Below are 135,335 nucleotides of genomic sequence, written 5' to 3' on the forward strand. Positions count from 1 at the left end.
CTTTTATTGTGTTTTATTACTGAAAAAGGATGTACAGTAGGTACTGTTATTATTAATACCAAAATAATTAATAGCACTGTAATAACATTTCAGCCTTTGTTAATCTTAGTACGTTTGTAGCTTGTATTCTGTTATTAAACTTCAGAAAGTTTAAGGGAAAAATGAGAACAATGCAGTAAGGATGGTAAATGAAAGTAAATGAAAATGAAATAAATGAAATGGCTTTTTGATATAATGATAGACACATGTATCAAACCCCCCAGTTTCTTAATAGTGAAAGAGATGCAGAGAAGTGTATTTCACTCATTTGGCTGCTAGGACCTTGTGAATAAAAGGAAACAGAAATCGGGCTGTGCCATTTATTATTTTTCTTTTTGTCCACCAAGTGTCATTTCTTGGCCTCTCAGATCCATGTATGCACTGATGGCAGTGCATTTTCTTTTCCTGAGATGTTCAGATATAAACTATGCAACTACACAGGAATAATTTCCTGATTCCAGGGAAAACAGAAAGGGATTTTCAGAAAAACATAAAAAAACACTAGAGAAGAGGACCAGATGTCTGTCTGGTGACCTTAATGTTTCAGTGTGTAATAATAAAAAAATAAAGGAATACCAGAGTGCCTGAGTGACAATGGGAAAAAAAGTCATCTCATTCATAAACCGGATTTCCCTGGTATGCTTTCTGGATTGTGACCCCTGATCTTCCTGATCAGGCTCTCATCCCACTCCTGAGCTCTTAATACCAATTTAAACCAAAATAGCCAAGCTCAGACAATGGGATTTAACTGTCAAGGGGAAGGGAGCTGGACCAGTGCTCCTTACTGGCAGATCAGTTCTCTGCAAGGCATGCTTTTCCCTGAGGAACACTGCCTCTGGATTGTGGATGCCTTTTGGATTGTGTTTTCAACCTGAGGGTCACTCCTGACATGTCTAGCTAACAGATCTGAAACTGGCATGAAAAAGAAATATCAGAAATGATGGTCAAAGACACAAGGAAGTTAAGTTCAAAAGTAATAAAGACTCCCACAGCCATTCTGTTCAAAATATGACTCTACTTCTTTCTCAGCTCTGGTTCTGATGGGATACACTATGGCTGCTTGTCTAGGGTGCTTCAATTCATTCATTTCTGGCTTAAACACTGAAGGAAGGACTGAAGGAAGGCTCAAACTCTCCCAATCGAACTAATAATCATGCAATCATGATCTTTAACTCCTTATTTTAGGTGTTGTGTGATACTTTCACATCACAGGGCCTGTGTTGCCATACTTTGAAGGATGCAAAAGACAGTCCAGACAAAATACTATGGAGTGCACAGCTCTTGGTCTGTATCTATGTAAATGCATTTTCATTAAAAAGGGCACATAACTCTGCTTTTCAAAATAAAACACACAAGTCTAGTTAAGGAAACAGAAAATTGTTTTACAGAAATCAGCCCCCCATCTTACACATCTTGGCCTCCTGAGATCCAGTAGTACCACAGAATCCATAGACTTCAATTTACAGATTCAATCACTGGATACAAGTGGATACAACCCAAAGGAGTGAACATAAATTACATATACTATATGCATGTAAAGTTAATGAACAGAAAACAACAGAAGGTAAGTCTGATAAAGTCATTCTTTTAACCATTCTTTTAAGTTTTTCAAAGTGGTTGAAGGCAGATTAGGTCTTTGATAACCCACAATAAATTCTAGTTATGTTTGACCTCAAGGATTTAAGAAAATTCCTAAGGATTTACTGTATATAAAATATTACTGATTAATTATTATTACTAATTAGTCATTATTGTGTACTAATTATATGATATACCATATGAAAACAGTGTTTATTTTAAAGCCAAGGCTTGCTTACCACAAGCATTTCTAAGCAATCATACAGGACATAGGGTTTAAGAATACAGAAAGCCATTAGATACAGTACAAGACGTGCATTGACCTTTTCTATCAAGATACCTGTATAATTTGAAGTTTCTTTGGAGAAGCGCTTGATTATCCATAGACAGGCACTATACACAACATTCTCCGAGTGTAAGGATAGAAACACGAGAAATCTAATGAGACTGGTCCAGGGCGGACTGTTCTTAAAGTTTTCTTCTGTGGAAAACAGAAGCACGCTGAACTTGACTTTGGACTGAGCTGTACTAGAGGGATTAAGGGTACTGTACGTCGATCAATTTAGCATTTAAGCTACAATTTTTCAAGCATTACATCTGAACAACCTAAGCAGCAGTTGTAACTAAATATGAGTGTAACCTTCTGATCACAAGAGGGCGATAACCATCGTGCTAATGCAAAGATCTAGTTTACTATTGGAAAACCGTACGACCACCAGCATCTTCACAATCGATATTAATAATGCGCTGCACTACAGTGATCTATCGCTGTATCTATTACGCACCTATTGCGTTTTTGTATCGAGTCCAATTGCACAACACCAAACGGTTATCATGCCGACACTCTAAAACAGCCGAAAAACCAGTAATCCGGGGTGTGTAAATAATTTTTCAACGCTTTTGTAATACTGCATTTTTTCCAGACTTAAAAGGAGACACAGAAAGTGATGACTATCTCATAGTATTAGTAATAGCATTTTTTGTCATCAGTGCTTTAATAAACGTTTACATTACATCATCTACACTTACAAACGTAGCGTCCATGCAGCCGCTTTTTAAACTAAGACAAACTGGCACAGAGAATTCTCAAGCTCCCAGCTGCGTCCCGAACGCTTTCGTTAGCTGCTAAAACTACAAGGGTTGGGTCAGCTTCTAATCTAACAACGTTGCGGGGTCTGTCTTACAGGTATCAGGACATATGTACTGCTGAAATAATAATAACAAAAATTTCCTTACGCTATTCATATCGAACGTGTCAAACATTTGTTCAACGTAGGCATTGGAAGAGGCAGAGAGATTCTTCAATCCGAAGAACTGCTTGAATTCGTAAAGCGTCAGCTGTCCGGAAGGGCACTCGATCATGAACTTCTTGTACCACTGGTGTATCTCACAGGCGGTCAGCTCCTCTACCGATGTGCCACTGTTTGCATTCCCCATAGCCTTGTCTCGTGGGTTTACAGCGCAGGACGGCGAAACAAAAATAAGAACTCGGGAGTTAGTGAGTGGATATCAGTCAAATTAAGACTCTACACCCAAATCCGTCGTTATATTCTCCAGCAAACTCCCCTCTCAAAACCACCAGTATTTGGTCTTGAGGTATTAGTAAATGTCTATATGTGTAACGATAGGTTAATTGTTAAGGTGCTTTGTCTCAGCACTGTATCTGTACCACTGCAGTCGGTTCTGTGTTCTTCAGAACACTTTGAGCTAAGATGCGCTGCCAGAAAGATACAAAGCAATTAAGAAGGATTTAGAAGTCCTCTTATTCTCCCATGACCAATCAAAGGCCTGTGCGACTACTGAACTATCTTTAGCAAAAAACTGGGCAAAATCGGAAACTTGGCCACGATTAGCAAGGGACAGCCAACCACGGATTTACGCACTGATTAATCCTCAAATCCAGTCACAGGCTTTCTAACGCTGTTTTGTTTTTAAATGAGGGTAAACCGTCATTACAAGTAGATACAGCGCTTTATGGAAAGAAAGACTCTCTTGTTCACTAACGAAAGCAAAGCATATGTTGAGAAATGGAGAGCATGAAGAAATCGGCACGTCACAGTAACAATAAAAATTAGTGCATTAAAATTAAAGTACAAAATGGAAGCATCCGTGATTTATATTCTGGGCTCAGCACAGTGGCAGAGTGGTATGTTGGGTTTCGTTTTTCGTAATTCACCTCAGGCTCCGTGTGAGTCACTCTCACCAGGAATACGCAGCTTCCTGGTGATGGATAACGGATGGATGTCAGGTGAATCTGAAACCATATTACTTCTCATGCGATTGATTTGCCCTGGAGCTTATTGTACTCCATTGACGCGAGCATCTCTAAGATCATGAGAGCAACCGGTGTGTGTGGAACACTGCTGCACATTTTTTTATGAATCAGTGGTGGCAGCGGCCACCTTCTATGCTGTTGTGTGCCTGGGGCAGCAGCATCATGGCAAGAGATGTAAATAGACTCAATAAACTCCTCAAGAAGGCTGGCTCTGTGTTGGGGCTGAGCCTTGACCCCCTGGAGGTGGTGGCTGAGAGGAGAATGCTGACCAAGCTCACAGCCATCATGAACAACGCCTCTCATCCGCTACATGGGACTGTTATTAGACAGCGGAGCACTTTTAGTAACAGACTGCTCCAGCTACGGTGTTCAAGGGAACGTCAGGGTGTATAACACTGCCCTAGGCTAGGCCTGTTATCTCTTCTTTTGCTCATCTATGGATAGCATGTTGCACTCGTGTACGTTTGGACATTGCATTCATTTACTGTTTTTACTGTGGTATTTTCAATTTGTACATACCTATGTGCATTTTGCACATCTTTTATTGTTTTACAGTGACTATAACATATTTCGCACACACCTATTTTGCTAACTATTTTATTTTGTATTCTATATACTTATTTAATTACTCTAATGTTGTAGTTTATTTTTAATTTGAGCCTTTCTCAATGTCTGTCTTGTCTTTCTTGTGCTGGGCTGCTGTAACGCCCCAGTTTCCCTTCGGGATTAATAAAGTCTTACCTTATCTTATCTAACAGAAAGATACCAACGCAGCAGAACGTCTGTTGGCCACATGCTGCGCTAAATCCATCCATGCATTTTCTTACCACTTCTTCCAATTCAGGGTCTCGGAGGAGCCGGAGCCTCTCCTGCCAAGCAGCTGGCACAAGGCAGGACACACCCTGGACACGACACCAGCCCATCACAGGGTACACACACAGACACAAACATGCACACACTCACAACTAGGGCCAATTTTCCCAGAAGCCCATTTACCTAGCAGTATGTTATGGGATTCTGGGAGGAAACCATAACAAACACAGGAAGAAAATACAAACTCCACACAGGTAGCACCCCAGGAATACACGGGGGCCGGTTCACTCATCCCTGGGCAACCTTCCCTCTCCACGCCCCAGAACAGTCCAGGTCAAATTCTATGTCATAACTTTAGCGAGTCCCTGTTAGCATTGTGTGTATTGCCGTGGTGCCTTTCCAGAGCAAATCAATTCAATAAGCTGTGATAAAATAAAACCGCACAGAATATTCAAAATATTTGGAGACAGGAACCTGTGCAAAATGTGTTTGTTGTGGCAGGAGTCTCAATTTATTCTTGTTCAATTTAGGAGGTTTGCCCGACCGTCATGTTTCTGGGCGGAATCCCTGTGCGCCTCTTCTTGTGATCAGTACCCCAGGAGAAGCGGAAGCCGCAGGTAGATTTACAAGCAGTAAAGAAGGGAATGAGGGAATTGGAGGTGACTGGAGTCCAGCGGGAGGCACTCTCTCTCCTTGGGGGTGTTTGCCACTCCCAGTGCTCTGGTATGGGGTTCGCAGGAGGAGTGGGGGCGAGATAACAAGTTTTCACTGGGTTCCTCCACACCTGAGGACAAAAGAGAAGCCGCACTAAGTTGTTATGGCTTCACCAGCTAAACTTGATCAATATTCATCAACAATAAAAGTTGCATAAACGCAGGCAGGGATCATTCTGTGGTTTGCCTATACACATAATAGCTTTTTTAACGCCCTGTTTTAACGCCCTTCTTACTTCCTTCTCAGTTTAGCAAACTGCAACAGAATCTTTAAAGTATGTCTGTGCATGTTAGTAAACTAGCATGCTACACAGAATGTCTAAGACATTTTGCTCCTCTCTTTTCACTGGTTTTCCTTCTTTATGGGGAAACAGTTCTATTGTGGAGGAACAAGTAAATGTTTATCCCATGCTGAAAAGAGAAGAAAAGAAACATTTGCTAGCACAACTACGGAAGCTTATTAGTGCCACGGAAAAAAAAACCTCTTTTACTGTATATGAGATAGTCTCTCGTTTATACGAGAAACGTAATGCATTTATACGAGAAAAGTCTCTCGTTTATATGATTATTTATTCCGTTTAAACACAATAGTTAATTTAACGTAGGTTTGGAAAGCCATGTGATGTCGACTTGTCATAGAAACGGCGAAAATAGAACACGTCTAACCTGGGAATGCTCACTGACATGGCGTTGAACTTCATGTATACAAAAAACAGAACAGGCGCTCCTTTATTTTTTTCCCAAAAAGAGGAGTGTGGCACTGTTGTTAAAGTCAATGCTACTTTGCACGGAACAATATTATTGCATATACAGTACAATGGAATATACAGTATTAATATAGTAGGCAACATTGTTTACAAATTGAAAAATTGAGTTTAAACTGAATAATTTTCTCGTATAAACGAAATACTTTTTTGTATAAACGCAATAATTTTCTCATATAAATGAGATACTTTTCTAATATAAACGAGACTCTATCTCGTATAAACGAGTTCATGTTTTTTTCTCCGTGGTGCTAATAAGCTTCCGTACATAACACTAGTTTGTCTTGAGTTATTGTGATCGAAATTCTACAGTCAAAGATTCAAGATTATTAAATGACAAACATGGTTTCTTAAACTATTGATAACCATCAGAGTTGTTAAAATGTTAATGGTGACTTTCAGTAAAGTAATCATGTTCATAATTATCATATTTTAACTCCTGGTTATGATTAAGATACTGTATCTCAAGCGTTTGCACAATAGTGTATCTGATCAGCTGTATCAATCATTTGTGATCCTGGCCCTGTAGTAATCTACCCCAGTGTCTACTGCTTTTTGTTCCAACTGGGCTCTTAATTACCCATGCTAATTTATTTCAGTGTTTCTATCCGAAACATTTTAGAAATTGTTCTCTCAGCTGTTAAAAAGCTGAATTGGATTTGTGATCAGTATGAACCCTGTGCCTTGTGGTGAGCTCCAAGGCTGCCCTCCTTCAGGTGTAATAGCTGAAATATAACCCACTGGAAGGATGAGCTCTGACTTCACTGTGGGAGTGTGTGATACAGAGTCAATCCCCCCCGTGTCTGTTCATTATTCATCAATCACCTATTAAGAGCTGTTTAGTCAGAAACAAGGGTTTTAATTCAAAAAGTGTTTAAGAGTTACAGCATAAGATTGTCTGTGCAGACATTGTTGGAAATAACATACATTAAGCCTGATTGTTGCCACTATGTCCTGCAAGATAAAGACACATGGAGGTGAAAAGGTGCTTTACATAACTTTTGACTTCAGAGAGAGCAATTTAATCTTTGCCATTCAGCATATGTCTCGGTCACAGCAGTTTAATGGGAGATGTCTTTCAACCTAAATCCCTTCCCAGTGAATCCTTTATTCCTGGGAAAACATCACCTTATATTAACCTTAAATGCCTGTGTGGCTCTCCTCTAATCCTCTCGTTAAAAACATTATGATGTCATACCTGGCTGTTCCTCGTTGTAGCTCCGCCTCTTGTCATCAGCATTGTGGCGACCTAAGCAATGGGGAAAGACCCCCTCCTCCCCTTTTGAACTTAACGACTTATACGCTTAAAGGTCTTTCTCACTTCAGAAACAAATCTCTCTTGCTCTGTCCCTCTTTACTCCAGCCTCTCTCCTACAGAGAGGTGGGACATCACGTACTCAGTGACATCACAAAGACACATCACATTGCACTGTATGACATAACCCATTTTCCACCCCAGCTGCACTGACAGCAAGGACCCTCTGTACTTTAAAAGCAGCTAGCTTATCAGAAAATACCAAATTAAAATGCATAAAAAGATGCATTTTGGTGATCACTTTCCTCTTAAACCACTCTAATATATATTAAAGCTATATATTTAAAAGTACTGTACTGTATATCACCCCATATGCACTAAGCGCAATGCTGCTTTACATAAGAGAAGTCTTGTTATCTTTCCATTGATTCTCACTGTATATCTTACACACTGAATTGAAACGGTCTAACCTGATTCTCAGACCTGACAAGACAAATGTCTAACTGCAGTCTGTCCCTTCACGTTCACAGTTACGTTCATGCTCACCTCTAATAACATTAGAGATATAAAACTGGCTTTTGTATTCAAGACATTATTTTATTGGCTTTAATGAGTTTGACTGACAATGTAGAGTGGCAAAGAAAGAGTAATCTGTCAATTAATGTATGAATAAGAAAAGAAGATGAGCAAGCATCTGAACTTGCTGAGAATAAGTAAAATACAAACCCTCATGCCTTTCATCACACTATTGTGCTACAATGTGCAAGAAGACCTGACTTTTTGCCATTAAAAACTTTCAGAATTGGGAGCTATACACACCACAGCTGCTTGTCCTACAAAAAACAAAAAGGAGTGAGTCTTAGTTTTGTTGCACACCTGTTTTCAACTTGGGGGAATCTCCAGACATCTGGAGTAGAAACAAAGCATGCAGAAAATTTTCTAATTGCCAATATTACTTAAAATACCACCATATGTCTATAGAAAGTCAATGAAACTGATTTCAGATTTATTCATCTGGTGGTCAGTTTGTTGAAATAGTGTCCCAGGAATAGCAAAAGCTTAATATCTTGATCCTGTTTGAAAGGAAATATCTCTAATCCCACTTCTGTTTGAATATCTTACAGATAAATTAAATAAATATAATTGCATTCATAGGGCTTTTTGTATTTGGCTTTTCAAATAACACAATACAGGGATCATGATAAACGGGAGATACCATATTTTATCCCATATTGTCATTGCCAAATATGAGCGAATTAGAATTAATTTCTCACTAATAACTGGAGTGCAAATACTGTTTTTTGTTTTAATTTTTCAATGCCTACCATTTCCATTTTCTTCATGTTCTATCTTGTTGCATCTGCAAATGAGAAGGGCTGTAACTAAACCAATCAAACAAATATTCAGTATAAGAAGACAGGGGAAAGCCAAACTTCTGAAAAAGACTACCTATACACAAAACAAAAACCAATGTGAACAGAGTGATCTGATCATCTTTTCTTAGCTGACTTTTTACTCTCAGTTTAAGATGCAGCACAAAATCATTGCAGCACCATGGCCAATCAAAGACGTTCACCAACAGACAATATATTTTCTCACATTGCACAGCTGAATGTGTTAAATTAAATGAGTTTACACAGGCTTTACACAGCTTTTCAAACATGAAAATGGTTTGGGGAAAAGATTCCCGAGACGCAAAAGCAAAATGCGTTAGGATGTATTGCTTCTTTCAAAAACAGTAGGTAACAAATTGATCCTAAGTAAACACAGACTGGAGCTGGCAGTGATACACGACCTCGCCCAGACAAAGACTTCCTCTTTGGAGGAACAATCATGTGTGCACAAGCGCTAAAACAAAAACGCATTTAAACAAGGAAACAGGGAAGGAGTGAGGAGATTGCAGCATAATGGCCTTCTGAAGGAACACCTCCAGGGTGCAGCAGTTCAGTGGAGTGAGTAAACACTTCCACCCTTGCTTCAAATCCAAAATGAAGAGCTTCCAGACAGAGGTGAAAAGAACATAGAAACCTCAAAATAGACACATCACTGTTTTATGCACATTAAAGTATGTGTATTTTGGGTATTGATTAAATGCTTGAATAAATGAGTGTTGATGACTGAATGTGATTCTGTAATGAACTGATTCAGTGTTCATGCTACAACCTAAGTCACTTGAGTGTGTTTCTGTTTGTTGATCTATGTATAAAAATTCAATAAAAATGGAGATTACAAAAATTCTACATACAGATGTACTAGTTCTACTACCTTGTTCTACTTCTAATGGTGAACACAGATGCTACTAGCCTGCAGCCTTTCCAGTTGATCCTCTGCCAATATAAACAAATGTCAGTGCACCTTCTGCAGCAAGATTGTTATTTGCCCGTTTTCTAAATTCTTTGTAAATGCTTTCTTTTGATTCTCAGTATACTATTAATTGCATAATCATAATAAATCTCTTCAAAGTGAATAACTAAAAGGGAAATCATGGTTTTGCCAAAATACACCAAGTTTTGAGATATATCATTTCACTGTTTGTTTTTTGAACAACCACAACAATTTCTACAATGTAGCCAATGTAACCTGGGAGTCCTGTGTGAGGTGTACATTCTAGACATGCTTCTTACTGCAGTTTGTAGAACAGGAACAGTAGGTCTGAATTCCATCTCCAAGGAGACAAGGGAGGGCTTTGTTTTTTTTTCTCTTCACAAATCAAGAAAAAAAGAGAATTCCTGTCATTCTTTCATTATGTCAGCACAAAGGGAGGGGTATTGCTGATCTAGCCTGAAGGCGAGAGAGTCATGATACTGTATGAGATTGCTGGTGCTTCAGGTACATCTAGAAAGCCAGAAGGAGAACAGAGTAACCTCCATAATATTGGAATTACTGTTAAGTGGGACTGAAAAGTTGGTCATTATGATGGACTATAGCCCAGTCCCAACAGAGCCTTTAGGAACCTAGTAACACCATGTAAAACTGAATTGAGTATTACTAGTTTTGGTGGCAATATTAAACAGTGGTTGTCTACTGATTATGGTTCATTACTAGAAATCGAACATACTGTAGTCTTGAGGTAAAATGGTAGCAGCCTTGTGGTTTATAAGGCTGAACCTTCTTGGTTATGTTTTTCAAGAATTCGAAAACACAAGTCATTACGTGCCAGCGCCTTTCCGGTTTGGCCCTGCTTTTCTTTTAGGCCAGATTTCAGTGACAAACGCCAGATTGCTGGCGACACGTGTCAAGAAGAAGAAGAAAATAAAGTGACAGAGTGACAGACAGGTCATTCTTTACAGCTCTCTCATGACATTATCCCAGCAGCCATTAAGGGAATGGAAAACTTTCCTGCTGTTGTGTGTCAGTGAACTATGGAAAAAAGCACCTATTTATCCCAAAAGCTAATCCTTAAGAACACAGACGACATAGGCCATTACTGCTGTCTGCTTTCTATATCCTCTGAAAGTAGGATTGAAGTGTATAAGAAGCCGATAAGCTGCTCTATTAAAAGGTCTTCCTCTTTTGTCGCCCACTCTCCCTCTTTTCCTCCTTCTATCTAATTTGTCCTCCTCATTCCTTACTGTCTTTGTGCCCTTTTGACCTTAGCAAATTCCATTTAATTTAATCATTTCATCCTGCTGCTCTTTTTCGTCTTTGTCAGCCTGTCATTCCATTGATTTGACAGCTCTCCCCTGGCATTAAACTCTGCCAAATGTGCTTTGATGCCTATGTCCGGCTAGTGCAAAGGTGAGCACAGACACGGTTCGAATTGGACTGCACCATTCCAGAAATAAAATGATTGCTCAACTATGAATATTATGTTACATGAACATATATATATATTTTACCATCGGAATTCTAGCTCCAAACAAAAGCTGTTGCCAACGTTTTTATACATCTTCTAACTGTTAAAGGCCTATGTGAAAAGTCTGCCCACATGCAATCCTAATTTAACAGGACCATACAGTGCTTGCACTACTGCAGTGATATGAGAGAAGGGCTTATTTTTAGAAGTGGTTTGAATTAGTTTCTTTAAATAAGGGGAGGTTCCAGATAAGAAGGTGTGATATTGCTGTAATTAGTAACCTATAAACTCATATGGCAGCTGACTGAGTGTACTCTCAACACAATTTATCTTCTGCAGTTTTTGAACTATTTCTTACTGGGACTGATCTACGATAGCTATTTGAATACATAGCAGAGAATAATATCACAACAAATATAAGCCGTTCCATTTTTCACACTTTATTCCTTTCTTTTTTTACTTTTAAGTGCTGTTCCTTAATTACTCTGGACAATTTGGCATTTCGCTGTTGAATTTCAAGAGAACATAAGCACTTAACAAGTTCTCTGCAGAAATACTGCTTCAATAAAAATTGAAATGTCTCAGAAGAATTGTGTTCCCCTACTAGGTCCCTTTAAATGTTTCCCCATAGTAGAGGCTAAATGGCAACTGCAGCTCGTTCTCAGACTGGATGGGGCAAGGCAGGAGGGGTGTCCAGTACTGATACTGGAATGCCGTTGCGTCTGTAGATTTTCTAGATCTCGATCACCTTAGCAGCTGAGGGATAAAGCAGCTGGTTTAGTTTGTTAAAAGTAGGACTGACAACTTGCATACTCACCAGCCCTTCAGGATCAGGACTGGTGACCCCTAGTACAAGGCCACAGCTTATAAATTACAAGTCCAATTACCTCACAGATCCTGGTTTTCAATCCAGCTCAGTGCTCGGTTGTTTAAGCATGTTATTAGTTCAATGAAGTGATTAATTCTTTCAAGGTTCCCATCTACTCAATTGGAGACTAAGTGACTTAAAAATATAATAGTAGGAAACCTCTCACACATATGAGAGCTGTGAATTATAATTCCCTTATCAGTTCAATTAAGGATTTACATCCATTACAAAAAGCAGCAGATGTGAGGGTTTAAAGACCGAAATTGGGAGCCCCTGTTCTGTACAGTATTGAGGGGAACAGAGCTAAGCATGATTTGACTGGAATTTTTAAAGTCCGCTGTGGTTTGGGAGAGGAATGCATCCCTGGCAATGCTCTGGTGTGAAGTGGGAATGAAGAACAAAGTTAATGTGCTCCTCTAGACAAAAGGGATCAGGCAGGAATTCAGCTCTCAGTGACCTCTAGTGCATACTTAATTCTATCTAGTGATCCACAGCCCAGGCTTTCTTTACAGCAGGTATGCTCAGTGGCCATCAGTCATTACACAGGTTTCACTTATCGAGCAGCAATCTCGACAGCCCGCTGGGGGACCTCTCATGTTTCACAAGATTGCACTTTCAGTTCTTTTTCTTTACTGTTCTGTTGGGTACAGTATGTACCTTTAATGGAGTGAATATTTTGTGTAATCAACTGCAAAAGAGCTTCAGAAATCCATTAGTTAAGCTAACCCTTCCTATGAAAATAACTGGGTTAATTGTTTCATAGATTACTAGGGTTAGAACAAAAAACAGAGACAAGGCCTTCAGGAACTGAAATTGACACTCCGCCCTAAATGGTCATTTCATAGGTTGCTTGGAGCAACTACACACCACAAAGGATATTTTGCTCTCATACATAGTTTCAAGGAGATTCTCCCAGTTTCTTATTTGTTATTTGGGAGGGTGAGGGAAGCACGCCTAGTTAATAAAATTCCACATTGGTTACAATGGCATTCCAGTGTGACTTGCAAAACATACAAAAAGGGATGTTACTTTTATACATGCATTTCACCTACCATGATAAACATCATGTAATCTGCTGCTTTGAACACTGCTGAAGTCACCATCGAAAGTATTCTACAACCTAAGTTTAAAAAAAGGAATTCAAGCAAACACACAACATCAACATAGATCAGTGTAAGAAAAGGGAAGAAGCATATTAATCTTTCAATTATTTCATGTCAAACCTTCAGTGCTAAATGCAACAAATCATCTTCGGGTGATCCTCAGATTCAAACAATGAAATATATGGAGGATGTTGTTTCTGCTTCAAAATGATGCTCACCTCCAGTCTCCTTTATGTGAGCACACATTCATTGCCTGCGATTCTTTGTGGGTCTGCTGTCATGCTTTCTGGAAAGCAGCGGTTAATTATGTGTACCACTTAAACCAATCCTTCTGCTAACTACTAAGTGTATATTGTAAGACGTGGAGTAAGGTAGAAACTGAAAACAACCAAGGAGCATCCAAAATGTGTATAAGTTTTAATCATAACTAATGCAGGAAAAACCCAGAACTGAAAGGGGAATTGGCAAGTCGCAATAAAAGCAGATTATTCCCCCGCATTGCTTTGTGGACTGCTGTCAGCAGCGTGCTTCAGAAACCTGAAGTGGTGCTAAAACCTATGGTAACATCACACAAAATATAACTGAACAAAGAACAATGGGGTCTTGTAATGCATGAGGCTATGTCCAGGCTTGTTTCCTATTTTAGATAATGCAAGGCCAAAATGAGATCATGTCATGTAATCAAAAACAATTTCAAGCACATTAGACTTCATTTGAGGCATGTGCTCCTCATCCTCTATCAGATATCAAATATTGCTGCCAAATGGCTGCACGCCTGGGAGGCAGGGTGGTGCTGTGGTTACAAGTGCTGCCTCGCAGGCCTGGGGTTCTGGGTTCAAGTCCTGGGGTGCAGTTTGTCAAACCTACCTGGAGTTTGTATGCTCTCCCTGTGTCTGCGTGGGTTTTCTCCCACAGTCCAAAAACATATTGGTTGGTTAATTGGCTTCTGAGAAAACTGGCCCTGGCAGGAGTGTGTGCGTGCTGGTGTCTGTGTGCCTCATGATAGCCTGGCATCCCATCCAGGGTGTGCCCCTCCTTGCACTGTAGCTCCCCGCCACCCTGAACTGGATGAAGTGGTTAGAAGAAGGCTTTTAAAAGACATCAGTGGACATCATGGTTTCTGAAAGCTACAGAAGTTGCACACTGGACACTTCTCTGTTCCTGCTCATACATACGGAGGCTATAAGACAAATGGAGTCAAGCAAGTGCCGAAGCCCAAATCAGAAAGAAATGCCCAGCAGACACACAGGTGTCAACCACAACTCTCTTTTCCCCATTTTACACAGCTCTTTTACTCCACTGTGTAAAATGTGTCATCTGGACTGTCTTGAAAATGCCCACAAACTGTAATTCTTCACTACTAGTGCCTGTATTGATCACTTTTCCACTAAGGTTCTAAGCAGAGTATTTGATTATTTTCAAATCTGAAAAATTAGAATAATTCATAATTCTCAGAGGAATAGACTGAAATTGCTTTTTACCGTTCATTATCGATGTTTTGATCTTCCATGTCCTGTAAAAGTATGCAGTAGAATTGTGGTATAGTGCTAAAACTATTTTAAAAGTATTATACTGGCTTGTGACAGCAATAAATTACGGATGCAAAGGGGCTTGCTTGTAAAACTTTCATAACAGAAAAATGTGCTCTCAGCCGCGCATTGCACTAAAACTTCTCGTGACGTACTATATCACTCAACTCAGGAAAGGACAGCACCAAAAATAAAGATAACAAAGACTTTACGTGATTGGTATCTTGTGAGCAAGGTCTAGAGTTTGCAATGATTTAGTTTTCGGGAAGGAATGTTGCCACGGCTGTGGTTACCACGGTGACTGCAACAGGGTGTGTGTGCAGTCAGTGACGGGGCCTGCCAGACCCCTTTACAGTAGGTGTGTGCCTCGGGTTTGTTTACCTCACCTGTCGGAAGGGGAGGAAAAGGAGGTGGAGGCCATTTTGCCCTTCTTGGTTCCCAGGGCGAAAGGGCGGAAGAAAGAAACCGAATTAATAAATCAGTGAGGAGCAGCGAGAGAACACACCTGCTGAGCTCATTCCCTGAGCTCCAAGGATTATCGCAGGACAGGTGATCCTTTCCGATTTAAAACACCTGTCGGAAATGCATCGTGTTTGACATTCTCGCAAGCGAAACGTATCAGTGACAGTAAAAAAAAATATGAAAAGAGGGACTTTAAACTCGATTTGGGGGCGGAAGAATAATAATCTCTTCGGCACCCATGTTGAAATTAAGGAGAGGGGTAAGTATTACAATTTAATTATTCCTGTCTTATGTGCAGTCAAAGTACTTGCTTTCCATGACTGTGACACTGTGAAAAAAAAAAACATTACGTGTCCATAGTTCGCTGATGATAGAAATTTTACAGTTCAGGGGTCAAAATTCGCAGAAACTATTGCGTGATTAAATCTGAACTGCAGAACGTGTTCAAACTAATATTGTATCATGATATCTTTAGCAAGGTATATAAAGTGTAGTATTCTTTCATGTAGACAAGCCAATCATGAACGTAAACTCTCTCGGTAATTAACAGCCGTAGTTAATATCACCCTGACCGAAGGTGCAGTGTTTGATGAAAATACTTGTGTATAATCTTCACAGTAACGTATTTTTCTCTTCTGTAACTCTTCCCTAAAAGCCTAATGTGTTTCTTTTTAAATATGAATTATGTTTGCACGAAGATAATATTTTTCTTTACAATATATACCAATTAAGAGTGACTTTTATGTTTTTTAAATCAAATATCTCCCGTATTTAAGGTGGAGGATGCTGCTCTTCTAAATTTTACATTGTTCTAGGTGAGACTTTTGCTTCCGTTCTGGTGGATCAAACTTGATTTGAATTTGGGTTTTACCTACTACTACCACCACATAAATAGTTTCAAGACCATGTGACAACCTCTTGGAGACCATGGGATGTACACCATGCGGTTTTAAAGGATTTGGAACTATAAAACTGTCCTGATTATTCTTGTACTTGGACAAAAAAAAAACTGGATTAAGTTATTACTCGAGCATTTATTTTGCCAGGGTGTGGGCTGTTTTGTACCATTTCAACTGAAAATCAAGAGCACAGACATTGCCTTAGACTTTTTAATGCAGTTAAGTGCAGTACTGTAAATGTATTTTTCATTTCACCTCCATAACATTCTTCTGCACAGTATTTCAGATTAAAAGGTTTAAACTGTAGCCTATTTCATAAAGATAGTGGATAGAGAAATGGAAACATCAATGTACATTCATTTAATAGGGTGTTGAGCCACCACAGGTACAGCACGTATGCACTGTGACAGAGGACAGAGTCTTCCAGCATATGGAATTCTGCAAAAGGAATGGTGAACCATTCTTTTACGAGAGTCAATCAACTCACACCTGGTTGATGGAGGTGGAAGTTGCCATCTTGAGCATTGTTTCAGAATATCCCATACATATGCAATTGGATTCAGATCTGGTGACTGATGGACGATTCATCTGACCAGATCACATTTCTCCAGTGCTCAGTAGTCCATTACCTGTGCTGTTGGCACCACTGACACAAACATTTATTGAGATGTTTGATGAGCAGTTTATAAGCCACAACCAGTATCCTGCTCTTGCACATTGTCTGTACGAAACTGGCTGTTGACATCCCATGTTAAAATTTGCAGTCAAGTGATCTGCAGTTCCTTAGCTGTTTCACCTTGCAATTCAGTTTAATCACAATCCTGGAGTATGTGCTTTCGCTCAGTGTTGCCGTTTGTGGATTAAGTCTTTTCCCCTTAGCTCATGAAACAAGCATGTTTAAGCATGTTATTAGTTCAATGAAGTGATTAACTCTTTCAAGGTTCCCATCTACACAATTGGAGACTAAGTGACTTAAAAATATAATAGTAGGAAACCTCTCACACATATGAGAGCTGTGAATTATAATTCCCTTATCAGTTCAATTAAGGATTTACATCCATTACGAAAAGCAGCAGATGTGAGGGTTTAAAGACCGAAATTGGGAGCCCCTGTTCTGTACAGTATTGAGGGGAACAGAGCTAAGCATGATTTGACTGGAATCTTTAAAGTCCGGTGTGGTTTGGGAGAGGAATGCATCCCTGGCAATGCTCTGGTGTGAAGTGGGAATGAAGAACAAAGTTAATGTGCTCCTCTAGACAAAAGGCATCAGGCAGGAATTCAGCTCTCAGTGACCTCTAGTGCATACTTCATTCTATCTAGTGATCCACAGCCCAGGCTTTCATTACAGCAGGTATGCTCAGTGGCCATCAGTCACTGTACTGTAAACTATAAACTAGGTGTCCCTTATTTAGTGTATTAACCCAGTCGATCCCAATTTACTTGTATACATTTTTAGTCGTAATCTAGTAATCTAGTACTGAATCTCTCCATAGCAGTCAATAACTGAAAGATGACTGATTCCAAAAATATATTGTCTGGTTTTCACATCTTTAGCTTTAACTCTTTTTCTCATAAATTACAAAGGTAGGTTTTAACTGCATTGAGACCTCAGAAGTGGATGTACTTGTTATGCCTTTACCTTCCTCACAAGTGCAGTTTCCCATTATTGTAAGGAATGTGCTCCACTAAAGAAGATAAGGACTATCTTTCAGCCAGCTGCATTCCACTGAAGAAGCCTTTAAACTTGATCACATTGGGGACAGTGATTTTGATGAGCATGCTGGATAGATGTACTGTATATGACTGTTTACTTTTCGAAGGAAGTTACTCCAATGCACAGGAGAAATGAATGGAAACAATTTCTCTTCGTTGAAATTAAAGAGTTTGTACATTTTCTAGTTTCCATTCAATTTCTTGTATTTATACTCCAAAAATTTACCTCAGGTAGATATTCCTGACAAAGTTGTGTTTAGTTGCTCTGCAATATAATGAAAAGTAATCAGAACTTTCAACAAGAGCATGGAAAAGTATGATTTTCTTGGGGTTTACTGTAAATCAGTAGTTTTCTTATATTCCAAGAATGCTATTGTTTTACTGTTGCTGAATCTAATTGCCATACAAAAACTCCCCCTCCCTAGGGTGGAGTTCATTTTGAAGGTTTTCACTTTCTCCTGTTGTGTTGTTGTGGTACAGTTGTATTCCATTCTGCTTCTTTGATATAAATGTTTTCCATGAGACCTCTCACATCAACTCAGTCCATCATTTGTGAAGTATCTGCAGAGGATTCAATGGGAATACAGAAGGAGATTGAATAAGCTGCAGAATAAATCTCATGTTTTGTTTTCGAACAGCAGGTGACAGGGAAGAGAGAAATTGTTTCAATAGAACATGATTTTGGAGTTGGAGAAATCAAATCTAATTTCCTTTCTGCCGCTAAGAGATTTGCCATCTGTTTCTCTTAGTTTTCATTTATTCACAAAACAAAAACAACACTTCAAACTGCATCAAGGCAACAAGAAAAACATGTTTTGGAACTCGTATCACGTGCTGAGAGTTTGCAGGACTGCAGTGAAAGTCTCCTTGCTTTGATGTTGAAATGGTCAACACCTTAGAAAACCACACTTGACAGTCAGATCAATAATGCTGAACTATGCAGTTAACTGATGATTAAAAACTGGAAGTTTGAAGTAATGTATGTCATGTTCAGCAATAGATTTGCTGCTGAAGAGTGACTTTTATTTGTGACAGAAACTGGCAGAAAGCTAGCATGTCTCATAGATACCACACCTGTAGAGTAGTTCGATTTCTTTTTTCATTTTCCATTTTTTGTAGGATTTTTAATATTATTTTGGTACAATCTATTGCTTTTGTTAAATATGTAAAGCAATTTTATGAGTTGTCTGAGAGAAGTATTTTGTCATTTGCCTTTAGACAGGTGGAGCCAAGGAGTCACATTGTAGCTCCCACACCCTTACAATAATGTCTGGAATGTAGGCACAGTAAAAAGCTAAAGGTTTTAAAACGTCATCAGGCTTTCTTAACGTCTTTTCTTTTTACAAAGAGGGACACTTTTTGACTGTGCATATACAAATACATTTTCTGTGTAGTAATTTAACGTTTGTTAGGAGGGGATCATTCTTTCAGGCTTAAGATACTGTACAATATACACCATATGATGAACCACATTACCTTTATACCATGGTTTGTTCTGTAGATAAACAATATAACTAGCAATCTAACATGATTTTTTTTCTTCTATCTCTATTGTGAAAATACTTTCACTCCAGTTTAACTTATTTAGTCTACCTTATTTAATATGGACAGCTTGTAGTGAAGATGGCCCTCATTGCAGTTGTTTCATTGTAATAGTTTGACATTGTTTCTTTTATAGCACTTCTTGATTCATTATAGAATGAACATTTCCAAGCAAGTCAACCACACTTACAACTGAATGTCGTGCCACTAGCTCAAGCAAATCTGTTTTTGTAATGGATGTGAAAGTAAATAGCCATTGCAGTGGGTGTGGATGATAAGTATGCAGGCATATTTTTAAGGCAATATATAAAAGTAGGATTTAAAAAAAAAACAGAATGGACTGTTATGTTTTTATCCTAAAAGATTTGTCAAGCATTTCAACTGAATTATTATATTATAGTAATGACTTAAAAACTTGGTTTGGCTTAAATGTGTTATGAACCTGCTTCATTCTTTGCTGATGTGTCAATCCTACAACCGAGTCAAAGTATACTGCTGACCGAAATCTGACCTGTCCACTGCCCAGTTACTCAGAATCAGTTTAACAAAACCACTGTGATAAAAAGACACCCCCCATGAGATCAAAAAATGAACCGGGATATTATAAACATGATTCATAGAGAAATAGTTCATGGTGTGAATGCAGAAACTGACAATGATAACATCCAGTAGAAGAAACAATGTAGTCCACTTTCCATACTGTTCTGTGTAGCTCAATTACAATGTAAATTATGCTTTTGGTAATGTTCTGTTGGGCACTACTACATTCTAGTACTTGCTTAATGCGAACACTCCCCGAGGACAGGGCTTTCTTCAGGAAGTGTGCCACATGCCAAAGGTCTCCATCCCTAGTCCTGGCAAGCCACTATTCCAGTAAGTCCTACTGGAAACCCCATAATACTGTTTTGTTTTAAGATTGGGAAGACTTGAAAGTTATTGTTTAGTCACGCAAGTGATTTCTGTAAGAGGACTTGAAGGCTGATAAGTATTCTTTTTTTGTTGATGATCAATGATCTCAAACTAAGTTCTTTAATTTAATGAAAGACTTCTTTAGCTCATCACTGCTCAACTGTTCCAGGTCTTTAGAAAGCGATTTTAATTTACTGCTTGCCTTCAGCTAGACAATAATAAGAAAAGGCATGTGGATTCAGAGTGAATGCCAGAAATAAGTTAATTTACCTTATGTGAAACAGTGATACAGTAAATAAGTCGTTATGCAAATCATCAAATTGCTCAAAAATATCTTAGAAAGATATTTTTTAAAGAAAGAAAATTGTGTTTAGAAAGATAAAAAATGCCTTTACTGTACACTGTTCCTGGGGCACTGGAGTCACAATTTGTGCAATGCCTTTGAGTATTTATTATTTTACAGCTAGGAGAGGAATGTGTAAATGTCTGATCCTGCAATGAACAGAGTGACAGACACTGACACATTAAAAAGCTATTGCTGACAAGGGTAGAGACACTGATCCGGGCTAACAAAACAAATGCCTAATCTGGGAGTCGGGTTCAACAGGTTTGCAGATTACCAAGGTGCAAAGTGCGAGGGGCATTGGGACTCCTTACTCTCTAGGAAAGTGAAGGAGCACACATGTTCTGTTCTGCCTGGAGTTTTCCAGTCCTGATCCCGGAAGGCCACCATACCTGTAGGTTTTCAACATATCTCTAGCACGCTGGTGACCTGCAGAGCTGGGAGAAGTTGACAAACGGATCCTGTCAGATCAATGAGGAGCTGAGTTGGAATGAAAACTTGCAGATGCACTCCAGGGGTAGGGTTTGAGACCCTTGGCTCAGCCCTCTTCTTAAATTGAGACTTGTGTTGTGGGGCCTCGGAACAAGCTGCCCAGCCAAGTTGTTGAAGCTGGCACTGTGGCTTTCTTCAAGAAACAGCTAGATGACAATCTTGGATAGATTAACTACTAACTACCAAAAGTCTAGATGGACTGAACGACCATCCCTCTTTTCTTATGTTCATTGGCGTCACTGTAGTCAGGACAATACAACTTGAATTCTTCCCTTTCAGGCCTTAGGTCTCTGGTAGGTTGTGGGTTTGGGATGCATTTCTGCCATCTACCCACAGAGTTGCCTCTCGATAAGTGATCTTCTCAGCCAGATTAACCCAATGTTGGTTCAAAATGGGGGCTTTGTTGCTGAAACATTGAATCAAAGGCAGGTGTGAAGCAATGCCAGATCTTATTTGTGTAAGAGTTATAAATAAGGATTCAACTAATTTTAATATTTTAGTTGAGTTTATAATTCATAATTCACTCTAAAACTCAAAATAGGGTTGACTTTGATGAAGTGGTCTTTTTCCTTTTCCAGAAAATGTAGAATTGGTTCTGGATTCTGCTGTGTTTCCAGAATCTGGGACAGCAAAAGTGCGAGCCCGACCCACTGTTAAACACATCTCCAGTGGTTCAACCCATGTGAGTATGAATGACTATTACCTTCTTTTTTATTTGCATGAAGAAATGCATACTTCACCCTGTTTTTGTACCACACATGTATCTTAGTATCTAGTCATTTGTCTGATGTCTCCCTCCCCCACCAAACACCAGAGGCCAAAGTGTTGTCATCTGTCCTCATTTCTCAGACGCTTTGGCAAACATAGCAGGTGACTCATGGCCTGGGCTGCACTGCTTTCAGAGCAGTGTGAGAACATTATTAATTATGGACTACAATGGAAGCTGCTTTGCTATCTTTCACTACATCCCCAAAATTGTAGCACTGTTGTGGAATTTAGTGCATGCTGATTCCACAAAAACATACAAAAACTAAAAAGACTCGTTTCCATTTTACATTGTTTGTGTTTTATGATTACAAAATATTAAACTGTCATTTAATGGATAAGTTACTTTATCTTAAAAGCAGCCAGCCAAGTGTTTTTTTTCCTTTAATTGTAGTGTACAAACTCTCATTGTTTATTTTAGTGCTGAATGGGGGATGATAAGGGGAGTGACTTTAAGAGATTTCATTATACCCAGAGAGAGAAAGACCTTAGTCCCAAAAGACAATTTTGCCACATGCTGAAAATGGCACTGTTTAAAATAAGCAGCTGATGAGGGCAGCTTCTGCTCACTGCTCACATAATTGGAAATTTATGCATCCTGCATATTGAGTTAGCTGGCCTTTTCAATCAACAGCATTGTGAAAAACTGCAGCAATGATTTTGTTATATTGTACATGCAGCTTGGGGAGTACATTGCATCATTGCTTGCAGTGGCAGGATATGAAATTATAGGTCCAGTAAAATCACAAGTTGCGTTTTAATCTCTAAAAGACAAGCCCTTTCTTTGTTTTTCATATGCATGTGAGTGTGTAAATTTCATATCTCAAACTTTGCCAAAGACAACAAAGTAACTTGCTTGCCTTTTTTTTCTTTGATGCATTTTTGATGCTTAGAAATATTTAAATTCTTGCACAACTTGCATATAAAGAGTGTGGGGCAGTGGTTAGGTCTCTGGTAGGTTGTGGCACTGCTGTCGTACCCCTGAGACAGGCTCTTCACTCAGACTGCTCCAGTAAAAATACCAAACTGAGGTAAATGGGTGAAAAAGCATGTTTTGGATGAAAGTATCAGCTAAAGAAGCGATGAAGAACATCACCTATATAGGAGCTTCCTTTCAGACATTAAGTGGATATAGATTCTGGATATAGATAGTTACTTTAAACGATGTAGGCATGCATTCTCACCATTCCATAAACAGTAAAACAATTAATTCTGCCCCAAATCCCATACTATCTCTTCTCCTAACAGAAATCAACAAAATCAACAGGTGCAATCAACAGGACTGTCTTAAAGCCTTAAAGCTATCTGCTTCTCAGCTATAGATTTGCTGTATAGAGGCAACCCAGACCAGATGCCTTGCTCCCTGTTGGGTATTATTTTCATACAACTTCCCTGCCTCTCTGTTTTCGGCAGACATCAAATTCACTGCTAACAGCAAAGCTCAGATAACTCAAAAGGTAATTTCCTGGGTTAAACAGGCATAAGGCATTAACAAACAAATCCCAGTGATCACCTGACACAGCCCATGGCTGATAGCGGGAGAGGAATGTACAGGTTCTTGATGCCTTGCTGCCAGCTCTCAGGCTCTTGGGCTGTGTCAACATCAAAGGTGGCTCTTGCTCTTGGTTAGAGGAGAATGTCAACAGTGGCTGCTTGCTTTTTTTCCTCCACAGGCTTCCTCTGAAGTTGTGCAAGGATTTGCTGTTCCAACTCCAAAAGTGCCCCCTGTCCTCATTCAGCCAGGGATCACTGCAAAAGGTAAGACTGTCTAACTGTCCCTGATCTCTGCCAACATGGACTTTGTAGCACTTCTGGACACTTTCTCTGGCAGAGCTAGTTCATTTATTATGCTCTCCAAGCATTTTATCATCAAGAGTTTAGCAATATGCAAGTGGTATTTTATAATATGTATGTGTATATATAATGTACAGTGGTGTGAAAAAGTGTTTGCCCCCTTCCTGATTTCTTATTTTTTTGCATGTTTGTCACACTGAAATGTTTCAGATCATCAAACAAATTGAAATATTTAATTTGTTGAATATTTCACACTGAAATATTCAATTTGTTGAATATGGAACAGTGGTAAACCTTCCCGGCCACTCCTGGGAAGGTTTACCACTGTTCCATGTTTTCGCCATTTGTGGATAATGGCTCTCACTGTGGTTCGCTGGAGTCCCAAAGCTTTAGAAATGGCTTTATAACCTTTTCCAGACTGATAAATCTCAATTACTCTGTTTCTCATTTGTTCCTGAATTTGTTTGGATCGCAGCATGATGTCTAGCTTTTGAGGATCTTTTGGTCTACTTCACTTTGTCAGGCAGGTCCTATTTAAGTGATTTCTTGATTGAGAACAGGTGTGGCAGTAATCAGGCCTGGGTGTGGCTAGAGAAATTGAACTCAGCTTTCCAAAGATGTGATAAACCACAGTTGATTTATGTTTTAACAGGGGGGGCAATCACTTTTTCACACAGGGCCATGTAGGTTTGGATTTTTTTTTCCCTTAATAATAAAAACCTTCATTTAAAAACTGCATTTTGTGTTTACTTGTGTTATCTTTGTCTAATATTTCAATTTGTTTGATGATCTGAAACATTTCAGTGTGACAAACATGCAAAAAAAATAAGAAATCAGGAAGGGGGCAAACACTTTTTCACACCACTGTATATGTATTTTATAATGCATATAATACCACTAGCATATTGCTAAACTCTTGATGATAAAATGTTTGTGGTTATAAATAACCATTATAAAAGTCCATTGATGATAATTCCATGTTTTATCTGTTGTCTGTTCAGTTTGCTTTTAAGAAGTCATTTTGAGTGCACTGGGTTTTGCAATCATACAGATATCTAAAATTACGCAAAATGAATGCATCCCTGCTCCGCTGGTTTCGTTTCTGTCATGGCAACATGAGCACAAAACATAACGATGATATCATAGTTTCAAGAAGGGGAGGCAGTGTTTTTTTTAACCATTTGAAGTATCCTGCCTGGGATTTACTGGAGATATTTCTGTTACAATACATAGTATTTCAAAAGGACAGAAAACATTCCCAATTTTGTTTTGAGCGCACATATGACAAACTGTCAATATGGCCTTATGTTGTTCAGTCAGTATACCTATTGTTTCTATATATAAAGCAAGTTGACCGAACTGAAAGGAATATCTCAGCATTAATCTCCTTTGAAGGTTTTAATGTAACTGGTGTCATTCTCCAAAACCTCATTTGGGCCTGGATTAAATTAAATGTAAACATTTATGAGCAGGATCTTAGTTAATGATGGTCCGAGGATAGGGCCTTCAGTTGCTCACGTAGTCCAGGATTAGTAGAAGCTTAAAAGAGGTTTACATGAAAGAAATTATTTTAATCTAATAAAATAATCTATTTCCTCTTTCTTTTTACCATAATGAAATTAAAATGTCAACCCATCAGCTAAGGAAGCAGCTAAGGTTTAGATTTTCTGTGATGCTCAGTGCTTCATCCTGAAACTGCAATTGTATTGCATACAACAATTCACAATAGATTTTTGATTGCACATTGTGGGTAGATCTTTTTAAAGTTGTGCTGGGAAGAGGCTACTCCACAATGTCTTATCTTGCTTCATAAAACTGTAATCTGCCTCTTCGTGCTTCATGCTGAGAAACACTCAGGTCAGATACATAGGGTAGGGTTGAAAGAACACTTAGCCTAATGCACACGGCCACAAGGTCTGTGCTGAAACAGAACAAGCCACAGTTTTTATTTTAAAACTTATGCAGTATCTGCATGAGACTTGATTACCTTAATAATATTGCAGACAGTGAGAAAGCCAGCTAGCCAGAAATAATCTTTAGGGATGTATTCCAAGAACATTTTATGTTCTGACTTCTGCAATATAGATTGAACCCTACCCAGGAATCCACAAGTAGCAGTGCACTTCTCTGTACTTGATTCTCTCTACAACTGAATCTAAGGTTGTAGCATTATTGCAAACAAAAAAAGGTAGTTTCCCTTAGATAACCTTTTCAGGTACCCCATTGAATGAGACAAAGGAGTTCTTTGAAAATTAAAGTAAACAGAAAAGGTTCTCATTTCCATCTTTTTTTACTTCCCCTCAAACTGGTCTTCATTCTTACTATATGTTTTTATTATCATGTTTTTTTTTTCTTTTAGAAAATGGTGCAAAGTCCAATAGCTACTCCAATGGAATAGTTGCAGAATTTCCCGATATGGAGGAAACGATATACATCCCACCCCCACCAGCAATGGCCCCACCACCACCTCCCCCAATATCTCAAACCATTCCTCCTCCCCTAGAGTTTGCCAATGACCCTGCCCCTTCTCCCTCTGTTGCTGTCTCTTCCCCAAACTTGGATCTGGCTTCTTTGTGTCCTCCACCCATGGCCCCTCCAAGCCCACCCAAACAGTTCTTTAAAAAGGACCCCGATATTGCTCCCTTCAAACCACCACCTCCTATGGCACCCCCAAAGCCCCCCTCAGGGAAGTCGCACAAGAACCTGCAGCAGACCTCTTCTTCAGAATACAGAAATCCCAACTTCAGTAAAGACTATACCCCTCAGCATCCAAATTTTTCTCCCCCCCCACCCCCACCATTATCCCAGAAACAGCCGCCCCATGTGGGCCCTCAGCCTGCTCCCTCTGTGCCGGCCAAAACCCACAAAATGCCCCCTCCCAAACCAATGAGAAATTCCTCCATGCCAAATCAAGACATGCCACCACAGCAGCCAGCTCCCGCTCCACCTCTTCAAAAATCCATGCCCTCCAGCTTCAACCCCCAAAATGCTGCCAAGCTGTACAACCCAGAGAGCACAGCCCAACCAGGCAGCAAGTCTGAGAGAGAGCAGAAGGGAAAGTCCATCATCTTCCTGCAGGATACGATCACTGATCACCTCCCTACCCAAGTAAATGGCAAAGATTCTTCCACTGTGGAGCATTCCAACAGTTGCCCTCCAGAGGTATCTCCTGTACCTCCTGCCAAACCTGCCCGGAGAAACAGCTCGGGCATTCAGCTGGAGAAAGATCTCAAGGAGTTCAAAGACAAAATTCAGACCCCTGCATCCAGTGACCTAAGCAATCCCACAGCAAGAATGGATGAAGTAGATGTCCCCCTTGTAGCCTCCATGGATGTGGACACTCCTACATACTTTTCCAAGACTGCCCTGCCAACTTTGGTACCGAAGAGAGATGTTGTACAGGATGAGGATACACCCAAACCTGCATTCACACAGAATAGCCAGGAGCAGAGTTCCAGCGAACCCCAGCAGCAGGTATCTCCGGGCAAGAGCCGGAAACAAAGCCCATATATCAGCCGTACACCATATTCTCTTCGTACAAGTGAAGTTCTTTCTGGATCTGGTGCTTCACAAAAGGACCGTTCAAAATCCCCCATGGATCTGTTGCTGGCAGCTAAGCAGAGGGATCAAAATAGATCTGGTCTGTCCATACAGAGCAGCAACAATAATAGCAGCAACATATCCTCTTCGGCAAGTATTCACCAAAGCGAATCAAATCCAAACTCCTTCACTGTGGTTCCCAAGGGCAGTGGAAGAGAAAAAACTTTAGGAACTCCCATTTCTAGTTCTTATAAGCCATGTGACCCAGAACCATCAATGTCGCCTTTAACTATTTCAGCGGTTCGCAGTGAAACACCAGCTGTGATTTTACAGCCTATTAAGAAGGTACAGAGTTCCGAACTGCTACAAAGTGAAGAATGTGCTTCAACAGACGTGGTACAGAGACTTCTGCACTCTCCAAAACATGCTCCTAGCAATACCCTAGTGGTGGAGCTCCTGGAGAAACATGATACGGACTCTCCTGTGCCCTCCCCGTCTGTCAGGGATGAAGAAAATGGGGAAGACCTCTTTATCCCATTCATCCCTCCTCCTCCAGAATTTGCCAACTCAGACACGGAGGAGGAAAGCATTCCTGCTCCAAAAAACCCACCTCCCAGCCTGCCTCCATCTACACCCATCCAGCAGAAAAGCAACCTGATCCTGTCTTCTAGTGAAAAGGTCAGCACTCCTGCAGCCACAGTTGTGAATAAACCCAAAGGTCCCCCCCCTCCACCAAAACCTGTTCTGAAATCTATGGTTCTTCCTCGATTTCCAGCCTCTAACACCAGCTTAAAGGCAGCAGTGCAGACCCAACAAAAGGCCCCCATGCAGGTCCCTGCAAAGCAAAACAAACCACCTGCTCCACCTAATCCAGTCCTCAAACCTGCTCCAACTCCCAGCCAGATGACCCTTCAGAGCATTCTGCAGAAGAAGATGCTTGAGATGGATCTGAAGCCCACATTTCAAGAAGTGGACACCAACCCTGATGAGTGGGGGACGTCCCAGTCTGATGATGAGAGCAGTCACCCCGTGAAGCCCAAGTCTCCCCAGAAGGACAAGAATGCCAATTTCCAAGTCAAGCAATCCCAGGGACAGGACCTGAGGACCAAGAATGAACTTGCCTCCAAAGTGAAAAAACCTATAGCTTCACCCACATCTACAAGGCCAGACACCAGGTACCTTCAGAACTTGTCTTTGATCTCTTCTGATCTAGGGATCGAAGTAATTTCTGTTCTTGAGTGCATTGTTTCACCAGTACCTTGCGAAAAGAAATGCATGCCATAGTATTATATATAAATGTTGCAGGAAGTCTGAAGAAAGAAAACAAACTATATCTTAATTGTTGGAATGAAGAAATGAAAAGTATACCATAGAATTGAGAAAGTGTAGGAGAGGTAGTTGAAGCAAATAAATATTTGATCCGAATACCAGGTATGGATTTCTGTGACACTTGAGTATTTCTGTAATTATAATAAATGTTGTTTTTTTTAATTCACAAATAAACCCATGTTCTGGTTCCCAAAGATGTGCTAGCCAGGTTTATTGGTATCTCTAAAGTGTCCACTCAAAAGGACATGCGACTAGATTGTGAAGACATGAATTGAACTCTCTGGTTTTGGAAAAGGCTCTGATTCTCTCCAAACTTTATAGAGAATAACTCTTCATTCCTGCTTCTATCCATTTCCTGAATGGATTTAACCCCCCCCCCCTTCTTTTTAAAGAAATTGCTATTTATAGTTTTTCTTGTTTCGAAATAGACATGAATGGACTTTTAAAGCTCATGAGGTACAGTGATTAAACAGTCTCCCTAAAATGCTTTTTCTTCCTTTCTATTTTTTAAACAGTGGCCTAGACAAGTCTAAACAGGCCTATGGCATGACCTTCACTGTGCGTCCCGGAACCAAGCAGCCCATTACCCTTGTAAGCACAGGAGAGCCTATGTGAGTGTATGGGGATCCACTGGACATTTCTGGACAACGCAAGACCATTTAAACAGTTTTCAGGGAATGCCTGTTGTAGTAATGGAAAGTGTTCTATTAAGAGGAGAGTCAACGAGACTTAAACAGACTGAGAAGAATGTAACAGCACTTATGACTGGAGAAAAAATAACTGGTCTGTCTTCAGATTTTATTTAAGAATAGATTATACAGTATATATAATGCAGGTCTTGGAGTGGAAGAATATATGAAAAAAATGAAGCAAGCCTGCTGTATATCTCAAGGATGTGCCTTTTTACAAAAGGGGCTTTCTAAGATACTAGCAATTTTGCTTTTGTCTGACTGGAATGGTGGCTGTACATGAAATCCACCTACATATTACTAATCTCGGAGGTCTTCGGTGTTTTGCCAGATTACTGTGCATATCCATGTTTTTAGTTGTATGTCACATTTTTTGTTAAGAATTTAATTCTCTCATGGCCAAATTACTACTCGAATCTTTAGAAGAAAAGAAATAAGGAGAGTGAAATGTTTCTCGTCTGTATATTTTATATCAAAGCGGGTGATATTTTTTCTTGTAAACTATAAATTTGTTTTCTGTAGCTGTGAAATGTAAAGGGCTATATTCCCCACTTTAAACCACAGAGAGTAAGTTGCAGAAAGCTTCAAGTTACAAAGGTATTAAGTTGTTCTTAAATCTTAAACTGAATAAGTTAAATTATGAGCTTTGCTGAATATTTCTTGCAAACACTTTTATGGTGAGAACTATGTTAAGGTAATTAATTGAATTGAGCTTATTTAATGAATTCACTTGAGGAGTGAATGGTATGGAACAATCCACACTTTACAGGAGTGGTCTAATCAATTCTGGGTGGGCGTGTCTTCTGGTTATCGGGACCTCTTGACCTGCAAATGACTGCAAATAAGTGTGCCTCATCCTTAGAAAGCTACTGAACCTCCTTATGCAATTACAAGAAGACTGTGCCAAATTATAAGGAAATGTGGTCATTGTGCTGTTATTTAGTGTCCTTTCTGCCTAAATGGTACATAAACGTTGTAATGAATGCACAACTAGATTTAAGGAATTAATTCACAAGTCTTGGAAGGGTTACTAATTACATGATTGCCACCGACCTCCAGCTTGGTGGACCAGCTCGTCTTCAGGGGCTACAATATTTGCATTTTTCCTTGCTAAATGTTTTCATTATGCAGTTCAATGAATTATTTCTGACCTGCCATCCCATATCCATGCAGTAATGTCTGGAACAACACAATAAAGTACATTTTTTCTTATCTGGTTTGTGTAAGATGCCTTTAAGAAAGGCGTGGCTAGATTGATCAAATCTAATTGATTTACCTACCTGAAACAGGTAAATGTAACTGGTGCTATTTCAAGAAATTTACTGCATATAGTCATGACTAGTCCAGGGGTTTGCAATACAATTTCTGGAGTACAGATGTCTTCTGGTTTTTGTTCCACCTGAGATCTCAGTTACATAACAGGTCTAGGAAAAAATAGTTTTAAGAAAATGGGTTAACGACTCATGTTGTATTAAGACAGGAGACAATGGGCCCCGGCAGAATGGTTTAGTCCTTTAGTTAAGCCATAGTTTTGCCACACTGGGGAATAAACTATGTATCTTTACACCATAGAACGTTTTAAAAAGGTCATACTAATATTGTGGATTTGTCTTTCATTGTAAATGGGTGATCTGATTAAATTTGACCCTCCTTTATTCTACTGATCTAATGGACAGTATGCAGTACTGCATGTGTACAAAGAGTAGGAATGCTTGCTCTGTGTGGTGTTCTGTTGGAGGATGCCATTTTTATGCCTTTTGTTTTTTGTTAAAAGGGAGGGAAAGAACAAATCTGTATATAGTAGAATACTGTTGTACAAACTATTTAACATTGAAGTATAAAAAAAGTGTATTTATGAATAAAGGGTCATGACTCTTAACTTCAGTCTCAAAATATATTGAAGTAAAAGTATAGATTTCTGTCAAATGTTTCAGCGGGTGATTTCTTCTATGCTAAGTCCCTGAAGGTAGAAATGAATCTGTGACTCTTCAGCAAAGTTGAGCACTCTGGAATCCTCACTTCAATAAAGTATAATAATAGACAAGAAAAACTATTTTATGCCTGGTATGATGTCCCTATCCTTGAATGCCCACTCTATTAAGGTGGTAGAACAGTACTGGTTCTTCATACACAACAGTCTATTACTCGAAATATATTTAGTTCATTTGGAGAAATGCAGATTGTCAGAAGAAAACTTATTTACATTATTTCCCCTGTTTAAAACCCAACAGCCAAACGTTGTGGCCAAGATATTAAAATTGTCCATGCCCTTACAAAAAAGGGTGCAACAAAATTTGAGGTTATGAATTTTATTAACAAAAATATTCCAGGTATTTAAACAAATGACAAAGGAATACTCTTTATAGTTATGCATTTTATAAACAAAAGAGGTGCTTGTCTAGTAAGACTATCAGAACGTTGAAGGCTGTGTTTTTCATATTGGATTGTGAGAGTGCTCCATTGTTCTAATAGACATGAACTTAAAACATCAAAATTCTGTGAGTGACTGCAATTCTGACCATTGACTAAATCTGAAAAAAAATTTATTTCCCAAAGACAGCTTACCACTCCGACCGGATATAAGTATGAGCTTTGTACTGAAAACCAAACAACCACACTCAGATCGCTGCTAGGATGTTCAAAAATGTAATGAAAAACAAAATGAGACACAAAAAAGATTACAGAAAGTCCTCTTCTGAACAAACTGCTGAATGTTCAACTGAAAAATCAAGCAGGTCACGCTGAACACTTCAGCTTTCATGCAGCTGCAACTTGGCAACAAAAAATGATTTTGCCACACCCAACTAGGTAGTTGAATACCAACTAGGTATTCAACATACAAACTTTTATTGAAGTGCTGTAATTTAAGAAATACTTTGATGCTGTCAGTGTTACCCACCCCCAGGAACAGGTACACAATGCAGGGAGTGTGACCTTCACTGAAATCATTGGTTAGAGAAAATACGTTTTATCACAGTGCTCTGTTTGTATTTAAATGACACTGGCTCTTTAAAGTAAATGAAGGTTGTAAAGGAATAAGCAGAAGGGAGCACAACGGGTAAATAGAGCTGCATGAAACTATTACTCTGTAAGGCAGTAGATGTTTTTTTGGAAAGGTATTTAATGATCTTGACAGGTGTGCCTAACCCCTAAGTTGAATTTTGATGCTCAAAATCACCCCATTTGAAATCTCATTAGTATACCAATAGTTTTCATACAGTTCTGTTTGTTTGATAATCTGAAAAACGCACTGTGCCTGGTATAAATTCAAATTAACAGTCTGAATTACAAAAATGCACCCTGGGACCAGTGTTTTCTGTTCAAGCTGGGATCCACAACTACATCTAGGAATCACATCACCTTTGCTCACGATGACAGCATGTTGCCACTTTTGCTTAGTAAACACACTTTGTAGGTCAGTACTCGATGACTGGTGGTCCCTGCCAAACCTGCAGGGCTGTTGCACAGCAGGACCAGGACTCCAGACCCATCTTTCGCAGAGGAGTCTTAATTGCCCAGGATGCTCGTTAACCGTTTCGATGTGAACATGAGCGACGTGCCCAGCGCCACCCTCTGCTCCCTTAGGAAGAGGCTCTGGAGTGAGGGTACGCAGGCCTGGGCCTAGGGATGGGTGGGGGCGACCGCATCTGCCGTTGGGGGCGTCTCTTCCTGGCCCACTGAGTGGTGCAGGACCTGGTGGTCCCAGCCAGCCGTGGTGAGGGTGGAGGAGCCGGCAGGAGCCCAGGACACACCCCGCACAAAGTCCTGGTGCCGTCTGTCCCTGAAACTGAAGCAGAGGCACGGCCGGGAATGTCATGCGCCAGCAGACACAAGCACCTGCTGTGTCTGAGCCTGCTGGGAGCTCCACACTCCACCCAGCCTTCTCAGATGTCAAATCTCAAGCGAAACCTCATGTGAAAAAGCACAATAGTGACCTCTAGTGGTTCAGGAAAATACACGCAAACTTATAGGGTGCTCCCTTTCATGTGTGTGGTTTTTCCCAACACGCATGTTTCAATTGGCTAGCAAAACACGTAGGCGTCCCACACGTCTCCTGAAAATGATTCTCAGCTTTATTTGTGGGGAATGGTCAACAGCTTTTTTGGTTTCTATTAAGTTAAGCAAAAGCTACCCTTTCAAAAAAGCCTGCTCTACCCCCAGATTATCCTCTAGTGCAGTGGTTCTCAAACTGTGGCACACCACCAGCTGGTACGCCATATGACCCTGGAACTTTGTTGTGTGAGCTGAAAAATCGGGACGGGTTTTCATATTTTCTATTTTAAGACGTGTCAAATACGCAGCCTACGTACTGCGATACAGCGCGCGCTAATACTTGAGTGGACACAGAGCTACAATGTAATTCTATACCATTCTATAGGAATGCATGCTATGAACGCAAGTGACCAATTGTATTTAAAAAAGTTATCTCCACCAAATAGAGAGGTAGGAGAATGTGCATGATTTTGGAACAATGCCAATGTTGTAAACACAGGAACACATACTACGAACACTGGAAATCTTGTGAGGACAGGAAAGCGCGATAGATAACAGAAAATATTTAAGAACTGTTCTAAGTTAATTTGAGAAAAATACACCAAGCGTCTCTGTGTTTCGCTCCCATGCGCATGAAATAAAAACTTAACTTCTGAGACTGACTCCTGAAACGGAAACGGGGAAAAATGCAAGCTTGCGGATTGCTAAAGCAGGTAAGCCCCATACTATTTTTGAAGAACCTTATTTACTGTTGGCAAAAGAGCTGAAGCTGCTAAACAGCTCGACCTGCTGCCCCCTCTGAAAGATACAGTCACTCATAGAATTATTGATATGGCAGATGATATCAAAAGTACGATGATAGAGCGCGTTAAGATGAGCAGATACTTTTCACTGCAATTAGATGAGTCTGTAGTCGATTTGGCCAATTCGCTCGTTTACGTTAGATACGAGTTTGAGGGTACGTCCCATGAGGACTTTCTGTTCTGTAAACCGCTACCAACAGGACCTACAGGAGAGCACATATTTCAGCTTCTGAATGAATTTATCGAAGAGAATGGCATCGATGCTAGAGCGATGACAAGCTGACACAGCGGTGTAGTTGCACGAATTAGAGAGGTTGCTCCAGAAATGAATGGACGCATTGCAACATCCACCGCGAGACCTTTGCCGTCAAGAAAATGCCTGACGATTTCAAATCTGTTAAGACTCTGTTGTGAATTGTATCAAGGCTCAAAAAATGAATTCACATCTGCTTTGCTCGACTAAACAGGCTCACCCCTCTCACTGAAATGGTGCCTTTTTGTTTATATTTATTTGTTGTTGTTCCTGTTTTTTCTTCTGTAAAGGGCTTTGAGAAGCCACCTTTAAAGGCGCTATATCAAATAAAGTTTATTATTATAATATTTGTTATATGTGTATGTGAGTGTGTGCGCACACGTGCTCATGTTGGTCGTTGAGATTTTCTGGGGGCCCTATGAGAAGATGACTTGTAGGTGGTACTTGGATGCTTTGGTTTGATCAGGGGTGGTACTTGGTCCAAAAAGTTGAAGAACCACTGCTCTAGTGTATTTCCAACTTGGGAGCTGAAGGAAAAGCAACTAAGAGCTCACAATTATATCTTCTGAAATAAAAAAGCATGAACAATGGAATGTCAAAAAACATCTAACATCACTGCGCAGCTTTCTCCTACTTACATTTCTGAATAATTGGAGTCCACTGCTGCAACTGAACAGTCATCACTGATTGAGGCCAGGAAGGGGGAACTGTGAAACAGACAAGGAGGCAGTTCAGGACCATGGTGCTTCCAGCAAAGCCAAAAACTGCGCTTAAACTCTCGTTTAAAAGGTTTACACTGAAGATGTGTGGCGCAGCCAAGTAAGGGACAGACTGAGAGCTCCAGGGCTCATCAGGATTCATCAACAGAAAACTAATTCTGCGAGTACGGCTGATCTGATTGCTCACCGAAACAACCACTTCAACTCAGTAATTAAATCAGTAATTGAAACAGATCAGTAAACACGAGTTCTGCAGCCCACAGTGACTGGAGCTGCTCTGCACCACAAGCGATCGCTGATCGACCACAGAGGTAAAATACTGGATCTTCCAATTCACCTTTTCACCAGAGCCAGTTTCTTAATCAGGTCCATTGATTCTTAAATCCATTCAAATAATGCAGCAGAGGAGCAGCCATCTGGTGTTAAAACATCCACTTTGTTGTTTAAAGCTGTGATTATCTGGTGGACAGCAGGAGAATGGCCCTGAAACCTCAGCTTGTGCTCAAAATGGTCCGCAGTCGTACGGACAGTGTTCCTGTGCCACAGCTGGATGTTCACCTGTGCGAGGAGAAGGCCAGGCCGGTGACCCTGCGGGTGTGGGTGTCCATCTTCTTTATGCTGTCACTGGCTTGGAGCTCCCTCACGAACACTTGGCCCAGGTCGTCTCCTGAGGGCAGTAGAAACACCCAGTGAGCTCCCGAGAGGAACAAATCAAGCCACCAAATGCAGCTGCTAGTTTTGCTGACGGAGGTGGGGGGCATTTCGGTTAACTTGCCAATACACCTTGTAAGTAGAACAAACTTTCAGATCGGCGTCTCCAAAAACCAGCTGAACCAGCCTAATTTGCAGCCTCTGGGGGAAGCACTTACTCAGCATGCTTCTATAGTAATGCGCAGCTAATCAACTCCAATTAACACTTCCAATTAAAAAATAATTTCCCAAATGAGAATTCATGACAAAAGGAGTTGCACACTATACAAATACAGTGGCTGTTAACACCCTGAACTTGGTGTGCAGATAAGAAAAATTATTTTTTCTGATGAAAAAGAATTAATGTTTATGTTGAGGTATCATTTACATATTGTAAACTGCTACACTGACAGCCTGGAGGTACCGAACCTTTTTAATCTTGAACAGAGATGACTAAGATGGGACCTGATGAGAATTCGAAATCCTCAAAGACACTGATAAAATCAATTCAACGAACGTCCTCAGATTCAATAATGAAATGCAAACCAGAGGAGACGCATAGAAACTGTGTTAAAGCACATTTAAAACCAAAAACACAAAGCACTGATTGAATTTTTACAGTTTTTTCAGCGCATTTAAACTGTATTGTAATATTACTAGTGTGCACACCTGCATTGTGTATCTGCAGCCTAAGGACGGTGCCCTGAATTAATCTGTCAGCTAATGTCAGAACCCTGATGATAAACTTGCTTTATTAAGGACACGGTGAGCAGTGACAGTCGGACATCTGTTCGAGTCAGGCTCCTTACCATAGGCAAAGATATTGCTTCGCTGAGGGTGCCAGGCTAAAGAGGTAGGGCAGCACTGAGTGTCTGCAGAGGACAGAAATAAAATAAAATTAAAGAAAGCCTTTACTCTTAGAACAAGGAGCTTCAGGGCATGCAGTTCTTACATTAAAAAAATATCATGTGTCCACAGGTTAACTCCACTGTAAGATAACAAAATAGTTCAACAGCCTGTGCATTACAGTTTTCAATTTACACCTATTGCAAACTGTGATGATTCCCTCTATTCAGGGTGCAGAGCACAATGCCTACAGTATAGCCTCTTCCATATTCCTTACAAATATGTATTCCTCACATCACAGTATTCCTACTAGAGAATTGAGTTCAGTATTACTCACAGCAGCTAGTGGATAAGCAGTATCCACTGTTAGAGCAATGTATGCAAGAAGAGCTGTTGATCGGTAGTTTTTTTTTGTTGTATGAAATTAACTGTACGTACAACGGATCTGGTGAATTCCCCCCCCCCATTCAAAATACGGATGTTGTAACATCAAAGCAAGCAGCTCACCAATTCGAGAGGCAGGTTTGGGCTTCCTCCTGTCCCATAGCAGCAACCGGCCGTCCTGCAAGAGAAGGCAAAATCGCACCCTCTGAGATCCCTTTCAAGCTGCAAAATGAGATTCTGACCCCGCAGAAACATCCAGGAATCCCCCACGTTTCTCTACAAGAGACGTGGGGGGCCGTGTTCAAACACCAGGACATCTGCAGATCAAACAAGCCTGACAGGTCTTCCAGATACAATTCTGGAAGTCTGTGCTGAACTTTCTGGGTGAACATGTTGAAAGCAAGAGCCCATGAGCACCGGGCGGCTCTGCACCAGTAAGCACAACATGCCACCCCAGAATTCTGCACCCCGATTCCAGCCCAATAAAGGAAATAGTTTTTTTTTTTAAAAAAAACTTCTGTTTTCAAACAAATGATACACAAATGAATATATGAAAGATAAGTGGCAAAGAACTACTGCCTAGATGACTGATATTTGGGAATATACATGTTAAAGTATTTTGGAACAGCGGCACTTGTTCTCAAGGCTTCGGAAATTAATCAAACACATAGTCTCCCACTCATCAGTACTGTCGGTTTCACCAATTTAGGGCAATTTTGAGTGTGGGATTTTGTCTTTGTAGCCGTGTTGAAAAAAGTGTGCAGAATTCACACAGCAGTCATCACACAACAAAGGCTTCTGGAAGTAATTCTTTTGGCAGATTTAAGCTCCCACTCAGTTTTCTTGCTTTCTACTCGTAGCGTGAGGCAGCAAATTATGTACACAGCTGACTTCTTACAGTATTTGTGTGGGAATTACATAATGCTGCTGAGCATTTCGGTCGATCCCCAAAATGAAATGCTTCAGGGGATGCATGAAGGTTACTTTAAACTCTCTCAAACCTAAGTCAAACTTAGGGTATACACACTGTGCCAAAGCAGATCTTTAGGGTACAATTAAGATAAGATCACTTTGTTAGCCCTATACAATTTCTTGCATTAAGAATTTGTGTTTTCGCATACCCCAACTTGCTCTCCGTGAGACACACAGACACCCAGAAAGAGAAAGAGAAGCCTTGGAGCAGTTGGGGTTAAGGGCCTTGCTCAGGGGCCCAACGGAGTAGTTCCTCTGCCGGCCGCGGGATTTGAACCGGCAACCTTCCAGCCACAGGCACAGCTCCTTAGCCACAGAGCCACCGCTCCACCCCAAGAATTCCTGAGTACTGATGAGCCTGATACTCACCACCTAGCAGACGTAAGTGGGTGCCGTTCTAGGACTTACGAAGGCTAGTCGGATAAGAGATGGGTGCTTGTTTTAGGAAAGTAACGTGGGCCCATGTGCGCTGCCTCTCTTGAAGGCACTAAAGTTGACTAGTTGCTGCCTCACATCTGTCTGTCCTAGTGCAATGCATACAACAGAACATAAAAAAGTACTTGACTGGGCATCCAAAGTTATCTGACCAACAGTCTCTTACCTGCCCGCAGGAAAGAAACAGCGCCTCTTCACTGGGGCTACAGGATACGCAGGTGACGGAGCTAGAATGAGCTGGAGAGAGAGTGCATGAACACTGAAGCACTGGTATTATAAAGATAATAATTCATGATTTCTTGCACTTGCATAGAGATGTTCCTCATAAAGGATCCCTAGCTTTAATATATATGAGGGAACCTTATCCTTCACTGCTGAAATGCAGCACTCAGCTGGATGACAGAGAAGCCCTTGATCACCAGCAGCCCCACTGCACATGACAGGTGGAGAAGTGGGAAATCACTCAGTCAATTGATTTAAAAAAGGTCAGACTGTGCAAGTCAAGAGTGGAATTTAGCTAGGAAACAGAGGTTAAAACCCCTACTCTTACTAGCAGTGCCAAGAGATTTTCATGGGAATCTTAATGAGCAAGCAGTAAGAAACTCTTGTTGAACATCTCATCCAAAGTCATACTGGGGAACAGATTTGGAAATTCTGGTTCAGAGGGATCAATACCACCACTTAACTGCAGTAACCTGGTTTTCATTCCCAGGACTGACCAGACCCAGCCTTGCTTAGCTTCAGGATCAGACTACAAGGTGGAAATGCTGGCAATGTATTAAAATCTTCTGCTGTAATTCATATAAAAAGATGTATCCGACAAGTTTTTGATATAAGCTAAATTAAAAATCACACAAACATTCTGGATCATTGCACCTCAAAGCCAATTACGGCACTGATCAGGAAAGGCATAAAGTAACGCTTACATTGCGTTGCACTAAATAACAACAGGGAGCTAAAATCTCTCTTTAATGTATTGCTAGATCCCAAATCCACTCACCATTATAGGAGTTGACCACAGTTTCCTGGGCAAGATCCCAGACTTTGATCCTGAAAGGAAAAGGATAAGGACAGGATGCCAAACTTTAAACATTTTAAGAAACCGATCCTACAAGTATAACTGTACTCAAGCCTTGCAAAAGATGGCTTCCCACATGGTGTTCTGCTACTCTGTACTTTCAACACAAAAAAGACCATCTGCAAAAGACCATATGAAAAGTCTATAACAATAGGCGACTCCAAATCTGTTGACGTTCAAGCAATATAACATGAAGATATAATCATATATTCAAGCCTAGCCCTTTAATTCAATGTTTAAAGAATAATATTTCAACTAATCTTCATCACCTCAAGCACTTAGCAAAGTGCTCAAACATTTCAAAAGTTATTAACACATTACACTGAACTGAAACATCCAGATACCTCAAAATACATGACACGCCTAATTTCAATCAAGTCATCGTAACCAATGAGTATTCATATTATTAAAGTGTACAGTCTCATAAATACAACCACCTTAATCTTATTACAAAATTCCTATTAATAATCAGTAATAATGACCTACAATTTTAAATTGGCATAATTATAGAATAGCTATTGAGTCGGCTAACATTTGAAAACTTGAGGCTAATTAGGTTTCAAAGGACATACACAATTAATGTCCACATTCCCTTTGTACGCCACCAGGTTTTAAAGGAGGCCATTAAATCATGGATTTTTGAAGACCTGGGACAATCTAACAGTGATCGCTTAATCAGGTGATCTTTTAAATGGAGCAATTTAGAGATCACTGGAGATCAAATTCTGAAGACCACTCAGCCCTCGTGGCCCAGAAGCCTCTTAACTGAAAAACCTACTTGCGTAACCGATCTATACATCAGATCTTAATTGATCTTCCTGGTTTTCCTGACCTACAAAACTAACCGCAATGGGTTTCTCCAGGACCAGGGTAGGAGATGCCTGCCATAGTCAGTCACATTAACACTGTAATCTCACAGAACACAGAGTCCGAACAGAACATTGACATTTTCCAAACTAATTATTTCTGGTGGTTGTATATACAAACACAATGAGTACTTGCATTCTGTGTTGCCCTGAATACAACAGAATGTGTGTGTATGGGATCAGGAGACAAACAGGAGGTCACATCCACTGTCCTAATGTGGATGTCAACACTAAGTAAAAAAAAATCTGATTTACAGAGATCTATTTCAAAGTTTTACTCTTTTAGCAATTCCTACATTTCCATTTTTCTGCCACAATGCAGCACAATGGTCCTGCACTGAGGTCGATGGATTAAGGCCCGGCACAGGGCAGCAGGCATGAGCTCCTGGCTTTCAGAGAGCAGGCAGTGAAGAGCACACTGACCAGCAGTCCATGCTGCCACTGACCGCCTGTGTCCCCTGGGCCAGCGGGCTGACGGTGGTGACGATGTCATCGTGGTGGTGGTGGCAGAACTTGCTGACGATCAGGGACTCGTCCTCGGCCAGCTCCCACAGCTCCACCGCGCCTGGGACAACAGACAGGCAGACATGGCAGAGACGACAGCGTGTCAGCTCTCCACACACTCACAGCAGCACAGAAATCGCCCCAGCCACTTCAGTCAGAGCAGGGACAGCTAGTTCCCTCTCTCTCTCTCATCACAGAAGCCCAGTTGGGTTCCCACTCCCCTACCAGAACAATCTAGGACTAAAACAAAAGGTAGGTTTAACACTGGGATCAAAGAAGGCAAAGCACTATCTTAACTCTGCAATAAAACTAATCTTTCTCTTGGCGCCCCGCCCCACAACACAGCTTAGGACACGGACGGAATTGATGGGGCAGATTCCTGCTTTATAAGCCCCCCGCAGGGCCTGCGGTACGCAGCTCACCACCCCATTGGTGGACGTCTTTCAGAACAGCCGCTGTCAGGCCAGGACCTTCAGCAGAAGGAAAACCTGCAACAACCTCAACCTGCCACTCACTGAATCATCAGTGCTCTCCTCGACAGAAACGACAGAACGAATCGCTTTCATACTTCACTATCAGAACTGGCTTCAAGCTTCAGAGAGGAGGAAGATCATTTACAAGGGGGTGAAATTATCCGCTATATGGGGAATGAGAAGCACCATCACTACTATATGGGGGATGAGATTCACCATCACTACTATATGGGGAATGAGAAGGAACAACGTAGCAGTTGCATTTTCAATTGCCATTTTCCTGCAAACCAACACTTCTTCAATTACCCCCTAGCGTTCACCCTGTACCTTCCTAACACTTAAGGCTGTTGCACCCAACAGCTTCACCCAACGAAACCGATAACCTGAGGTATTTAAATATCAAATATAGTATAACATACAGATTTTCCCTTAGCTGGTTTAAAAGTAATACATTGCTTCAAGCCACCCTCCCATACACTCAGAGCACGACCAAGGCAGATCTCCAGTGCTGAGCCCAGCTGGCCCCGGTTACTGCTCTGCCACTCCAACCAGAACCACGAGGAAACTCACCAGAGTCCGAGCCCACAAGGATACTCCGCTCGGACACCCACTTCGCGTCCGCCACGCCAGCCTCAGTCTGCACCCCGGCGCTGCAGTGCCCCTCTTTCGGAGCCAGCTGGGGGTCCTTGAACACCCAGATGGAGCCCAGCCAGCAGCGCCCCATCAGGCTGGAGGCACTGAGCAGCAGGGAGCCATCTGGAGGAGAGAGACAAACAAACGCCACAGCGTTCAGGGCAGAGGTTCTCCGGGGAGAACTATCAGCCAGCTACTGCGGGAAAATGGGTCACTGCTCAACAAGGAAGAGGACACCAGCAGAAACTACGAGAAAGAGCATTTAAAATGCATCTGCACACAACTAGACTCCAAAATAGCTTCTTCCCCAGAGCCGTCAAGTTGGTGACGCCCCCACTCCCTCCCATCATACTATGATCTCTCCTAACGTCTTCCTATACCCACAAGGACTGTACTCCAACACCACTACACACACGACATGTAAGCCAAAATTGTACTGTCCCTTCGATAGCTCAGTAAAACTGTATCAGTCATAATATTTATTAATCACCATACTATTTTTGCACTGTTCCAAGAATTACCTTGCACTGTTTTTGTCCTGTTATATTTTCTGTTTGCGGAATTTTGCACAGTTTTGATTACATGATTACATGTTATTTATGTTATGTTATTACATGTTACTGTTATTGTTATTGTGTTACTGTCTATTGTCTTATCTTCTGTCCTATTTATATACTGCACCTGAGTGACTAATGAGAAACACTTTTCATTATACTATGCACCTGTGAAAGTATAATGGCAATAAAGTTGAATTGAATTGAAATTGAAAATTGAGAAAAGGAGGCAATTCTTTAAGGCCAGCCGCACAGCCGTGGTTTATTTCAAAAAATGGCTGGAAAAGACCCTCAGATTGATCAGCTTTCGGCAACCAAAAGCCTACATTTTCCAAATGAGTGTAACCTCTCTTATGTAGACGTACCAGGGAAAGGCTTAGTTCTGAGAAAGTACTGACGTCTACCTGCCTTGAGGCAATATCTCCTAATGGAAGCCACACTCCTTTACTCATAGAACAACTACGTTTTTAATTGATCTTCTATACCCAGATGCATCTGCCTAAGCACGTACTGAATTAAGGTCAGGAGAGCCCTGTCAATGCACTCCTCCGCCCGTAATCCCTTTCAGAGCACCCCTGTCTCCTCACTGTCCCGTTCTCAGCTGCTTGTAGCCTGCTGCCCTCTGTCCGTATCCCGTCACCTAGATATGCAACACCCCACAGTCCCTCCTTCTCCCCCCGGCACCCTGGGGAAGGAAACACCTAGCAAACAAAATGAGGTCTTTTTGTCTCAAAAAGAAGAAAAAGAAAGCCCTCCCCATCAACAGCCGACACGTTCCAAAATACAGGCTCTTCCCGATTGCCACTTATACCTGCGGTTATGCCAAGCTAGGCAGCGAATTTCTGTACCGGGCACTCGGAACGTACAAAAGCACACGAACCACGCTCGTTTTCACACCGCGCTGGCCGACACAACGGGACAGCTCTCCGGACCGCCGAGCGGGCCTGCGCAAACACAGCAGTCACGCTGTCTGGCTTCTACCGCCGGCGGCTCCCCGGGTTTGTGGTCTCGCAGAGCTTAACGAAAGCTCGTGGACTCGGAAGTGCATTCCGAGATAACCTGCGGCTCATGCCGGACAGTTAGAGACTTTCTGAACGGCGGCATAAACGTTCACACACACGGCGGCTACTCGGTAATGTACAACAGGTTGCTACTACGAGAACTTTGATGTCACTGTGTTTCCTGTGCTCCTTCAATGCCCAGTTGGACGGGTAGCGTGGCTTTCATTAAAAATAAAACATACAGCCACTAATGGCATACGAAAACAGAGTGCCAGGTAAAACTTGGTTTTAATTGTATTGTTCACCGATACAATTAAAGACCCGAGATCAAACAGGCCACATGCACGCCATGCTGCTTTGTATAACCCACAGACGACACGCCAATTAAACACGTAATTATTTACCTGCTCTGTACTGGACTGAGTCCAGATGTTTTTCCATGCAAGCCGGGGCATTGGGAGGTATTTTCCAGCGATTTTCCTTTATCATAGCTGTAGTATTCATTCACACGCGGCTGCTGCTGCTGCTTAGATCAATAAACACCAACGAACTGGATTTCCGTTCTTTACTCTCCTCGATTGCTCCCGGCTCCGGACTTAAGGTTCCACATACAACAAGGCGCCAAGCCCGATTTCCGAATCCACCTCCAGCGACCCTCTCCACTCCAGTCCTCCCTGCCGAAAAGGTGTCAACTTTACCCTGCTGACACGCTCACTCTCCTCTTTTCCCCCCCGATCCAGACCCGCGAATGAATGAGCCAGAACTCCTGCCAAGGTCCATCCACCACGTGCTTCCGCTTCCAGGTCCCCCCTCTGCACCAGCCCTGCCTCCGTTGGCCTCGTTCTCGCGCGAGTACCGGTTGCTTGGTTACCATTTGATTTGCCGCCCCTTTCCGCATATAATCATCGCGAAGTGCAGATACAGTACTGCAGAGCTAACGTCGACCCTCTGCAGGGTCTTATACGAATAAAACGTCACGATTTTGATTTGTATTCCTAAAAACGATGCACTTGAATACTTATTATTTAAAAATCTTTATCCAAGAGTTTAGTTGCATGTATATTCCAAAGAATTACTGTAAACATTGTGAGTCAAATACGTGGTGCATAGATGACATCTAAGACTTAACCATCGCACGAGTAAGCAATAATAAAAACGGCTCATGCAAAGCAAAAGATACATCATTTTTAAACACATTAGTAAATATTTTACTAAATTACTATTAATGTTATACACTTAATCGGAAATTCGGGAGTTAAGTGCTTTGTTCACAGTGTGCATGAGTTTAATGGACCATGTGGCGATATTTGTAACAATTATTTATCATTCTCAACTGTGTACTTTTACGTAACAATTTTGACAGTAATCGATCATGTGATAGACGAATCAATCCCGTTATGACAAGAATAACAGCTTCCCGTGCAGCCAGGCCTTTGAGCGATAAACAGCGGCATCCACCTGCATTCGAAGTACGAAAAAACAAGTAACGTTCGGTGAATAGGCAGTTTGTCAACTGGTTATTGCATTTTAAACAATATATTTAGCTTTTCAGATTTTTGAAGGTTCAAATAAAAGATTCATTATCAAATTACAGGGGCTAGGTATGCAACCACTTGGATTGAGAACTGATCAGTGAATAGAAGACAGCAGAGATCATTGGGGGGGTGTAATTCATGGAGTACCTGAGGGATCTGTACTTGGATTACTGCGGTTCCTAAATTTGTATCAAGATTCTGGTATCGTCAGTGAACTACTGAAGTGTGAAGATGATAACAAAACATGTAATTTAAGACTGGGTAACCTGTCCTAACCTGGCAAGCAGTGGGCACAAGGTGGGGTACACCTTGGATGGGAGGCCAGTTCATCACAGAGCACACACAGACACACACACATACTCATTTGCACCAGGGCTAATTTTTTCAGAAGCTAATTAACCTACCAGTGTGTCTTTGGACTGCAGAAATAAACCAGAGCACCTGGAGGAAACTGTATTGAACATGGAGAGAACATACAAAACTCGAAACAGATATCACCTCAGGAGCAGGAGTAATGGTAAAAGCTATGCCACCGTGCCATATGAGAAGAAATTTGTCAACAAGCTGTAATCTTGGTGACCAAAGCCATGTAGTATTCCTGGTATCCACAAGGGAGCACCACAAAACTGTTAATTTATCCTAACCCTCCCACCTTTGAAGCAGGCTTTCGACCTGAGTACATGTCAAGAGCTGGGGAAAAAAATGATATAACAAACACTTGAGGAGCACGACGTGCAACTCAGAACTCCACTCTGAAATGCAAATGAACCTGTATTTACTGGTGATGTATGCGTGGGGTTGCAATGGGTCACAGAGCTGCATTTTTATTCCTTTATTAGAAGCAGCAAATGTAATTCCACAAATCTGCATACTCGAGGTCACTGTGGAGTACTTTGAATTAAACAACACAAAGCTGGGACTGTTCAGTTTCCACGCCATGGCTAGCTGTCACAAGCTCACCCCTGAAAGTCTGCTGGTAACCCATTGCATTATTTTAATTGGAATAAGCTTCCTGTGTGCTGAGATAGACAGACAGATTTGGCGTGACCCGCTGTTCACTGCTCTGTGATCAGCAGGCTTTCGATTTTGCGGTTGATGTTGTCCATTTCCTTTGTGCAAATCTGGAGCTGACCTGCGTATAACCCTCAAAAAGAGTGCTTCCTGGGACAACAGGCAAGGATTAGTGAGAGGACAACAGGTCTAATTTTCAAGGGCTTTGACTTATACATGAACTAGCTGCTGTAGACAGCAGAAATAAACATAGTGTTGGCCTGTTTTCTTCTTAAAGAAATCTCTTTCTTGATTCTGTGTACTCTATTCTCAGTAACATAGCTGGTCTAATTATTTAATTAACTGCATAATTGGAATACTGCCAATCAGGCCCTGAGGTGTTCAATAGGTAATTGTGCATTTAATGAAGGTTTCGAGTAATTGATTGTAAAAGACCTTACAAACACCCTATACATGTGTGATATAATTCATTAAGAAAATAATTAGGTTAATTGTTTAGTAGAATATTTAGGTTGTAAGAAAATTCTGAATACTCAGGCCAGAGGTATTTAACTTTGGCATCTGAATACTATGCTATTCCAAGTCTTTGCTCCAGCTAATCCTTAATTAATTAGTGATCTGCATCACTGGGATTAGATAAGCAATTAAGGGTCAGTTCAGTGTGTACTACTTTTGAAGAGTTCAGTTGCACTGCTTTTCCCTGCTTTGTCTCTCTGATGGTGACTAGAAACCATCAGTGCTATGTTTACACTGTTAGGAGGCTCTGCTGGATCAATCAAGTCTGATCCATTTTTTAAAGACCCTGCATATCATTCCTAACATTTATTTTCTTTCATTTAAAATAAACGATTGATTTTCTGCTTAAAATCTCTTTTCGAATATCCCCAGTCGTTTCTTATGTAAAAGTGGGATGTGGATTGTGGAGGTAGGACATTCTGCTGGGACACTATTGTCCAAGTCCCTTAAAAGTGATTTTCTTTCTCTCTGCTGCTGTAGTTCTGAATCTCTCCCCACTGTTTGTGCTCAATCCTACAGCTGTACTCAACCACTGTGGAGATGACACTTGGTAAGAATGTTTTAATTCAGAATATGTAATCCTTGCTGTACTTATACACGTGTTCTATAATACTATTGACTTAATAATGAGCAGTTCATTTATTTCCATCAGATTATTAACCTTTCTTGGGTGATCTATAATGTATTAACACTTTAATATACTGTATGTTAGGGCACTGTACCATTATAGTAAATTGTTGATATGAAGGTCTAAGCCACAGACAGTAAATAATACAATTATAAATGCATCAGTAATGCGCACTTAACATGATAAGCCAAAAGACGTCTTCCTTCCAGCTGCCTGTGAAGCTACACATACACGCTCTTCAATAAACCTCATTTAAGCTTATGCAATGCTGTTTATCCAATTGCTGGCTGCTTTCCACTGCCCTGTTGTCGAGAGGGTTGCTCTACTGTGAGCAGAAAAGGGAGGCAAGGGGAATTGTTTTGTTGTAGACTGCTCAACAACAAAGCACTTAACAACTTTTCGACTTGAGGGAGGCACATGACACAGAGTAAGATAGTGCTTCTCAGAGAAAGGTCAAGGCATCATTGAACAATGTGATAAGGTGATAATTACCATCTCTATATGAATATCATGAAATATTCTCTGATTTTGGGCTAAATCTTCCCTGCAGTGAAGGAGAGGTAATGCATGTATTAGATGGTGCATGTTACTTGAGGGATAAGAGACTAAGGAATTGTTATATTTACTTAGAGCAGAGCAAAATGTTGGCAGCATTGTAGTTGGGTAAATTGCCTCCTAGTATTGTATAATATACATATTATATTGAGAATGTCAATTTTTCTTTGCTAGTTCTAGGCAGTTTTTGGCTGCATGGAGTTCTTTTCCTAGCCTGAGAGTCCATAAGAAGTGAGACTGTGAGGGGGTGGAGTGATGATGCACCACTTTAACAGTTCTCAGCATGCAGTGCAATGTGTCCATGTTGCATAATTAAGGTTCCGACAAGAAGATGCCTTTTTGCCCATCTTACTTGTTTTGGTTGCTAATAGTTAATTGATCAAAGGATCTCATCCAACCATTTCTGAAAGGAAGCCAGGATATTGGCTTCAACGGCATGGCTCCTCAGCTTGTTCTGCCCTCCCACAGCTCTCTGTGTAAAGTAGAGACTCTTGTTTTCAGTCTTAAATGCACTTCCTCTTTGTTTGCATTTGTGACCTCCAGTTGCTATGCAAGGGGAACAAGGCTTTGAGTGGTCTGTATAGGAGCAGTCTGTTATAGAGTATGAAGCAAACCCCAAGGCCACAGCACTGACCGCTCTGTACCAGAGTCTTATGGGTTAACTCTTTCACAAAGCAGCTGGAAATCAGAGCTTACTGTATGTTTCAGGTGGTGGTCCCTCACTGAGTTCATGTCTGCATCTGCCAGATTTGCCGGATGTAGGGATGATGCTGGCAGCAGCACCAGTTCTCGTCTGAAACCCCACTATCACCAGTCCCAACCCCCATCCTTGCTGAATTTTTCTGAAATTCTGACCAGAATAACATTCACACAGTTCATTTTGTCTTTCCCTCTGTGGTTTAGCTCAGTGTGTTCTACACTAGAACTTTTCTTTCTATTCCAGAGGAAAATGAATGCAATGTGGGTGGCACACTGGCACAGTGGTTAGCATTGCTGCCTCACAGCGCTGGGGTCCTGGATTCAATTCCTGGGGTGCTATCTGAGTGTCAGGATAATTGGGTTCTGGGAAAATTTTACCCTGGTGTGAGTGTCTGTGTGTCTGCACTGCAATGGACTGGCATCCCATCTAGGGTGTATCCTGCCTTGAGACCATTGCTTATCGTGAAGGGCTCCAGCTTTTCCACAACACTGAATTGGAAAAAAAGATTACAAAATGGATTGATGAACACAAAGTAAAACTGTAATGTTGATCCGTCCCTCCTTCAATGTCGTATGACTTAATAAGTAGTTGGGTATTAATCATTTTAATAATATGTTGATTGTCATTTATATAGCACCTTTCATCCCACATGATCCCAAAATGCTTTACGTATGGGAGAGGACCCCCTTATTCAACCACTACAGTGCTGCCCCCACCTGGATATTGCACGGTAACCATGCAGAGGTGGCAGATCAGGTGGAGAAATGAGAAATTCTCAATAATAATACCATGGTCATGCCCTTTTAAACTGTATTTAAATTAGTTCTGCAACAGAAACGACCTACACTGTAATATGTTTAACCACAGGAGCAGGACTTTGGACTCTCCTGGATTATAGCTTATTAATGCCTAATGTGATGTTTATTACAGTACTAATCAGGTGGAGAAAGTATCTGCAATGTTTAACTTCACACATTTTCAAGTCCCCTAATCCAATGAGAAAAATGTACACTGTGTTATCTCCAGCCTGTTTAACTTGGTCTTTATCAGGTTCAGGGGGAATGGCAACACAGTGCTTTCATAACTTTATTACTGCTGTTGAGTCTGTACTACACATCAACATCTTTCCACTGATTTCTAATTATTTACTTTTCTTTTTAAAAAAAACTCCTGAAGCCCGACTCTGACCCTCGGACTTCCGGTTCCAATTCAGCCCAGCCTGTCTACACTTTGGCCACAACAAATACTTTTATTCACAATCTGAAGAGGTTTCACAGAACAGGAGAATCTAGATACTGTGTTTCGAGCTGGTTGCATTTTTAACACCACAACATTCTAAAGGATGATTAATACGTCTAGTGCAGAGATCAGAACACAAACTGGTATTGGCTGTTCCACGATTCTACACCAATAGGCTCAACTTGAGGAAATCTAAATCAGGAACATATAAAAATAAGGCAAATGATTCCTCCTACGCTGCTGATATTGCTGGGGGAAATAGCAGTAACCTAATTCTAACAACGCAGCTAGCATTTCCTGACAGCTAGGCATGCTTGTTCCTGAAATTGAGCAAGAACGTTTATGCCGTTATTGTAGCAATAATCATGTGTGTGATGACGGTTTCTGGAACACCACAGAAAGTTGATCAGTATGACGAACACTTCTATTTCAGCAACTGAATAGGAATTTTTCTGTTCTTTTTGAATGAAATGTCAGATTACTTATTATTATGTCTAAAATTACAGAAGAGTGTACATGGATACAGGTCTTTTAAGTCCAGCTTACATATACTGCAAAGATGAACCTTTAACTTATATTCTTTAAGCAAAGATGATTTGATCTGACCAGCACTTCATTTAATGGTTTAAGCCTGACACATTTAAAAACAGGTAAAGGTTTATTCCAAACTGAAAAGAGAACTTGTTCCTTTGCAGCCCACTCGTGCTGATGCAGCTACCTACAGTACTTGAATATTCAAAAACAAGAAAAGTGTTTGTCTTTAATCAAACCAGAAACAGACTGAATCAGTTACATTGGGTACAAAAAGAGTGTTGTCGAAATACCTTTGTACTTCACATCAGCATTTTGCCTATTATACTTATAATTAATTCACCTTGGCTTCTATTGGCATTTGCAGAATGAGATTATGTTTTGGTTTTTTTAAGTGCTGACTGTTTTGACTTTGTTGCAATAGATCTACAACCTTATGGGAGCTGTGTTTTGTTTACTGCATCTGAAATATCCGGAAAGCTGGTGAAAGTTTTCATTCAACATCCCTGCTGGATCGAGACTCTGAAACTGTTTCTCCATAGAAGCTGAAACGGGGCCCTGATTGGATGCCAGCGAGGAAGAAAAGACTATTTTTGTATCAGCTTGCTGATTGTTGATGATGCTACTATTGGATGAGCTAGAATTCCTCCAATAGGAGTTTTTGTTTTTCCTCAGGTGGAAGTAGGCAGAAGGTTTTCCAGACCCAGAATAAGGCAAAAGGTTAGACAACCATGAAACAGCTCCAGTATTAGAAGCCCTTCTTTTACTGTGTACGGGGGTAACTGGCTGGTGGGGTGAGAGTCTCCCAGCTGTGACTCTTTCAAAGAAAACATCCCTCCGTAGATGGGGTGGGGTGACTAATAACACTATACAGCAAAGCCTGCACCATCAATAATACTATCTTCCAAAAGATCCAGCTTTAAGTCACTCTCTCCATGTCTGTCACTCTCACTGTCTGTTTCTGCTGGAAGCTTTTACAAATGTCTTCATTTATTCAGCTACATTTTGATGGACGTACTGCAAGGATTCCCAGTCCTGGACAGGCTGTGTGTCTACAGGTTTTCTGTCCAGCTGGGCTTGTAACAACATGAATCAGCTTGTTATGGGCTCAATTGGACCAGTTATCTTCTTATTCCAGCTTTTCAGGTCCTGCTGTTTTAAATAGACATAGAACATCTGTGACACATTGTCCCTCCAGAACCAGGACAGGACACTCCTGATCTTTCGGATTTTAATATGTGATACACCAAGCCGTATCTGATTTTTCAAATAAGGTCTAATTGATGTTTTCAAATATCTAGAAGGAAGATCAGGCGATTGGAGCACAAGCAGGCATGGGCAGGTCCAGGATTCTGCATCAATGTAATCTACCTAAAGAAATAAAAACTTGAGGCATGAGAGGTCATCTCAAGTGATCCAAAGCACATGCATGTACTGTATGTCTAGTCCTATGCCAATGTCAGGTAGCCACTCATCCTCCAAGAAGGTGATGAAGAGGGATGCCCAGCTTCCTTCTTCCTTGGGACCACAGAGGGAATGAGCCCCAGATCCTAGCAGTAGCAGCTCCACGCTTAAACCATCTGAAACTCTCAATCCCAAAGCACATGTGTGAGGCTTCTTGGCATTATTTCATTTATAGAAAAGAGACAAGCTACAGGTGCACTGTAACACACGGATGCACTATGTATTGTGTTTGCCTAGTTCTGCCACATGCTTTCATGCCTATTTTTGATTCTGAATCTGCCACAGTGTTACTTTAAATAACTCAGTAATTAGAATGCCACAGCCTGTCCTTGACACCTCCTTTGCACCCTGTTGCTGTTTCTCAGTTAAACGTGCACGTCCAGCCATTCACATTCAGTGCCCCTGAGTGAGAAGCAACCTGTTCCAACCTGGGGTGTAATTGATTAATAATATATTGGTTACTGATGGTAATGGATTAATGGTGTAGCTCCTATGGTGACTCCCATAAGGCCTGACCAGTAATAAAGCACTTACACAAAAAGCACAGGTTGAGCTCTATGGCCCAGAAATGACTAATTCAAATCACATCACTGGCTGCCCATGACTTCTCCAGACAGTACAGAGCAATTGTCAAACTGTTGTCGGGAGAAGGTTGGGCAATAAAAGGTCATGGCCTTCATTACTTTCAGCAAAAGAGTAATCATCCTGAATTATTGGTGCCTGCAGCCTTCCATAAATATCAGGCCCTCAATATTCCTGTGTAGTACACAAGCTATACTTAAAGAACACAAAGATTTAAATTTTAAAGACCTGGCTATTCCAAACTGGGTAGAAATATTAGAAAGAATTAATGCTTCAAAGTTTTTAATGGCATTTAGAATGAAAGTTCGGGAGGGATGACAGCAGCCAAGTTTAATTTGTGAGGTTTCCTCAGTGACTTTCACTTTTACTGCAGTCTTCCAAAAGATTTAGAACTAGTGGTCCATTGTAAATATTTGAAAAGACACAGAAGCAAAAATATCAAATATACTAACCACAATTTTCAAAATAATGATACAAAGCTCAGCTTTGAGCACAGGTCTAATAATGCAAATTCTGATTTGCACTTTTCTGAGAAGAGATTTTCTGAGCATCGTTCTGGAGCTTTAAGGTTTCTGGCAAACCCAGACTGAACAGCTGTCAAATTCCTCAATGTCTGTGAGTCAGCTAATAGCAGCCTGGGCACGATTCCTGTCATCTTCCAAACAAGGAGGCTCAGGCTGACCAAACGTTGGCAAAGTGACCTCCAAATCAGTTTTAGACAAGTTGTTACTGTGACTAAAAAAGAGGCCCTGCTTCAAAAGACGTCTAAACAAATCATGGTGAGCGTGATTTTCTACCAGACCTGTTACAAAAACATTGCCCAATGAAATCCGTCTACCTTTTATATATCATAGTCAAATACAGATAAGAGTTTAAGTTAAGTGTCTGTCAAAAAGCACTAATGTGGTTAGGCATGCTGTTTGGTAAGATTGACTGAGCTAACAGCTGAGTCTCAGTGACCCCAGGCATGAGGACAAATCTTTTTTCAAGACAATCAGAAGCTCAGACTCAGGGTTTTGCAGCAGGCTGTCCAGTTCCCTGAAGATGAAATACAACAGCGGGTAAAGAGAGGATACAATTCTGAAACAGACCACATGGGTGGGTGAGCTGTGCTTGGAAGCTCATTTTTTCAACAATTACTTCATAAAACTGTAAACCAATGGTTAAAGTTTTCAAATTTCAGGTTTATTGTCAAATGTACCTGAGTACAATGAAATGCTTTCTTGCCTGTTTCCTCACATGACAAATGACATAACAGATAACATAACAATGACGTAGCAAATGAAATGGCACATTACATCAAAATAAATCATGAACATCACAAAACGACCTCACAAATTGTTGGAGGCAGGAACATTTTAGCAGCTATAATCTTCAGCAGCATTCAGATCGCAGTGGTGTGCAAAATCAAGTAGTGGCAGTACTTTGAGTCTGGTTGAAAAACCAAGGGGTATACGCGGGGGTAGCAGGATTTAAGAGGTGGAGTTTAGGAGTCTTATGGCTGTGGAGTAGAAGCTTTCTTTGAACCTAGAGTTTCAGGCTTTTATACTCCTAAATCTTCTGCCAGAAGGAAGGAGAGAAAAATGCATGCCCAGGGTGGGTTTGATCCTTGATTATATTATTTGCCGCTCTGAGGCAGCGGGTGGTGTAGATAGTGTGGATGAAGGGGAGTTCTGTACTAGGGATCACCTGGGCTGTCTGCGTCACTCTTTGTAGTTTAAGAAAACTGTATGGCCATTGAATTAACTTTACGACAAGGGAATCAGCTCAAAACTATAGAAGGTGCATGTGCTTGCAATATCATCACTTCATTTTTCTCATTTCCCATTATTCCCCTGTATTACAGTTAGCAACTCTATAGTACCATTGATTTCTCTGGAGCATCAGCTCTTTTTCAAGGTCGTTCCCAGGGGATAAACATGAGAAGAATTCAAATCTCCGATTACAGAATCACTATCTTTGGTCCTTGAGACCTAACAGACTCTAAAACCCGATGCGAGTTTTTCTTTTTGTATCAATGCTGTTTTTATCCCCCAGGACAAAGTATATCACCAACAAAGTCCAAAAAAGAAACATTTCCCATGATTCACATTCTTTCAAACTAATACTAATGTCTGTCCACAAGGAGATACACCCTCTCTACCGGTTGAATGAAATGAAAACCAGCAGACAGACCAGTCCTGTAGGACTAGGATTGGACACTCATGAACTACAAGGCTGTTTTTTTTTGGCTTTCCTCCAAACACGTATTTGTTTACCATTTTCTGAATTTATCAACATTAAGGTAAAAAACGGAAAAAAATGTAGACTCCGACATATCAAATTGAAAATTAAATCCACCCAGAAAATCACAAATTGCACACATGGAAGGTTCTCAGTTTGCACCCTAGTTTTTTTAGTGGGACTGAAACTCTTTTGTCTGTTGGAATAATTTCTGCCTGCTACTGAATGTGTAATTTGCAGTTGGTGTGTGAGCGTGTGGATCTTTTTGCTTTAATCTAGACCAGTGTTTTCCATTCCTGGTCCCGAGACAATGCACTGAAGTGCAATTCCTTGAGTGAAATGATACCCTACTTCATCAATACAGAGTTCCTAAAAACTGTCCAGGGTTTGAAACACTCAGTTAATGCTACAGTCTTCTTCTGCATGTTTATAGAGAATAAAGAAGATTATAAAGATTATAAAGAAGGAGTCAGAAGGACTTTCAAAGAAAAGTTTGAGTTGCCTTTTTTCTGGAACTGAACATTTCTCACACCACTGAAATGCAATTCGTCTTGCAGCCAGTGGGGTGTCCAGAAACTGCACGCTCGAAGGAAACCATCCTGCTTTGTCTTTTTACTCCATTAGGGGGTCTCGCTTTCCCCCAGGGTCTTAAAACATTATACTGGGTTTTCACAAAATAATCCAAGCATTAGGAGAAAGCATTAGGAGAAAGAATAGGTTTGACTGTGATGAGTTCTGCATGACAGTTTACTAGCGATTGCTCAAAATGCATTTTAAGAAAAATATCTTTCTTCTGAAAAATGTTTGAAACTAATGCTTTCCGAAAATGTTGTCTAAATCAACGAAATCAAAATACTGAAAAAAGCACATCGACTTTAGTACGACTTACTTAAGTGCGATAAAACATTTTCAGCACCACAAAAAGGCGCATCTTTTCTCCAGACTGCTAATGGTATTGCTACAAGACAGTAGGAAAACGTGTGTTGCATTATTTCTCTAAAGCCCAAGTTTTCATGAATATTTTAACCGAACAAAGTATCACTCTTTTGAGTCACAATTTTAAATAAAAAATATGCATTTATTATTGTGCAAAACAAGAATATACAAATACAGCATATGAAATAATATATATATGTCTCTTTCGGTATAAAAATCTTCATCTGAATAGGTAACACGTGTTCCGACGTGCGTCACAAAGGCCATGAAATCATGGCAACTCCACTCTTATGCACATTGCTGCACAGCAGCGACAGTTCGATAATAAAGTGGTCTTTGATTTGGGCTGAGCTGGGCGTATCTTATTTCTGTTCATTCATGAAACATGAGCTAAAACTCTCATGGGGCTACCAGATACCCAAATCGACCTTTCAGTTCAGTCTTCATTGCAGTTCGGGGGAGGTCAGGAGGACTTGAAAGATTCAGCTTATGTAGTGCGTTTACATATTGTGCATCGCGGGCGGTATGGCAGTAGTTATGAAGTTCGTTGCTAACAGCGAGTCTTTAGGAGGCGTGCAACCGGTTGGCAGCGTTCCTCTGTCCGGTGATCACTTGCCGCTTGGGTTTCACCATTCGGTCGTTCTCCGAGGTGGCGATCTCTTCCATCTCCCGTCTCTCCTCTGCGTCCAGCGCCCGGCGTTCCCGTTCAGCCAGGCGCTGGATCTCTTCGTCCACGCCCGCGTCCGACGAGAACGGCTGGCACACCGTCTCCACCAGCCCGATCACCACCCCGAAGAAGGCCAGCACGCTGCCCACCAGGTACACCCTGACCATCTTCCGGCTGGGCTTCTGGCTCAGCATCTCCTTGGCAAAGGGAATCAGCTCTTGCATGGTCTCCATGAGGCGGTGGCGCGGCTCACCTGCAGAAGCAGAGAGGAGGGGGAGATTTCATTAGACAAGCAGAGAAAGCAGAGTTTAAAAAATGCCATGGCTTCTATACAATTGTACATACGCAATGCCACTTCCTCGACGTGCACACCGAGTAAATCACGTTACACAATAAACACTGAGCTTCTTATAATATTCTAGAAGAATCAATGGGCACCAGGCTGCTGCACAGAGCGCGTTAAGTGCCAGGCATTTCTCCCGCCATCGCCGAGAAAAACACATTCGTATTTGACTTCGGAGGTGAAAACCATCACTTTAAAAGCTCGTGGAAACGGCAGTACTCTCATTCAATGATTCATGAAACCTGCAAAGCTACAAGCCCAATATGACTAAAAAAATAAACATAACGAGTGTTTTCTGAACAGGCGATGCGAAAATTCTTACTTACCAAATCAGTTCTTTTCTTGCTATAATTACGGGATCTTTAAATGTCCTTCTTGTTTCTAGTATTATCTCTGGCAACGATGATGAATAAAACCGAGAGACGAGTTTCTCACATTTAAAGCGCTGGAGATCTCCGGCCACTCCCACTGAGTAGGCTGCTCTCAATTATTCATGAGTTGGGCGGTGTATGGACTGGCCATGCAATGTTCACGCAGTTTGCATGAGCCGGGTTTCAGTGACATTTCGCACAACTGCTGGATACGGAGAGTTCAAGTTAACTCTTTCTGGTTGGACAGTGCATTGAAAACAGACCCCCCCTCACTTTACCGCCACAGCCTCAGCCCCTGTTCCACAACAGCCCTTCTGCAAGATCTTCAACAGCAAGGGGCTGTATGCACACGTGTAGCTGCTCACGTACTCACTCCTCGGGAAAGCCTGGCCGTAGAAAACAAAGGAATTCCCGAGCGGTTACGATGTTTTAAAATACATTTTAAAATAAGGAACATCGTTCTGAGCGTGTGTAATAATAGGTCTGTAATCTTATTGTAAGTGCAGTGTTCGGATATTTATGTCAATTTCCAAACCATAAATTGTTAAACGTGGCCAAACAAAAAAAAAGTATAGATCTGGAATCATTTGGCATGCATTACCCTTTCGGTAGTCAAAACGTATTGATATTTGTTTTAATGGTTAAAATGGTGGCCTACGATTTGTGGCAATACATTTTGTTTCAGAACGTGCAGCGACTGCGAAGTGGTGGAAACAGGCGCTTATCTCTCGCGTTACTATAACTCGTGCTGTAATAAACTGCCCCTTTACCTGTTCGTGCACTGTGAAATCATTGTGCAGTGTAATTCACAGAGCACTCGAGCGTCAGGCTTGGTGATCAATAAACTGGGTTAACTGGGAGCTTTCGCAGGCGAAGAGCGTCTTGTAACAACTTCTTGTCTCTAACCTTGTGCGGTCAAATGCTAGTTCGGAGCTGCGCCGGCGTGAGAGCAGTCAATGAACATGTTTTTTTTTTCCATTTTTACCCCGAAAGCGTATGTGTTCCACCAAGATACAGATCAAGTGTTTTTTGTGGGTTGATGTTCATCTACAGTCTCGTTACATTGTGTTTTCTGGTTATCATAGCGTCTTAAAGACAAATGGAGCAGGGATGCGTACGTTTCACAAAGAATGGAAAAAAGGGGGTAAAGAACAGTGTTTATCCGCGGTTATAACGTTTTCAGTTGCGTGCGACCTGTTTCAAATCTAAGCTCGTGTGAAAACACCAGTGGAGTTAAGTGGGAATCCAGATGATGTAACCCCCACAGATTTCTCTGTTCGTACACAATAGCACACACACATCTTACAGATTTGTTATTCTTGTGTTTCACAAAGAAAGCACTCCGGGCTATCAAGTTAGACGTAAAGGATGTCCATCAGGTTTTCACCGGCGGCCTCTCCCGGGCTATTCCTCATTGTAATGCGCGAAAGGTCTCGGTTACTCCCTTATGCAAAGTGCTGTTGAATTCCCCTGCTTGTACACAAGCCAGTCTAAACCGCTCTGTATCCTTCTTTCTTATTATAACGAAATATATGGCAACAGGTGTGCGCTCGTCTATTTACAGGCTAAAGGCTAGCCGTTAACAGTAAAACCATGTCTTCCCCCATCGTTGCTGCACGTACTCGGCTTACTAATCTCAACCGTCTTTTTGGGGTTTATATAGAAAAAAAGTCCAAACTGGTCATTTTAATAAGGAGTGACGTGTTCCCCAACCAGTTACACAGACAAAAGATAAATTTAAGGAAATGAAGTGTTTCACTTAAGAAAGGCCACATTTTTATCTGTTCTTTAACTGTATAGCAACTCGTTACTTTGTACAAACATTATCCAGAATTGTAAATCAACAACTGTAAACCCGAAACGTTGCCTTCGGTTTTGCAGCGTACTACAGCGCTGTGAGCACCAATTTAATTTTTTGTTGTTGTTGTTGTTACTGCAATTACCCTGGTACAGCATGTAGCATGCATAGCAGAAATTCCATTTAGTCTGTTAGTCTGTTTAAAAAAAGTGAATCGCGGAGGACGTGATCAGCCTGTTACACCGCTAGTTCTGTACAGCTAGTACCTCCCCCGAGCTGCCGCAGGGCAGGAGCTTCCCGGCGAAGTCCGAAGCCCGGTGACGTCACTCGGGCTTTAAACCCGGTGACTCCAGTTGTAAAGACGAGCCGTAAACAAACCCGACACCCTCGACAAGTGGCTCACCTTTCACCCAGTTCGCGTCAAATAACGTCCCTGTGGATTGTGGCTCATTGACGCAGCAAAACAAGACCGTAGTTTAAGAATAAAAGGGTGGGCAGTACCGCATGAGGCTGCACTTAAAACGTACAGCAGATGGAAACAACTGATTTTTATTGGGCAGAACGTTTCTTATATTGTACCTGTGTAAACTCTCAGAGCAACTTTTTTCCTTGTGATTCCTTGGACAAATAAATGTTTCATGTGATCCATCTATTGGCCTTTCTTTTGACGGTATTGTACATTTATAGTTTAGGATTTTCTTTTTCTTCAGGCACTGTACTTTTATTTTGGAAGAAGCAATATGTGAGTCATAAACATTCGTGGTACAAGACGTTTTCTGCCGTCAGGTGACAGTTAATGGACGGTACGTTATGGTCTTTAGCTCTGGAGTGTCCAACCTCATCACTTCACCACCGTGTGAATCCTGGCACTTGACCCCTGAATGCTTCTGGAAATAAATACACAATATATCCGGATGGTCTGTTTTATATCACGGGAAAGAAAGGAAAAGATCAGTCACCACTCTGGGATTTTGTCTGCTGTGCAGACATTACAACATTTAATCCTTCGCTAATGATCAGTGTTGAAACAACGATAGGGATGGGAGACCAAGAATTATACTCGGTTCAGAAGTTTGTTATTACTATGATGTTAGATTCATTCTATAATATAATTCAAAGTATAGGGGCTATCCTGATTTAAGTAAGAAACCTTAAGATCCAAAATAACATATACTATGATACAATAGGATCCAAGTGACAAATTTGAACCATCTTCTAATCCAGGTCCTTTAATGATCGGTTGGGGGGTTCTGTTCTTATAGAGGTTCAAAATCCAGCATCACTCTCTATACCACAAGCACCATACAAGACAGGTGTCTGCAGGATAAGTAATTCCCACTATGCACATAGTGTGGGTCTGCACACGAAAGATCTATTTAGATAGTAAGTCAAAAACATTTATTTCACTGTTGTTACAATTATCTTATTTCAAATGTGCCATAGAGGCTTGCTTATTTCTATTACCACAGTTTTATAGTTTGGGCAGATTGCTTTGGGGTTAAATTCTAAGAGCTAAGTAGAGACAATTTAAAATATTAACAAAACTGCCAGGAGACCTAGATGTAAACTGGCTGGCACAGCAATTATCTCTGCTGCCTCACATCTTTGGGGTATGTGGATGGTTACAAAACTGGGGTGTATTCTGTGTTCTCTAGATTTTGTGTTCTCGAATGTGTCCCTGTGTGTGGACATGTGCCCTGTTATCGACTGGCATCCCAGCTTGCACCCTGTGCTTCAAGGACGCTTGTCAGAAAGAAGCAGTTTTCTGCTAATGGATGGAATATACAGTATGTTAATACTGCTGTAGAGCTTGTGTATGACCTCATGTGTCACAAAATGTATAGCAATTAGCCATTTGTACAAAATGCTTTAAAAATCAACTTGGACTCTGAATAAAATGAAAGGGAGCTACACTGCTACATCTTGAAGATACCCTTCATGATAAAGATTTCTTAAGGTTTGAGGGACCTATTTAAACAAGGTTTGAGGGACCTATCTAAGCCTCCCATTTTTATGGCTTTCTCTAATTGAAGAAGAGGCGAAGCTCATGCTCAAGGTGTCCCCAGAGCTGGTTTCTGCCAGTCTCAAATCCAGCCTGATCCCACATGGGAAATATGGCTTCATCATTCAAAGCACCCAAAGAGTCAGCCAGTTCATCTGTCCTACCAGCCCATCTGCTCCCTGTTCCATTCACCCCAGCACAAGCCCTTGGCTTCATTACTCATAAACACACTGCAAAACGAGATGCAACTGAGTGCAATAATCAATTACCTCTGTATGGAGAAGCTGATACACTGTGCTCCTCTCAGTTTGGGTCATGTGTTGCATGCTGGCAATCAGTCTTTCGAGAGGGGACACGTGTCAGCAGTGATTAAGTAAGACAGCTGGGCAAACCCATTGACCTAGGTTTTATGTTGCACCAACTGCATGATGAGATCTGAATCTGCAGCATCAAGGCATCGTCCTTCAGTAGTGAAGTAGTAAATTAGATAGCCTTTAGAAAACTGACAGGATTTAACAAGAAAGATGAATATTGTTTTTGTACTAAACACCAGCTGGGAATCTTTTCACCACCTCTACAAGGTCTGAGGGTTTACAGCTTGCCAACGTAAGAGTTGTCCTTGATGCTAGCCAATTCAGCATGATGAAAAGAATGGACAATTCGTTCTATCTTCCAAATCTTGGGTTGACTGTTCTTTGTCTCTGATCACAGTCACACATAGCAAGAACAGAGGAGTAAACACCTCTAGGCACCAAGAAAAACCAAGTGACCTATCATTGCTTTGTCTCAAGTCATGGATATATCCTAGGACTACACAATATGAAATCTAATCAATCAATGCAAAGCCTTCCTTATGATTTGTTGATTTGTGTAACTATTTCAAGCTCAATGACTCTGCGCTACCTTGTGTTGTATGAGATAAAGAGTGGTTGGCACTGACCCCATACCCACTTCAAGAAGAGATTGTCAGGTGAAGGTCATTACGCCGTGTTCTCCCAGCGTGTGCCGAATAAATCTGCAGCTGCTGTTCATCTCTGTCTGCCACATGCTAAAGTTGACCACAAAAGAAGTATTAATATCAATAATGTCAAGAACCTAGGCACTGTTCTTAAAAGAGCCTTTCCTATCTATAACAGACACCACAATTAAAACTGCATTAAGACATTACAGTCAGACCTAGAAAATTTGACATTATTTCTAATTTAGTCCTGTGTACCGTAAAATGTCATGATATTTCATGTATACCAACATTCTGTGACATATAAGGGGTCACGTTTCGAATTGCCTTTTAAAGGTAGGGTGTTTATATAACACAGAAGCCCAAAACGAGTCAAAAAATGACCTGGAATTCTCCAGCTCTTTATTAAGGTACACACACAAGTGTGGGCATAGCAAACAAACCCAAAGCAAACAGGATTGGCTGGCTCTGTCTTGTCAGAGCTTTAACTTCCTAGCATGTCCTGTCTGTGGCTGCACAACTAGGCTACTTACTAGCATATATAGATTTGCTGCCCCATGTTTTGAACAAGCACAGTAGCTTATCTGGACAGAGCAAACATGGCATCATGGAAACGAATTGAGCTGCTTCTTTCCAGTTTCCACAAACCTCATCTGGCCAGATGAACCATTGCTCTGCAAAAGCTAGAGTCTGTACAACTCTTTGCAGACGCAGAATTTCCAGGAGCAGAATAAAAGATCCTGCTATTGACATGCTCAAATTGGAATTTTGTTCAGTGCCAGCTCTTATTTGGATCAATTGCCTGCTGCTTTATCCCAACTCACTTAAAGTTGTGTTTCTTATGTGGCTGTTTCAAATTACAGTTAGCGTTTGCTTTAATTTGAACAATTGAGTAGTGACATCATATGCTGTTGTGCTATGTTCATTCATCAGTTCAATTTTTATGGTGAGGGTCACGGCCATGATGATACAGTGCACTTTATTAATGTAATTGTTTGTTTGCAGTGCTACGAACCCTGGGGTTTTATCCAAGTTAGAAAAATATTAATAGTCTCTTAATTAATTAGTTTGGACATTCAAACACAGTTTGTGGAGGAAGGCAGCTTAGTTTCTAAAATATATAAAATTATGGGATAATGAATTCATTAGAAAAAAAAGTTTAATAAACCGTGAATAATTAAGATTACCCCCAGGATGCAGTTAGTGATTCAGCCTAAGACATGTGAGTAAGAACATCCCCATGTTGTAGTGGGAAAGTCCCCAGATCAAAGAATCAAGCAAAGAAACAAGGGAGCTCTTTGAGACAGAGGCGACAATGAAGCTTTTATAATAAACACACTTGGGCATTCCCTGCATATGGCCGTGTTAACATTAAGACACCACTGAGAGCCCATAAAGCAGCAGAAGAGCCAATCATTTTATTGACAGCAATCAGAGGATTTTCAGTGTCTGTCAGTGCCTGATTTCTTAATGTGGTTCAGTTTTTCCCAGCAGTGTTTTTGTGGTGCAGTCCTATATAGTCCTTTCAAGCTTCCTATATCTTACAATAGTCCAGGTTTGTTTATTAACTGACATGCTGTGTTGATGTTTGTGCATCAAGCTATTCAACACAATAAATCTCAATTTCCTTCCTCGCTCTACTTTTGAAACATATTTTTATGCAGACAAAGCTGTACAGGCAGCCATGATAAATTCTGTAGGCCTGGTTTTCCTCTTGGGTATACTGCTGGCAAATCATGTGTAATATCTTCTTTACTTGAGCTACGTTTGCCCACAGGGAACATACTGTAAAGATGCATGTTTTTTATTAATGTCTGGCCCCTTCCCAAAGACGACTGTGTCCTTGTGGAGTTCACACAGTGTTGTTCTTTTTTTTGCCTTTCCTGCAGTGTGGGTGAAAGACACCGTGAGAGTCGGCTCGCTGCAACGTGAACACTTTCTTGTGCACATTGGACAGAATGAGGTGAGGGTGCCTGGCCTTTCTGTACTGCAAGGCAGCTGCAATCATGCTGATAACATGGCCCTTTATTATGTGAAATACCTGCTGTGTGCTGCCTGTGTTTACAAAGCGGAGAACTCATTGGCTTTTCAGTAAGTGCAGATAGCCTTCCATTGCCAGTAATACCTAATAAACAGACCACAGATCTTTGATTAAGTCTGAGTTTGGAAATGTAGCATAAAAGATATAGTGATCCTGTATGCAGAACAAAGTAACACAACTTGTTTGCATGTCCCTGATGCAGTGCAGTGTAAGACAGAGCTGGAAGGATGCTGCAGTTAAAAAATGGACTATAATTATTTTGAAATACAGATTCCAGCTACAATGCTATTCATTGTCTTGCAGTTCCAATAGTGGTTTGTCTTCATCACATGTGAAGGTGCACGAGTACAATCCAGGTGCACAGAGAGTGGAAGATGGAGTTACTCAGTGCTGTACGAAATCCTAAAGGTTCCAATAAAAAATAAGAGCTGGCCCTCATGAATGAAGCCTCAAAGTAATGTAAAATAATCTGTTGTGCTTCTTCACATTACTTTTCAGAACACAAGAATGGTACCAGGTTACTTACAACATGGAATCAGCTGAGAGCTGTAATGACTTGAGAATATGATGAATGCTACAAACTAAAGGAGGCTGTCTAGCCAATGTCACATGCTCAGCTGCTTGTAGCTTATTGTTCTGAGGATCTCAACCAGCACTTTCAAGATGGATTCCACAGAATCTGCTTCAACTGTATGGCTGGCTTTCCTGTCCCAAATACCCTTCACCCTTTACATAAAGACTTCTTTCATTACTAAATATCAAGTTGTTATATTTTCCCTTTCATTGGCCCTAAATACTTAAGAAAATCAGTAGATAACTCAAAAGAAAGTAGATGGTCTCAGAAACAGGGGAAGATAGGAGGCTGAGCATCTGAAAGCAGCTGGATTGTTTATCCCTGTTTTTCTCCAGATAATTGAAGTGTGCAACGTGCGGTCAGTCTGTGAGTCTTATCAAGTGTACACAGTGTATTTCACACATTACAGAATCGAGGTGTGCCGGAGGATATGAGCAGTAAAACTCCCCACCTCGCTTCCTCTTTCCCAGTGTAAACAGCCTCACCACCTGGGGAAACGCACAGCGCCCTGCCGTGTCAGAATGAGGCTTTGATACGGCGCCGATGCTGTGGGTGAAAAAGAGGCTACTGTCGCCCTGGCAACCTTCAGGCACCTCCTGACAGGCTGAGTCTGGGCCTGCTGCGCCTGTCTGGCAGTGAGGTGGAGGTGAGTCAGGAACTGCACACGGTTTATCAGTTGGACTTGGCAAGCTAGCATAGAAAACTCCTTATCCCCAGGCGGCGTTTATTAGACACGCTGATGAGCAATCCTGAGGGAATGTTAGTACCTGGCTCATCCTCTTATTATTGATTTTTAAAATAAATGGATACAAAAGGCATTGTTTTTCAAAGCAATTCAGAATTGCTTTGAAATTATTGGTTCTGTATATCACCTATAGCAACCTATAATCAGCGATTTATAATCAAAAGGTTTCTGTGTTTCAAAGATAACATTTTCATATGATCTCTTCCCTTTGGATAAATGGCAAGGTATTGTGTACACAGTGAGTTAATATAAGGAGGATACACAGACACTGCTTGAGTTTGTTGTGTCTGGCTGTGTGTCTGCCTGCCCAACTATAGGTACATCCATCCAAATTCACTTTGCAGGTCTCACTTTACACCCCTAAAGAGAAGGAATTCTAAAGCAATACTTTTATTCATGTCCAATTATACCTATGCTGTTTTTTCCTAACAAAGTGCTCATGTAGCTTAAACCACTGTTCTTTTCTTCTGGGTTATGGAGGGTGTGGCCCTTCAAGACCAGGATCAGTGAATAAACCAAAATTCATGTTACTCATTTTATAAGTTCCAGTTTCATTTTGGTGGAATTTGGCACAAGTCTGTATGTAGTCTCACTTTTGAGACAGTTCTCCATGGTTCATTTGAAAAGAAAACGAAATAGCTTGGTGGAATTGTAGCAATCAGCTCAAAAGACACAGGCCAAGACAAGGCAGCTGAGATAGGCTTGGAAACTCATCCCTCCTGGCAGGCCTCCGGGGAGCTGATTGTGCTTAGCGGTGATGATAATGAAGTGTTCGCAGTGTTGACGCTGCAACCTACAGGTCTGAACTGGGTCTGGAGTGTGACTGCATTAGCAGCGCCAGGGTGTGTCTGGCCACAAGAACGCTGGGAGGTGTGAACAGCTTGGTTAAGCAGAAACAAGCAGTTTAAATATCCTTTGTCCTCATGGAATTTTAGGGTTTAATATTAAAGTATGCTACCTGCCTTACATACTCTAGGGATTTGTCTGGTCACATTCAGGTGTTCTGTAAGCATCTAGGGAATGAGCTATCCTTTACCTTAAAGACGACTACAAAAGCACAGATAACACTGCTCTCCCCTTTTTTTCTCCTGCTTTGGAGACGAGTCCTGGACCTTTTTAGGTCTTCCTTATCGCGCTGGGCAGGGTGTGGCTGCTGGAAGGAAGGGTGGGTCTGTCTGCGCTGGGTTCTGACACACTCCTGTATCACTGTGCCTGGCTTAGGTGAGGCTGGTCTTAAATACAGACAGGAGGTGGAGAGGAGCACTATACCTGAGAAGCACATAGGATACTGCTGACAAGTACTGCAGGAACTAAAACACTAGGAGCTGGTAAGTGCTTTTTATCTGCCTATAGGTGTCTGAATACCTAGGCTGTATGTATGGATCTGTCTTCTGCCTCTGTCTTTTACAGTAGGTCCAGTTTTGCAATCACTCTAAACACTTATTTTGGTACATTTGTACTGAAACTCACACCTTAGTCTAACCAAGAGTCTTTTTTTTTCTTAACCCAGATTTTGTCCACTAGGATTACTGGTTTTCAGAAAGGTTAGCCTGTACAAATAGTACTTTTCCATCTTTAAATTATTAAAAAATGGAGATGCAGTACAAGCAAAACATGTGACTTTAACTGTGCTAACGATTTAATTACTTTAATTACAGGTGTTGGTTAAGAATAAAAATAAAGATGTGGATTCTACTCCATGTAGTAGGTAAGTGATTTCTTTTATAATCCTCCAAATTTTACTATCATCTGGGAATTCAGATCTGACGTTTGTAGCTAATTTGCTATTGTAGATAAAGTCAGCGAAGAGCAGTCTATATAGACTCATGCAAATCAGATACTAGATTAATAGTAACATGATGGATAGAATGAGCATCACATATACATGTAACCTGTCTTTGATTATGAGTGTAAAATAAGTACAGTTCCAATCATAAGAACATTCAGGAAACCTAGCTAGTTTTGTAGTTAGTACAGTTTGTAATCAATCTCAGGGTCTCATTCAGCATTTCTTAAAAGAAACCTGGCTATAGGCTTCAACAACATAACTGGGAAGCTTTTTCCAGGCTCCCACAACACTTCGTGTGAAGATGTGCATTCTGTTATCAGTTTTAAATGTTTGCCTATATAGTCACAGCTGTTAGCCTGTGATGGAATTACCAGACCTAACCTGATACATTAATATTCTCTGCTTATTAAACATAGCATGTTTATGACCAGCGCTGCCCACTCCTGATGCTGGTGATCCCAGTGTGTCTTGGCTTTCAGTCTTGACCTTCAACTGTTTAACTGAACTAATTATTTGGCAGACTAGAACCATTTGTTTCCCACACTTAAAAACCACAGAATTTTAAAGCTCCTTATGAAATTTAATACAGCACTTAAAATACAACTGAAAATAATTCCTAAAGTTCTGATGAGTAAAGTGTTAGATAAGTTTGAATTTCGAGCAAATATTCAAGAGTACCGCTGGAAAAAAACCAACAGACACTGTTTATAAGCGCAGACTTTTAACCGATATGTCCTGGCTAAATTCCACTCTAGTCTTGCTCAATTTAGCCTGCTTACAGTTCCCCCTTAACTCAACTGGTGAAGCACTTTCTCCCTTCTAAACCTGACTCTCTGCGGAGAGGGCCTACTGGTGCGAAACGGTGGCTGTGTGTTGTCCAACTCAGGTGGGTGGATGAAGTGGGTCCCCCTCCTGTCTGGGAAGCAAAGGGTGTCCTTTGGATTGGGTGGTTAATACATATCTGACCGTAAAGAAATGCAGTAGCGGAGATGTTAAGGAATTCATGTATTACCCCTGCTTGACCACTGATGTGCCTCTTTATGCCTCAGCGCTGTCTGCCCTGGCTCTGGCCCAGCAAGACTGCTCTCAGGGTGCCTGTTACCCCTCCACGGGAGACCTGCTCATCGGCAGAGCCACTCAGCTGAAAGCCTCCTCCACCTGCGGAATGGCTGGAATTGAGGTGTTCTGCACACCTCTGGGGCAGGTAAGGACCTGCTCTCGCCCTTTTCACTCATCCATTAATATGGAGCAACCACCTGTGCTTTGTGTCCTCAGTGGCTCAAGATTCCTACACTTCTCCATCTCCCACGAGTGTCTGTGTTTCTGCATACTGTTTATTATAAAAGAGGCCAATCTTATTTGCCATTTGTTCGTCGTAAACTGACCTACAATTCTGTAACGACAAGGTAAAAGGCAGAAGTGTTAGAGGATAGTGGCTGGAGAGAGCGCAGTGCTCTTTGTGCAGAGTGCAGGGGGGTTGTCTGCTTTGGGAAATTGTCTGGATATGATGCCCAGTGCACATCAGGGGCCAAGTGTTGCAATTCTGGCTTTCCCGGCACTGTGGTGGAAAGGCACAGGAGTGTGTGGAGGAGGGAGGGAAAGAAAAAAGGGAAAAGACCAAAAGCACCAGACAAATATCACCAAGCTCAGCAGAGAAAATGTGGTAACAGATCCAGAAACCTGGAACATTTTCACCTCAGATTATATATCTTTAATTAGGCACCCACAATAGGCTCTTTTATTGGGGTGTCTGGAAAGATTTCTAATCTTTATATCAAGCAAGCAGTATGAATTCACATGATATCAGAAGGCTACTTATTCCCAGTAAGGGTCATAGCAACTCACAGCCTATGTCAGAAGCACAGGATTCAGGATAGGACAAAACTCTAGATAGGACACCAATCCACTGCAGGGAACACAGACTCAAGCGTACGGATGTAATTTAGAGATAACAAATAACTAATTAATGAATTTGCCATGGCAGAAGACTCTCTGGGCCACTGAAGAGATAGGCTGATCCAATACAGCACTGTATCCCATCATGTCCTCTTTCAATGGTTTCTCCTTAAAAACGGATTCATGATTACGTTCTATAATGTAAAGTAAGGGTTTGGAGAATACTGTCTTTCCCTGTCCCCCACTCTTTCCTTAGTCACACGTTTATCTGCTTTGAAAGAACGGGTTTTTCTCCTGCTGGTAAAGTTTCACAGCTGGAGACAGCATTATTAACACAGATATGTTTTTGCACTTTAGTATATATACTTCTGTTTACTGCTGGTCAGTCATTATTAGTTGTTAGCATTAATTCTATGAACAAGGGCCAAAATATTAGGAATATACACTAAATAGCATGTTAAGTCTCTGTGAGATTTAAGAACAGTTAAAGTAGGCCCATGGCCCATATATTCCACACAGCTCTGAAATATGTATAGCCCAGTATAATTGTAGCAGGATGGTTTTCAGATTTGGTTTTGGCGAGATCAGTGATATATGGAACTGAGCTACATATTCCACCATTTCCCTCCAGGATTGAGATCTGGCCAAGGAAGTTAATGGTTAGCCTCATGCTGAAATTTGCCTATTGCCCAGCCCTGACTGGCAGATATAAACATTTGGGCTACTGGGCACATATTCCCTAACTACAAGCAATTACTGCCTTTTCAAACGTCATGAAAAACTGATCTGCCAGGGCCTGTGTTAAGTGGTTAGAGGAAGGGTGGGCTTCCTTAACACGTCACATTCTCTCCTGTGCCAACAGGCATCAGAAAGCTGTTTTGACACCAAGACACCTATAAAGTCATTACCAGGGAGGGTTGTATTAACTCTGCACTCTCCTTTTATGGACTTGAAAGGCTTTGCAGAAACATGCACACTGTGGATAAGCCTGAACTGGTGATTTTTAAGACTGACTCTGCCTCTTACTTTGATTTTATATTGATGCAATAAAACCACAACACAGAGGCAACAGGAAATCAACCCCCAAGAAAAGAGGTTCATTAACATGTATTCTTGTCTTTGATATGGGGTGTAACATAATAAAGGTTACCGACAAGAGGAGAAAATTTGGCCCATCTAGCCCATTTGATAGTTAAATCAACCAAGTTTTTCATCCAGTCAGAGTTTCAGCTTTGACTCATGGATAGGAAGCTTCTTCCACAACTCCACAACCCCGTGTAAAAAAGTGCCTACACTTCATGAATTGTATTTCACTGCCATGTGGCATTCAAACATAAAAACTAATATAAAAACATCAATACAAAAGAAGAAAAGTCAAGAAATTGTCACCAATTTCTCAACAATGAATCTCATCTCAACAAAGAATTTGTTTTATTTACAGCAACTGTCTGTGTCCAATAAAGTATTTACCCACATTAGTTCATATAACCTTACTTGAAAGGACATGCAGCATTCTTGTTAGTCACCATCATCAGAATCCAAATCAGATTCTACTTCATTGTCCACATACAATTGGAATTTCCCTTTGGCCTCACTGAGGCAACGATAAAAACAGTATATATACAGAGAACATAAAACATTCAGTGAATGTTATAGATGTATGCAATCAATATAAATAAAAATACCATTATTATACAGAAACATAAGATTCGAGTGGGAACTGCGTGCTGTCAATGCAATGCTGTAAAGGGGCTCTTACATCACAGTTTAAGGGAATAAAGGCACTCAGAATGAATAACTTCTTTAAAATGTTATTTGGAACCTTTGGTGTTCTGAAATGCTGTCCAGATCATACTTTTTTAAATGTGGAATGTAGTGGATGTGAGACATCGTTTCCTATTAACACTGCCTTCCTGTAAATACTCCTACAGTAGTATAGATGTGGCTCAGCTGGTTCTGTAATATTGTTTGCAATCCTTTAGAAGTTAACTCTACCCCTGATACTAAGATTCCCACTGCAAGTGGAGATGTTAGAATAAAGGACACTCTCTTCCGGACTTGTGCAGGCCAGCTCTAGGATGTGTTTGCTTATATCAAAGCTTTTCAGCCTTCCCAGGAGAAATAATCTCTGCATAGTTGTTTTTTTTAATAAGCCTGTGTAGTTTGAGAAGTTTAGTGTCCTATCAATGTATCCAGGTATTTAAAATAAGGAACAATCTCAATCTAAAATACTTACTGTAATAGGCTCTGGCCATCTCAGCAATATCTGTAAATATATTGTGTGTGATAATTGATCTACTGACTTGCAGAATCTTGCCTGTTGTGGGCTACTTAGTGTTCTAGTTTCTAACCCTGGTTCACATTAGGATGATCACTCCTGTTCTTTCTTACCTAGGATATAGGTTGAGAAATGCTGTAGTTACGTAAAGTCAGACTCCACACTGGGGCATTCTCTATTCTCAGAAGATTATACAGTATTAATCTGGTTTTCAGTTTCAGGGAGTGCTTTTGAGTGATGAATGGTTTATCTGCTACTGAGGTTCAGAAGGCAGCCCTGTGAGCAAAGCTTTGGTGCCCTTCCCTATTGAAATGAAAATCTTCAACATGTATTTTTTAATTATGTCACTGCTTGCAGAAAACACCAAACTATTGGGACACTGCTTAATAGTAGGACAATGACACCGGCCTCAATTGAACAGCTTGTCAGAGATGCTCTTCATCTTTGGGTCCAAAGACACAGACACAGACATAGGTCATTTAGTTTCATAAAGTGATATTAAGGAAGTGTGTCAATAGCACCTGATTAGGGCTTTGAAAATCATACTCTATTGCACTTTGTTTTAAAAGAGTTAAGTACAGTCCTTTAACTGGAATAAATTAGCTCTTCGAAGACATTTAATAGTCACAGTGGTAATGAGCAGATCTTCTTTTTGCATACTTGAGGGTTTGTTTTTCATGGAACCATCTTAAAAATGCAAAACAAACGGAAAAGAAATAAAAAAACAAGTGCCTGGTAAACCACACAGCCAGACAGACCCAGACAGACTGGCAAACAATCTACTGTATAGAAGCAGACAGAGATGGTTGTAACACAAATCCACTCGAGCGCTTAGCTAGAGCACTGTGGGACGAAGAGGGGGGTAACTAACTTTAAACTCCTGGGACAGGTGCCAGCCACACAAATATCAAATATTGGTGGACAGATATTGAGCGCATGAGAGGCTTAAGCAATCTATTGCAAAAGAAAGGACTCCAACCTTTGGAAAAGTGACTTAGGGGACTTAGCCAGCTGAAGTTCATGCAATGTAATGGTCACTTCTCTCACCAGATTGACAGCATGTGGGATACAATATATGGTATTGCATAAAAAATTCCATTTATCGTTTTTCTCTTCCACATAAATTTCACTCCCTGAGTAATTTCCCAGACACAGAATTTTGCTTGTCTCCTGCAAAATCAGTTGAAGGAGGTGTGTATCGGAAATGTTGCTGCTTTGGCTTTGAAATACATTTTCTTTGAGATATTTCACCGATTTCGTGGTGATTCTGGGGAAACTTTGACAGCCACGGACCTCCCCGACAAAATAAAACCAAACAGAAAGGACAGCAGAGGGAATAAGGTCTGATGAGAGATGATGAAGGAGGCTCTTAGACTAGGGTCCCCATTCTACAGGCCCTCAGGGTCTCTTTATAGCACCAGCACCTGGAAGAGCTGGAAGAACCTGTTAAATATGTCCATTTAACTCAATCATGAACTGAAAAGGTCATTAGGAGCCCAGTTAGACTGAAAACCTGCAGACACACCAGTTGTCCAGGACATGGATTGTAATCCTCCTTCCTTACGAGAGCTAACTGTGGAAAATCCCGGCATCATCACGGTACAGTGCACAACAAAGTGCAGTCACCTGGAGGAAAGCACTCTTAGACTACGCAAGTCTGTGTAGAGAAAAACGTGAGGCAAAATGCATTGCAGCAAAAATATTGTTTTAAAAGACGCTTCAGAAATAACCCTGTCTGTGCAGGACAGTGGAATGCTGCTCAGAGCTAACCAACCTGCTGCATTTAACTGGGACTGGACTGACTAGGAATGGGCAGCAAATGCAGACAGTAGCGCCTCTGTGTCTGACTGCCGTGTTGCCAAGTCCCACTGCAGTAATACTGGACTGCTACCGGCCAACAGTGATCATCCGCTTAGCACGAAATTGTCCAGGGAGAGCGTCCCACATTGTCTGCTGCCCGACCAATCCCGAGCACTTAGAGGGAGGCTCGTCCCTCTTCCTACTGGGATGTAGAAAAGCGCTTAACAAGCAAAAGGCGTCGCTCCTGCAAGCCAAGGCTCATCATGAAAGCTAATGATTTCAGGCGAGGGTTTGTTTCCAGACAATTCTTTTTCTTCCTGAAAACTCTATCACTGTCAAACCAATGTCTGGCTCTTTCTAGAGAGTTCTTCAATGCCTACATAAGAGTCTGTATCCTCTTTCAAACAACAGTGATTTTATGCTGAAATATTTATTATTATTTATTCCAAATAAAGGACAAAGAAATCAGGAATCCCCAACTTATTCCACCTTGTGGCATTTTGTAGAAAGAAATACCTTGGCAATACCTTGACAGTCACAGGCAGACTCAAACTGGTGAGATCTGTTCACTCCACACACACTGTGCCACTCGGTCACTCCTGATCCACAACCTGAAGGCCCTCAGGTGAATAAGTAGCACTGGATTGAACATTTCCTCTGTTGTGTACTCAATTACCAGGAGGGTGAAACATTAAAACAAACAGGTGACAAGATGAGACTTTTAAGTCAGTTTGCTGAAATCCATTGGCATCTTGACATCACCATGTCAGTCGTCCTCTGATACAGCTGGCTTTAATGATCCTATTCTGTGCCAGAGATGCTTTTTCATGTCACTCAGTGAAATCCACATGAAGTGTTGAAAGGTTCTGTCATTTCTGGGCCTGGTATTTCGACAGCTCTGGCACTGGCTATGTCATTTCAGTTCAAGGTCGAGAACCGGCGGAGTCTGGTCAGAAGTGCTTATTTTGAGAAGGAGGCACCCCTGCAAGGCAGTGCTTTCAGCACGTCTCCTCTCTCACCTTTGTTTCTACTCTGGCAACGAACCACTTGTGTGCTTCTTAGCCAGAAAAAAGGAACAGCAGGAAAATGGCAGTAAGAAAAAGAGTGCAAAGGGAAACACCTTGGGAGAAGTGTTGTGGCACAGACAGTTTTCTTGCGGCACAGATCTGCCAGTCATGTCCCTCCACACTGCTAGGACACTGCTCTGAAGTGAAATCTGGTTCATTTCCCTGGTTCTTCCTTGTTTTCGGAATGTGATTCATCCCTGTGTTGTCTCTGTGATTTATCACTGAATTTCTTGCAAGGACACTTTATCCAAGCACAGCCCGGTCAGCTACATTAGTATTTTCTGCATTAGGAACACACTTTATCCGTCTCTATTTAATCATTTGCTGTCCCCAATGCAAATGTAAGCTGCATGGAAAAAAAAATATTTTTCAAACAGCATGATTTTAGGTCCTTTTATACACTGCACAATATGCACGGTTGCAATTATTTTTCTTCCCGAGTAAGCTGTAAGCCCTGGGCTTTAAAAGACAACCCTGGAGAAGAAAAAGAAACATTCTGGTAAAAAGTTATTTTATAATACTGACGGATCAACTGTTGGATACTTCCAAATCACCGTTCAAGGGGAATGCGATCAGTAAACAGAAAACTGCCCTCCCAGCAGACATTAATAGAAACTTGGCATGGTTATATTAAGTGGCCTATGCCAGGCCTGAAAATGTGCCGATAAGGGGTGTACGTGCAACCTTACAACATGCTTAACATGGGAGCTGGTCAGCTGGTACTGTCAGTTCACAATCCTTTCTTCTTGTCCTCACAGCACGCGTATCCCAGATTCACTTTGATAGACTGTTTTTTTTTTACTTGGTGTGCAAATTAAGTTCCAAGTGAATTCAAAATGAAGAACTGACCAAAAAAAACAACGCAGCATACTAAGCAAAAGCAACCCAGATTTATAGATTTCAGGCAAGGTATATATAGGTCTCCACCAGCTTTGGCAGTGTTGGAGGTTGTCAAGTGAATGAAAGCCTGGGTCGTTCTGTGACTATATATGTGCAGCCTTCAGGGCAAAGACACGGCACGCTTCTTCAGAACATAGAGCGAAACTGGAACAAGAGGACACGTGGAAACTATGGGGAAGTGCATTTAAAACTGAGAAAAGGAAGCACATGTTTAACTAAATGGTAGTGGGAGCGTGGAACTAGCTACCCAGCCATGCTGTTGAAACAGAAACCCTGGCTTCCTTCCTGGCTTCAAGAAACGGTTGGATGAGATCCTTAGCTGCTACCAAACTCAATCTTTCTTATATTCTTGTGAAACCGCCATCTTCAAGGATTTCCATTCTTCTGTAATTTAATTTTTTATTCGATCCATTTCTTTTTTGATTGCAGAGACAAGAGGTATTTAGAAAGACAGCAGTACCAGCCTGCCAGTTGTGTAGGAAGCAGTTTTTACCACCAGCTCTGTAGTTGCCACAGCAACAGAAGCAGCAGGAGTGTGGCTGAGGCCCTGCCATCTGCCTCTGTTGACGCAGAGTTTGTTCTTTTTATACTGTAAGGAAAGACATCTTGCCTATTACACAGCAATTTTTTTTTTTAATTCCGAATCTCCTGATGCCAAGTATGTCTAGTGTTTACAATGGGAAGAGAATAGGGAGCTGAATACCATGGAAGCAACTAAATCAGAATGGAAAAATGAAAGGCAGACAGGAACTGTAATAAAAATGTTCATGGTCAGTGTGCCAAAACTTGTCTGTCCCACCATGTCCAATAATAGTAGGAACCGGGCTATGTATAAAATCCACCATTAAAATTAAACATCACTACAGAAGCCTAAAGACAGAGCAAATCTGATAAATAATAATCAATTGAAAACCTGTTTGAAAACAATAAACTTCTTTTCTTTGGTTTCCAGTGCTTCCATATTTAGAAATAACAGCCTAAACTTTTCAGCCCCAGCCCTCTGGAAGGAGTAACCCAAGGCGGGGATGGTGAAACTGTGGAATGTAGCAATTGACTGAGACGTGCACCCTTCCCCCCCCCTCACTGGCCACTGGACACTTTATTTTGGGCGACCTTTCCTCTAGTAACCTTTCACCCACTTAGCCAGAGTGCTCAGAGGGAAGGTACAGATGATTAGCAAGCATTCTGGATCGCCATGGAAACCGGGAGCAGCAGCAGAGCAGGAAGGAGTCTTAAAGGCAAGTCAGATTATCTACCACAGGCATGTTTAGAATAGCATTATCCTGTGATGTCACCTCACGGTCTTCAATACTGAACCAAAACCCTTGAAAAGGAATCTGAGGTTCTTCTTTTTCTAGAATTCATTAAGTTAACAACAATTTTGCCATGGACACAACATCCCCGTGCAGGTGGGAGTCCCCTCAGACATTTTTGCCTTCTGGTGCAAAGGGTACCAACCTTCATGCATTTTGCTGTCCTTCAGTCAACAATTATGACACATAAGAAAGGTTACAAACGAGAGGAGACCATCCAGCCCATCTCATTGTTAGAGGCTAATTGATCTGAGGATCTAGTCCAGATGTTACTTGAATGTAACCAGTGTCTTTTAGAATATCAGGAGTGGGATTTGAACCTGCACCTCCAGAAGAGACCACAACCTGACCACGGCCATTAGACCACTTAGACGTCTTGACGAGAATGAAAACTTGCTCCTTCCAATGTCTTGTATTCATTTCTATATTTGTATCCTCTACCAGAGATACTGATAAGCCAGCCCTGGTTAGTACAGTTTAGAATGGGCTATATTTGTTCTTTTGTTTTAAGTAAATGGATACCATCAAGCCCTCACTGTAGCAAGCAATTTGCTCAGGTTTTAATTGGTGTATATGTTTGCTATATTTGAATAGGTAGACCTGGATGTTTCACTGTTTTAAAACGTGGCAATTACCTCTAGGAATCTATTAATTGAGCTCTGTACTGTGTACTTTAGTGTATTTAGTTTTCAAAACTTCTGCTAAATTTTCCTTTTCCTACAATCAAAACAGAAGATCTTCAAATAAACCAACTTGGCAAATGTGGGCATCTTAACCAAATAGAAAGAAAAAAAAGCTATAATCATTGAACCCCTTCCTGATTGTGTGACTATAGCAGCTTGTTTCTCTTTATCTGTAAAAAGCTTTACTTTCTCTAGTGCATACTCAGTGGCCTCCAGTCTGTAGCAATCCCAAAGAAGTCGATATATGTTACACACTCACTCCATATGCTTGAATTCCTGCTCTGTGAACTTTGGACACTTGATTGATAGATGCTACAAAGGACCTTTGTCCTCGTAACCTTTCACCCAGTTGCCTCTGATTGGCTGAAGGTGAAATACAGGCCTGCCCTCCCTCTCATGCCTTTAAGCTATTGTTAAGTGTCTTTTGCCCCCCTGAGTATTTACAAATGAAAGTGAACAATCACTACCTGAAAATCACACGTGATAGTACAGAGAAATCAATGCCTCGAACATCTCTATTGATTCAGATAGTAGTTACTGTAAATGTTGTAGCGCTCTCGGGTTCACATGGGTATGCGCCCTCACTGCTGCCGCCTCAGGTCAGCCCCCCACCTCTGGGGACTCAAACTTGGGCCTCCGGCATCACTCAACAGAGACCCAGCCAGTTGAGCTAAAGGGAAATCTCCCGTCAGCCCTGCGGCTGCGGTCCCTGCTATTCACAGGGAAGGGCGGTGATGTCACCACGCTGGTAAGCCAGCTTGCACAACCTGCAATGTCGACCATGTGCGTTACGTTGTCTTTCATTAATTGCCTAAAAAACTAAAAGATTGACAATACAGGGTTACAGCTGGATACAGAAAGCACATCTGAAAAGAGCATTTTCATCCATGATCCAGTCCCAGGTATCTGCTAAAGCAGTGGACAAATTACAATGCAGAGGAGCATCTGATTGAAAAAGGCATTGAAAATCACTCCCATTAAACAAGGAAGAGAAAGAAAAAGAGCCTTTTGACATGTCAGCCAGGCAATGCATCAAACATTAAATGAAGCCAGATCTTCCCAAGAAGTGTCGTAGCAATCGGGGTCCTATTCCAAAATCTTTACGGTCAAGGCATGGTGATATTCCGGACGGGATGCCAGCCCATTGTAGATGGATGGGCCAAAAAATCCTAGAAGTATTGTTTTGTACTAGTTTTGGGTTATATTTTCAGTCTAAGAACATTGCTTTTTCTTTGTGTATTTGATAATATGGACATGTACTTCCCCTATTCTCCTCTTCCAAACCTTTTTCACATTTTTGTGAAAAGCCTCCACTCCTTGGTGAGAATCAGTGCAGAAAATACTATCATTTTGCTTCTTGCTTGAGGGGATCTATGGGGGGGGGGGGGTGTCTGGAGGCATACAATAAGCTCTTGTCACTTTCAGACAGTGGTTTCATTTGGCAGGCAGCGCAGCCGGGGGAAGGACGAGTCTTCGAAATGTCGGCTGTGTTGAAACAACAGCTGCTTTCTTCCCGGTCACCCAAGCCCTTTCCTCCAGATGGAGTAGGCCTTGCCCTATGGCCAGAGTGTACAGCCAGACACCGTACTCTACAATGACGGATCACTGGCAGCTAAGCCAATCGATAAAACGGGAAGCTCTCACAAGTGTGCAGAACGGAGAATTTCAGCTCAGTTAGTCATCGAGCTTGACTCACCATCTTCCCGATCTCCTGACTTCTTATCAATAATAATTTATATTACTGAGTAAAAAGAAAGTGCCCCAGTCCTTCATGGGCAGTGCAACATAAGCACTGAGATATGGGCCTGTGATTTACTGAATTTGTTTGTCAGATTCTTGACAGAATTCACCCATGGGTTTTTTTTGGGCTCTATTATATTAGCACATCCTTTTATGGAAGTTGATCAACACATCATTTGATAGCCAATAAATGTTTAAATCAATATTTATCTCACAAATATTCCATCTTTGTGCTGCAGAAACAGACACGTGTTTCTCTTTATGATACAACATATTTTCAAGACTTATCTGGAAAAAGCCATTACATAGGCCCTTACATAATGTGTACATGCTGGAAACCAACAGTCTACACGTCTCTCACAAACTCCAACACATCACTCCTCCTCCCACCTAAACAGCGCAGGCTATGTTTGCATTGGCTCCCGAGTTCAACATTAAAAGTTTATAGGGCAGTATTGAGAGCTTTTGGCACCAAGTCAATAGCTTGTTTTCTATTTCTGTGACACCTATTCCTACATTTCTATTTGTCAGGTTTGCAAAATTCAAAATTATTTTTGAATGCTGGAGAGCAGTCTGTATCTGGAGCGAAATATGCAGGCTTGTAGACACAGCTGTACCAGTGCCTATTTCGGGCTAAAAATGCACCATGTTTTGCTGTGAATTGTGACGTGTCTTTATCCCCTGTCTTTCCCAGTGGAAGATGAAGTGCTGCCCCTGTGACTCCAAGAACCCCTATGGCCAAAATGCCCATCAAATCCAGAATGTCGTGGCCCAGGCTGGGCCCAACAGGTGGTGGCAGTCCAGGAAAGGTGAGACAGCGATGGGCCCTGCAGCCAGGAATGGTCTCAACCAGGTCTTGGAGGGCTGATGCATGTGTACATTTTAATTGCAGTTCATCAATTAATGACCCAGACTGGCTCATTATTGGCCTTATTGGGCCAAATTAACACTTCTCTCACCTGGACAACTTGCAGACATACTAGTACTCCAGCACCTTTACTGACACACCTGTCATAGAACATCTGCACTTCTGCAAGCCTGCTTAATGCATTATTGACAGTGATGATTATTGTTACAATGATGTTGATGAACCATGTTTTCTATTATTACAATCACACATTAAGCATCTTACTACAACGTAAGAGCAGAAGAAATGTTTAGAATATTCACTTGCATTCCTGTGGCCTTGTCGTCCAGATGTGAACCCCGTCTCTCTCCAATTTGACACGGATAGCAAGTTCCTGCTGCACAACCTGGTTCTGGACTTTAAGGTAAAGCCACAGCACCTGCTCACTGCAGAGAGGGGCACTGTCACCTGATTTCGAAGATCTGTGGGTGGGGAAACCACGCATTTACTGGTCGGTGTGTTGCAGGGACCCCGCCCAGAAGCCCTGGTAGTGGAGCGTTCCCTGGATTTCGGCAGGACCTGGCAGCCCTTCCTGTATTTGGCCTCGGACTGTCGCACCTCCTTCCCTCAAATCAGCACCTCTCCCCCACGCAGCCTGCAGGACGTACAGTGCCACACCATGCCTCCACTCCCACCGAACAGCTCCTACCAGGACCAGACAGTGAGGGACCTACGCCGAGAACTGCCTCTTTTACAACTGCATATAGACTAAAACATATTTAGAGACAATTATTCAACTGTGCAATAAGATGTCATCATGCAAGGGAATCATGATGAAAATATTCAGATGTTCTTTCTCCTTTATTCTTGAAGCTTTACAAGCTCAAAGAGGGCTGCAATGTTGCAAGATTTTTGAAACAGCTGCATTAAAATTAGATTCATTCAAGCAGAGGTTGCTTTCCCATGTGTAATATCCCCATGAAGACTGATGCATCCTTCTTCTTTTCTCTGTAGGTGCACATCAGTCCTATCCGCCAGGTGTCTGCCATCAACCAACCGCAGAGCCAAAAAATTGAAAGTACGTAACAGTATCCAATCAGATTTGAACACATTACACTGTTGCAAGCATACACCATCAAAATCATTAGGAACACATTGGTGGTGTTCAAACATGCTGTTCTGAATCCTTTCAGTTTCTTCCCTTTGTTCTAACGGTTAACAGCCGGTAATGTAAAATCCTTCAACTTTTATCAGGGTGTGAGGTGCAATATTGTCATTTTAGTTTTCCAGCAGAAGCAAACTGAAGCTGAGCATCTTGTAAACATGAGGGCAGGATCACTGTACTAAACACCTGTTCTCCACCGTCCTGCTCTCTCCCAGGACTATCAGGCTTCACTAACCTGCGGGTGAACCTCACCAGGCTGGGCCAGCCCCCTCGTATCAGCAACGCCCGCGCACCCAGTGCTTTCTATGCCCTGAATAAGATGCAGGTCCAGGGTTCCTGTTTCTGCCACGGTCACGCCAACCGCTGTGTGCCCAGTGCCAACCAGCTCCCTGGAATTCAGGTACACCTCCTTCAAGCAACATCAGAGCTTCACCTACAGTGCGCTATAAATGCCGCCCTATTGTCATGCAGAGCCAAGATCTCTTTAATCAAATAAAAGAAAGTGAAAAGCCCTCCTTATTGTTAAACTGCGCTTAAACATTCTGACAATATTTTATATTACAGGTGCAAAATGTTTTATGGGAATAATAATAATAATAATAACTGCTTACACTTTATATAGCGCTTTTCTGGACACTCCACTCAAAGCGCTTCACAGGTAATGGGGACTCCTCTCCACCACCACCAATGTGCACGATCCACCTGGATGATGCGACGGCAGCCATAATGCGCCAGAACGCTCACCACACATCAGCTATCAGTGGGGAGGAGAGCAGAGTAATGAAGCCAATTCATAGATGGGGATTATTAGGAGGCCATGATTGGTAAGGGCCAATGGGAAATTTGGCCAGGATGCCGGGGTTACACCCCTACATAGGTCATAGTGATGCTCCTAACAAGGTGTGTTTGTCTCCGTGCCGGGGGGCAGGTGCACAGTGTCTGCGACTGCCAACACAACACGGCGGGAGTGAACTGTGAGCGCTGCGCTGACCTGTACAACGACCTGCCCTGGGGACCTGCAGAGGAGAGGAATCCGCACCAGTGCAAGAGTACGTGTCGCCAAAACACCCAGCAAACATGAGGATAAACAGCCAGTGATACTCTGCTGACAGGGTCGCTTCAGAATTCATTAAAACACGTGACTCTGAATGCTGCATTGATTTCAGTCCTGTTGCTGGTTTATGTTGGCCAATGCTTTCAAGTGCTTTCATTAGAGATTTTGCTTAAAGTTTGACTTGCTTTGTGGGTGTAAAGACAGAAGTAAGGATGTGTTGATGCATATATCTTAAGAGACAAGTGTGTTGGAATAATACTGAAGATATGGACAATTACAAAATTTCCATTTGAAATGTTCCAGTGCTGTGGAATGAAAATCCGCACTGAGACAGTGAATATGCCAAAAACAGAAGAAGTGCACTCTGACCTCTCAGCATTCTTAAGCTTCGACAAGACCCAGGATTGAGATCTGGCCCCTTAAACCTCTGTTGTAAGAGTAACTCTTATCTCTGCAGAGTGCGAGTGCAACAACCACTCCCAGCGCTGTCATTTCGACCCTGTGGTGTACGAGGCCAGCAGGATGGTCAGCGGAGGGGTGTGTGAAAACTGCCAGCACCACACCACTGGCCGGAATTGTGAGAAGTGCACCCCTTACTACTACCGCAACCCCCAGAGCACCATCAGCCGGCAAGATGCCTGCCTTCGTGAGTATTCCTAGAATGCCTCTGTGGGTACTGCCATGAACACCAATCAGCGGAGGTAGCATCTGTAAGTACAGTCCAGCCATAGAATTGGGAGAGCTGTTGTCAACCCACGCCTTGGCACATGGGAATCACCTTTCCACCAAGGCACGGACACATACCTGACAGCACAATTATTAATACTTGCCCCAGCAATATGCCTACGTGTGGGTAGAATGCAATCCGGCAATCCCATTTTAAAAATACTCCTCTGATAGTGGCATGAGAGTACTGTCATCAATTGACATCGGAACACAGAGATTGGCAAGTTTCATATCAAGACCTCAGGGTAAAATCAACACCAACCACTTGTTCACCAAAACATTGTTCACTTCTTGAAATTCTTGAAAGAGATTTCAAGCTGAGAGGCGCCGGCATATCGCCCAGCTACAAGGTTCTGTTCCACACTTCTTCTTAGCTCGATTTTAGTGGATCCAGGATCACAAGACTGGAGACAGGCCGCCTGTGGCAGCTGTGGAGCAAAGGCGGGCTGAGCCGGGCCTTTTCTGCGGTGCCGGAGTGTTTGCTCACTTCTCTCTCCCACAGGATGCCAGTGCAGCGTGGAGGGAGCGGAGCGGGGGGGGCAGTGCGACCCCGAGACGGGGGCCTGTGTCTGCAAGGCCAACGTGGAGGGCCCACGCTGTGATCGCTGCAAGGCGGGGTACTACGGGCTGAGCGCCTCGGACCCTCAGGGCTGCAAGAGTGAGTCACCGACCGGGCTTGTTTGTTCATCGGTTCTCCGGGCTTTGAGATGGCTGCACAGCTGTACAGAACCCTGTCAGACCAACACAAGTGCCCTCTGAAATAGTGTTAGAACAGCTGGGACAAAACACTAAGCACACCATGGAGCAGACACAGCTGGCCTTGCACGTCTTTGCTTTAGACATGCAGGAGAATCAAAGGAAAGCTCCACTTTCCAGGCAATGGGCACTCCCCTCCACCACCCCCACCTGGATGATGCGACAACAGCCAAAGTGCAAGTACACTCACCACACACCAGCTATCAGTGGGGAGGAGAACAGAGTAATGTAGCCAATTCATAGACGGGGATTATTAGGAGGCCATGATTGGTAAGGGCCAATGGGAAATTTGGCCAGGACACTGGGGTAACACTTTCTCTTTTCGAGAAACGACCTGGGATTTTTAATGACCACAGAGAGTCAGGACCTTGGTTTCAAGTCTCATCCCAAGGACAGTGCCCTTTTTACAGTGTAGTGTCTCGTATACTGAGGTACCAAGACCCACACGCGGTCTTAGTGAGCGGGTGGGCACCCCCTGCTGATTCCACTAACACCTCTTCCAACAGCAACCTTAGCTTTCCCAGGAGATTTCACATCTAGGTACTGACCAGGCTCACACCTGCTTAGCTTCAGTTGAAAGCCAGTTGTGAGTTGCAGGGTGATATTGCTACTGGCTGTGAAACAACCACATAAGTATGCAGACGCATAATAAAAAATGTATAATTATATGCTTATGAAAATTCTATTTCCAATTTAGAAAGTGTGGGTGTTTGAGATGAACATGAATACATGCAGAGCTCTGCTTAACTGTACTGAAAAAATCCTCTGTAAGAATCTACTTTATCTCAAACCCTAGAGTGCTCCTGCAGTGTGGTGGGCTCGGTGCGTGAGCAGCCCTGTGACCCCGTGACTGGCCAGTGTCAGTGCCTACCCAACTTCATCGGCCTGACGTGCGACCGCTGTGCACCCAACTCCTGGAACCCCTTCTCCAGAAATGGCTGTGAGCCATGTCAATGTGACCCCCGCAACTCCTATGGCACCTCTTGTAACCAGGTAGTGTGGGAGGCTGAGCCTTGCTATTGCTCATCAGTACCAGGGAGCTTGGAGTGTTGTGGGGACACCTAGTGGTCATACATACGAAACACAGGAGTCCCATTCTCACAAGTAAAGATGAGTCAATATTTGTGTTGTCTAGAACACAGAGCATACGATGCTGTGTTACAGTGTTTGTGTTCGATAACGTGTTGGTTGTGCAGCTGAAAATGTGATCTGTGTATTTCATCGTGCAATGTATTGTGTGATATGTAGCTGACAACATAATGTGCGATTCCTTATGAAATCTTCTTAACAAGCATTTTACTTAGCACCCAGCTTTATACTCAGTCGAATCCTTAACTGAGCAAACAAGTTGCTTCTCTGGGACCTTGGGCAGTTTTTCTACTCAAAAGCTAAAGATCCTAAGTTACTTAAGAATGGTTACAAATGAGAAGAGGCCTTTCAGACCATCCAAGTAAACTTCTGAGACTATTCTAGCGTCTAGTGCACTTTTAATCCTCACATTTAACATGTTTAGGAATTGAAAACAAAGAGTTGTAATTAGGCCTATCTATGAAGCCCTTACATATGCAAGAGCTCAGCTGCAACAACAACAACCAGCAGGTATGGGGATCCTCCAGGATCAGTGTTGGGAATCCCTGCTATTGATATCCTATGGGTCTCAATAGAAATGTCCCAGTTCTGAGACAAAGGACCTGTGGGTTTCTATAGAGAACTCAGAAACTGCCATAGAAAACCTTTAGAGAAAACCTTTAGATCCATTCAACAGGGGTAGTATGACTGACTCCATGCTCTGTGTGCGTTGATCAGTTAACAGGTCAATGCGAGTGCCGACCAGGCTTCGGAGGAAGGACTTGTACGGAGTGCCCAGACAACTCGTATGGAGACCTGCGCACCCGCTGTCTACGTATGTACACTTTTCTGAGTCCGTCTGTCAGTTCACTGTCCATAGCAGTCTCTGGAACTGGCTACGATGGACTGGTGTCCCATCCAGGGCATGCCCCGCCTTGCACCCTTTGCTTGCTGGGATAAGATCTGGCTCTCTTGCGTCCCTAAATTGGATGAAGTGGTTAGAAAATGGACAGATCTGTATCTGTAGTTCTTGGCCTCTCCCTGACACGGCCTTTGGGAAAATGCTCGTGAATCCCAATCGGTGTGTAGGCCTACATCTCTCCGGGCGTTGCAGAGGAGTCATCTTACACAAATGCCTTAACAGTGCTTCCAGACCTGATGAAATGAAAACATACCCACAGCAGATGTCTTGTCAGGAGGTCTTTCCACTGTTGTGGTGAAAGACAATCCTGTCCGTGAGAACAGCTGACAGGCTCTCTCTGGCTCTCCCTCGTCTGCACAGCATGCAACTGCGACCCCTTGGGCACGGTGAGAGCCGGCTGCGACAAGACCACGGGCGCCTGCCTGTGCCAGCTGGGCGTGACGGGGCCGCGATGCGACCACTGCCAGCGCGGGCACTGCGACCGCTACCCCAGCTGCCCTCTCTGCCCCTCCTGCTTCTTCTCCCTGGACAGTGAGATGCAGGGCTTCTCCAACACACTGGACAGCCTCTCCAAACAGGCCATGACCCTTCCAGGCTCTTCTGGCCAGGACCTGGGGCCCAGGATTCTGGGCATAGAGTCCACTCTCCAGCAGATGAGGGACCGTCTTCCCTACCCACCTCCCTCCGACGGGCAAATCACTGAAGCCATCAGCACCCTGCACAGACTGAGGTAAGACATGGTCCCTCCCAGTGTGATAATGGCTTTTGCTGGGTTTTGGCTCAAGTGTTCCAAAAACACTTTACAAAGTAGAGTAAAGTAATCACACGTGTGTGCAATACAGCCAGATTGACATGTATCAGCCCTGCAATTAAAGGAATTACAGATCATTGCCATGTATAGCATGAAATGTGCAGTATATATATAATACGCTCATATTTAATTAACACCTAATCAGTTGCGAATGTCACTACTCGTGAGATACAGTACATTGATGCCTTTATACTGCATGTTCAAGCCAGTATGTAAGGCAAAATTATTTTTTCAAAGCTGCATATCATCTAACAATGACTGTTTCTATGATAATGCAGTGCAGTGTTGCACATAAAGTAACTTTTTTCAGTAATCAAAAAAATAGGTTTAAAAGGTTTAGTTAGTGAATTTAGCAAAAGGAATTTAAGATTGTTGGTCTAGCAGAAAATGCAGAAGGGTTGCTGAATGTGGTCATGAGTTGACAGGCTATGTTAATAAGCTGATTTTTATTTGATTAAGGAATGTTTGTGTGTTTGGTTCGCCCAGGACCAATTTTTGTTTCCATTGTATAAGATGCTTGCAGTATAAAAAGGGACTTTTACTGCAGTAAGAAAAGTGATTGTGATTATCTCATTGTCATGACCCAGCGATGCATTAATTAAATCCCCACCCAAGTGACATCCAAGCTTCTTTCCCAGGGACCAAGCCAGCCGACTGAACCCTGACTTCTTCCTGGTGGACCAGAGCACGTCACTGGACAGACAGATAGACGGCCTGCAGACCACGCTGGGGAGTATCACCCTGCAGTACACCACCAAGAGGGACACCGTGAACAGAATCCTTACCGGCATCCCGACTGGTGAGAGTCTACTTACACCACTGCACCACCAGGGGGCAGAATTCCCCCACAGAGTAGTGCTTCTCTAAAACCAGGATTCTAGTCCAGCAAGAGCCCACATTCAGGCCTGCACAGCACCTAAAATGCTGTCAAGTGTGGCGTCCTTAGTTCACACAGATATAAACAAGGGTAGCAGCGCGGCTAAACAAGAGCAACAGAACACCTGCTGAAAGATTTTTTTTTGCCTCAAAGTGACAGATAGATAAACCAGGTGAACTACCAAAGGATGGATGTATTTTCAAATAAGCATCTACATTCATTCATTCAGACTCAAAAGCATGGGTCATATTTGTGAAACTTTTAGACCCACTGTAGTTTTCTGCTTCCTTTAAATAAGGCAAACTGAATCTTACAAAACCATAAAAATCTTTCAGGAGGCTTAATGAAGAGTCCCTATAGGTGCCTGAAAGGAATTTGTCATGCGTTGGCAAACAAGACTTTGTTTTCAGAAATAATGTCCAGTACACCCTACCCGTAAACTTTATCAAAAAGTTGCTGACATGTGCCCCCCCCCGGCCCTTGTCCTCCTCCAGGTGCCCTGTCCACCATCCAGTCGGCCTATCGGGAGTCGGCGGACGCCATCAAGAAGGCGGAAGGCACCAAGGTGCTGGTGGACCAGTCGGCAAGCCAGCGTGGAGACGCAGCGGCCCTGGAGGGACAGATCCAGCAGGGGAACAAGAAAGCACTGGAGAAACTCAACAGCCAGCTAGCCACTCGCCCTGACCTCACACCCACCGCTGCGCAGGTTCGAGAGAGAAAGAGGGCTGGGAACCAGCTCGAGAGCATGAGAGGAGGAAGGGACAAACTGGAGAGAGAGAACAGACAGAGAAACCAGGCTGAGCTTCCCCTGCCGGCAGAGATGCTCTTCCTGTTGTACTATAAGAAATTCTCAGGGATCACGGAAACTTTCTTTCCTCCCAAAATAATCCTAGAATTACCAAATCTATCGGGATCACAACAGCTATGGATCCATCTGGGGGAGGGTGGGAGTAAAAGTTGGCAGCCTAGTACATGACCTTGCTATTACAGTCTGAGTAGCAGGGAAAATGTAAGTTACTGCTTTGCTCATTGTTATTGCATTAATTCACCAGTCAGGCTGATAAAGCTCTATGAAAGGCAGAGGGAGAAACAGAGAGAGAGCACATCTGAGAGAGAGATCTGTAAGGGAAGAGGAAAAGTGAAAGACATTGGACTGAACTTTGAATGCTACAGTATAGCTTACTGTAGGTATCTTAGTCACTTAAAATGCATATCTGACTCCAAAAGTAGGATGTTATCATACAGAACAGAGAGGTTGGAATAGGAGGGGAAAAAGGCAAATTGGTAATTTGGTACTTTTAGTGACACAGAAAAGTTCTCAAAGATTTTTCGATCATGGTTAAAATGTCTAATTCTAAGCAGCTGAAAAAGCTCACAGCTTCTTAGGTGGAGGGTATGTAGGACGTTGGCATCACTTATGTCCTATCATTAATATCGCTCCTCTTCATCACTTTAGGTGTGTGGCAGCACGCGCTCCACCCCTTGTACTCCCCTGCAGTGTGATGGCCAGCTGTGCCCGGGCCCCAGTGCTCCCCCTTGTGGTAACAGAGCCACCTGCACCGGAGCTCTACCACTGGGGAATAAGGCCATGGCAGACACAGAAGAGACCAGATCCAGACTGAGGGAACTCAGCTCTAAGATCCAGCGAGCTGCAGCAGAGGTATGGCACCACATCACTGGGCCCTGATCCTCACAGGCAGGCATATTACAGCCTGCTCTCACTCGGCTTCATCTTTTTTGTTTTAAAGGTTGTTTAGACTTTGTCCCTTCCAAAGTGTTTCAGCCAGAAAATGAGAAATTCCAGCTAGTTCAATTGTTGAATTCGGAGTGCATCCAGATGAAGAACTTTAGTGAAAACATCATTGTAGCAATTTTATTTTAGGGAAAAAAAACCACAAGCACCTTCTCACCTAGGATGTTGTTCATTTCTGTACATATAGTCCAAGTAATTTTGGTTACACTGATGTCTCACAGATTTGGAAACATGAAAAGCTCCAGACTGTATTATTAGGTGATGAGACATATTCTTAGTGGTTAACCCTATCAGCATCACTTCACCCAGATTAAAGAATATATCATATCAAGCCCTAAAAGCTTGGTTAAATGTTGCAAAGGACAAGAATGATGTAAACTGCAAGGCTGGTATCAGAAGACGTCACACAAGAGACATTTCTTGTTAAAGCATGACAGGACAGGAAACCACCAGCATGAGATTATTACTTGAAAACCTCTAGGATTCACCCCAAGAGAAGTACCTTCTGGATTCACATTCCCAGATTACAGATTATAAAATTGGTATATGGCCACACATCCTACTGTTTAGTTAATAAGATGTATGTCAAAATGGTAGGGCATATAAATATCTGTAATCATCGCCATTAGGTAAAGTGATAAATTTAGTATTGTTATAAATAAGTTGCTATGTCAGAAGTTCCAGGTTAAAGCCTTCCATAAAACATGACCTGGAAAGACACAGTTGTACAGGTTTTGTCTGTAGTCATTATATTTTCATTTCCTAAAGGTTCAGAACAATTTAAATGAAATCAATTAATGATGACTTACATTAATTCAGAGATCTTTTCTAACAAAAGTCTGAATACTCTTCAGCCCACAGGCACTATAGTTCCCTTACCTAAACACATTACATGCTTATCTGATGCAGATTCAGAGACCCCAGATGTATACCATCACTTCACTTGTCAATGTTTTTTCACACAGATCCAGAACACCCAGGATTCAGCCAATCGTGTCAGGCAATCCACAGACAAACTGGCCAATCAGATTAAGCAAGCACGGAGAGACCTGGATAAGGACATGCAGGACACCCGAGACTTTGTCCAGCAGCTGAGAGAGTTCCTGTCAGGTAACAGTCTGTACAGTCTCTTGCAGCTCAGGCTTGAATCAGTCTTATGAGGTGCTACAGAACCTTTTGTGCCCAGTGCAAAATTTATCACTTGTTTTCTGAAAAAAAGCTTTGAATGTAAAGTATAGCAAGAATATATCAGGGATGAAAAAGTGCAACGGTTAAAGAAAAGTTTTGACGTTGTCCTGATAAATATGAGTAATTACTGAAGACAGATCAAATAAAGACTGTTTTCAGTTCTGTGAAACAGGCATGTTGGAAGAAGTGTTTCATCAAGATTAAAAGAGTGTGGCCGCTGTCAGCTCTGTCCCCCACCACAGAGGGTGCTGATTTTAAACCCCCTCCTGTCTGTATGTCCTTCAGACCCTGACACAGATCCAGAAGCCATCCAGATAGTAAGTGAGGAAGTTCTGAACACAAAGCTGCCCCAGAGTCTGGATGCCCTGAGGAGCAAAGTGGATGAGATCAGGAGAATTGCAGCCGGTCTGCCCGACAGCAGGAAAGTCCTGGAGAGCACTGGGCCCGAGCTGGACCACGCCAGAGAGCTACTGCGCAAAGCGGAGACAGCCAGGTAGGACAGACCGTACAGACATTCTACTCTTACACCACAGCCCTGAAGAACTCAGCACAGCAAAGTCCACTACAGTGCCCTTCAGAAAGGATAGTGTGGGACACCAGGCCAACATCACAGCAGGTAAAGCACATTGAAATCATGGTCAAATCAGCTCCAAATTATCCAAGGATAGCCTGGCAAAGAAATGCAGGTATGTTTTGATTCATGCAAACTTATTTTGTGAGTTTTTGGTTTACCATGCCTCAAGAATATATAGCACTTCTTAATTTAGGACAAATTAGAGCTCACCATAACACACTTTTGTACAGTCAGAAACAGATAGCTTGGCAGAGGGTATGAGACCATTTACATTGTGCTATTGTGCACAGGTATGAATGGAAGAGCTTGGGTGACCCTCAGGCAGCTGGGCCATCTCTGTCTCATTCTAGCAATCATTCAGCTCCCATCATCTTTCACTTGCTAAATACATCTACAAAAGGTCTGCTGCAGTCTGTACTTTATGTTTATGTTAAATACAAATTTTAAATCAATAAACCAAAACAAGCTACTTCATGATAAAAAATTAAAAACAGTTTGTAGACAGTAAAAAGATCAAACCTAAATCTGAATAAATAAAATGACTGCACAAAACTACCATTGCTAATCAACTAAAAAAACTAAATTAGGAAAAAATTATTTGAAATGATTAATCTGGTTTCACAGCTATGGGCACACAACTCTACATCTTTCAGCATCCACAAACAACAACATACATTGTACATGAAGCTTAGAAACATTAATGAACTTTTAGTTTAAAGATGGCTTTCAGTAGCATTATATAAACATGAAAATGAATTCATGTGGAATTGTTTTAATATGGTGTTTCAACCCTGTAGTTGGAAGTGAACCTGCAAGACACTCACCCTGTTTAGATGCATTGTTATGCGACATTATTTTTTTAATTCATGCTGCATATTTCAGGAATACAAATCAGGGAAAACACTGCAAATTTTCAGAAGGCCATTTTCTAAATGACTATAAAACAGTGAAAAATAGTGCTGCCAAACTGCAGCAGAACATATTACAAAGACAATGCAGTATCCAACACAGGCCACCAATGCGCAGTACAGCACAACACAGCACAGATCTCTGCAGTGCAGACTAGTTCAGTACAGAACTTCACACTGTCCATTTAGATAAAAAGGTACTTTTTCCAACGTCTCCCTAAAGTGTACAAATACAATACCAAAATTTTTACTAGACATACAGTAAAACACAAGAGGCAGCAAGAGTGGCACAGAAGTTGGCACTGCTGCCTTGCAGTGCTGGGGACCTGGGTGAAATCTATATGGACTCTGTATGTTCTCAATGTGTTCACATGGGTTTCTTTTGGGGGCTCCGGTTTCCTCCCACTTCCAAAAACATACTGCTAGGTTAACTGGCTGCTGGGAGAATTGGTTTCAGTGTGAGAGTGTGTGTTTGTGATTGCCTGCCCTGTGATGGACTGGCACCCACAGCTTGCTGGGACAGGCTCTAACTCCTCCACAATCCTGACTTGGAAGAAGTGGTCAGGCAATACATGGAGGGGTAAATCACATATCAGAGTGTCCATTACAGCTCCATTACAGGATGGATTTTGGGGTCACCAGTCAGCCTTGTGTTGCAGGACCCAGGCCATTCTGATGGAGGAGAACGTGAACCAGGTGCTGGACACGCTGACCAGCGAAGAGAGCTCTCTGAGGAGCCTGGAGACCAACGTCCAGGACACCATGAGGATTGTGGACGGGGTGAAGAATAACATCAATGAAGTAAGCAAAATGAGATTACCAAGGGTAGCTCAACCAGTAAAGGCATAACTCTCTGCCCCTGCTGCTCAGCCATTGGCAACTGGAGCTCAAATATCTCAATAACCAGCTGTACTGGGATTCCTGAAGCACAGGTTCAGGTTAAGCTTGTAGGACACTGGTGACCATACACTGTAGTCAGGGAGAGCTGCATCTCTCCTCTCTTGGAAGGTCAAGTTCTCTGCTATGTGCTGCATGCCTACTTTGCTTAAGAACAAGGCCCCTTTTAAGACTGTGTCCTACATCTTGAACACACAGATATATCCATTAAATATATCTATAAATATATGTATTAAAACTCAAGTACATTTCTTAAGAATCTCCACTCTACACAATATTGTGATTTAGTTTCATCCCTCCTCAGGCCCCAGTTCTCTGTGTAACACAGAATCCAACATTTTCTTCAGCGAAAAAATCGCTCCATCTTTAATATTTTAAAGATGCTAAATTATTATTATGAGAATTCATCACAGTACAGCACAGTGACATGTTCAAATAGTGAAGCACACAGAACCAATAATGACAAGAATATAACCACCAAGAACTGCTACAGTGACATCATGAAAAGGCAGATTGTAGATTAAAATAACTACTTAATCTTACCTTTAAACACTAGACTTAAATTCTCTTTAATATTATTCATTTGGTTTATTCATTTGTGCTTATGCATTTCTATCTTATTGCAAACCACCCTGAGATGATGAGCCATAGAAAATACAAATTATTACACACCTGATGCCCTAATTATATTTTATTTCAATTACATTTGTAGGATTGTACTCCTATTGCCGGGTGTTTTGTATATCAGTAATGTAATGTAGGATATGTGCATGACTGTTTTTGTCCTCAGTGTGTAGTAAAGTACCTTTAGATCTGCAAGGACTCAAACAGGATATCAATTGACTGGTCCTGTGAACAGAGTTTTAAGTATGTCTCTCTCTCGACCTCTCCCAGATCCAAGGCCTGCTGATCCCAGCACAGAAGACTCTGGGAGAGCTGGCTGTGCAGATGGACCAGACGAAGCCACAGCTGACAGAGCTGAGGGACTTGGTCCAGTCCACTCAGCAGTTGGCGCAGCAGGCTGGGGGGGACGTCATTCGTGCTCAGAGTGAGGCCAATGCAGCCGGACAGGTGAGACAAGGAGGGGAGGTGGGCAAGGGAGGGTGCTCATGGGAATGTTACACCTGTGCTGGGGGCAGAATAAAAAGATATTGGAGTACTGCACATACTGCGATCCACATTCATTCTTCGAACGAGCAAAACGTCAAAATACCTACTGAATCTTAATCACGGGTACTGACAGCCCTGAATGCAAAGCTCCCAGGCTTTTTTTCTTATGGTGTCTCTTGGCTGTTCATTGCTTTAAGCAGAACCGTAATACCTTTTTACATAAGGTTGCAAAAAAGGTAGCTGATAGTGAATTGATCTGAGGATGTCACCCAGCCATTTCTTAAAAGAAAACAGGGCACTGGCTTCAACAACATAGCTGGGTAGCTTGTTCTAGACCCTACAACCCTTTGCATAAAACACAACACTGCCTCCTATTCTTTGTTTTAAACTTACTTACCTGCAGTCCCTACTTGTGTTCTTTGGCTTGATAAACGCATTTTGGTGCTTTAGAGAGGCAGCACCAGACATGACTGTGTATATGGAGATGTATTTCTCCATGTAGGGCAGTTGGGATCAGGATTCCCAAAGAAAAGGTAAATATTTGGTTTGGCCCTGCCTAGGTTTTGTGGATTTGAGTCCACTGGAAAAGCATCACTCATGAGCTTGCAATATTGTCGGTGAGAGGCTAATTTCTCCTCCACTCCACACTAGTTCTGCTCTCGGGCACCGGAGAGCTCCAGTGAGTGACTATGACAGCTGGAGGGAAGAGAGGAGACACACAAACCGGGGAGCCTGCATGCATCTATAACACAGGGCTGTGCTGTGTCCTGTGCAGGAGCTGCTGTTGCTGGAGGGCCAGTATAAGGAGCTGATGAGGAAGTGGTCGGGTGGAGCTGGTCAGTCAGGGGGAGGTGCCTCGAGCACCAGACTCCAGGAGCTGCAGCAGGAAGCCAATGACCTGATCCTGCAAAGCATGAGCATGATGAGGACGCTCTCAGGTGAGTCCACCGGGAGGGAACAGCCCCACCTCCTGTTGCTCCTCTCTCAGGTTCTCCCCAGAGTGAGAAAGGAAGACTTTCATTCAGCAATGTGCTTTATATACAAGTACAAAGATGATATAGGGAAAAAGATAATATAGAGTCTGATTGCACGGAGCAGCTTATCAGGCCTCAGCCACAGGGATCAAAGCAAGGACCCAGCGAGGCTGGGACTGTGCCTAATTTTATCCATCATCAACATAGTGTTTGTCAAAGATCCCAAAGACATGGTAATACATGCGGAGCCGAGTCTGCATCTGACTACAGCACAACTTAAATGAATGCTCCGATAATAGGCTCTATAAATCCTTCACACAGAAGCAAAAATAATGTAGATCAAATGATGGTCAAACAACATCAGTTTAGTTCAAGGCTAAAACCTAAACGATCAGTCTTAACCTTGGTATGGGTGAAAAAGCGGATGATTATATATATGCAGCGATCAGGGTGCATGTTTAAGGAAATGGTTTTGAGGACGGAAGCCCTGACCCATGACTTTCCATCCCCCTGTACAGAGAGAGAAGGCTCCCTCCTGGAGGCCAACGAGGAGCTGCTGATCAAGTCTCGCAGGCTGGAAGGGATGGAGGAGGAGCTGCAGAAAATCTTAGATGATATCCGGCAAAAGGCCAGAGTCTTGAACACCTGCCAGGGATAAGTCCCTGTCCACGTCTCTGCACTGCGGCCTTCAGCTCGAGACACATTTCTATTTATTTATTTCTGGAAACAAAAGCTTTCCTTGAAAATGCAGTGCAATTACAAGCTGAAGGTTTGGACAATTTCCTATGTACGTGGAGGTGTTTCTGTCCCATGAGTGGAAGGCAAACTTTGCACAGTTGTGCCCATCATGGTTAAGCAGGGTGGAAAATGTTTACTTCTGATATGGCATATCCCATCACACTGTAGAGAAGCACACGGATATATCTGTGATATCAATATGTTGTAAAGTCTTTGTACTTTATATACAACTAACTGTGTGGCATCACAGCGCCTTTGTGTCAATGGATTTTTGCAATTACTTTTTTTACCCACCTTCAATTTTCTTCCCGATTAAAGAGCATTAACAAGATCTAATGGAGTGTAACCTTGTATTTACAATGCCCGTACGCTTCTATGCTGAGCGGAACACAACTGGCTGGTTATTGGTGGGCCAGGGTTGTGTCGGATTTCCCCTAAGGAGCAGCTGCAGTAACTCGCCAGATGCTGATGACGACGTTAGGGATAGACGCACTGTTTCTCCAACTGGCAGTAAACAGGACTGACTTGATTTACAGTATTGGGAACCTGGGCACAAAAGAGCTTTAGATCTCCTTTAGCCACTGAAAACATTACAAAACAATGCATACAGTTATGCCATTCATTGTTGACACATTGCATCAACAACCATATGTAATCCGTTTTATTATGCACACAATATCGGCCTTCAAAAAACGATTTAGTGCATCACAACAAAAGCCAAAATAAAACAACACTGACTGCCCAAGTAGTAGTGAATTAATAATATGTTGCATACAGCAAAAAAAAATCACAGACCACACATGCTCTTGTAATAAATTATTTTAGTTAACAGCACTTTTTACGTATGATGTCAGTAAGCACATTCGTCAAATAATCGAGGTTATATTCTATGATCCAATTGTACTAAGGCCTCCTTCATAAAAAAAACAAGTACTACATATAATATAGCAGATTACGTGTATTACGTTTAACCACTGCTGCAGCATTTTGAAGACAAAAAATACGAACAAAATATCATAAGAAGGTCTTACCTTCAAGTTTCTTCCTTATTTTGAAAATCGTGCACCAGTTCCGATTCAATTACCAGCAGAGATAAAAGTATATTATGGACCAGAGTTCACTTTTTTATCCGTGTTGTGGGCCACCTTTCCTTACAATCTGCAGCATCTCGGTTGAGGTTCATTCAGTACAAAGAATATAAATTGCAGGAGTTTATCAGGTGTGTTCTCATGTTCGTTGCCGCAGAATTAGTGCTTTGGCTCCGAATGTCTTTGCTCTGTAATACTGCAAATCTCCTATCACGCCACTAGAGGCCCTTGTTTCACGACTTCATTTTGATAAGTCGAACAAACCTTTCAGCATTTCCCACCTAATGCAGGACGTGTATCGTGTTTCTCTAAATCGTTTCGTTCTTCGTTCTTCTGTTTCTGACTATTCTTTGAGGACCTGACGTCATACTCAACGGTGCAGGTCGATCCTTTCGCGCTGCAGATATTGTCTGCTGTTTCTCAATTCTCTCTTTTAAAGTAATGATTTATTCTTGATACTCTTTAACCTTAACCTCTCCCTGTTTGAGTTTCCTCTAAGCAACCCCACTTAAGTGATGCTGATCCATAATGCCTGCTTATTAAGCGCGTTCAAAATGGTGACGGATATTTTTCGTGGACAGGGTAACTCTTGGCAACCGACCAATCACGAAACAAGTCACTTTCATATCGCAACGCAAGTAAAACCTCGTTCATGGTATGGTCTGTACTGCAATATTGCAACCACAGAATCTGATGTTTTTTGTACTTGTGTTTTTTTTCTCACCACGTTTCTCTGGGCACCTCTGGGCCCATGAGCTAATCTGCCTCCGGCAATTGAGTTTATCCTTTGCTCACCCAGCTATATCCCGTGTTCAATGTGAGAGAGAAGCCTGCGCCAAACCAGCACAGATCACCCAGCCGCTTAAAGCCATTAGGAAGTTCTTAATGGGATCAATTATGGAATTCGGTCAGGGCAACGATTTAGACAGCAGACAGGATGAAAGCCGACACACTTACTCTTCCAAACCTTAAAATCAAGAACAAAGATGATCAAATGGGACTGCAGTTATAGCATTTTTATTAAAAAACAAACTTCCAAATTTTCAAGTACACGATCACATTTTATTGATAAAGAACCTAAAAAGTATAGATTTTTTTTTACACAATACACAGTCACAGATTTCCAGGTTGAGACATCCGGGTTGTACCAGAACAACAGGTCTGTAATGCCAGGTTGCATTAGTAGTATTTTTAATCACCAATATAGATATATTTTTTTATTACAGAAACAAATATGAACATCTATCGCCCACCTCTCTTTCTGTGCTCTAAAATGTGGGCACTAGCAAGCTGTAAAACCACAAGACATATCTACAGTAATAAGACATTCACATCTGTTGGCGAGTTAGTAAAGTTATCAGTTAATAAGAACTACAATTGCTATGCATCCTTAAACTCCAGTCATTTTTTATTTTAAAAAACATAACATATAATATAAAAATATTTAACACATGACTTTTAGGAGTCTTAGAAAAGGACAGCACAGCTAGGCCTCAACAAGTCTAGAAACTGGAACTGTTTCATAACAGTTTGATTTACATCAGCCTGTCTACTTCGTCTCCATTACAACAGGAATCTTCAGCTTCACAATTAGAAAAGAGAAACTAAACTCCCTTTGAAGTTAAAACCTGTCTAACTAACGACTGTAACTAGTTTGAAGTAGAAAACAGGTCTGGTGGTAACTCACTTTTTAACATTTTGTCTTGAAATGGTTGTAAAAACCATTTTAGCAGCAGACTTAACTATATTCATGGCAGTGGCATATGATATTTCTCTACACAGAAACCAGTGTAAAAAATACATGCCATGTTCCACAGATACATTTTGTTCAAAATACAGTTCTCATCACAAAGCATTTCCACAATTAGGAGCGCAAACTTAGGAAAAAAATGTATTCCTTGTTTTGAATTCACATGACAATACAACACTCATTCATTATCCATGAATGCTAATACAGAGGTTTACTTAGCAGGCATAAAAAATAAAGTTTGTTTTCCTCACGTTTTGGGATTTAAACATTCAAGAATCGGTTATTTCTCCTAGACAGTTTACGATCTGTCTTTCAGTTCTGCCCACTGTAGGATTTCTTGAAGAAAAATAGTATATACAAACTGATGTTTTCTAGGCACTCAGTATTTTGGATGTAGGATCCAAACACAGCCTGTAAGACTTGTGACTCCCGCTGAACAACAAACGGCAAACAGCTCAGCTGAACAACACGCAGTGGGCTGGCTCACATGTACATTGCAGAATGCCAGAGAGCTCTCTCCAGACACTGGAGCAAAACAGCTCTGCAAGAAGAAAACGTAGAACGTTTTGTCAGTACAAGGCGACCTGCAGTTTGAAACACTATATTATCAATCAGACATCAGCTGCATGTTTTATTCACCTTCTTTGCCCTGTGCATTCTTGTACCACATTGACATATCGCTACCATTCTTCATGAAGTGGTGTGGGAATGTTATTACCTTTTAAATGTGGCAAACACAGCCAAATGGCAGGAGAGAGGACTGAAGATTGTGCAGAGTTTCAAATGAACATCACACCCACTTTAAATTAGCACTGTCCTAGCTCAACATACATTCCAGATGTCTCTTTTGTCATGTTGTCCTTTCCTGCACATCCTAATCAGATACAAGAGTAGCAATGACAAGAATATTAAGCCAGCACACTGACTCCCATTGGCACTGAGACCGCGCCATGCTCTGCAATGAGATGGAACCCCACCTGTCAATTTGTCCCCAGTCATTGGCTGCTGGGCTATCACATGATGGAGCAGACCCCAGTATGCAGGGGGGGACTTTGGCCATTCACAGGGAGGATCAATGTGGGACCAACATTCCTGTAAAAGAGCACGAGAGGCAATACTATTAATAACAAATACCACCTCAGCATTAAATTAGGAGACAGTGGCCACGGGGGGAGTAGGTACTGTAACTCAGAGGGTGAATGTTGGTATCCCTAATGTTTATAGCCAGCACAAGCAGCATGATGTGTGATAGTGCTGTTACTTCACAACTCTAGGGTCCTAGGGTTGATACTAGGTTCCTCTCTACGTGGAGTTCACACATGTCCATGTTTCTGTGGGTCACCCAGGTGCTCTGGTTTTCTTCAACCCACTAAAGGAAATTTAGTAGATTACCTTGCTACGCTAAGTTGCCCAATCCATGAGGAACAGGCGTGGGACACCTCTCTCGAGAATCTAACTGGTCAGGAGCAGCTCCTTGCTACCACGAAATAGTGAAGATAAGGTTCAGGTGAAAGAGAGTGGTCATAGCCAAGACGCTAGCCCGCACTTACGGGGGAGAAGGGTAACATGCAGGCTACTAGTGAGAGCTGAAGCTCTGGGAGTTGGTGATGGAGCAGTAAAGTAAAGTGCTGATTATGGACAGAGTGAGAGGTAATGGTCTCAGCTCCAAGGCCAGGGAGAGACCCTGTATGTACCCTGAGGTGTGGTTAAGAAGGATGAAGATGGAGGACAAGTCCTGTGCAGGCCGGATCTGAGGGGCAGGTCTCATGATGCCGTAGTTAGAGCGAGTGACAGCTTGAGAAAGCCAGGTGTAAAGGTCAGCTTAGAAGACAAGTGACCATAATGGCTGCAGTAAGGGATTGCTCTGGGGAGACCGCTGGGCTGGGGTTGTGTACGTACTGATTTCTGGCAGCCCCGTTGAGGTTGGCCGGCTCCGACAGGTAGTTGGGTTTTCCCTTCTCTCCGATGAGCCCGTGCACTGGCTCGCTATGGCTGATCCTCAGGGCATGGTAGTGGCTCTTGGGCTCGTTGTGGTTGTGTTTAGGGACGGGGATGAAGTTCTCCACATTCCCGTTGGGCTCCACCGAAGGGGTCTTCTTTGGGGAGTGGGGCTCCGAGACGTCAGTAACATTAATCACGGGCAGTGTCTTGTTGGTCATTTCAGAGTGTGCCAGCTGCAGCTTCTTCATGTGGTTAATCACCACTGCAGCATTGAAGGCTTGCTGCAACCACAGGAAATTGAGGTTTAATTAATTTCTTTGCCTAGACTCACCCATCTCCATTTCCATGCTGAATCGCAACTCAAATATACCACTTCTTCATCCTTTTTACATGACCATCATAATAAGAACGTCCCTGCCTGTCCAGTTTAAGATGCTTCAGAGACACTAAAGCACAAGTTCTTGAGAGCAGCAGACTCTTCCAAGATTCCATCAGCCTCAGTTCTTAAATAAGTAACAGAGCTTATTAGCCTAATTGGATCGATTTAAATTTAAAAGGTCTTCTGCTGCCTGTTATTTAAAGAGTTATATAAATGCTGCTGGAATGGTGCCCTTGAGAACAGGGCTTATGGCCCTACATACTAGAGCACATAAAAAGATTTGGAACACATGTGAGATGTTTAGCAAAGACCAGGAATGGCCAACACAGTGCTTGAAAGCTGATGGACAATCTTTCTGTCATGTTACACAACCTCAATAAGTCCTGCACAAATCCACAGTTTTTTGGTAACAAAATCCCATTGTCCTAGGTGATTGAAAATTTGTGATATAAAGTTGACCTACAAAATCTTCTTGGTTGGGTAACCTGCGTGAGTACAGGAGAAAGATCAGAGCATTCTTAAAGTAGACCTAGTGCTCTGATCTGCTAAGTCTCTGGAGTCTATCAGTATGGCACCACTGTGCTGAAAACTCACCCGCCACTTCGATTTAGCAAAGTTCTTCTGGATGTTGATACTGACAGAGTAATAGATGTCATGGCTGCGAGCCGTCTTTCCTACAATCCTGCCAGGAGAGCAAAGGAAAGAAAATGCCGTTGGCTTGGGAAAAGTGGAAAGGCTATGGAAGTAATTGGGAATCGAATCCAGATTCTGTTATTGTTTCCTTTCTGATCATGAAATCGAAACAAGCCTATCTAGAAATGATAGCAACTGATTTTTAAATCAGCTCAAAGCATTAAAACCCTGTATCTTGTCAGACCTCAGAAGGTAAGTAAGGCTGAGTCTGGTCAGTACTAGGATGAGAGACCTCCAAAGAAAACCAGGTTGCTGCTAAGCAATAAGCAGTGTTCATGGACCAGTAGGTGGCTTTCTTCCCTCTGGAGCAGAATTTCCAAAGCAATGCCCCAGTATGGTCACAGGGATCTGTGCTGTGGTTGGCATCATCCTTTATCAGAGAAGTTAAAGAAGGGTACTGACTAATTCATCATAAAATATCCCATGGCATGGCTCATAACAAGTGTGTTAGTCCTGGTGTCCTGGCTAAACTCCATTTTGGACTTGTACAATCTGTCCTCACTACAGTTCCCCTTCATCAAACCATAATTAATTTCTCACTTCTCCACCAGTACAGTGGGTCTGCTGGCTGCTATGCATCACCCAGTTAGGGAAAGCACTTCAGTGGAGGAAGATTGGTCCCCCCATGAGGAAGTCTTAAAACCACACGAGTGTAAGAGCAGGGAAGGAAACAGAGAGAAAATTAAGGGTGTTTTAAGAAACTTGCCTCCCTTAAGATTCACTTTGAAAAAATAATATTGTTAGACAGAGGGTCTGCATTAGAAAATCAGTCTCGGGCTATGTAAGTGTTTGTCATAGGCATGGGTGTTATATAAATAACAAATTTGCCCTCAAAAACTTAAAGGTCCTGTTCCTTCAGTGGGCCTGGGCAGAATGCCCCCGAGTTCATGCTGACTGTACTTGACAACCCTGAAATGTGACCCCACTTACCAAGGGTGTCTGAGAGCCTGCTCAGTGGTGAAGCGAACCTCTGGGTTTCTCCGCATCATGTTGCGAATGAAATCCTTGGCTATAGAAAACAAGAGAGAATTCAATAAGTTTTGCAGCGCAAGGACAGCTGATCAAGAGCATTTTCCATTTTATTTAGCTTAAAGGGAAAGGGAAAATCTCTGGAGGTGATCAATTAGAAAGCAGTTGATGATGATCAAGGCTCCACTCTTCATCGATTACGCCAACAGTTGATTTAGCCAAGTAGCTAACAGCCTGCGTAATTGTGAAGGAGGAGCAGAGAGAGGAGACCTCCGCTCAGGCACTCACCTGATTCAGAGATGTCATCCCAGAAGGGAGAGTCAAACTCATACTCTGCTTTCATGATCTTGGCGAACAGTCTGGACTCCGTCTCCTCGTAGAAGGGAGGGTATCCACACAATCTGGAAGAGCGCAAAGGCATCCTGTTTCATGTAAACCGCCCTGACAATGTTGACAATCAACCTCTATTAAGGATATATACTTATTACTGTCTGAGCATATATAAAATATCCATTTACATAGCACGCAAATAAAAAGCTGATTCTGTGCTATTTTAAATATATTTCCTCAATCTCCATGCCAGGTCAGCAAAACATTATCTGTGTAATCTGGCCACAAAAACTACTGAATAAACGAACAGGCAGGGAGGTACTCACAAGATGTAGGTGATGACCCCTATGGACCAGCAGTCCACTGATTTGCTGTAGGGCTTCTGGGCCAAGACCTCAGGGGCTGCAGGGAAAGACCAGAGTCCTCCTTTTGAGTTACACCCAGTATTTATACAGGACGAACATAAGAAAGTTTACTAATGAGGAGGAGGCCATTTTGCCTATCTAGCTCATTTGGTTGTTAGCAGCTACTAAATCCAAGGACCTGGCTAGCTCGTTCCGTATTCTCACAACCCTTTTGTTAAAGAAGCGCCTCCTGTTCTTAGATTTCCCCCATAGTTTCCACTTGTATTTGTGTTTCATTCCAAAGAATTGCACTTGGTTGGCTCATGCAATTTGAACTAAATACAGTGCCAGGTGCAGCCTGTAACTCATTTGAGTTAACACATGGTTACAGACAGGCTCCCGCTGGGTCATCTCCAGTTGAGTGTCCTTACCCACATATCCTGGTGTGCCACAGGCCGTCGCCATAATGCCATTGTCCTCAATCTTGGAGAGGCCGAAGTCGCTGATCATGATCTTGGAGTTCTCGTCCTGGCTGTAGTAGAGCAGGTTCTCAGGCTGCAAAGGTAATGGTACAGGAGTAGGTGTATAACGTTTAAAAGAAGGTCAGCTCAGGGTCATAACAGGAAGCGCCGTGATTTTGCTGTACTACCTATACTTTTCAGTTTTCTCCCCTAAATTCTGTTCCCAGGAGTGGCAGTAAGGGTAATGATTGGAGACAGAAAAACAGACGAAGATAGAGAACCAAGAGAAACTGGTACCTTGAGGTCTCTGTGCACGATGCCATTCTGGTGCAGATAGTTCACTGCATCCAGGACCTGCCGGATTACCAGGCTGGCATCTTTCTCTGTGTATACCCCTCGGTCCAGTATCCGGTCAAACAGCTCACCCCCCGACACCCTGAGGAAGGTGAAGCCCAGTCCATCAGCACACTGAAGGCGAACTACCAGTACCATCACTCTAACACCAGGTGGCACTACATATCCTCCAAATGCTCATACAGGTAGCTATGAGCAGCACAACATGAAACACACAGAATAAATCATTCTGGAAGTGGTCTAAATGGAGACTATGTGTAAGTGCATTGAAAACCAATGACATGAGGCACTCCTTCAATAAAAGGCTTATGGGAGACTGGAATAAGCTACTCAGCTATGTTGTTGAAGTACACCCTGGTTTCTTTCAATAAATGACTGAATAAGATCCTCTGACCAATGAGCTACTAAGTACCCAAGACAGTGAATAGCCTCCTCTCCTTTTTCTTATGTTATAAACAGTGCGTTAGAGAAAGTACCACTTTTGTTTATGCAAGAATAATGTGTAAGTTCCCTTGGCACAGTACTAAGTTGAAAGTGCATTTTTTACAAAGATGAGACTTACCCAACCCCCCCCCCCCAAAAAAAAAAAAAATAACAACAACACATTTTAACCCACAGATCCCAATGCCTAACTGATTTATACAATGGTATGTATACTCACAACTGCATGACCAGGTAGTAATGGGTCCGGCTTTCATAGAAGTCTTCCAGTGCCACAATATTTTCATGTTTGATTCTGGGAAGGAGGAAACAAACCTCTGTAGATCTCTCTTTTAATTTTAAAATCCAGGGTTGGAACAGAAACATCTGTTCCATCCCTGGTGGAACAGTGATGACAGCATATGTTGGTGACAGCATATGTTGATGACAGCGTATGTTGGAACCATATAAGAAAGACAGTGACTCTCCCCCACTCATCTCCCCACACCTACTGTAAATAATGGTGTTTCAGCCTCAAATGCAACATGACATCAAATGAAACTTTGACACAGATGTATTTTACTCTTTGCAACACGTTGACAATTGCACTTTTTTTTAAATATACTTCTTTCAAGCTCAGTGTTTGACCTTATTTTCTTTTTCTAAGGACCTGTTATTAGGTTTTTACAAAACAATTTCAGTGTCTGTTCTCCAAAAGGAAAAAATCCCCCTTCAGAATTCAAATATTTTTTAAAGTCCTAATGAAGGATGATGAGGTTAAGACATTAAAGGATGATGAAATCCTAGTCACGCCTTTTTCCATGAGTAACTCAGTTAGAATAAAAGACTCTTTTTTTCCTCATTTTCTGTTGCATGCAAATCAGGATTAAAAACACATCCAGCCAGGTTTGTCTGGGAATGTCGGGAATGCCTGGGCCTACTTAGCATGGGTGCTTACCTCCTCAGCACAGAGATTTCATTTTCCAAGTTATTGTCCCGATGGTCTGGCATCTTTTTCACGCACTTGAGAGCGAAGAGCTTGCCCGTCTTCTTCTCCTTAACTAGGAACACTTCGGAAAAGGCCCCCCTGGCACAAACAGACAGGAAAGTCTCAGCAAACGAGCACCTTTCAGTAGCTGTAGGAATTCCACCACCATGTAGTTCCAAGAAACTCCAAGACAGCTACTGATTTCTAAGCTGCTTTTAAAAAGACTTTAACCGCAGAGTCAAAGAAAATGATCAATGCAAGAAACACTTATCCTGGTAGCAATTAGATTTAACTGGTGGCCAGTGTCACTAACCACATATCTTATCAAATAGTGAATCAAGTGAACCTTTAACATGTTGTTCAAGTATTTGGAATCTCTAATATCTTGAAAAAGGATCCACTTCTACAAGATAAAAAAGCTTTTTATGATGAGATTAAGAGAAAAATATTTTAGGTATGAAAATAAGAGGTACAAGTGGATTGGCACAAATATAAAGTATGTAGGAGTCTGGATCAAACTGCCCTCCTAAGTAAGATAAGTTGGCATTCTGGGATCCTTTGAGAAATAGATGGCCAAGCTTTTGGGATAGACTGACTGTGAGCAGCCAAACAACGGACAGTACAGCCTCTTGTTATTCATAATCCTTCTAGTTTTGAACAACTAAGCAAAATGAACATCAATTAAATAATAATTCAAATAATTGATTTGAAAGTGGTATGGTGTGAAATCTAGCAGTTATTGTGGACCTGGTTCAGCCACCAAGTAAAGCATGAACCTTTCAGACACATTTGGTGTAAACATGGCGCATAAATAAACAAGCAAGAGCCATTCAGAAGACGTATGTTCAGGGTGAGTATCAGCAGTTAATGTGTTTACTGCAAAGAGCTTATATCTTGTATACCGGATCTATCTTGGGCAGTTTCTGTGATAGCTGTCCTAGCAGGAAGGATTAGGGCCCTAATCTTTTACGTAACGGAAACTGTCAGGAGCTCAGGGATGTGAATGCTGTACACAAGCAAGCAGGCAACTCAGGTCTACCACAGCATCCTTCAGCGTTGGGAAGCTGAAGACAGAGTGCTGAGCAACCATAGAATTGTATGCGCTCTGCTAACAGAAAAACTGCGACTGGCACAAAACTGTGGAGAGAGAGAACTTGTCAGGGGAGGTGATGCCAAGGACTCTTCTTTGATGTAATTCAGCTCCCTCTTTTGTTGAGTTTTCTGACACTGTGATTGGCTGAGAGAGCGTGTGGAAAATGTTTTCATAGCATCAAAGAGTCAGAACTGTTTATTGATTGCTTGATCACAGAAGACTGACTGATGAGAACGTTTCACAGTGTGTTAATTCATAGAGGAAAGCCGGTGTACTGTATGTGCTCTTGGGTAACAGTGACACGCAGCTTCCTCACCTTCATGCATTTTTGTATCTCAAGAGTCAGAGCTAACATCCTGCTGAATCATAACAGCTTTACAGAACAAGCATTATAATTGCTTCTCTATTCCCTGAGGCCTCCCAGCAGTTCAGAACCTTGGCCCCCTGGCCATTGCATGATTACTTATCATTGCGTTTTTGTATTGATGTGTTTCTGTAGTAACCCCCCTGATACGAATATAAAAATATAACACACTACTGCAGCCCTAATCCCACAGCAACTGAACAAACAGGAAGCTGGGAGAGAGATGGGACTTGCACCCTGGTGTACATGGCAGACAACACTGGCACGAGTCGCAATGGGCACTGCCAGCTGTACAGGGGGTTCAGCAATTCAAAATGTCACTGCATTCTGATCTGATACATGCCCCCTCTAGTGTATTGGTTTTTACTGTTCAGAATGCTTTCTGGCAGCATCTGCCCCTTGTCCCTCAGCACCCTAGTAACTGGGAAACCTGCTTGTACTGCTTCTAAGAATTTCAAAAAGGACGGCTAAACACAGATATAAAGCAGAAGAAACATTAATTAGATGCACTGTATCTAGATTTTGGAATTCAAAAGGCAACTGAACTAAGAGCTTTGCATATGCATGCTTGTTTTTCCATTAATCTCCTCCCTTCTGCTTCAGCTGCTTTGAGACAGTGTAGCGTTCAACTTCTCAGAAGGGGAAAAAATAGGCTGGCTTGACCCCTGACCTTTCTGGGAGTAGGTTAGGTATATATACCTCAAAGCCCATGAAGTCCCTTAGATCCTGTTAGCTGTTCTTGCTGCTAATCGTCCCTGCTCTGGTGTCATTGACTCATTAAGGCGATCAGCCCAGTCATCCCTGTCTCAACCTGACCTGAAGGTTTAGCCTGTAGGAGTCTGAAGCCATTTCCTGCTGGCTACTCTGCTATTCATAACCTCCTGCTAGTACAGCTCTGGCAGAAGGTGCTCTGCACAAAGAGCAATTGATCCAACTAGCAGGCAGGAGACAGACTGTGTTGTTAATGGGGACTAGTATTAGTAGTTACTAGTTAGTAAGTAGGTACTAGTATCTTCTGGGGGATGAGAGGAGAATGGTAATCATGGTAATGGATTCCAAGGGTTGGGATGGGGGTTCCAGGTTACTTTTTGTATTCTGGGACAGGGGGGTTTATGGGGGGCAGCTTATTTGTTTTTCATTTTCTAGAGGGGAGGTGTGGAAAGGGGAGAGCTTGACTACAATTCTTTATTCTGAGGAGGGTGACATTGTGCTGGGGGGGGAGCAAATTCATCTACTGAAGCTTTTTAAAATCTTTTTGCAGACTTTGAATGAGGTCTGGCCGGGGTACTGGGGTCGATGTGCTCTTCAAGGCAACGAAGACCTACAAAGCAGGCAGGCGACCCAGATCTGCCTCATTAACACAGACATAAATTAAGTTCAACTAGTTACGCAACAAATCATAATCCTATGGACGATAAATGTGTCAAATTAATATGGCTGCTTAATAGTTCTGAATCATTTTTATTTCATGAGATAGCACATGCTATAGTGCTTGCTGCTAGACATGGAGAGTTAGTACTAGACAGGTTCCTGGACTGAGAGTTTGAAGCTATGAAGGAGTGTATAAAAACTATTAAAAATCACAGACCATCGCCCTCCTCACTCAGAGCACTCTCTTTAACCCAATGGATGTTATTGGCAGTGTCTATGATCTGACAGTACGAGCTATGGGGCAGGACACCTGCCAAGACCTGTTGCTCTCACTATAAAACCTTTCTAAAATCCTTTATGTGTGCCAGTGTGCTAAAAGACTCACATGTTGCCCACATGTTCCCACAGCAGATTGGAAGACGTGTGGTGTCAGGATTGGGTTAAGACTCAAAGTCTCCCTCCTGGCTGTGCTATTTGCAAATGCTGACTTGACTGTTCGTCGGCCTAAACCAAGTCCCCTCTGTGCCTCTACAGCAACGTTTCTTAAATACTAATACACAAGTGTTATGTCAAAGAGCCAACAGAGATTATTTGACGGACGTCTGTGTGAAACACGGGTTCACTACTCTACAAGCCTCATGTTCAACATTAAGGGACCAGTGCAGCACTTGAATTACAGTCACACAGTTTTATCAGGTCACACACTTTTTTTCTGAACCACTGAATCTCTGGATAAGCATCTTGGCATTGTGTTAATGGAACTGCAGAAAAAAGGAATAAGCAGATTGCTCATTTCAGATGTTAAGAGCGATTGAAGACTTTACCACATAGTCTCTAAATTAAATCAAAACCTTAATTTGGAGGCTCAGAGACCAACAGCTTGAGAATTACTCTCACTAAACCTGTGTTTAACAGAAAGCTCAGAGTCATTTTGGCATTTAGATTTAGCAGGGGAGATGACTTGTAGATTCAATTTCTAGTCATCACCCACATCATTTTTTCTAAAATAGTTTTTAGACTATTTCCTAGAATCCTAAAGGATTTGTTTTTTAAAGATATTTATTTTTCCTTTAATGTGGTGAACCAGCAGCACAAATACAGCTATAATTGAGTTTGACATAGATAACTGCAGCAGCATCCCTTTCAATAATCACGCTCAAAATGTTTACTTTCTGTATTAAAAGGGAAAGCCACTTTGAGCAAGAATAAGATGAATTACAGAAACCCTTTGCTAATATGATCAAAGTCTGTTTTCAGACCTCGCTCTTGAAGGGCGAGAACACTGGCAGTGTCAGTTGTATAGACAGGTTTCTGTCTTTGGAAACACCAAATGTCTGGAGGTCTCATTTAGTCCACACCAACGAGCTGATGGAAGTGAGAGGCGCCGACTGTGAAATCCCCAAAACAATGAAAGAGCTGAAGAACTGCTTGGAATCGCTGTCTTTGTCAGCACGACACGAGACATTCGAACTTCCTCTAACGTTCTATTATCCCACTCATCCTGGTCTCAGAAAATGTATATACCAATATGGTGTTTGATTAATTAGGTTTGAATTACTTGCTTCAACCTCTGGAATCTCTTAATTGAATTAAAGGTGAGGAGAACAATGTGCCATGATTGCTTAATAAATCCACAATGCAACTTTACTGTGGATGTAGAGCTGATTTTCATAATACCTTCTTACTGTGAAGGAGCACCTTCCACAGCTTTTGATTCATATGAGATCAAATTCTACCAGCAAATGCTGAAGAGTCAAGGAGCAAGGCCAGCTGTGCAACAGGACCCCTTGAGAGCAGCGGTATAATTAACTGGTGGGTCTCATTGAGGCAGACAGGAGTCCCCTGCACAGTCCGGTCCACCTGCTGCAGCAGACTGAGCTCTTCAGTCTGACTGGGACTGGTTATCAGACACGATCAAGGTTGTGAAAGATTATCGCCTGGTAGCCAAGCCTGCTTTACTGGGTGCTTGTCATGCAGGTCTTCAACAAATCCGGTTATTGAATCTGGTTGCTTGCAGTTAAAATACTGAATCCACTTCTAAAGAGTAAAAGTTACACTTCCCAGCTGCTGGACATTGCCAGTTCTGTGTTTTGGGGGGTATAGTCATTGCCGTGTTTTCAAGTATTTTTATTTGGGACGGCTCGTGCAGAAGAGGAGGGGGTTTCTGCTGTACTTACGATCCAAGCACCTCCGTGAACTCGAAGACATCCCGGATGTTTTCTGTCACTTTCTTCCAGGTGCTGCTGTCCTGTCCTTCTTTGCGGCCCATTGTGGTTTGAGTTTCTGCAGGGATTTCTGTCAAAGGAAGAATGGGGGTTTTAACAGGAGTTAAACAATACACTGTATTTTTTTTCCTGCTGGATTTGGCTGCTGTTCCACCTCTAGACTGTCAATGTTTAGTGCCCGTTTCTAGGGCACTTCTCGCACAGTTTCAAACACGTAGGGAACGGAATGCAATTGTTTTTCATTTGTCTTAAAGGAGCCTTCAAAAGGCACCAAGGAAATTTTATTTCATCTCTCCGTAAACTGCACACATCCTTAAGATTACGGGCCTTCTAAATGTAAGACTCTCTGTACCTTTGCTTCCTTGCCTGTGCATTACCAGACTTTCACTTTACTTTCTGGAACAGTGAAACGTCCTTTTCAGCTTGTTACAAAAACACTAAGCCCATTTAGCATCTCTTAAGATGAAGAGTCTCTCCTCAATGTCCTCCTTGTTATTCTCCTCAGTATCTGGTAGCAGGTCTAACTAAAGCTTCTCTTTAATTTATTGATTTACTTCATTCACACAGCCCATCTGACACTTCTAGTTTTCAGAATGCCGCGTTTTTACTTTTTGTATCATGCATGATATTTTACCATGCAGTTTCTCGGATTTCACTGAGCGTGACTGGTTAGTAACGCCAATGTTAGTTTACAATTAACAGGTATGGGATTACAAGATTTGTTTTGACACTGATATTTAAAATTGCATTCTGTCTGTTTTTTAATAGGAGCTTACATTGATTACAAATAGTTTGTGTAATGGGTTTGGGACTTTTTTGTCTGCTGATGGATGAAGGGTATAATCACTGTCCTAATCACCTGCGCAGACAGATGACATTGTCTGTCAGACTGTCTCAGCTCGACACACGCACGCACACTGCAGCAAGCTAATATTCATGGTGAAGCTAACAAGCTGATGCAGTGAACTTCAGCAGAGAGGCAGGTTTATTTCATTTTCCTTTCTGCTTGATTTATCTGGTTGCTTTTTAAAGAGAGAACTCCATTCTGTTGAGCCTAACGAACTGACAGGCAGGCAAATGATTTAGGAACAGAAGCTCTGGGGAAAAAAAACTTGAAACTCTGAACTTTTATATAAAGAGAGAGACTGCGGACAATTTCCTACACCTGCTACATTCAACACACTGGCAGTGAAGGTGGTACTGATCCTGGGCCAATCAAAGGGACTGTTGTTCCCCCCAACATACAGTTAACACAGCATCATAATATTGCCTTAATTAGTCAATGGTTGCCAAGCAAACCTTTCTCTTTTAAAACAACAACCTTACCAGTGGCATAGAGAAAGCCTGGCCAAATGCTGCCCCTTTCCCCCCTTTTCATCTACCTTATGTGAAAAGTGCAAACAAGCAATTAACACCTATGATTTGCATTAACATCCTGAAATAGAACTGGATTAACATTGCAGGAATTGCACTAGTTAGTTACCTTCCACTAGTGATGCGCGGGTCGGCTTTTTTTTTTTACCCGCCTCCGCCCGACCCGATCTAAAATCTTTTTTTTTTTAACCCGAGGCCGACCAGCCCGCGGGTGTGAGTCAATCCGCGCATCACTACCTTACACAGCACTCTCAGAGTTTTTATAAAGGAATAGCATTTTGTCGATCTCTGTTCTTATAATGTTCTGGTGTCTTTTACTATCCCGGGCCAAAACACAATATCTCCATTTTCAGTTTTGATGGCACCAGAAACACGTGCTCTGGTGCATCTCTTCCCTTCTCAGAACTGTGGTTCACAAAGGTGAGCAGGTTCCACAGATGCTTCGCTAGGATATGCGCATGCTTTTATGAGCTGTACTGCATTTGCGTACAAAGATTCACAATGTGCAACACTCCTGCCTAACAAACGCTTGGAAGAAACTGTATGAATCGATTTGTTCAGTGCCCACAAGTATCTCTTAAAATTCCGGGGCCGTTGCCCATTGATTAAACCACCCGTACAGCATTGCATAAACACAATAAAATGAAATATTTAAAATTTATCTCATCACTGCATTGCGTCATTATATAGTAAATTTTGCTAAACAAAACATTTAAACCACATTAAATACCACACCAGCAGTGAGATACAGCGGATCAATAACACCACGCAGATCAAAAAGAACCCGAAAACGCTTAACGTTTCAAGAACGTCTTTCCTGCTGCTGTAGAAAGACCTTCCTCAGGTTGTGACAAGATGACCTCCACCTTTTAGATAAACCGCTGATCAATGTACAAAATTAGAAAGCGATTTGAATTCAGACGGTGACTTGCAGTGAGCGGACTGATGATAGAACCCTTCGTCCTCTCTAGATGCGCCCGATATGAAATTTGTAATTAGATAAGCGGAAGTTACGGTTTTCAAAAACAAAATACAGCATGATACTGAAATAGGCACATCAGAAATAATACGCCACTGGCTCAATGAGGCTCTGGCACCGAGTTTAAACAATACAAATCACAAAATAAATTCCAAAAGGAAAGCAGCAAACAACTTTTTTTAGCATTGAAATTCAAACAACAACAATACCAGCATCGGTTCCCATCTGCTTAATTTCTCCACTTAATATCGATCCGCGCTCCCTCCTCTGCGAAGCTCACGCTAATACTGCGCTCCCTACGCTGTTAACTGTTCTCCGTGTCTAAGCCGCCCCAGCGCGTGTCAGTGAGTTGTCATCCTGTCTGCGCTTTCAGCTAGAATGGAGGATCAGCTCAGCATCATTCACGCAATTCCTTGTGTAAATCCAGGTGCTCTTTGTAATAACGCAGTAAGATCGGGCACTTATTACTGGAAGAGGGAAGGGGGATGAGCCTGAAACTACAGACAAAAGCACCTAGTTAACAGTTCATAAAAACGACAATTTCGTTTTACAACTAGCTGCAATTATAATTAAACCTTTTCCCCTATTTTCGTCGATGTTTTTCAAATTAAAATAAAAAAGAGCTATGTGAACTAGACCAAATTAAACTATTTCTGGCACTCTTGTGCATTAACTTAGCTCCGTTAAAAAAACACACAACTATCTGACTTTTTATACACATACTAATTTTAACGATTTTTTTTTGCCTCTGCTCATAGCGTTCGAATCGAGATGAGTCGTGAAAGTTCTGCGTTAGTAAGAAACAATAGTTTTCAAGGTCTGAGTGGGAAAATGAGGTGATGCTAAATTGTTCCCATAGAAACGAGCATTATCACGTCAATTCTCAGCATCTGTGCACGAAAACGAAGTACATGGTATTGGAAAGATTATTTTATAATATCTGCTGAGAAAGAAACGCCCTGGTTGTCCAAAGTACCAAAAAACCCGAAGGAGGAAAAGTTTATTTTAAATCAAACATCCATTTTATACTTGCTGCACTTAATTACGTTAAAGCTCTTCGTTTCAAAATCTCTTAAAAGAAATGTACTTTTCATTACGCACCAAAAATTATCAAAATACTTGTGTCTGACTTTTCTAGGCTAACAGAAACAATGGTGTGCAACTCATTATTTTTGCAGCAGAAAAACCATGCCATGACCTATTGCCTAAATACTAGATCAATTTTGCAATCATAATAATCTGTGGTCTAGGAATGATATCTATTGAGATTATTGATATTAAAAATAAATCAGGAATTAAAGTATATTACCTTTCGTACGGGAGTGCTGCGATTACTAAGGTTCCCAAAGAACTTTCTACTTAGTACAGCGCGACGATTGTTGTGAATGTATAGCGGCTTAGCAGCGTCTTTCCTCTCGCTTACCTGGAGCAAAAAAGCGCAAATCCTTTTGCTCTGCTCCGACTCTCCTGCTCAAAGCTCGATGAGGTCTGTGGGGATTAGAGTCGCGAGCTGCACGGAAATAGCCCGCGCCAGGATCCAGAGATTACAGAAGAGGTGAAAAGTGCCTAGTCTCGTTGGTTACATTTGACATGACGTGTGATGTCCTTATAGCCCAGAGCTCTTTTATAATTCTTCATGCACTGAAGGGAAAAATAAATCCTACTTTCAGATAGACTAACAGCCTACCCTTGTAATTGTACTGCTTAAAGAGAAAAATAAGGATGCCCTACTAGTTAAATGACCACAAAATATCTTCTACTTTAATGTCTAATTTTATACGCAATCGTTATTCTTATCGATATTGTTATTACTGGCGTTTATTGCTATGCTACAAATTATGTCCAACGGTGAAAATTACATTATTATTTTATCAGGAACATTTGCGTTTACTAGACGACGTAAGAACACATATGGAATTGCTTTCTCAGGCTTCAACTTAATAAGGTGAATAATCTTCGGAGACTCGTTGGCTTCAGTAATCAATGACTTTTTATTTAGTGATCGTATTTTCAGATCAAAGACATGTCAAGGAAGACTGCTGACAGGAGGGTGAATATCTTGTGTGATAAAAACGGAAAGATTGGATATAAAGTTATTTAGAGACAAGTTCAAATTGATTTTAGTCCTGAGCAAAGAATCACAGAGCATGTGTACTTTTATAGAAATAAGGCCAGACATCTTCAATCGTGGTCCTGGAGGGGTAGTGTGTCTGTAAAGTTTCTAGGTCTCTTGTAAAGCACCAGCTACTGAAGAGCTGGGAGCCAATTAAGCCTGTAACAAGCTGATTTGGGTCCTTAAGAGATGAGCAGGAATGGAGATCTGCAGACACCGTTCGAGTTCTGAGCAGCCTTCCTAAACTTACACTCTGCAACTGCAATGGATAGTGTAGCACTGAGTCAAGCTCAGTAGAAGACATAAGAGTTATAATGCTGTGAACTAACGAAAGAAACTTTGCTCAATGCATGCATTCATCATACGCTCCTTGAATAAAAGTGTTCCACTACTGAGAAAAGTTTGTGAAACCCCAATATAAACATGGAAATTAATTGCTCTTCATGGCAGCCGTGCCTAATCAACAAAAATAGTTATATATGTAATTGCTATGCAGACATTCCTATTCTTGTTTGTATTTTGTGCATGGGTGTTTAATTATTTACACTGTCTACCAAAGACACAATGCTGGAATAATATCACCCCTATTGGGAAATTCTCCAGTATTTGTTTTTGAAAACCTTTCGGCACTACACACTGTATGGTTACATACAACTAACTTAGGATTAATCCTCACCTTGCCTGACTTCTGAAGACTGAGGTCTCTGTTCTTAGTGGAACTGGCACAATGTTTGTGTGGGAGATTGAGCAGATACAGGGGCCACACATGTTGCTAGACAACACACACACACCTGTGGGAAGGGACAACATTCTAGAATGTTCAGCAATCATTCCAGGGCACATGGGATTGGCCACGCAGGTCTCATCTCGCTGCACAGCGACAGCTGTTGATTGATTGTACAAAAGGATGTGCTCTGCAGCATGCTGATTAAAGCCCTGCAAACAAGCCCAGCCACATGCTGGAGGACATGAAAAGCAGCTCATCGTGGGCCTTGAATGACACAATGAGTCCTTTGGCTAATTGCAAGTCATCTGCCCTGCTGTAGCTTCACAACCTGAGGTGCACCACAAGCCAGAGTGCAGAATATAGCTGAATCAACACTGTTTCTTGAGTGACCAAAGCCAGGCTAAATTTACTAAACAGGATGAAAAGCAAAGGTTATAGGTTGTTAAGAGTGCTGCAGCTCACTACATAGACAGGCCCGAAACTCTGTGACCAGAATTAACTAACATTTCATGGCTTAAACACACAAAAAGCTAAATGGTGATGGCGACATCTTACATTCCAGATTCTCTCAAACTGCTAATTCCTTCATGCCTTCCGTTGAAGGAAGCCTGGTCTCTCCCCCAGGTTCCAGACCCTGCATGCAGTGTGGTAGGGCATTTTGCGTTTATAAACCCCATCTTGCTAATCCCATCCCTGCTCAAGATATTAATGGCCTTAGTCTGTTGAAATTGAGAATATTGGTTATAAAATATCTTCTGTCTTTCCCCTCCAATTAGTTCAGTCTTCCCCTTGAGTCATCTCTTTATCAAAGCTGCAGTTATTTTTTTTTTATTCAAGTGTTTCTATTATGAAAAGCTCTATTTAAATAAAGGTGTTGCTGTGTCCCTGTTTGATTCTGAGACCTTGAAACAAGGTGAGCCGGATTCTGCAGAAAAAAAGGAAAATAAGTCGCAGAAGACAATAAGATACAGCTGTTAGAGATCTTGGGAGCCTTTTAATTTAATGAAGGCACACCTGCATGCTCTGAACAAACTCTGTGCAGTAGATCCAGAAAACGTGTCAGTTTTTAACATGAAGTGTTTTTATCACTAACACACTTTATACAGCCAAAATTGTTTTAATGGGCACTTATATTCAAATAGGATTATTACATAATTTTATCTCAAAATTGGATTAAGTTCATGCATGCCTTGACGTCAGTTAAGAGCAAATGTGCTTTGGCATTCACTGAATAAGAATTTATGCTTATGTATAATAGAAAGTAACACAGGCTTTTGTCACTAGGAAGCTTATGAGGGGTTATTAATATCAGGCATTCATACAGAGGCTCCCACCAAATATTAGTGACAATGCACTAAGATACCTTTATAACATGGGACACATCCTATCCAATTATCTGTCACCATTAATATTACAGACATTGCAGTGAGCTAACCATGCATAATACAGCGCAACACTAATCTGTACATGATGCAACTAATCCTGAAAACACTAACTAGCTGGATACATGGTTATAACATCTGTTATTAAATTTGTCTGACTTCTTTATCCAAGGAAACACACAGTAATATAAGATTTCTTTAAAATAAATCATGTGTATTGTAACACTATCTTACCAATCTTAGAAACAGGTATAGTAGTAAACTGTGCATTAAGGAGTACAATGTTTGAGAGTCTATATTTCCATATTTTGACACCCAAAGAAGGCTTCACAGCTGAAATGTTGTGTTTCTTTTCTTCTCTTTTCAGCATGGAATAAACCTTTACTTTTTCCTCTACATTTCAGCAACTACCACTAGAAATCAGTCTTCCTTTAATCCAGCAATATGGATGCACCAGAGGTAAAACAGGGATCCAAAGAGAATTTTGCCTTATTGGAAATTGGTGAGGCAGAAGGAAGTAGTAACCTTTAGCCCTTCATAACCAAGTACAAGTCTGAGGAATAAAAATGAATCCCACTGGCTCATTCTGAGGATCCAATACCCTCATGATCAGACTGTCAACCCCACTCACCAGCAGGTAAAAAGTCTGCTTCTCACCCACTAACCCGCTCTGCGCTTGGACAAATCAAGGGCTGTTGACATCATGGTTGAGGAATTAGAGGCGCGTCTACAGTCAGAGGTGTGACTGAGCCAAAGACTGGCTGTCCGACTAGACTGTCGCTTCTGCAATTCTGCAACACGGATCAGAATCAAATTTGCATTTCTCTGAACAGATGTAACAATATGGAGAAATGGAAGGGGCTAGGAGGAAACAGAGTGAGAGAGTCACTGAGTCAGTGCGAGTGGGCCCCTTTCTGTGCTACAGGTGGGGCTCTCGAGTGCCCCGCCTCCCAGTACTCTTGATCTGCGTCAGCACCCCTCCTGGAGTGGCAGGTACAAGCTCCGTGAGGCAAAGATGGCTCACGAGAACAATGCAGCTGCTCACTGTCTAACTGCCGGCCCGTGAGCTAACAGCGAAACCAAAAGGTTTTCTTTCCAAATAGAGCAAATTGTTTGGAATTAAAACCCTTTCTGTGACAGTCATTGATTGTTTCACGCTTTCCGAGTCAGTCACTTCCAAGAGCCTGGAGCTCCAGTTTTATTCCATTCGCCTGTGTGAAGGTATTCTGGTCGAAAGTAGCAAGTGGTTGATTAAGGAGCTCAAATACACCAGCTCTGAGACTAGTTTACAGGGCTGTGCAGACTGAATTCTCAAGGGCACTTTGCCCTTCGTGGGTGACATTATATTGCTGACTTTAATATAGAAATATAAAAACTGACAAGTTGTGAAAATAACTGGTATGTTAAAGTTGCCTTCTATGACAAGAGCTGGCTGGTAGACGATCACTCTGCAGATTGATGCCTAGTTATAAAAATACAAGCCAATAAGATTACATCTTAAGTTATTAATAACTCACTATGACCCCTTGTAAGCCTACTAATCACACTGGACTTCGGTTATACAGTGCTGCATTATGCATGAGTAGAGATTCCAAAGTATTGTCTTGTACAACAAGAACAAACACATGCCTCACATAACCTCACATAAATTTCACAGTAGCTCTTTGTACCCTAATATTCCAGCCACCCTCTTGCCATTGTGAGATCACGGCTGGCCTTGATGATACAACCCGCCAGGTGTGTGTGGAGGCAGAGTCTGCTGTTGCCATGGGTACAGCCCTTGAGAAGGACTTCCAGCCCTGCCTTGTGAGTTAGAGGGAAGGCTGAGAGTGAGGAAACAAGATAAACAAGTTTAATACAGATAACTTTCACAATTGTTGTTGCTAGTCTGCTTCCTTCAGTTTAAATGCTTTAATAAAAAAAGTAGAAAACAGTTCAGAAAGACATGCACAACTGGCATTACACTACACATTAGGTTACACTATAAGTCTGTTATGAAGTAGTTTTCCGAGGAGCATATGTTAAACATGGTATGGACGTGGAGTCATTGGATAGGTAAATAAGTAGATATGTTAGTGATCTGATCTGGACAACAGGAAAATAAGTCAAGGCTGCTCACATATAGCTTCCCCTGCTGGTAACTGTTTGTCAGAGCAGGCAGGAAACACTTTTAACTACGCAGAAGCCCTGAGCAAAGCCAGAGCTCCAAACCAAAGAGAACTAATTCATACGGAGGGCACGTCTTGCTAACAGAGACAAAAATGTAAACAACAAATGCAGATAAAAACCAGAGGTCAAAATTTTCCATTTTCCCTCTGACTATCAGCCCTACAGAAAAAACATGTTTTGCTGATCCCCACCACTGCAATACCTGTTACACTGTTTTTCTATCAATCTGCTATCCCAGGGACCAGGGGGGACACATCAGCCAGCACCGTGCACCCCCTCAAGCTCAGACCTCAACGTTACGAGGAAAGAGCCCCCCGTGAGTGCAATTAACGATGATGCATTAATTAACATTCTGAACAACGCCTTATGTTTCTGTTCTTCCATCCAAACAGGTCAAATTCCCCTTTGTAATAGTTTTATACTGGACTGTTCCCCACAGAAGCTGGCTTGAATTCAAGCTGTCAGATTACTGAGGTCTACCCCTACCACTGGCTCACACTGATGGGTTTTTTTCTTAAGGTCTATGTGATTTAACCTGTTGTTGCTGCTGCTGTTCTGTGTTTATATTTTTGGTGCTTCCTTAATGTCTGTGTATTGGAGCATAAGTGCAAATAAGCATTTCATTGCACTTGTGCAAATGACAATAAACTGAACTGAAGTGAACATGCCCTGGTAAGGCCCAGAGACTTCTAGGCTGCGAGTCTGTGACTATCTGGGTGGCGGGGTAGTGTGTATTGGGGTGTGAGGGCTTTCCTAATGCTCATCAAACCACATGTACATTAACCTGATACAGAGAGCCAGCAGGAGCTGTGTCCCTACCTCTCTCTCACCCCACACATTAGCAGGAGCTTATCCGAGATTCCAACACCACTATAATTTTAAAATACGGTCTGATAAATAGTCAAGCCAATAGTCACGCTGTATTTGTCTTAAGAGCTCAGATAGCAACTAGATGCTAAGTACTTATATAACTAATTCTGGCTGCCCTGAGCAGGCAGTGTCCACTCATGTGAAAGACTGGGGATTGAGTGTGGCTCTCCAACAGATTTGCAGGGATGTTTCACAATTCTTAGTTATTTTTTAACCAGGATGCTGAATTTACTTGTGAATGAATGAAAGTGTTTTATGCCTTGTAAAGGATTAGCATGGTTTCTGCTCTCTCTGTCAACAGCCAGGGATTTTTACTTTTTTTTTACCTTAGCATCCCAGCAGATTCCAGTGGAGACGGAGAAAGCAGTTAAATCATTGAAGATCCAAATGTTCAGAGTTGTATCCCATAAAATAATCACCAGGCTGAGCTGATTATCTGCTTTATCCTGACGTTTCATGAAATGCTCATCTACGTGCAGGTGACACTGTTAAAAGAAAGTCTTTTGTTTCCCTGGCTTAATTCATTGCTGGTGAATTGCTACTCAATCTGCCTTCAAGAGCTAGAATTCAATTACTCTTGTACCAGATGGAGGTTTCGTTTTCCTTCTCTGAATCATAAGCAATCACAGGTTTCCAAAGCCTGTAGAGTTTCCTACTCTGTACGGCCTAATTAATTCCCACCGTGCTGCTGCTAACTGTGGCACTCAACAAACACCGAGTCAGGCACCATCTGTAATTCAGAGGCAACAGACTATAATGAACTTCTTTAGGGGATGGAAATAAAAATGAACATCAAAAGCAAAAACAAAGCTAATTAAAAAAAAAATTGTTGCACCACGACACAAAACTGCTTTGTGTCCTGCTGCGACAATAGGATGTTGAAAGCTCACACTTTTCTTTTCTCCTTTTTGGCTGTATTTGTTCACAGATGAAAGGGAAATTGAGTGGATCCCTGGGTGCTGTGCGCAGAGGCGGGTCACCCCCAGCCCAGCCAAGGAAACAGAGCCTGGAAGAGGAAGTCTGGAGCAATTTAAGGTTCCATTGAAATAATGCTGCTAATTGCACTGTCACCGCCTGCTCAGCAGGACATTCCTCGCCCCTGCCCACGTAAACGGCCTTTCTCCAACTGCGCATCTCAGGAAATTTCTCCCCTGCTCCTGGAGAGCCCCAATCCGCTTGGTCTTATAGGCTTCAGCTGCTTTTAAAGATGAGCAATAGGTAGAAGACGTTGTCGAAGTCAGCAAGTTAAGTGCTCAGTTTTTAGGGGTTGTGGACCTAGAAGACCACCTCAATTCTAGGCCTAAATGATATCTTAACTAAAGCATCTAAAGATTGATTCAACACAGTGAAATAGTTCCATATTTTTTCAAAACTGGTGATTAAATGGTGACCTACAAAGCCTGCTGGAGGTGGAGACCCTGGGCCTAGAGAAATAAAATCAAGTTGAGACTTACGTACACCTCTAGGGTGTGAAGAATGACATGCAGGTCTGTCCAGAACTAATACACAAGGTAACACAGCAGATTTTGGAGCTCTGAGTGATTGAATAGGGAATTGAAGTCAGTGATGTCCAATACTGTACACACGACAGGATCTCTGGTTTGATGAGGCATTAGGAGTACAGAGATATTAAACTATTACTGTCCCATTGTAAGATAGCAGATAGCACCGACTATAAGATAAAACCTGGAGGAAAAAAATGTTTTTTACACAGCTTGTTGCATTTTTAAAGACATTAACAATAATTTAATGTGAATATTGATAGCATAGAATAAATTCGTCTGAAAATATAACTTCTTAACTGACAACGTCTGAATTACGGGCTTCATCCTCGGTGCGGTTCTTCCCTTGGAAACTTTTCGTTTTGTTTCTACAAATAGGCTACGAGGCGTTTCCTTTAATCGTGGGTTTTCGTAAACCATTTTATTTATAAATAAACTTTTATTTTCCAAACTTGTATTTCCCAGAAAACAACACGGAAGATGCAATGCTATCCTGGATTACATACGGAAGGCAAGAGGAAGCCCAGGCCAAAACCCGTTTGAAAAGTTTTTTCGCTTCGATCCGGAGCAGCTGCAACGCTTTTCCGAACCAGACTGGTTTTACAGTCTGCCACCACTAGGTGGAACCCTCACACAATCGAGTAAAAGGTGCCAAGCAGATCCCTTCCTCGCTAGACCCGGTGTGCCCAACGTCTGTTCCATTAAGCCCAAGGCTTGCCTGCTTAATTGTTTAATTAAACCCTTGTGCTGTAGATAACCTAAACTTAGGGACTAGCAGCAGCAAGGACTTGCAATGGTAGAGATGGTCCTTGGTTAGACAGTCATTTGTTATGCCGAACACAAGCCCAAGGACAAGCGCTCATGCAGTTTCTACCAGTGTCAAGGCTTAGTTAGCAGAACTGAATTTCAAGTGTGGCTCTCCATGATTTATACTGTATGATCAGGTCCATAGCTATCACAGGTTTTTCCCTCATGGGTATTACAAATATCCAAAAATAATAATTAATAACAATAATTGCTTACACTTATAAAGCGCTTTACAGGTAATGGGGACTCCCCTCCACCACCACCAATGTGCAGCATCCACCTGGATGATGCGACGGCAGCCATAGTGTGCCAGAATGCACACAGACTGCTGGGTGAGCAACCCCTACTGGACCCTCTAATACCTCTTCCAGCAGCAACCTTAGTTTTTCCCAGGAGGTCTCCCATCCAGGTACTGACCAGGCTCACACCTGCTGAGCTTCAGTGGGTTAAAAATGAACAAGCTACTCAACCATTTTGTTGGAGATAGGATCCAGACAGCTATTGAAAGAAGCCAGGGTGAGATCCTTTCATCAAAATTAACAAAACACTCTAGATAGTCTGAATGGCCTCATTTGTAATCTCATTTGTAATCTTTGTATTAGAAAGAGACACACATTTCAAAATGTAGCGCTTAAGGTTGCTGAAGAAGAGAACTCATTGTTTCACCCCCCTGTGAGTTGACATTCTGTGTCATGTATAGTAGAGAGCTTTATCATTCTGGTGTTTTTGTAGGCTGGACTTTTCAGAGAGTGAGAGCGAGAGCAAATTGCTGCTTTTTTTCCTCCATGGAGGAAACGCACAACAAAGCATTAGCAAACAAAATAAGCAAACTGAATTAATTTGTCACTTTTAACAGCCATCAGTTCCAAAAAGAAGTGAATTCCTCTTTATTAAAAGATCTGTTCATGTTGCTCAGAAAGCAGGTATCCTACACATACTTTAAAAAGCAAACCTATTTCAATGCTGTTACCATAGTTAGCTTCTTCAAGAGGTTTGTCCCAAAGCCTGATTCACATGTTGCAGACCTGTATCCTGCAAAATAGTATTAAACGTCTGAAAAATAAAACGACATATTGTGATCATCTGAAACATGATGGCCATTTTACACATGCAGGCCAGCAAGTTATTTTGCACCAGAAGTGCTGTAGACATCAAGAACACTTTTGAAAGGACGCAGGTAGATCTATTGTGCTTTGGGCTGGGGGGTGTAGGACTGCCCCCAGTACCATTATGCTTGCCTTGATCGCAGACAAGTCTTTCAGCCTGAGGACATGTCAACATAAGAACAATGGAGCTGAGCCATGCGGCTCATCCAGCAGCTAACCAATTGGAGATCTCATCCAGACGTGTCTTGAAAGGACAAAATGTGAACACTCTTCTCTAGAAACGTCTCGTCTCTCTGGTCTCAGTCCCAGAGTAGCAGCTGAAAATGAAGTGGATTCAAACCTCCTCCTCTGGTTTCCGTCACAAAGAAGTCCAAAACTGAAAAACAAAACAAGAACACACAAGCTGAATACATCTTTCTGGGTCAGGGGTGATGCTCTTGTTATTCATGTCCAGGATTAAAATTCAATTTGCTAGCAACTGAAGACGTCTGAGCCAGGTCTAAAATGAACAATGCACATTCAGTGTGGTGGCTTTCTGCAGGCCCGCACCCACCTGTGAAATCTCTGGGGTAAGAATAGCTCAACCTGAAGGGGCTGCTAAGCCATTACTGATAAAGTACTGTGAATAGTGTTCATCCAGATGAAGACCCATTTCAAGGGCAACTCAATCAGCTTGCATGTACCCCCAACCAACACCACCCCCCTATTTGATTAGTTTTTATACTGGGCAGGGTTCACAGATGTGTTATGTGCTCCAGGTGGGTTCTACTAACAAGTGAAGTGCTAGAGGCTGTGCATATGGCGGCCTCTAGTGTCAGCTCCTTAGCATTGCAGTCTTTTTGCACCCTGCCACTAGTACTGCTCTTTAGCCACACTATCTGAACAGTTTTAATTCTTACCATTTTTTGTAAGACCCTTGTTTTTCTCTTCCAGTTTTATAGAAGTTCTCTTTTTTTTACTTTATTGTACCTGCACATTTGTTCCTTGCACTTACACGTAAAGTACATTTTGTCAGTTGGAAGTTGCTTCAACATAAGGGCTTCTGCCAAGGTAATAAGTTACATTCTGTTTTTTAAGTCAGGTAACAGGCACAGGTGAGTTTGTTATGTTGTTGACTGCAGCCCAACACCCTGCTAAGGTGCCCATGCAGGGTGCCAGGGGCTACGTGTTAGTGCCTGCAGGCCCACTGTTCTACGAGGCTGCCATCTGTGTCAGCTCAGCTTGCGTGGCCTTGGCACAAAGCCACATGACGCTTAAAGCCAGATAGAAACACTGTGTCCTCAACCCCACCAACACCACACAACCCTCCCCCAACCCTGTCTCCCATCCCTGTCCTCTCATTATAATCAAACTCGGAGCAATTACATTTTGTCATTTCCTATTATTTCCCAGTCGCCTCACCACAGCCGGTCGCTCCAGAGACACAGCAGCGACAGGTTGACCGGTTTCCATGTGCAACAGAAGACACGATGTCCCCCAAATCTGAAGAGATGAGTGTATCTGAATATCAATGCCAGATACCCCACAGAGGAGCAAAATAGAAAAGACAGGCTTTTGTTTTGCTAAAACGTTATGCAAAGGCATAGTCATATTAATGCCCACGGTAAGCATACAGGCTGCCGATGGAGGAAGCGCTTTGCTGATTAAAAAACAAATTGGAACAATCACTTCTTCTCACGTCTGTTACTTGACGATGGCTGTTTATCCTAACAAACAGAAACACCTATTTTTTTTAATTTAAGACAAACATTTTGTACCCCGTGTGGATATTTCATAAACTGGCCCTCATGGATAGAAAAGTGGAAAAGAAAAAAAAAATTTTAAAAAGAATCACCAGCAAAGTTTTAGAACTATGGAAGGCTTTGTCACATTACATCTACTTCAGAAAATCAACTTTTACGCTCCTCCATTTAGCACATCTGATATAGTTTTTTGCATAAATATTTTTTTGTGGAAAATCCTGTTTGTGCTGCAAGCGTATATAGATTTTAAGCTGTAATGTATATTTTAAGCTGCATGCATGGCACTCCTCTTTTTAAAAGGGCCCATTGTGAGAAAGTCATATTTTCAGGGCAAAAAACATGTGCTGTGGTCTCTCTGCTCAACTGAAATGGAGACGGGTCACTTCTTTTAATGTGACAAATGTGTACGCAGAAACAAAAAAGGGAAATACTGAGCTATTCCTGGACTTAACAGAAACTGACTATGCAAACCTCTCATGGGAATTTCTCAATTCAGAGGTTCATCAAGCGACTGACCAAGAATATGGCTCAGATTGATGCTGCGTCGGAACGCCAGAAGATTACAGTTAAAACTCGACCGTTGCGGGAGAACAAAGCCTGTAGTATTCCGTATTTACATTTGAAGTTACTGAAATTTCCCTGGATTACAGCTATTAATCATTATGTGAACCCGACTAAGCCACTACAATCCCAGCCTTTTTGATCTAATCTCTTGGCCACGCTGCCCTGATTTGACAACAAGACTGCCTGCCTCAACGAAGCCCAGACCTTTCCAGGCCCCTCTGTGTTGCAGTTGCTCCCCTGACAAATCTTCCATCTCCAGCCTAGGTTTGACTGCATCCTGCAGGCCCAGGCCTTTCTCTCAAACCTTAAAGTCAGCAGCCTCAGCTCTGTCGTTTCTCTCACATTCCTAGCAAACAGCCCAATCTGCCTCTGACTATCTCAGCTCTGGACACATGTCTCTGGAAAGCTTTACTCTTGCTACCTGTAGAATAAAACACAACGTATTCAATCCAACACAATCTCCTGCACAAAATAATCTCTAAAAAACATTTTCTTAAACTTCATCTTCTAAAGCAGGATTCCTAGAAGGAGTAGCGTCTTCTGAGTTGTATTCAACCCATAATCCTAGTTACATTATTGAATTAGCTACATAATCATAATACTTCTAACCAGGCATGGACTTGTATATATCTTTACAACTGTAACTGTATCCTTTAATGAAGTTAATGTGTCATCCACTGTAGATGATTTTAAGGAAAAATCCTACATTCGTCTAATCTAGAAAACAATTGTTGCTTAATTGACCACTCAGGCTGGAAAAAAAAACAGAAGACACAAGACCCTCTAGAAACTGAGTTTGAAACCCCTGCTCTCAAGGTCATCATTTTTTCACTTTGAACATCACATCCAGACTGTTTGATTTCATGTAGGTCAATTGTCATAAACGTTAACCAATAAAACTCTACCAGACACCCCACCCCATCACAGCTTTTAGCGATGAAACCCATTATCTTCCAGGCTATTCTTTCAACCTATTGACCCACTCCAGTCCCCGGCACCTATCGTTATCCCAGCCAGTCTCTGTGCAGCCTAGAGCTCAAATTACTGCTAAACCAGCATGATGGTCTAAGCACTTGACCACATGGATCCCCACTCAATCTCACTGGAGCAGCAGAAGGGGCCCCTAAGCCCCAGCCACCCCCTCCCCTCCTCAGAGCCCCCTCTCTTCTTCTCCTTGTAGGCTTTCTTTTCTGGCTGCATTGCTGCTGTCGGGCTTGAAGATTGGGGTCAATTTGCATCAGGGGAAAAAGTCCCTATCTTATTTGAATTTCAGAGGCCCAAAGCTGCACTCTGAGTGAGAATGGTTCCTCAGGGAGTAATGGAGGGGTGTTGAACTGGGTCTTTAACATGCTATCCCAGGTTTTTCTTGTCACTCTAACATTAGTCCTTCTCCTGGTAGTATTGTACTGATAATACCCCCCTCCAATGCCCCCAGCTGGCTCCTGGTTAGTGTACTGACACCAGTACAGCTGTCTAAGAGTTTGAACACCCCTGCTTTACTACTGAGTACAGTATAAAGCTGCAACAACTCACAGGAGCTCTTCCTTGTATCTGCTAGTTCATGTAAAATACTCTTTACAAGCCACCCCTTGGTCTCAGTCTTTTTAGGTCAACGGAGCTACTAATTTGCAAGTAAAGGGATTAATTATTAAATGCAAATCCATTCAATTAACTCTAAATCTGTCAATTCTAGCCCTTATTCAATTGCTCATTCCAGTGAATTCAGACCTCAGTCTGATACCTTCTTGGGCTCAGATAAGATCAACATGCAAATCACTTTTTTACAGCATAGAGCAGGATGATTCGGCTAGCGCTGCATGTTTATCTTTACTTAGACTACAAGCTATTTTCTCTGCAATACTGCAAATTGTGAGGAATCCTAACAACCACAGCTACTAGTAAAGAACAGAAAAATCTGCTGATTGCCAGATTACTGAAAAGAGCCTAATACAGTATGTCTTTGTGGAGTTGTTTTTCCTATAGCTAACCTAGGAATGAAAGATTAAGACAGCACTATCTCAGACTTTGGTTTTGAGCAAAACAGCATTTCACTAATTCAAGAAATGATTATTCAGCAAACCTTAACAATCTCATGTTTACAATGTGTTAATCAAATGGTGAAGCAACAAGGTTTCATCCACCAGAATAAATAATATATCAGTGTTTTTTAGACAGCACATCCAGAAATCATCCCTCATGCTGGCCTGCTTTTTCTTTCATCCCCTTAGGTGTTTTGAACACAGAGCTAGTAACCATGTAAGCTTTTGAAACAAAACTCTCATCTGAAACAAAAGCTACAGAATAGGAAAAGGGCACAGAGCATGTGGCCTTAATATACCTGAGGTAAGGTGGCTTGTAAGTTTCTTGAAATTGTACTTGTTAGATTTTCAGTACCGTGCTCATGTTACATGCTTAAGCAGTGCTAATCTAAAATGTCTTACGTATAAACAGACAAAATAAAGTTTAGTCAAGGTATGAAATATGAAACCTCATTTCTCCTCACACCCACGCACTATTTAGAAGGCTTTTGTATTTCCTGTTACTGTGTTTCTAAGTGCTAGAGCAGGCTCTCAGGGTTGTGCTCAATGTTTCAGTTGTGCCAGAGGTCGAGAGGTTTGTTTTTCATCATTACTGACATGTTCTGTGTTCATCTCTTTTCTTAGGCTAGTCACGTACACTAGGCTACTGCACTGCCTTTTATGGTGACTCCTTTATCACAAGGAACAAAAGCTCAGTGCATGGGCACTTGTGTATTCATTCTGATAACTACTTCTTCACAACAAGTGAAGTATAAACCAAACACTGATGTGCTAAAGTTAACATGAATGATCTTGGATGTAGGGTGGCTGAAGGCATTGAATCGTGTCAATAGCTCTTAGGAAAGCGTGCCTGCTTGTAAAACATAGTCTAGCATCTTCACGTCTGCTGTTTTTTGGTGGTGCTTCTTGCAGTCACTGGGACACTACGTTTGGGTAATCAGGTTCTCTGAAACTCACAACAAATGGAAACTCCACCCACGTGGTGGTCATGTGACCATTCCTGCCCCAGCAACAAAGCACTGATTGGCTGCCTTGCAGACAGGCATACCACCCCCCTCCATCACCACCACCACCAGCAGCAGCAAGAGAAGAAAGGAAAATGAGGAAGTATTGGGCAGATGTACGGAGATGAAATTGCGGTGTGCAATGAAGACTTCCTTTACCGTCAAATTCTGAAAAGGGGGGGATATTGCCAGTTTGTTTGCTTTCTGTAGAGAAATAACCCAGATTTATGTCATAGTCACATCTATTGCATAAGATGACTGTCACCCTGCTATGTACATGTACTTGTCTGATATTGTTATTGTTAGTATTAGAAAGGGTATGTCAAACTAACCTTTGAGGAGCTGGCTGGTTTAACAGGCTGTTGAGCCCAATGCATAAGACAGCCATTTCTTAGATTTTTATCTCAATAAGAAACATGCCTCTGTTATCAACCTCCTCCACTCCAGCTACGATCCTACCACAAGAATCTGTCATCGACAGAGCTGACACCTCTCTGTTGCCTCACTGTTCACCTCAACCTCAGGAGCTCCCAGTCCCAGCCCTGAAGAACTCCGGGTTTTCAGTCAAGCCACCACTGTAGGTAACCTGGGTGGGTAGATCCAAACCTCCAGGGACAGAGGCCAGCAGGTTTTCCAGTTAGCAGCTGATAAAGACCTAAAGCAATAGTTGACCTAGAAGTTTAATCTACAACATTAGACTTCTTATCCAAAACAAACAGTTTGTTCACGGAAGACCTTGAAGGCCTCAAGGACAGGAATCGGCTGTCCCTTGACTTAAACCATTGTTTTATACGGGCCTGAGTCAGATTTAAACTTCTTGTCAGTTTTCAGAGATTTGTTCACACAGGTCAAGAGGGGGCTCTGGTCAATCCTGAGCTATGAGAGCTGCAAAGTGTTCATGTTTTTGTTTTTAGCTATTACTAAACTAAAATGACCATCTTAATGGATCTGGAAAAACGAGCAGCCATCCTGTAAACAATGCTGATAGCATCTGGTCACCCTACTCCCGTTTTCAGCGCTGGCATCGACACGTACACCGATTGAAATAAGTTGAAATCAGGGAATATTAACTTGCAATGAACTCATTCTTAAACGAGTTCCTCCCCGTTTTAAATGACTGCCAACGGGTTAAAATGCTTTTAAAGGAGGGAAGATTGGTAAAAATCCTTTAAAGTCTCAGGTGCAGCTGTCTTGCTCTCTGGCACAGCTGATGGTTTAAAAATACATCGGCATTTCCAAGCATTCCACTAACCACCAAAACATCACCCCACTCAGCGCTAGAGGACCGTGAAGAATTACAGATTACAATTGGCAAATTCCTCTGTTCCAAAACAGCTCAACAGACACTGCTGTTTGGCAAAGGGAATGAGAGGAAAACAGAGCTTCCTGCTATCAGAGACCCTAGCATCTCCTCACTATATAAAACTGACCTCCAGCTTGCATATGTCCACACAACGGTATGCAATCTCTGACCACACGATAACCCATCCTCACTCCAGTTAGGCAGAGATCACATTGTCTGCCTTTTTTTCCCTTCATCTCCCAGCACTGGTATGGTTAGTGTAGTTTATATGGGTGATGAATCCGTCGCTACCCATCCAAAGCCAAGTTACACATTATATTTCTGAGAAAGGACTCCCCACCCATTCCAGCACAACCAACTCCAGTGCCACTAAGCTGATTCGCACCGTTGAACTGTTAAAAAAATAAAGACACCTGACCAAAAGGGGTCTTGGGTTTTATTCAGGAAGCCACCTCAAGCCAGTAAATCTCAAGTCAGGAGAAAAGCAACAGAAATTGAAGCGACATGGACAAAGCAAACAAGGGAGCCATGCTGCTCCACTGCAGTTTGCCTGTGCCCTGGTGCTAGTGCTGTCCTTCCACACTTCTAATACTTCTGAGAATTTCCTGCACACTCACATGTATAATAGCAGCCACTGCCCTACCCTCAGGTCCAAAAGTACATGTTTGATTTCTTAATCATACTTTTTTTTTGCACTCAGTCAGTATTTTTTATTCAGATTGGCTTTGATCAAGCCTCCACAAAAACCACCTCTCTGTATATGAGTAACTTCCTTAAAGGTCAATTGGCAAATACTTGCCTAATGAGCAAATGATATCGCCTTGCAAAGAGAAAGCATTTGCATCTGTACATGAGCAGACAGCAGCATGTTTGTATTTATAAACTGCTGCCTTTCTAAAGGGTTTTTTGCTCAGCCTGTCAACCCAGTGGAGTTTTTTTTTTTTCCGGTCTGAACATTGAACCATGAACCAGAGGGCAAGGAAGAGGAAACTAAGTGGAAGAGTGTTTAAACCCGAGAACAGGAGGCACTTCTTTACAGTGTGGGAGTCTGGAACAAGCTACCTAGCCACATTTTTTAAAACTGCTACCCTGGATTCCTTCAAGAAATGGCTGGATGAGATCCTTGGATCAATTAGCTACCAATGGGCTAGATGGGCCACATGCTCTCCACTCATTTGCAGCTTTAGATTGAGTACAGACCTGCTCTCTTACTGAAATCCGAGCCCTCTGTGCCATCCAATCTAATCTCCTGCCCTATCTTGCCTCCTGCAATGAGTGACTAAGTAACAGTCTATGAGATTGTGCTGATGGAGGGCCTGGGTGGGACCAGACTTAAGGCTCAGTAAAAACTCTTGTCATTTTCCAACACCTGTATGTAAATATGCCCCTCGGTGCTGATCCCCTGCAGGCTCATCCACCGCTCAGTGAGCCTGAGGTGCATTCTGGACCTTACGCACCTTAGTGTCCGGCCCAGCCCAGTGATTCATTTGTGAAATCACTCTGTGCCAGTGACACAAACACTGAAGAATTTTTTTTTTGCAAAATGTTTCTGTCTTTCCTTTTCCTTTCGTGCGTCTCTGGTTATTTTCTTCGCAGGACATGATGGCTGCCCTTTTGTGACTCAAGAACTCCCAGAGCGAGGCGGTGGGAAGTCGGTCGCTTGTTTCTTCAGCCACAGCCGAGGAAGAAGAAGGGGAGGAAAAAACAAGTGTACCAACTGTCACAAAGGGGGAAGAAAGCCTGTTTATCTTGGGCGAGTCAATTTCATCACTGCGCTCATTTTTCATTGTTATTCTTATTTTTTATTCGAAGGAAAAAAGGAAAAGAGAGAGGCCTCAGGACGAATGGGAGTTAAAAAGCTGCCAAGCGAGCAGGGGTTAATGCGCGATAGTTTTTTTTATTTTCAGTGGAAACAGCTGCTGTCTGTTTTGGTATCGAGCGAAAGGCCTCTTGTTTTGTCACAAAGCTGTGGTTTGTTGAAAGAGAGAAAGAGAATTGGGAGGGCAGAGAGAAGGAGCAGGGGGATTTTCATGCTTTAATGCCTGGGTCTCCTCCCCCCTCCCCTGGTCAGGCTGCACAGTGTTGAGGGAAGGTAATCCAGATTCCAGGCACCCAGGCAGCTGTCAGAGCAGGAATCCCTGTCTGCCATCCCAGCAGAATGAAAAGATACAATGGGAACTTTGTTGAAGCCACTGTATTCCGAGAAGGAGGGGGGGGGGGTAAAAAACGTTTGGTAAACAACCACGACAAAGCCCTTCTACATGCACACCTCCCACACTCATCTCGCAGCCACCTCAGTCGTTTATTTTCAGAGCTTTACACAGGCTTCATTTCTGGCTATTTAAAAACTTGTGGGAAAAAAAATAAAACAGCCAGCGCCTTTAGTCAACTCAAACCTTTTAAAAAAAAGTCCTCTGAAGCTGAAGAAGACACCTCTTTTGAAGAGAGGTTGGTGCAACAGGGTTTTAGTTCTGTTTCTTTTCTTCTGCTCTCTTCCCTTGGTATGTTTGAAGTTACGCCCGACGTTCAGTTTATGATATAAACACACGTTCAGTCTCTACAGGATCAGCTGTGGCTCCTGAGGAATCTACTCACAGTCCCAGCCGTGACCCTTAATGTAACCCAACCCTGGGCCTAACCCTGAAGTACAGCTGGTGGAAACAGATACTTGCAGGCTCCTGCTTTTTTAAAAAACAGGCAGTTTAGCCACCCATGTATCTGTAAGCATCCATTCACCCACTTAGTTTCAAGGTATGAATGAGATGTAACAAATCACCCTTTTTACACCCCCTCAGCTGCACCAGGAGTGGCTGGTGTTGATTACAGAGCAGCTGTGCGCCTTTTCTGCCCGGAGACAGCGGCAGGCCGCGAGAGGCAGCGTCGCTACGCTATTCGTTACACAGGAAGTAAGTGGGAGTCGAGCCCTTTTGGTCTCAAAAAGTCACGACTCTCTACAGCAACAGGCAGAGCCAGCCAATGAGCGTAAAGCATAGCTTCTTTTCTTCTCTCTCTTTTTTAATGCTTAATTTATTTTTTTTTAATCTTTTTATTTGTCCCTGCTCTTTGAAATCAAAGTCTTGCGCCAGACCATGTGAGTTCCTGCGTGACAGGGGCTGTGAAGCTATAAACAGTGGGTGAAATGAAAAGGAGGCCTTTCTTTGTAATTTAAGCCACATATAAATCAATAAATGCACCACTGGGGCTGCCTGCCTTCACACGTCCTTTCAAATGGCTGTTCATGAAGAACAAACCAGGCTGAAGCAGTAGACAAGGCCCAGGCGTCAGACATTTCAAACAACTGTCCTCTAAGCTTCCTAAACCTTAGTTGTGTTAAACTGTAATTCTGCTCCCCAACAAACTGGTACATTTTGGTTTCCTGCTGCAAAAAAAAGGGACAGCAGGTCACAGTTTTGTCTCACAGATGACTATGAAAGCTGTCCTTCTCACACGCGTGTAGTCAAAATCTATTTGCAGAAACAAATTAAGATCCGTAGACAATTTTTTACAAGCAAAACTACCACCTGTAAGTCAGAAAGGAGGTGTTTTTTTTGTTTTTCAAATATCTTTGCTTGAAATAAACCTAACAAATATGTTAACAAAGCTCCTGCCCCATCTTACGTCATACTGTTTGATTGTGATTGCTTTAGAAATCTTACAGTGGTGTACTGTGGTGAAAGCATGATTTAATCCCAGTGTAATCAAGATACAATTATGGCAAATAAATACTAAAGAACATCTTACAGGTGTTGAGGGCAGGATTGTGTCATCAGCAAAGTTTTGGGGTTTGCTGTGGTGTCTTGAGCCTCGCACAGAAGTGGGGTCTTGTTAAATAAGAATACAGTTGGAGGAAAGGATTAGCCAATTTTAGTATATGTGCTGCTGAAGCAAGCAGGATTAGCCAAATGGCAACAAGGAGATCTGTCTTCAGGGCCCAACTGTTGTCTGCCTGTCTGAGGACGGGAGAAGTTGGCTGACAGAGCCCAGTGGAAGGCGCCTCGGGGGAGCTGTGGTGATTAGAGGAGCTTGCCCTGGCAAGTCCGGGCCGAGCCCAGCCAAGGTGACGCAGGACGCCTGCCAAGACAGGGCCGAACCCGAGCCAAGCCCGGGCCAAGCCTCTGAAAGAAGCAATCTGGGAGACAGTCGGCTGGCACGTACGCACTCTTTCCTGCAGATTATTCCATTTTCTCAGAGTACTACAGTGTTCAAGCCAAGAGGGAGAGAGCTTGCCGAGTTATTTTGTTTGGGGAATTAGTGAAGACAGCGCACTGCCTGGGTTTTGTCTCATACTTTATCTGTGATACTTTGTAAAATCCCCTGTTACTCCTGGCCAGTGGAGATTTAAAAAATGAGAAAATAATTACAAGGAAATATAGACGTAGAACATACGGGTGTATTTCTCCACCAATAACTTGTCCAGACTTCATTTATCACCTGAATGTTCCTCATAGAGCAATGTAATATGGAGACCACAGTTATTTGCCTGCAATTAAAAATGACAGATATTGACTTTTTTCTTTTAAACAAAACCATGCCACTGTAGCAAATTCTTTAAAATCCTATTTACAGATAAAATCATGTTTCTTCTGGTGCTTGGAGCAGACTCATGCTCAACCTGGTCCGGACATGCATTTGAAAAGAATGAATTGGTTCCACAGTGGTTGTGCAGCATTTTCTTTTAATTACACTTTTTAACCAGTTTCAGATGGCCTGGATATCTGGCATGTACTGCGGCCTTGGTAGACCTGAACTTTTGGGAAACTTTTGCTGGAGAGCAGAAAACCTGCCTGGATACAGACTGGATACAGACAGCAACCAATCAGAAGCGAGAACAACGTGAATAAACAAAGTTTGGAGGCAGCCCTGCAGCAGCTGCCAGGGTCAAAGTTCAGCTAGTTTGTTTCAAAGTTCTCCAACCGCTTTAATCAGGGATAATTGGAGGGTGAACTCAGTATGAGGCAGAAAGGCACTCACAGAAACAACATGTCATTATATTGGTGAAGGATTCATCAGAACTAAATTTTATTGGACAAAAAAAGGTGCTCTAAAAGCTTTTTTTGGGTGGATGTCCCGTGGTAAACCAAAATACTGTCCAGACGAAATCTAACATTTAATAAAATCAGCCTCAGGTACTACAGTGAAGGCATTTGACCTTCTAGTCTTTTGGCTAGAATTATTTTGCAGTTATGTGCAGTTTTTTTTGCAGCTTTTTGCAGCTATTTTGCAGCTTACACCCGAAGAAGGCTCCACAGCCAAAAAGTTGTGTTTTCTTTCTTCTCTTTTCAGCGTGGAATAAACCTTTACTTGTTCCTTTACAGTTTAAAAGGGTAAAAACAAAAGACTGCTGGATGAAGTCCTTTAGCAATGTTGGTGAACTGTTACCAGAATAAAAGGAAAGAGAGGAGCTAACGATTTTTCAGAATCAAACAAGATGTTGTAGATTTTTCTATTTTAATAGAGTATACTATCTAAATCCTCTTTTAATTCATGGTTTTGCTCTTATACAGTCCAGTTATCAGGATGTCATTCAAAGTCTTTTGCTTCAGTGCAAGACAGTCCTCTAATTTCTCTTTCTTCAGTCCCTCTATTATACCTTCAAACTATTCCAAATACTTTAAAAAAAGTGAAAACAATATTGCACTGCATTCGCGAACTTCAGAAAACACTCTTTGTTTCAGGTTTGACAAGTTTTTTTTTCTTCTGGTGTTTGTTTACTTTTAAGCAGTTTGCTTTACAGCAAATTCTCTGTACATTTTCCAACAGCCAGCCTGGACCAGTCTTTCCAGGTGATATAGCTTAAGGGATACTTCGTTATTGCGGCAGATAGCAATCTTAGAGGAAACAGTGCCAGAAAATAACACAAGACCCATTAACAAATTCAACAAGTGAGCCAGAGGAGGAAAACACAGACCACGTGACATCTTTTCTTCGTATTTTCAGTGCTAAAGAACATTTTTTCAGTTGAATTTGCATTCTTTCTATTTGGAAGTGGATAGGTCTGAATGGTAGATTCAATGCTATGTTGTCAAGACATCACAATATATTTACCTTAGTGCACTGAGGGGTGTAGAAGAAAACAGAAAATCTTAGAAATGTAAAACAGTTTCAGAACTGGAAGTCAACTCAAATGTTGACCACACTCTCAATGTCAGAGGTCCATAGATATATTTTATCACTTCAGGTTTAGAAAAACAAAGCAAAACAGCAACGTGAGTGGCCA

The 135,335-nt window shown here is 42.0% G+C and overlaps 6 protein-coding genes across 9 annotated transcripts in view; 2 read left to right on the forward strand and 4 right to left on the reverse strand.

Annotated features, from left to right (window-relative positions):
• LOC148830922 (guanylyl cyclase-activating protein 1-like) overlaps nucleotides 1-3,299 on the reverse strand; it is a 7,759-nt gene extending 4,460 nt beyond the window's left edge. The window contains exon 1 of the mRNA XM_088921355.1: nucleotides 2,854-3,299. Within this exon, the coding sequence (XP_088777481.1) occupies nucleotides 2,854-3,054 (201 nt within the window). The 5' untranslated portion in view covers nucleotides 3,055-3,299. The remainder of the gene's footprint in view (nucleotides 1-2,853) is intronic.
• Nucleotides 3,300-15,213: 11,914 nt separating this feature from the next.
• Nucleotides 15,214-31,260, forward strand: LOC148830923 (uncharacterized). The gene is made up of 5 exons (XM_088921720.1): nucleotides 15,214-15,454; nucleotides 21,672-21,775; nucleotides 23,532-23,616; nucleotides 26,012-28,367; nucleotides 29,037-31,260. Exons 1-5 carry the CDS (start codon nucleotides 15,373-15,375, stop codon nucleotides 29,134-29,136), a joined length of 2,727 nt encoding a protein of 908 aa, XP_088777846.1. The 5' UTR covers nucleotides 15,214-15,372; the 3' UTR covers nucleotides 29,137-31,260.
• Nucleotides 31,261-31,503: 243 nt separating this feature from the next.
• On the reverse strand, nucleotides 31,504-44,206 carry wdr77 (WD repeat domain 77). The gene is made up of 10 exons (XM_088921991.1): nucleotides 43,819-44,206; nucleotides 41,797-41,982; nucleotides 40,673-40,814; nucleotides 39,306-39,355; nucleotides 38,472-38,542; nucleotides 37,022-37,076; nucleotides 36,478-36,540; nucleotides 35,537-35,645; nucleotides 34,898-34,966; nucleotides 31,504-32,997 (listed from the first exon to the last, which is right to left on the reverse strand). The coding sequence occupies exons 1-10, from the start codon at nucleotides 43,916-43,918 to the stop codon at nucleotides 32,832-32,834; spliced, it is 1,011 nt and encodes a 336-aa protein (XP_088778117.1). The 5' UTR covers nucleotides 43,919-44,206; the 3' UTR covers nucleotides 31,504-32,831.
• Nucleotides 44,207-55,455: 11,249 nt separating this feature from the next.
• Nucleotides 55,456-56,756, reverse strand: g0s2 (G0/G1 switch 2). The gene is made up of 2 exons (XM_088921993.1): nucleotides 56,671-56,756; nucleotides 55,456-56,254 (listed from the first exon to the last, which is right to left on the reverse strand). Exon 2 carries the CDS (start codon nucleotides 56,232-56,234, stop codon nucleotides 55,899-55,901), a length of 336 nt encoding a protein of 111 aa, XP_088778119.1. The 5' UTR covers nucleotides 56,235-56,254; nucleotides 56,671-56,756; the 3' UTR covers nucleotides 55,456-55,898.
• A 9,334-nt stretch (nucleotides 56,757-66,090) lies between these two features.
• On the forward strand, nucleotides 66,091-94,995 carry lamb3 (laminin subunit beta 3). Its single transcript, XM_088921094.1, has 23 exons — nucleotides 66,091-66,161; nucleotides 66,492-66,541; nucleotides 67,672-67,826; nucleotides 78,994-79,108; nucleotides 79,497-79,570; nucleotides 79,673-79,867; nucleotides 80,161-80,224; nucleotides 80,527-80,711; nucleotides 81,240-81,360; nucleotides 81,823-82,011; nucleotides 82,594-82,749; nucleotides 83,644-83,840; nucleotides 84,654-84,750; nucleotides 85,198-85,567; nucleotides 86,287-86,447; nucleotides 87,020-87,231; nucleotides 87,982-88,185; nucleotides 89,244-89,388; nucleotides 89,752-89,959; nucleotides 91,608-91,749; nucleotides 92,740-92,916; nucleotides 93,731-93,893; nucleotides 94,448-94,995. Exons 2-23 carry the CDS (start codon nucleotides 66,517-66,519, stop codon nucleotides 94,585-94,587), a joined length of 3,495 nt encoding a protein of 1,164 aa, XP_088777220.1. The 5' UTR covers nucleotides 66,091-66,161; nucleotides 66,492-66,516; the 3' UTR covers nucleotides 94,588-94,995.
• Nucleotides 94,996-96,757: 1,762 nt separating this feature from the next.
• LOC148830927 (calcium/calmodulin-dependent protein kinase type 1D-like) lies at nucleotides 96,758-113,266 on the reverse strand. 4 transcript variants are annotated; one of them, XM_088920607.1, is made up of 13 exons: nucleotides 113,214-113,266; nucleotides 109,390-109,507; nucleotides 104,355-104,483; nucleotides 103,638-103,712; nucleotides 102,920-103,058; nucleotides 102,593-102,716; nucleotides 102,144-102,219; nucleotides 101,776-101,888; nucleotides 101,449-101,527; nucleotides 100,420-100,507; nucleotides 99,405-99,727; nucleotides 98,483-98,597; nucleotides 96,758-98,046 (listed from the first exon to the last, which is right to left on the reverse strand). In XM_088920607.1, exons 2-12 carry the CDS (start codon nucleotides 109,479-109,481, stop codon nucleotides 98,519-98,521), a joined length of 1,317 nt encoding a protein of 438 aa, XP_088776733.1. In that variant the 5' UTR covers nucleotides 109,482-109,507; nucleotides 113,214-113,266; the 3' UTR covers nucleotides 96,758-98,046; nucleotides 98,483-98,518. The 4 variants fall into 4 exon arrangements, with proteins under 4 accessions (XP_088776733.1, XP_088776731.1, XP_088776730.1 ...); XM_088920605.1 differs by lacking the exon at nucleotides 113,214-113,266 and adding an exon at nucleotides 113,100-113,121; XM_088920604.1 differs by lacking the exon at nucleotides 113,214-113,266 and adding an exon at nucleotides 112,000-112,155.
• Nucleotides 113,267-135,335: the final 22,069 nt, after the last annotated feature.

This window comes from Atractosteus spatula, chromosome 7 (genome assembly GCF_055471065.1).
Source record: "Atractosteus spatula isolate fAtrSpa1 chromosome 7, fAtrSpa1.hap1, whole genome shotgun sequence".
NCBI classification, from domain to species: Eukaryota; Metazoa; Chordata; class Actinopteri; order Semionotiformes; family Lepisosteidae; genus Atractosteus; species Atractosteus spatula.

Excerpts from the sequence above, each read along its gene's own strand:
- LOC148830927 (XM_088920603.1), bottom strand. The coding sequence starts at position 109,811 with ATGCACAGGCAAGGAAGCAAAG. Across the intron at positions 109,508-109,789 it reads GCACAGGCAAGGAAGCAAAG|AAATCCCTGCAGAAACTCAA; the intron begins GTACAGAGAGTC and ends TTCCTTTGACAG. Across the intron at positions 101,528-101,775 it reads GGATGACATCTCTGAATCAG|CCAAGGATTTCATTCGCAAC; the intron begins GTGAGTGCCTGA and ends TGTTTTCTATAG.
- lamb3 (XM_088921094.1), top strand. The coding sequence starts at position 66,517 with ATGTGGATTCTACTCCATGTAGTAG. Across the intron at positions 79,571-79,672 it reads ACCTGGTTCTGGACTTTAAG|GGACCCCGCCCAGAAGCCCT; the intron begins GTAAAGCCACAG and ends GGTGTGTTGCAG. Across the intron at positions 80,225-80,526 it reads GCAGAGCCAAAAAATTGAAA|GACTATCAGGCTTCACTAAC; the intron begins GTACGTAACAGT and ends GCTCTCTCCCAG.
- g0s2 (XM_088921993.1), bottom strand. The coding sequence starts at position 56,234 with ATGGAGACCATGCAAGAGCTGATTCCCTTTGCCAAGGAGATGCTGAGC.
- LOC148830923 (XM_088921720.1), top strand. The coding sequence starts at position 15,373 with ATGAAAAGAGGGACTTTAAACTCGATTTGGGGGCGGAAGAATAATAAT. Across the intron at positions 23,617-26,011 it reads GCCAGGGATCACTGCAAAAG|AAAATGGTGCAAAGTCCAAT; the intron begins GTAAGACTGTCT and ends TTTTTCTTTTAG. Across the intron at positions 28,368-29,036 it reads TCTACAAGGCCAGACACCAG|TGGCCTAGACAAGTCTAAAC; the intron begins GTACCTTCAGAA and ends TTTTTTAAACAG.
- wdr77 (XM_088921991.1), bottom strand. The coding sequence starts at position 43,918 with ATGAATACTACAGCTATGATAAAGGAAAATCGCTGGAAAATACCTCCC. Across the intron at positions 41,983-43,818 it reads CTCAGTCCAGTACAGAGCAG|ATGGCTCCCTGCTGCTCAGT; the intron begins GTAAATAATTAC and ends TCTCTCCTCCAG. Across the intron at positions 32,998-34,897 it reads GACTCCAATTATTCAGAAAT|TTTCAGGGACAGACGGCACC; the intron begins GTAAGTAGGAGA and ends CCTCTGCTTCAG.